We start from the raw sequence: 121,666 nt of genomic DNA, 5'->3' as shown, positions 1-121,666 counted from the left end.
GCGTTCTACCATACCATTCGCTTGGGGGTGGTACGCTGTGGTTCGGTCCTTCTGGATTCCGAATTCTCGGCACAGTGCCTGGAACAGCTCGGCCTCGAACTCGCTACCCTGGTCGGTGAGGACTCGTTCTGGGATCCCGTGCTTAAGTACGCAATGTTCCACGAATGCCCGGGCCACCACCAAGGCCGTTTTATCAGGGATGGCCACTGCTACGGGGTAGCGGGTGAAATACTCTACTGCGACTAGGATATACCGGTTGCCTCGATGGGATCGCGGGAATGGCCCCTGTAGATCGATCCCGACCAGCTGATTCGTGCGGCTGACGCGGAACGGCCTTAGGGGTACCTGGTATCGTGCCGGTTTCGGCCCGCACTGCTGACAGGCGCGGCAGCCCTGTACCCAGGCCGCCACGTCTTGTGCCAATTTGGGCCAGAGATACTGGCGACGCAGGGTCTCTCGCGTGCGTCGTTCCCCATTGTGGCCCCCGAGTGGGTGGTCATGCACCAGCCGTAGCAGCTGGGGTCGCACCTGGGCAGGAACACAGATGCACCCCGGCTGGCCGGCCTCGGTTAACTCCCGTACCACTCCGTTCTGCACACACAACCGGGCATACAAACCGCTCCAGGGTCCTGGTAGGGCGCTCTTTTCCTCCCGCAGTGCCGCCTCCACTGCCGCCAGATCCGGATCTCGCTGCTGGGTCTGTCTCAGCTGCTCGTCGTTTAGGCCCGGGAAGGCGCAGCCGACGTCCTCCTGGATCCGTCCGATCGGGTCCCGAGCCGCGGGTCCCGCGCTTGCCGGGCGGTCGACGGGATCCTCGGTGCCACCTGTGAGGGTCTCTGTGGCGCACACTGCACTCTCTCTCGCTGGGGGGGGGTCAGTGGCCGCGGCCTCTCGGGGGTCCGTTGCCTGCCGGCAGCGTCCCCCCGTGAAACACGGGCAGGCCTCCTCCGCCCTTGTCTCGGCGTACCCCGTGGGTCGCCTCGACAAGGCGTCCGCGTTTGCATGCGTCCGGCCAGCCCGATACTCGATTTACAGGTTGTACTCCTGCAACTGCGCCAACCACCGGGCCATCTGCCCCCGCGGCTCCTTGAATGTAAGAAAGAACTGCAGAGCATAATGGTCAGTGCGTACGCGACATCTCCTGCCGTACAAATACGGCCGGAACTGTTTGCATGCGAAAATCACGGCGTACAACTCTTGGCGGGTCACGCAATAGTTCAGCTCGGCCCCACTCAAGGTACGGCTGGCGTACGCGATGACTCGTTCCGTCCCATCCTGTACCTGTGACAACACCGCGCCCAGCCCGCTGCTGCAGGCGTCGGTGTCCAAAATAAAATCGGTGGTAAAATCGGGGAAAGCGAGGGTGGGGGCGTGGGTGAGGTGATCTTTGAGAGTGGTGAAGGCCGTCTGGCAGGCCCCCGTCCACTGATAGGGGTGCTTAGGGGAGGTGAGTTGGGTGAGAGGGCGTGCAATCTCGCTGAATCCCTTTACAAATCGACGATAATAGGTGGCGAGCCCCAAAAATTATCTGATCTCCGTCAGATTCCTTGGCCGTGGCCACTCCACTACGGCGCGTACCTTCTCCGGATCGGTGCGCACGCCTGCCTCGCTGACGCGATGCCCGAGGTACCCCACCTCGCGTTGTGCGATGTAACACTTACGTGGCTTGAGCTTGAGATGAGCCGCTCGCAGTCGCTGGAACACCTCTCGAAGCCTGGACCAGTGCTCAGACAAAGATCTACTGAACACGATCACGTCATCCAAGTAAATCAGGCACTGTTCCCATTGCAAACCCCGCATCACCAACTCCATCAGCCGCTGGAACGTCGCGGGCGCGTTGGTGAGTCCGAACGGGAGTACTCGAAACTCGAATAGTCCCATCGGGGTGGTGAATGCGGTTTTCGGCCGATCCTCCTCCGCCTTCTCCACCTGCCAGTACCCGGACGCGAGATCGAGGGTGGAAAAATATTGCGCTCCGGCGAGGCTGTCAAAAGTGTCGTCGATGCGGGGTATGGGGAAGGTGTCGCCGAGCGTGACTGCGTTCAGTTTACGGTAATCAACGCAGAATCGGGTTGACCCATCCTTTTTCGTTACTAGTACCACCGGGGCTGACCAGGGGCTCACCGAGGGCTGAATTATTTTATCGCGAAGCATGTCCCCAACCGCCTCTTTGATCTGTGTGCGTTCGGGTGCGCCCACTCGGTACGCAGGGAGTTTGATGGGTCGGGCTGCACCGGTGTCAATTTGGTGCTTAACAAGATCGGTCCGACCCACGTCCGAGTCGTGTTCGCTGAACACGTCGGCATACTCCCGCAGTAACTCGCGCAGCCGATCGGCCTCTCCCTTAGGTAAATCCGCCCATGGTACATGTAACGCGTCGAGCAGGGGGACGACCTTGGCTCGGGGAGTCGGGCCGACTCGCCAGGCCAGGTCCTGGTCACCCTCAGCACGACCGGGGTCCTCAGCCCAGAGTGCGAACACCGAGTCGTTAGAGTGGCGTGCGTGCAGGGGGTGTACGGTGGCTATCGGGGTGCGCCGTCGCAGTATCGCTGGGGTATTGTGGGGGTTAAACATCCGCATAAACAATCGGTCCCCATCTGCGTTTACCAACGTGGCGGATCCCACGACCCCATACCGTTTTGCCAATTCCGGGTGAGGAGTTAGCATTACCTCCCCTGATGGTTGGAGCGCGGGGTCAGTGGGGGATGTTGCCACCGGCACCAGCATCTCGGTGAGCGGCCCGATGGTGACTGCCATCGCCAGGATAGCGGCCACAGGTGCGAAGCGGGGGCGCATTGGTTCTCGTCCCAGGAATGGAATCCGCTCGCCGCTGCTCTCCATAGTGGCGCATCGCTGGCGGGGTTGCACGTTGAGTCCCAGCTTTCTAAGAGGTCGGTACCTGCAATACACTCGTGACACAACGCACTCGACACGTAGAACTCCTGGGTGCACACCTGGCTGCCTATGCGGACCTCTAGGGTGGCTCTCCCCAGCAGCCCCATTCCGGCTCCGTTCGCCGTGTGCAGCGCGCGGTCCGGTGCCTGCAGGTGACGCACGTCGACCCCGATCGTGCTGCAGTGCGCTGCGCTCACGAGCGAGGCCACCGCCCCCGTATCCAGCAGGATTCGGGTACGCATTCCGTTTACCTCCCCTTCCACCAGCGACGTGGCCCCCGTGATTCCCGCCACCAGCTCCCGCAGCCAGTCGCCAGGAGTCGCCACGTTCCTTGGTGTCGTGGCTGGAATCTGTGTGGCGATTGCTCGCTCGCCATTATCATTACAGCTGGTTTGGATCGGGTCTACGTCGATTTCATCCCCCGGTGGTCCCCTCTCTAGGGGGGCCTTAGTGTTTGACCTATGCATCTGCCTCGCACGGGCGAGCTGAGGGCAGCCCCTCCTGAGATGCCCTCGACGGTCGCACACATAACACGTCCGGGGAGGGGTGGCGGCTCTGTAGTGGGCCCCCTGCCCGCTCCCTCTCCCTGTACGCAGTTGTTCTAACTCGGACTCTAATTGGGATACCTTCCCGGCTAGCCCCCCTACTGTGGAGTGTAGTTCACCCATCTCAGACTGGATGGTCTTCACATTTTTATTCGCTTCCTCGCGTACTTGGGTTACCTTACCGTCCATTTGGTCTACCCGGCCAGCAATATCTCCCATGCCGGTCTGTAACCCGGCTACCCAACCCGGGGTCGTCTCGCGGGGTCTCTGGGCCTCTCTCACCCGTCTCCCTATGGGGCTGGCGGGCTCCTCCTCATCCTCCTCCTCGTCAGGGATCGCCACGGTGCCCTCCTGTCCCGACCCTCGGAGCTGCGCGCGTTCGCTGGCGAGCTCCTCACACTCCATTGCTTGCTCGACTAGGGTATCGAAAGGGAGGCCTGCGCTACCCCTTTTGGGCTGCCACCACGCGGTGCGAGCTAGGTACCTGAGTAGCTTGTCTGCCGCTAGCGCGTCAATGACCTCCTTCGCGAACTCTGGGCGGGCGATCCGGGTTAGTGATCGCACGTCCTCGGCGTAGTCTCGGAAGTCCTCGCCGGGTTGGCGACGGCGCGCCTCTAAGGCCGTCTTTGCCTGTGCGTGCCGAAACGCCGATCTAATCTACGCATTAGTTCCTCTAGTTGGGTTTGCGCGCTTTCGGGTAGTGCCTCTACAAAGTTGGCTGCTCGCCCCTCCAGGTTCCACGTAAGATGTCGTAACGCCTGCGCGTCCGACCAGCCATTAATCTCTTTAGCCCCTATGATATTGCGGGAAAACGCTTTCCATGTAGGGGTCCCCTGGCCGGTGAACACATGCTTTACCTTTGTGTGGAGTAACGCGCTACCTTCCCGTGAAAATGTGAGGGTTCGTACGACTGGTCCCCGAAATCCCTCCCTGCTACGTGCCTATGGCAGGGGCTCTGCTGTTCGTCGACCCCTCGCTACTCTGCGAGCAGCTGCTGCCGTCGCTGGGCTCATCGCCCGACGGCTCCCCTCCCTTGTCCATCCCTCCGCGAGCTCGTGTGAGAGGCATAGCTCGCCGCACGCTCTCGTTCACCTGTAAACGCTGCGTTGTCTCTCCATGAATCACGCGCTATTAAACGGGGGTCAGGGGTCGGAGGGCGAATGACGCTGCCCTCACACTGCGCGAGTCCATGCGGCGATAGACAGAGCGGGGACCTGCGGACGCACCGACCCCTTCCCCCACACTACGAGCGCACACACCTGCACACACGCGACACCCACTCGTGCGCCGCTCCGCGCAGCGCTCACTCACGTGGCGAACCGCTGTGTACACACGCGCTCCCACACGCGCAGCTCCGCGCAGCGCTCACTCACGTGGCGAACCACTGTGTACACCCGCGCACCCACACGCTCACACTGCTCGACAAGATCACGCGAGACCACGCTTCGCTATTAATGATTTATTATCTGCTACCTGGTAATTAATGTTAAATCAGTGAGTCGACGAGGCTGGCCTATCCCACTAAACCTGTACCTATTCCCTATTTATCGGTTATGACCCTACTTCACCTCCTTACTCACTGTTGGGTGCCTACGGCGGTTTGCTGCTTCCTGTGCTAACAGCGTACCTCGGTGCGTCGCACGGACGTCCGGGTCGCTGGCTGGAGCTGCGTCTGGTCGCCTGGCGCTGAAGAGAGCGATTTCCCCTTTGCGCCCCCTATTTATCCTCCCTACCTCAAAGGGATGCGGCTCTGAACAATGGGCTCGCGCCCCTCTGGCACGCGCACGGCGGTTCCGGGCGCTGTTGATATGCTAATCAGTGTGCGGCGTAAATCCTAATTAATCCCTTACCCTCCCTAACAATGGGGCCTGCGCGCTCAAGCGTAATTATCCCAACCCTCCATGACTATGCGCAAGAGCCCCTGCGGTCCCGCTATTCATGCTGTCCCGTCCCTCCCCTGCTTGCCCCGTCGACCCGTGGGGGTGTGTGTGGGGGGAAATGCGCCTCAACCGCGGTGGCCGAATGCCCCACGCCGCAACCATACCATCTTAAGGTCGGTCGCAGCGCCGCGGCGCAACGTAGCACGGGGGAGGTCATCCAATTCCCTGATCGCCGGAAACCGTGAGAGTTATTCCCGATAAGGGTTTCTCGGATAAAAACCGGCCGATCAGGTGATCTCCCCTTCCAGCTCTATGGGTGGGGGAAAATGCGTGCGAGTGTGTTCATGTGAGGTGAGGTGAGGGGGACGCGGGGTTGGCTCCGTTGCTTGGTGGTGGCGAGGTCGGGGATTTGGGCGTCTGCCGAATGGCTTCGTGGCGGCGGCATCACATACTCTTGGAGGCAACACATTTATTTAACACCAACACACGGGGTAACTGCCCCTTAACAGAATAGCAACCTATGGTGGTGACCACCAGGGTAACTACACTAATTACAACGTAACTAGCTACAACGGACCAGACCACGTGTCGTGCCGACTCAGCTCATCCAGCAGTGGAGGGGCCTGCAGCTGCCGCTGAGCGAGAGAGACAGAGAGCTGTGTGTATGACACGCCCACACTCAAACACCCACAACTCATCGCCCAACAGGGAACCAAGGCATAATCGGTACAAGAAACGCACCACCTCAGCGTCTGCTTAACACAAAGAGTTGAGCAAGGAGACAATCCACCCGCACACACATTACGCACATGTCGGGACTAGTAAGAGTACTCCAAAATTTATCCTTGTGTTTTGAACGGGGCCATCCTGAGGTGGTGCGCGAAATCTTAGCTGATCGTGAAAAGCATTGTTACGCATTGAGTTACGTGGATATGGTCGTTAGAAGTATTTTAGTGATTCTTTTTAATTGCATAACTGTACCAATGAATTCATTGATGAAACTAAACATTTAGAAACATCAATGTTACGATTATACACATTCACAGGGAGACTATTGTGTTGAAATCTTTCTTTGATCATAGAATCTTGCCCGCGAATTTATTAAAGCCTTAGCCAATTGATAAGCATTCGCTAGACAAGCAGGCACACTGCCACACACCATTTTTCCAAGACATTTAGTTAATTGTATAATCTTACCAATGAATTCATTGAGGTATACTTTTGCTTTCGGCACATGTTTCTTTATTACTGTTCGTATAAATATTCTTCTTGGTTCTTTCGGTAAAGTCACGAAGAAGGAAAATAATAAAATAAAAAACAATAAAATAATTCTCACGTTTCGGCCACAACGCAAGCAGCCGTCTTCAGGTGGAGAACAGGTCTGTCGAGAAGGTAGAGTCTGAATGGCACGCCCAAGGCTTGGAGCGACTATTTATGCTGGGATGGAGGGGCGAAGAGCATCTTGACAAAAGAATTTGCATATCAAGAGGAATTTAGCATATTTATGGGAAATGCAAATATGCGATTAGTACTACTTGTGAAATGCGTAGGAGGTTTGGCGAGGGGTTTAAGGTCATTATGCCCATGCGTTATGCAGGATTAGCAGTATCAAAGGGAGGGAGTAAGGTTAGAATTAATAAAGGAAAGGAATGTTAATAATATGGCGCCGCAGCAACTAATATGCTTATAGACTATACATTGTAATATTACACTATGTATTATTCTACCCAACCAACTGTATACCACACTGCTATATATTCACTATAAAATTACGATACTATATATTTTCTTATACATTGTATTAAACACACTTTAATACTATTTATTATTATACAATATGCTTTACACTATACCATTGACCGTCGCATGAAAGGTACTAAGAGGAAGCAACGAAATATGTCAAGAAGGATCCTGTTGAGGAGCCTTTCAAGACCATCACCTGACCCTACATTGCTGGGGTCACAAAAAAGATCTCCGAAATTCTGATAAAACACAAGATCCAGGTCCGATTCAACACAGTACATCAAATCCGTGATCTGGTCCCGTCTGTAAAAGATGTGGTTCCAGACATACAGTACCCTGGCGTCTACAAACTAAGTTTCCTCTGTGGTAGCAGTTACATTGGAGAAACCAAACGACATGTCTCGGACCGCATCCGTGAACATAAAGCAGACTTGAAACACGGTAGGACAAACACCTCAGCCGTGGCAGATCACTGTTACAATTTAGTGGGCTCACATGATATTGACTTCTCCAAGACAGAGGTTCTCTGCAAGCCATCTGGCTACCATGAGAGATTCGTTCATGAGGCGATCCACATATACAAACACAGAGACAATTTCAACCGAGAAGATGGATTCTGGCTTAGCAATCATTGGAAGGACGTAATAAACCATTTCGGATCTCAACTGATTGTGTTCACGTTTACGGTGACTTTCAGACCGCGTTCCACTCACTGGCATTGTATTCTTTGCAGGGAATGGATTCTTTGCTCCACTGCAAGTTTCCTAACACTACTCTCCCATTGACATATTTCGTTGCTTCCTCTTAGTATCTTTCACACGACGGTCAATGGTACAGTGTATAATAACAAATAGTATAAAATTTATATGCTTAATACAATGTACAAAGTAATATATAGTATCGTAATTGTATAGTGAATATACAGCAGTGTGATATACATTAGGGTGGGTAGAATAATACATAGTATAATATTACAATGTATAAGGTTTAGGGTGGTTTATAGCAATACAGTCTATAATTTAATGGTGGGTTTGTCTATGGCAGTATATAGTACGGTGTAGACTCGTGTGATGTTAGAGAATAAAGTTTAGATGGAAGCATATTATATTTTTTTACGACGTAGAATTGTAATGTATTACTTACTGTTAGTAACTCAGCTTATTGTAGAGTATATTTAGTATACTGATGATACTATGTAGTTTTTGCTTTAGTTGTTTACGTGGTGGTTTTAGTTACTGCAGCTACATACTATTAACACTCCTTCCCTTTATTAATGCTACCCCTATCCCCTCCCTTTGATGCTGCTAATCTTGCATAATGCACGGGCATAAGTAGTACTAATCACATACCTGCATTTCCCATATCCCCTCCCTTTGATGCTGCTAATCCTGTGTAATGCACGGGCATAAGTAGTAGTAATCACATACCTGCATTTCCCATATCCCTGTTGTATGTGTTGGGTTATGAAATTTTGATAAAAATAATAAAAATTAATAATTTTCCGAAAAATGCGCAAATCGCATTAATTATGATAGTGGGTGTATTAACATGCATAAATTATGATAATGCGTGTAATTATATGCATAAATTATGATAATCACGGAGATAATCGTAGTAATTTATGCGGAGGCTTGCGATTATGTTAATGTGTGCAGTTATGATAATTTGCTTAGTTTCGTTTATCCAGGGTTATATCAATCAGGATAACACGATTATCATCGATTAAACATTTGCTGATTATCTTAGTGTGTTTATTATTTTTAGGTCTCCAGGTTCAGATCTCATCACAGGATACAGCTATCAAGAATAAGACAGTTTTGCATGGACTTGGAAAGAAGCACTCGAACAGTTGGTGTTAAGCAATTTTAATTCTAAACAAGCACATGACACTCTAGTATGCGAAAGCGAGTATACGTCAATAAATTCCTGGGCAATCTTATGCAATTAACGAAATTGAATGACTAAAAATACTTCTTCATTGGCGAAATTATGCAGTTAACGAAAATGAATGACTAAAACATTTCTTATTCATGTAACTCGACGGCAGCAACTGCTTTGCACGATCAGTTGATATTGAACGCACCACCTCGAAATGGCAACCCTTTTTGAAACGCAAAGACAGTTTTTCTTTTAAAGTCTTATTCGTGTGCGTGCTGTGTGTGCGTTGTCCCCTTGTAATATTAATTAATTCTTAGAGTCGGGAGTTGTGTCGTTAGCTTGTGTGGTGTGGGAGGATACGAACAGCGGCCAGAAGTTTTCTCTGGGTTGGGCGTGGCCGCCGCTCTGCTCCTGCTGCTCCCTCGCTCGGCGTGTCGCTCGGCTTTTGCTCTCTCTCTCTCTCTCCACTGCTCGATGACGAGTTGGCACGATGCTGTCCTTGAAGATGCTCCGTCGCTCGTGTCGCTCGGTGTCGCTCGGTGTCGCTCGGTGGCGCACGGTGGCGCCCGGTGGCGCACGGTGGCGCACGGTGGCGCACGGTGGCGCAAGGTGGCGCACGGTGGCGCACGGTGGCGCACGGTGGCGCAAGGTGGCGCACGGTGGCGCAAGGTGGCGCACGGTGACGCAAGGTGGCGCACGGTGGCGCACGGTGGCGCACGGTGGCGCACGGTGGCGCACGGTGGCGCACGGTGGCGCACGGTGGCGCAAGGTGGCGCACGGTGGCGCACGGTGGCGCACGGTGGCGCAAGGTGGCGCACGGTGGCGCAAGGTGGCGCACGGTGGCGCACGGTGGCGCACGCTTGGCGATCTCCACCTTTCCTGCGGGTTGTTCGCTGGTCGTCACTCTGACGAGTAGCGATGCTTCGTTCGTGGCAGGGTGGACGTTGGCGTCTTTGTTGGCTTCACTCGCAGCTCTGCGACTCAGGGTAGCGATTCTTCTCAGGTGGTGCAGACCTCGGCTTGTAGCGGCCAGCTTCCTCTGCAAACCTCGTCATTCTGGATGACGAAAAGCTTCTTCGTTGGCGGCGACGAGAAGAGATGGAGCCGAAGCCCTGGAGATCTGTGGTGGGGGCCAGAGCCCCTGACGATCTGTGGTGGGGGCCAGAGCCCCTGACGATCTGAGTTGAATGGATTTTTCCCCGGCTTATATTCTGAAAATCCACTCAATCTTCCCGAGTTGTTTGAAGGCCGTCATATATCTTTCTGTGGATTGAACACATCTGCGTTCGTGTGTTTCGTGTGTCGTGTGCGTGTTTATTAGTAAAGACCTAGCTGTGTAACCATTCTGGGAGGAGGGGTGGGGAATGTTATTTTGCTTGCGTGTGCAAATCTTGCTGTTTGTGCTCAAAACGTGATCATCCTCCTCTCTCTTTTGCGAGAGAAAAACAAACTAAAACAGAGCGAGAATAAGCAGACATCACCGCGTCCCCTCCTCGCGACCTTCCTAACCCTCCAAGTATTCATGGGCCATCTGTTTGTGCTGCGGGGAGACAAAGACGGCCGTGCTTAACTCAAACACGCGAGCATCCACTCCTCTCTCCGCGTCTCTTGCGAGAGAAAACAACCAATGTCAGCACAAACCCCCCCCCCTTTGTGACCTTTTTGCTCCCTCCTTGCTTGTCAGACCCCGCTGGAAGACAAAGGTGGCTGAGGAGATGTTTGCAATACATTTATGTGGTCCTGTGTGTTACATTTATTCTTGAATTATTTTTTATGAGTTCCTTCGGTCTTAGTATCGTGGTTATCATTCGTCTATGTTTAATGAATATTCGTAATGCTCCTCGTCACATTATTATTTTGGGGCTTCGCCCAGTTTAGTTCTCCAGAGATTGGTGTTTTATTCTGAGTAAATTTTTTTATGTCCTGAGGTTAAGTGCACATGCACTTAAGCTTTCTGGAATTCGTACTCTTTAGTTTTTCGGAAGGTCGTGTAGATAGGAAACATATACTTCTAAATAATATGTATGCGGTGAATATAAGGGAATTACTAATAATAAAATTATTGTTTGTTGGTTAATTATCTATGTTAAGTTTCTACTTTTCGGTAAGGAAAACGTTAAGAAAACGCGAAGTTTCAACCATTATTTACTCTGCACCTTATCTGTACATCTCCAGATGTCTTGGGAGGTTTAGTCCATACATCTTTTTGTCCATCTGGATGTCTATGACCTCTTCGTGACCAAATTCCTATCATTTCAACCGCCCTCCATGTCTCATGGACTCCCGGTGTGCCCGTGAGGAGAAGTGAGCCGTCCTCATAATAAAAAAAAAGATATATATAGATATAATAAAAACAAAATTTTTTTTTCTTAATTATTCTTAATATTAATAACGGAAAACAGGGCATAGATACAACAATCCGCCCTTTTAAAAATTATCAGTGGTTGATTCGGCCACTGGTGAATTTTTAAACAAAGTAAATGCCCTGTTTTTTTTTTGTTATGAATCCATCAGCCGCCCTCACTCTCGGCGGTTATTCTTACAACGCGCGCGTACGTATTACAATCTTAACCTGGTTACATATGAAATAAGCAAAGAAAATAAACAACACGTTAAACATCGATATTGCGTTACATCGGTTCTCGTCCATCATAACTACGGCGAATATTCATTATTGTTTTTGTTAAATCCTGGGAAACGCTCGGCAGCGGTTTCGGACGCACTTCTCACGACGCGCGTGTACGTATTACAATCTTAACCTGGTTACATCTGAAATAAGCAAAGAAAATAAACAACACGTTAAACCTTGATATTGCGTTACATCGGTTCTCATACATCATAACTCCGACGAATATTCATTTTTGTTTTTGCTTAACATGGTTACATTTGAATTAAGCAAAGAAAATAACAACACGTCAGACATCGATATTGCGTTACATCGGTTCTCATACATCATAACTCTGACGAATATTCATGTTTGTTTTTGTTAAATCCTGGGAAACGCTAGGTAGCGGTTTCGAACGCATTTATGCGTTACCTTCCTCATGTTGCCTGGTTTACCACTTATCACTTTGATAATTCGATCACGGTTTTCGGGTTCGTTTTTGTAGTTTCCTCTCTCACTCTCTCGCGTCGTGGGAGTGTGTGGTGAAAAATTGTGCTGCACATAACCAGAATTCGCGCACACGACCCACTTTGACACTTGGTTCGAGGCATTCGCTCTCTCTGCGATTACATGCACATTTGCCGAGTCAGTGTGTCGATTTAATTCTGTCCCTCGTAATGTTGCCCTCTTTGTTTTTACGAGTGTGTTGGATTTCAACACCATTCCCGATACGTCATGGACATTCGTCTCCATTTTAGCACTCCGATCCACGTAATTTTTGGTTTCCCTTGGATATTTTCTATTCAAAGGCTCATGCCTGCGCTCCTCAGGGCGTGTCCCTGCTGTCTGTTTTTGTACTGTCCGATCACGCTTCAATGCAACCCTGTCCTTGTATTCGATCCGCGCGTCATTTACGGAAGCATTGTCCACGTTTTTGCCCGCCCTGTCACTTGCAGCCTGCCTGTATTTCCCATTGAGCTCCGGGTTTAACACCTCGGCGGGTGGGGCGCGTGTTGGCCGCTCGCTCGCGCTCACTGTGGGTTGTTTATCATGTATTTGGACCGCATTCTGTGTTATTCCTCTATTCCCTCCTGGTATAGCCGGTGGAGGAATTGGTCGGAATTGGATCGATTGTGTTTGACCTCCCATCCTGCGATTCTCCTGAATGTTCGCATCCATACCTCCGCGGTCTGTGTAACACCTTCCCGCTAGGTGGTTATCTTGCCATCTCTGTGCGTAATTTGAACCTTGCGTGTGTCGTGGGTTGATGGGGTGTTGATATGGTTCTGCTCTGAACCTCTCCCTCCTACGATTCTCGTACACCCTTGGCCCAGTGTTTTTCCCATTTGGGTGCCAAAATTTTCCTGGATTGTTACTTCGCCATCCCTGTGGGTAATCTTGACCTTGCGCATGTCGGGGCATGGGGTATTGATATGATTCTGCCCTTGGCCTCCACATTCTGTGATTCTCCTGAATGTTCGGCTTTGTGCCGCTCTCATTCTCGTGCCAACCTCTCTCTGGTTTATTTTGCCATGTGTGCGTGCGTTTTTGCTCCGTCCTGCATTGTGGGACTGCTCGGTGATTTTTATTCCTCTCTGAGAGGCTGGGTTCTTTATCCCTCTCCCTGTGTTCTGGATCCGAATTATGATTCTTAGCTCTGTATAACCATGCCATGTACGCCTTGCTCTCTATGCGGCGTAAGGATGCGGTTTCTGGATTCAAAACCATTCTCACCCTTTCTGTAATCTCTGGGCTCAAGGATTCAAAAAACATAATTTTGAACATTTTATCTCCTTCGTGGTATTGATTCACATCGCCTGCGTAATACGCTCTTTTAAATTGTACGAGGTAGTCACGTGGATCTTGGTCCATGCCCTGGGTCATCGATTTTACAGCATAAAACCCTTCAGTGAGTGTCGAATATTCTCCAAACTTCCGAATCACTGTCAGGCTCAGTTGTTTAAAATCATTCCTAACCTTGTGTGGTAGTGACTTTACCCATGGGATAGAATCTTTATGTAAGCTTCGTTTCAACAAACTCGCTTTTTCATCCCGTCTCATCAGCCCTCTAATCATTGCCTCCTCTTCCACTGTCGCGATATGTGTATGTATATCCATGGACTTATTGTGGGGGTCAAAATCGGGAATTCTGACTAGAGCCTTGTCCATCAACTTAAGGGTTTTACTGGTGAATAGGTATTCCGAAAGTTGATTGCCGACAGCGTCATCATCAAACAAGTTATCATCAGGCAATCTGTCACTTTGGTCTGTGCTGTGTCGCTTGTGTTTAAGTGACGTGCATTTTCTGTGTGCGCGCCCAGTGCTGTGTCGCTCGTGTTGCCATTTCCCTTCAGTTTTAGCCTCTGCCCTTAGTGTACCATGTCCTGGCGATTTTACTTTAACTTTTGTGCGATCAATCCCTGGACTCTGTCCACGTACCCAAGAGAGTGATTTAATGTTACTTCCATATTTATTCTGTGGATCAACGTCTGTGAGTTTCGCTGGTGTCGCGAGCCCAGATTTCTCCTCCCTTACGATGGTGTGAGGACATTTTTCCTCGTTTATTAGAGACGATTTCTCTCCTGTTTCCTTTCCGAATTTTTCCTCATTCCACAATCCCTGTCTGTATGCCTGTGTGAGAAGGTATGAGTCCTGTCCTGCCTTCTCTGCAGTTTTTGCATCGTGTTCGCCTTCGTTACATTTTATCCAGTCAATTAGTTTCCCCCGAGGTGTGTTCGTGTTATCGATACAGCTCCCTTCCCATATGTCTCTCTGACTGTACTGCTTTATAACAGATTGGTCGGTACGTTTTAATACGAGCTCGCAGTATCCCGTAACCCATTCAAAAATTATTCTTAATCCTAGCATCTTAGGTATGGCAAGAGTTACTTTGACATTTCCTTTTTAGAGTGCATATAAAACATTTATCTCACAGAGGGTAGTCAGTTTGAATCGAGCTATTCTGTACTTTTCCGATTCAGAGTGCGTACCTCTAACACCATTTATCACAGGATGCAATCGGTTTGATACGGTATTATCTTAATTCCACTGTTTTTTTTTCCAACCTGCTATTCTGGGTTTTAACCTCAGAGGGCGTTTTTTTTGTTTTACGCCCGTTTTCAATCACCCTGAAATGTTCGATCACGATATTCTGTTTAACACGTAGTGACTCATTCCTTCATCCATGCAAAACACTGTCTGTGAGAGATCCCGGACGACGCCACCCCATTATGTTGTATGTGTTGGGTTATGAAATTTTGATAAAAATAATAAAAATTAATAATTTTCCGAAAAATGCGCAAATCGCATTAATTATGATAGTGGGTGTATTAACATGCATAAATTATGATAATGCGTGTAATTATATGCATAAATTATGATAATCACGGAGATAATCGTAGTAATTTATGCGGAGGCTTTCGATTATGTTAATGTGTGCAGTTATGATAATTTGCTTAGTTTCGTTTATCCAGGGTTATATCAATCAGGATAACACGATTATCATCGATTAAACATTTGCTGATTATCTTAGTGTGTTTATTATTTTTAGGTCTCCAGGTTCAGATCTCATCACAGGATACAGCTATCAAGAATAAGACAGTTTTGCATGGACTTGGAAAGAAGCACTCGAACAGTTGGTGTTAAGCAATTTTAATTCTAAACAAGCACATGACACTCTAGTATGCGAAAGCGAGTATACGTCAATAAATTCCTGGGCAATCTTATGCAATTAACGAAATTGAATGACTAAAAATACTTCTTCATTGGCGAAATTATGCAGTTAACGAAAATGAATGACTAAAACATTTCTTATTCATGTAACTCGACGGCAGCAACTGCTTTGCACGATCAGTTGATATTGAACGCACCACCTCGAAATGGCAACCCTTTTTGAAACGCAAAGACACTTTTTCTTTTAAAGTCTTATTCGTGTGCGTGCTGTGTGTGCGTTGTCCCCTTGTAATATTAATTAATTCTTAGAGTCGGGAGTTGTGTCGTTAGCTTGTGTGGTGTGGGAGGATACGAACAGCGGCCAGCTTCCTCTGGGTGGGGCGTGGCCGCATCGAGTCGTGCTGCTCCCTCGCTCGGCGTGTCGCTCGGCTTTTGCTCTCTCTCTCTCTCTCCACTGCTCGATGACGAGTTGGCACGATGCTGTCCTTGAAGATGCTCGGTCGCTCGTGTCGCTCGGTGTCGCTCGGTGTCGCTCGGTGGCGCACGGTGGCGCCCGGTGGCGCACGGTGGCGCACGGTGGCGCACGGTGGCGCAAGGTGGTGCACGGTGGCGCAAGGTGGCGCACGGTGGCGCAAGGTGGCGCACGGTGGCGCACGGTGGCGCAAGGTGGCGCACGGTGGCGCACGGTGGCGCAAGGTGGCGCAAGGTGGCGCACGGTGGCGATCTCCACCTTTCCTGCGGGTTGTTCGCTGGTCGTCACTCTGACGAGTAGCGATGCTTCGTTCGTGGCAGGGTGGACGTTGGCGTCTTTGTTGGCTTCACTCGCAGCTCTGCGACTCAGGGTAGCGATTCTTCTCAGGTGGTGCAGACCTCGGCTTGTAGCGGCCAGCATCCTCTGCAAACCTCGTCATTCTGGATGACGAAAAGCTTCTTCGTTGGCGGCGACGAGAAGAGATGGAGCCGAAGCCCTGGAGATCTGTGGTGGGGGCCAGAGCCCCTGACGATCTCTGGTGGGCCTTAGCCCGGAGACGAGATGGGCTCAGAGCCCTGGCGATCTGAGTTGAATGGATTTTTCCCCGGCTTATATTCTGAAAATCCACTCAATCTTCCCGAGTTGTTTGAAGGCCGTCATATATCTTTCTGTGGGTTGAACACATCTGCGTTCGTGTGTTTCGTGTGTCGTGTGCGTGTTTATTAGTAAAGACCTAGCTGTGTAACCATTCTGGGAGGAGGGGTGGGGAATGTTATTTTGCTTGCGTGTGCAAATCTTGCTGTTTGTGCTCAAAACGTGATCATCCTCCTCTCTCTTTTGCGAGAGAAAAACAAACTAAAACAGAGCGAGAATAAGCAGACATCACCGCGTCCCCTCCTCGCGACCTTCCTAACCCTCCAAGTATTCATGGGCCATCTGTTTGTGCTGCGGGGAGACAAAGACGGCCGTGCTTAACTCAAACACGCGAGCATCCACTCCTCTCTCCGCGTCTCTTGCGAGAGAAAACAACCAATGTCAGCACAAACCCCCCCCCCCCTTTGTGACCTTTTTGCTCCCTCCTTGCTTGTCAGACCCCGCTGGAAGACAAAGGTGGCTGAGGAGATGTTTGCAATACATTTATGTGGTCCTGTGTGTTACATTTATTCTTGAATTATTTTTTATGAGTTCCTTCGGTCTTAGTATCGTGGTTATCATTCGTCTATGTTTAATGAATATTCGTAATGCTCCTCGTCACATTATTATTTTGGGGCTTCGCCCAGTTTAGTTCTCCAGAGATTGGTGTTTTATTCTGAGTAAATTTTTTATGTCCTGAGGTTAAGTGCACATGCACTTAAGCTTTCTGGAATTCGTACTCTTTAGTTTTTCGGAAGGTCGTGTAGATAGGAAACATATACTTCTAAATAATATGTATGCGGTGAATATAAGGGAATTACTAATAATAAAATTATTGTTTGTTGGTTAATTATCTATGTTAAGTTTCTACTTTTCGGTGAGGAAAACGTTAAGAAAACGCGAAGTTTCAACCGTTATTTACTCTGCACCTTATCTGTACATCTCCAGATGTCTTGGGAGGTTTAGTCCATACATCTTTTTGTCCGTCTGGATGTCTATGACCTCTTCGTGACCGAATTCCTATCATTTCAACCGCCCTCCATGTCTCATGGACTCCCGGTGTGCCCGTGAGGAGAAGTGAGCCGTCCTCATTATTAAAAAATATATATATATATAGATATAATAAAAACAAAAAGAAATTTTTTCTTAATTATTCTTAATATTAATAACGGAAAACAGGGCATAGATACAACACCCCTCCCTTTGATGCTGATAATCCTGCATAATGCACGGGCATAAGTAGTACTAATCACATACCTGCATTTCCCATATCCCCTCCCTTTGATGCTGCTAATCCTGCGTAATGCACGGGCATAAGTAGTACTAATCACATACCTGCATTTACCATAAATATTCTAAATTCCTCTTGATATGCAAATTCCTTTGTCAAGGCACTCTTCCCCCTCCAACCCAGCTTAAATATACGCTGCCAAGCCTGGTGGTGTTCATTCAGACGCTGTCTTTCTGACAGACCTGTTCTTCACCTGGGGACGGCTGCTTGCGTTGTGGCCGAAACGTCGTGAGAATAATTTATGATTTTTATTATTTTATTATTTCCATTCTACGTGACTTTACCGAAAGAACCAAGAAGATTTATCCCTGCAGTCACGAAAGCTTTAAATCGAGACCTTGTCCGTGTTGCACCGATGGCGTCGACCGAGACTACTGTCCAACCACGCAATGATTGGGTGAAGGCAGCGACGACAACAGCAACGACGAGACGAGTCCACTCCCAAAACCGGCAGCCCGGAGCTCTCGTTCTCCACTGCTTATATTCCACTCAGTGCGGCTTGGCTCGGTCCTAGCCACGCCTCCCTTCTCGAACCCACCAGAGGGTTCCAGTGGCTTCCCCACGAGGTCTACCATGACCCTTGCCCCAGTTCCTCCGCCCTGCCGGCACACCCGTGTATATGCCCAACAGCGTGTGTGCTAAGTGTCCACCTGCAGTTGCAGCTGCTGTACAACAGTCAGCGCTATGTCACTATACATGCAACACTCAAAACAAAAAGTGGCGGAGACTCGGCTGACACTCATAACTTGCTAAACTTTCAGTGGAAACCCGAACTCTCGCTGTCCCACGAGCTTCTCATTTGCGGCCTGCCTTCTGGCTGAATTCGCTTTTGGCGCTTCCCACGCCTCCATCAATCGCTTAAACGTAACCTGCATGGGTGTGGGCATGCTGGCCTTCCTTTTGCTTGAGGCCATACCCAATTGAGCTTCCACAGGGGGTTCGTTCTCTCTCCCGTACATAAAATAAAATGGGGAGAATCCCGTCGAGGCATGTGGAGCTATCCTGTATGCGACCAGGACTCCAGAGATGCGTAAATCCCAGTCTGACTGCGTGTCGTTGACCACCTGGCACAGCATTGATGTTAGGGTCCTGTGCAGGCGTTCTACCATCCCGTCTTTCTGAGGATGGTAGGGCGATGTCCTAATTTTCTTTGTGCCCCGGGAGTTGTACACCTCCCGTAATAAATTAGATGAAAAATTTCGCCCCTGATCTGTGAGAAGTTGTCCAGGAGCTCCCTTTATCCATCACATAACCATGCAAAAATGCATCTGAAATGGATGCGGCTAACTGGTCCGGTAGAGGCCATGCCATTAGCCACTGGGAAAAATATTCCACTCCGACCAAGATACATTTATTTCCCCTCTGGGTGACCTGAAATGGCCCCAGAATGTCAAGCGCGACTAGCTCGTTAACACGAGACACCGTGATGGATTGTAACGCAGGCTAAGACTTCCTCGACGGTGATTTGCGGTGTGCACAGTCAGTACAACCTTTGACGAGGTGGTACACATCAAAGGTTTGTACACGAAGCCATCCAGATATACAAACACAGACATAACTTCAACCGTGATGATGGGTACAAACTGAGTAATCATTGCAAAGATGTTATTAACCATGTAAACAAGATTTAACTACACATATTTGTACCATCTTATTTGACAGATACTATTCTACTTTACCGAGTGTTGACATCCCCAGCGTTTAACAGTACTGCTTTCTTTTATGCTTGTTATCAGCTAACACCCACCACAACCCTGGGTCGATGTGCACCATTGTTCTCTTTTAGCCCCCCCCCCCACTGTGCCATTCCCTGGCTACCACATTCAGATAAGCCCCCCCCCCCTTCCCCTTAACTTGTATTTAAGAGCTTGTCTCTTGGATTTTTCCTCACTTGATACAGTAAATTTAGCTGTGACGGTCCCACCTGATGACAGAAACTTGTGTTGCCTCCGAAACGTCGTGATTTATTATTTTATTTCTATTATTATTTCAATTTTTATTTATTTAAATGTTTACCTACGTGACTTTACCGAAGAAACCTAAGAGTATGAATCCTTGCAGTCACGAAAGCTTCAAATCTAGAATTAAAGTGGTACACATCATCCGTCATACTTAGCCAATAGAAATCCCGCTTCAATGTTAACAACGTTTTGCGGACTCGGAGGTGCATTCGTTTTTCGTGCACCACCCATATGACTTTTCCCCGTAGGGCAGTGGGCACCACCATACAATAGCGCTGCAGCTCCTCATCCGACCACATTAAAAGTCCTTCATTAAGAACTATAAGGGACACGCCCGCTGGGACAGTTTTGCTGCCTCTAGTCCCAACGCGGTGCCACAAATTTAATCATAAGACGTCCTCTGTCTGCAGCCGTCCCCGCTCAGCATGTGTGAGGCCCAACGTACCGCCCCTATGTGCAGCCACCCTGACTGGTGCTGTGTCGCCTAACCCCGCCACCACCTGTGGTGATCCAGCCACAGATGGCTTACACCTGCCAGCACCCTTTGAACATGCACACAGCTCGCTCGGTGGCAGGCAGGACAGCGCATCTGCGGTGCAGTGCCTCAAACCCTTCCTGTAGGTTACTGTAAAGGAATCCTCCTGCAGTATTTCCAGCCAGTGAGAAAGCTGGCCGGATGGCTGGTAAACATTCAAGGAGTATTGGAGGGCCACGTGGTCTGTGGGGACAACAAAGTCACTCCCATAAAGATATGGCCTATACAGTTGGATAAAATGAACCATGGCCAACAGTTCTCTGCGTGTCACACAGTAGCGCTGTTCCGCGGGGGATAACATGTGGCTACCATTCGCAATAACTCTTTCCACGCCATGCACGACCTGGGACAGCACAGCTCCTATACCCATGTCGCTGGCATCCGTGTCCAGGATGAACTGTAGAGAGAAATCTGGGTATCTGAGAGGAGGTGCATTAGCGAGGACGTCCAGCAATGCGACAAATGCAGCCTCCTCCCCTCACCGGCCTTTAGTGGTCAGCGCATGGAGTGGCTTGGCGATCGTGGCAACCCTCGGGACAAACCGGTAATAGTACGACGCGAACCCGACAAAGCTGCACACCTCACCCACTGACTTTAGGGTTGGCCATTTGCGCACGCACGCCATTTTGTCAAGGTCTGTGGCTATCCCGGATGCACAAACAACATGGCCCAAATACAGCACAAATGTTTGCAAGAGGAGGCACTTTTGCGGTTTGAATTTAAGATTGGCTGCCCGCACTCTGACAAACGCTGACCATAACCGCAGCAAGTGCTCTTTGAAGGTGAGTCTGAACATAATAACATCGTCCAGATAAATGAGTCACGAATCTCATTTCAGACCTGCAAAGACCAATTCCATCACCTGTTGAAACGTGGCTGGAGCTGAATACAGCCCCATAGGAAGACAGTTAAATTGGAAGAAAAAACCATTAGGACGTCCAGAACGCAGTTTTAGGTTTGGATTCCTCGTCCAGGGGCAGCTGCCAGAACCCTGAGAAATCGAGGGTCGAGAAGAACTGGACACCAGACAGTGCATCCAGGGAGTGGATACAGTGAGGGGAAAAAAGTATTTGATCCCCTGCTGATTTTGTAGGTTTACCCACTGACAAAGAAATGATCAGTCTATAATTTTATTGGTAGGTTTATTTGAACAGTGAGAGACAGAATAACAACAACAGAAAACGCATGTTAAAAATGTTAGAAATTGATTTGCATTTTAATGAGGGAAATAAGTATTTGACCCTTCTGCAAAATATGACTTAGTACTTAGTGGCAAACCCTTTTTGGCAATCACAGAGGTCAGACATTTCTTGTAGTTGGCCACCAGGTTTGCACACATCTCAGGAGGGATTTTGTCTCACGTTTGGCAACTCAAACCTTCAGCTCCCTCCACAGATTTTCTATGGGATGAAGGTCTGGATACTGGCTAGGCCACTCCAGGACCTTGATGTGCTTCTTCTTGAGCCACTCCTTTGTTGCCTTGGCCGTGTGTTTTGGGTCATTGTCATGCTAGAATACCCATCTACGACCCATTTTCAATGCCCTGGCTGAGGGAAGGAGGTTCTCACCCAAGATTTGATGGTACATGGCCCCGTCCATCGTCCATTTGATGCGCTGAAGTTTTCCTGTCCCCTTAGCAGAAAAACACCCTCAAAGCATAATGTTTCCACCTCCATGTTTGACGATGGGGATGGTGTTCTTGGGGTCATAGGCAGCATTCCTCCTCCTCCAAACACGGCGAGTTGAGTTGATGCCAAAGAGCTCCATTTTGGGCTCATCTGACCACAACACTTTCACCCAGTTATCCTCTGAATCATTCAGATGTTCATTGGCAAACTTCAGACGGGCATGTATATGTGCTTTCTTGAGCAGGGGGACCTTGCGGGCGCTGCAGGATTTCAGTCCTTCACGGCGTAGTGTGTTACCAACTGTTTTCTTGGTGACTGGTCCCAGCTGCCTTGAGATCATTGACAAGATCCTCCCGTGTAGTTCTGGGCTGATTCCTCACCGTTCTCATGATCATTGCAACTCCACGAGGTGAGATCTTGCATGGAGCCCCAGGCCGAGGGAGATTGACAGTTTTTTTTTGTGTTTCTTCCATTTGCGAATAATCGCACCAACTGTTGTCACCTTCTCATCAAGCTGCTTGGCGATGGTCTTGTAGCCCATTCCAGCCTTGTGTAGATCTACAATCTTGTCCCTGACATCCTTGGAGAGCTCTTTGGTCTTGGCCATGGTGGAAAGTTTGGAATCTGATTGATCGATTGCTTCTGTGAACAGGTGTCTTTTATACAGGTAACAAGCTGAGATTAGGAGCACTCCCTTTAAGAGTGTGCTCCTAATCTCAGCTCGTTACCTGTATAAAAGACACCTGGGAGCCAGAAATCTTTCTGATTGAGAGGGGGTCAAATACTTATTTCCCTCATTAAAATGCAAATCAATTTATAACATTTTTGACATGCGTTTTTCTGGATTGTGTTTTTGTTATTCTGTCTCACTGTTCAAATAAACCTACCATTAAAATTATAGACTGATAATTTCTTTATCAGTAGGCAAACGTACAAAATCAGCAGGGGATCAAATACTTTTTTCCCTTACTGTATGCGTCTACCATGGAAATGTTATTCAATTTCCGAACATCTATGCAAAAGTGCAGGCTCCCGTCCCGCTTTTTAACCAATATAATGGGAGCCCCCCACGGACTGGTAGAGGGAGAGATAATGTCCACGGCCAACATCTCGTCAATTGCCTGCCGGACTTGTCCTTCTTGGGGCTCATCCTATGCGAATACTGTCTTATCGAGGCTGCGTCCCCTGTGTCAATGCAGTGCTGTAGTAATGAAGTGCAGCCAATGTTAAATTTTTCCTGACTAAAAACATCCGCAAACACCCGCAATAGAGCACACAACTCTTCCCGTTGTTCTTGGGTCAAATTTGAATTTTTGGAGCACAATTTGTGAATTCATGTCTCGTCCGACTCGCATCCCCCTTCCACCGTGCCAATGACCTCCGCTGCAGCTATGTCGGTCTCCTCACAACGTGCAACAGTTGCATGGGCCAAGACTGTGCCGGCTTGGGCCACAGCTGCCCCCAGTCCAACATTTAGCACCTGTAAAAAGGGCCTTTACTCTACTTTGACGATAGTCTGAGGGCCCACCTTCATCAAGCGACAGCCAGATAACGTGGCCAGTCAAAATTAAGTGGCCAAAAAAATGTGGCCAAGAAAAAATGTGACCCATCAAGATTACGTGGCCAGTGAAAACAAAGTAGCCAATTAAGAAATAAGTGGCCACTAAAAAACTGGCCTATTAAAATGTAAAGTGGCCAGTCAAGAAAATCTGATCGGGAAAAAATATATAAAGTGGCCTGTCACGTGGCCTGTTAAAATATGCACGTTCACTGCTGAATATGTTTCTGATGCGCTGATGGTGATAATGGATCCCAACATGGAGGATGGCCGACCTGGACGACAGCATCTACAATTGTCTGTGAGACAAGGTATATTATCGGTCTCACGTGACTTTACCGAAAGAACCAAAGAGTATGGATTCCTGCAGTCCCGAAAACTTCAAATCAAGATTGAACATACATACTCAGGTGAGCATAACATGACCTGCCAATAGTACCCCCAGTGGTAGAAATCCATCACTCCCATGGTTGGGACTGGGACGCTCACTAGCAACGTGAGTGGCTCACTGGAGGAATCCGATGAGCTATAAAGCTCTGTGTCCAGTAAAGTGTGAGGCTGCCAGGTCGGCCAGCTCGACTCAGAAGGTAGCGCCCCCCATCCCCCCCCCCCCGCCCGTGCTTGTGCCACCGCAGCGTCACCTAATCAAGTTTAATCTTGTTGGTGTGATGTTGACGACAACAGTGGTGGTGGTGGTGGTGGTATTGTCGCCAACACATCCACCCCACACACGGATATTCCCTAACCTTGGGCAACATTGTGCAACTGCGGGACTGCGACAGAATGACGAATCATCCAAATATTAGCCAAGCAATAAAATTGTAGGCAGTTTACATGATGATATCACAGGATGTAGGTAGGTTCAGATAAAAACAGATGAGACATTACCGAAAGAACCAAAGAGTATGGATTCCTGCAGTCACGAAAGCTTCAAACCAAGATTAAAAACAGACATTTTAAAATGGAAGTCGGATGGACTTTGAACATAATCAATATAATACAGGTTTCGCAAGACCATACATGGGCAGAGACACCTATTTCCTTCCATATGTGGCTTATCGATGCTTTTGTTGGCTGTCCGATTTTATTGTAATGCATCGCACAGCATTAGAGTGAAGTGCTTCAGTTGGTGGCTACGATAGATGATGCATGTAGTCCAGCACTGTGGAGGCAGCAGCTAGGATTGGTGAACACCAATAGGGAGATATTAACTACCTCACCTGGTATGCAGGAGGTCATGGGTTCGATCCCGACCCCGATGCTTGCTATATATTTGGAGTTTTCATGTCTCTCCCCTTGGTTGCGTGGATTTTTCTCCGGGGTTTCCCTCCACATTTAGAATCAGAGTATTTTGGCTGCAATCAATTTCCACATGATACGCCACTAAGTTGAGCTATCATGTGTGGCCAGGTCGCTTCTTAAAAATATCGATATAGCTCACTTGGGCTAAACTAGTAAAATACGTGTGTAGAGGGTTTTATGGAAGGAAGGAGACAAATCTTCGGAGGCAACACTTTATTCCAATAAACGCTACAGTACAGCCACAGTTTTTCTCAAGGGCAACGACCCTTTATGACTACCGCCTGGGGAGTCACTGCCTCCGGGCTAGTGTCCCCTATCACGGGGCTACAGGCCCTGGGTCCTCCGGCTACGAGTGCCCTCGGGGAGCCTGCACTGACCCAACCCAACCAAGGTACGGGTCCCGACCACTGACCCACTCGGAACCGGCCCTTACAAGGACGTCGGGCCGGGGGTTCCCAGGGTCTCACCACTGGCCCACAGAGTCCCGGCCCTTACAAGGGCAGCGGGGCTAAGGGTCCCAGGTACTAGCTAGCTTCTGTCTTGGACTGGCCCCGGACCCTTCCAGAGGTCCGGCTTTTATACATCGCCCCGGTGTCTCAGCCCCTGGCCCTGCCTACCTTCCAGAAAGTTCAAGGGGGAGGGTTTTGGTGGATCCCAGGACGGACACCCCGCAGCCCCCTCCTGCTTTGGGGCTGGGAATATGGGCGACTGCACCTGCTGGACCGTGTCTGCCCCTGCAGATAAGTGTACACAGCCCATTTACAGCGCTACACGTGTTTAGTTTCGTTTGTTGTCCTTACCCCGCACCTCCAATTAGCACGGTTGGCTATGTACGGTGCGAAAGAAGTTCAACATAAATCGGGTTAGGATGCCTTCTAATCGGGAGAGTAGGTTTCCAAGAAAAACAACACTGGTTGAAGACCAAGTTCAGTAAAGAGCCATGAGGTTCCCCCATTATAATGCAAATTTTAGGATCCAAACTAACCTCCAATCAATGAGGAGGAAAGGTAGGATCCCAGGAGAATCAATTAAATGGGTGGACGAGTTCAGGGAGGGGCAATATGAGAAGCGCTCGTTAACAAACAACTGAAGAAGCTGGCCAATACATCGAGAGAGAAAGAAAGAGGAGAGAGACCACAGGTGGTCTCTGTTGGCGCCCTCTTAGAGCCGGCGACAGTCCGCAGAGAGAGAGAGCACGCAAGCGATAAGCGAGCAAGACTGCTGGAAGTGGCCATCCACAGCTCGCAGATGCCTCGTAGAGTGGTGGTTTGCGATGGGGGGGGCGAAATTGCCAAGGAGCCTTGGGTACAAATGGCGGAGTAGGCGTGAACACAATGGGTTCATAGCAATCGCGAGTTTACCAGATTTAAAAGGCGACACTGATATTGCAGTGTTTAGGTGAATTTAGGATGAGGTCGTGCCGGCCCGACTTGTTCTACAACTGCGTTGTCAATGTGGATAGTTTATAGTGTATTGTTTGCTATTCTTCCTCACGTGGGTTTGGTAAATATGTTTTTAATTCATATAGTGAGAAAAGCCGTATAGAGATTGTGGGCCCTGGATTATAATCACCATGCAGAATGCACGCTTAGTCAGTTAACTACAAAGAACTGATGTGCAGATCCAATCTGAAAAGGAGGATGCAACGCCTACACTAAGCCTGGTGATTACGAGTTAAACGCAAGCCGCGAGTCCAGCTAATGATTAACACTCCGCGATTATAAATTTCCATCGGCAAGGTTGGACCTTGGCCAATGTGGCTTAGGGCCAGATAAATGAATACTGTATACAATTATATATTGCATCGTCAATGCAAATGAATGACGATGACCATCTATGGAATTCTACCTATGACTGGTAGCTAAACACCTCCTTGGCCACCCATAAGCTTAATGGGTTGCCACGGTGGCGTCATGTTAACTACCTTGCCCGGTATAGAGGAGGTTGTGGGTTTGATCCCAACCCTGAGGTCTGCTGTATATTTGGAGTTAGTTTGTCTTTCTCTCCCCGTGGTTGTGTGGATTTTTCCCCGTCCTCCGATTGTTCACTCTATATTTAGAATCAACATCACTCGTTTAGAGTATTTTGGTTGCTTTAAATTTCCACAGGATAAGCCATTTCGTTGAGCTTGTTGCATATATTGTGATAAAAATGAAGTCTATGAAATATGATGCAATACAAAAAATTGGTCTTGTAAAATATGTTAATATATGTGTAGTGGTTTAACACGTGCCAAGGGGGGAAATTGCACACACGTTCGTGTGGGGTACAGTGGGGGTATATCGGGACACGCGGCTGTTACCAGGGGCCAAAGGGTGAGTCGGAGACGGGCCGCTGGGTAATTAGGGATGCGGGGCTGTGATTGGCTGGTTGTTGTTGTGTGTGGAATGGCGCCTCCAAGTCTGGGAAAGGAGACAGGTGGCAGCGGGGGCTGGGGGCGAGGGGCGTCGGGGGGAAGCCAACTAATTAATTGGGAATTAATAAGGGCGGGAATAAATAGAAGGGAGTTTTGGAGTTGTGGGGGCCTTGGAGCGGATGCAGAGGGTCGGAGCTGAAGACAAGGAGTAACAGAAGAAGTTTAGAGTAGCAGTGGAGCAACAAGAAGTCTAGAGTAGCAGTGGAATAACAGAAGAAGTATAGAGTAGCAGTGGAGTAACAGAAGAAGTATAGAGTAGTAGTGGAGTAACAGAAGAAGTATAGAGTAGCAGTGGAGTGAAGGAAGAAGTATTATGTAGCGGCTAGAGTGAGGCGGAGAAGCCGCGAGAGAGAGCAGCTGGAGTGAGACGGAGAAGCCAAGAGAGCGGCTGGAGTGAGGCAGAGAGACCGCGAGAGAGCGGCGAGAGTGAGGCAGAGAGACCGCGAGAGAGCGGCGAGAGTGAGGCGGTGAGACCGCGAGAGAGCGGCGAGAGTGAGATGGTGAGACTGCGAGAGAGCGGCGAGAGTGAGGCAGAGAGACCGCGAGAAAGCGGCGAGAGTGAGACGGTGAGACCACGAAAGAGCGGCGAGAGTAAGACGGTGAGACCGCGAGAGAGCGGCTGGAGTGAGGCAAAGAGACCGTGAGAGAGCGGCGAGAGTGAGGCAGAGAGACCACGAGAGAGCGGCGAGAGTGAGATGGAGAGACCGAAAGAGAGCGGCGAGAGTGAGACGGTGAGACTGCGAGAGAGCGGCGAGAGTGAGGCGGTGAGACCGCGAGAGAGCGGCGAGAGTGAGACGGTGAGACCGCGAGAGAGCGGCGAGAGTGAGGCAGAGAGACCGAAAGAGAGCAGCGAGAGTGAGACGGTGAGACTGCGAGAGAGCGGCGAGAGTGAGGCGGTGAGACCGCGAGAGAGTGGCGAGGATGAGACGGTGAGACCGCGATAGAGCGGCGAGAGTGAGGGTGTGGGGGGGGCCAGAATGTTCTAAGGCCGACTGGGCGCTTCGACCGGGTAAGTGGCCGGAGTTGGCCCATAAAGTTGTTGCCGCAGCTGCAGGATCCTCTGTCATTATTGGATCCATCGAGGGCGTCGCTTTTTGAATGCTGGCCGACACAGGGGCATCTGCAACCATCATTTCGGAATGGCGTTTTGAGGGAACCACGTCCTGACCGGCCGCCAAAATGGTGGCCACACACACAAAAGGCGTGCGGACACCAGCGGCGGCGTCCTCTCCCTGCAGCTCCGGCACTCTCTCTCTCGACAGCGGCGAAGCAACGGCGTGATGTTCGTCCCGCCACCCCGTCTGCAGCGCCACCTCTCTCCTCCACTGGGACTGCAGTCCCCGGGGCTGTCTGGAGGATGATTTTCCCACCGTCCCCATCATATGAAGGCGTCCAGGTGAGTCATTGTCTTCGTGCGCACATTGTACTATACTAGGATAACACCGAGCAATTAATTTCCGCAACTTCTGACACCAAATGTAGTGGGTTCAATTCAGGCGCACACTGGAACCTTGGGAGGCAACACTATTTATTATTAACACAATGGGTAACTATTAGCATAGGTTGGTGACCACCGACATATCCTCGCTAACACTGATGCTCTGATACGACTAGCGTGGCCAAGCCAGGAGGGCTACTGGTTGGCCACGCTGACTTGAGGCTTGACTCTTCTTCTTCACGAGGCGTCTTCACGAGGCATCTTCATCCCGGACCCGAGCAGCCCCGCACCAGGTGCGGAGCCCGCTCATATCTGCTTCGGCATGCCCGGGCCATGTCCAGGCCACGCCCACCTTCTCGAATCCTCGAGAAGGCTCAGCCCCTGGCCACGTGACCCCCAAGGTCCCCCTGGGGACCCCGGTCCTCCACCTTTATCCGGTCACATGTCCGGCCGGGTTCAGACAGAGTGCCATGGACTAACACAACCCCCGTGGCTCCCCGACCCGGTCCGTGACATCATTCCAATATACCCCACGTAGTGACGTCATGTGTGTACAGGCTCACACAGTAGTGACTGCTACGAGTCACTACATGCAGACTCTGGTATCTGGTGACAGGGATCCCTTCATCCAGATCTTGAATGCCGGGTTGTGAATGACCATCATACCGCAAGGAACCGTGCTGGTTCACGCGACGCCAGCACTTCGGTCACTCAGACCTCGATGAACGATGGTTGAACTCACCTTGCTCGGCAGCTGGCAACCTGTCTGATTCCCAGTGGGCTAAATTGCGTGCGCTATTATAGGAATTTTCTGATGTTTTTAGTAAAACAAAATTTGACATTGGATGTACTCAATTGCTGAACCATCATATCGACACGGGTGATGCCACTCCCATCCAGCAGAACCTATTCCGCTTGAGCCCAGCTGAAAAAGAGCGTATCAGGTTGGCCATCAATGACATGTTAGTTATGGACATCATTTCCCCATCCACCAGCCCTTGGGGGGTTCCAATTGTTCTCGTTAAAAAGCATGATGGCAGCTTAAGGTTTTGTGTCGACTTCCATAAGCTCAATCAAATTTTGGTGGCCGACGTGTATGCACTTCCTCGTATGGACAAGTCTCTGGATGCTTTAGCAGGGACACGTTACTTTTCGACACTGGACCTTTTGTCCGGCTTTTGACAGTTGCCCCTCGACGAGGCATCAATACCAAAGACTGCTTTCCGTACACCGCAGGGCCTTTTTAATTTAACCGGCTGCCCATGGGTCTCCACTTGGCCCCATCGACATTCCAGCGGTTGATGAAACTGGTTCTTGCTGGGCTCCAGTGGGACTCATGCCTGATATATTTAGATGACGTTATTTTCTTCGAGGAACACTTGAAACGCTTGAGGGCCGTTTTTGTTAAAATGCAAGCAGCAAACCTTAAATTCAAACCACGAAAATGCCACCTCCTACGGGAATCGGTGCGTTACCTTAGGCACATTGTCAGCCAGTCGGGTATTGCCACTGACCTGGAGAAGACAAATTGTGTTACCACGTGGCCAACCCCCACATCAGTGGGGGAAGTGCGGCGTTTTATCGGATTCGCGTCTTACTATCGACGCTTTGTGGAGGGTTTTGCATCCATTGCCAAGCCCTTTCATGCACTGACGGCCAAAGGGATGAAGTTCCATTGGGGAAAAGAGGAGGCCGCATTTAACTCGCTGCTGCGACCCCTTGATGAATGCCCCTCCACTATGTTACCCCAACTTTTCCGTGCCATTCATTCTCGACATGGATGCCAGCAACACCGGCATTATCGGGGTGTTATCACAGGTCATCAACGGGGTCGAATGCGTGATTGCATATGGCAGCAGGGTGTTGTCTCCGGCGGAGCAACGCTACTTCGTTACTCGCCGTGAGCTGTTGTCCATCGTCTTCTTTAACCAACAGTACCGGCCTTATCTGTATGGCAGGCATTTCCCCATGCGCTCGAACCACACGGCACTGCAATAGGTGTTACGAGTTGACCAGCCATCCGGTGATCTCTTGGAGGTCCTCCAGGACTATGCATTTACTGGTTACTTACCATAAGGGCACTGAACACTCTAATGCCGATGCCTTGTCGCCTCTGCCAACAGGCGGAAAATCTGCATGTTTGCTTGGCTTGGGGCACTGCAGGCAGCCGGTTGATAGCTTGCCCCCGCCCCTTGCTGCAGCAGCCGAGGTGGTTCCCTCAGGGGTGAGTCCCTCAGGGGAACCTGACGAGACGGTCGCATGGGATGTGGTGCTCGGTGCTTGGCCTGAACCTCGATGATTGGGGATGCCTCCAAATGGAGGATGTTTCCTTTCTTAAGTTACGCCGTCGCACCGGACAGTTCGAGGGGGTTAAGAGTCGCGAAGGCTTCACGTCTTTCATTCTGCACGACGGCCTCTTAATGATGTGGGACAGCAGCTTGCGCCGATACAAAATTGTTGTGCCCACTGCCCTGCGGGACAAGGCTGTTTGGACTGCCCACAAGTGCCTCTTACACTTAGGGGTGCATAAAACCCTTGCTATGCTCCAGCTAGACTTCTTCTGGCCGGGCATGGTGAGGGATGTGGCTGACTTGCTGCAGGGCTGCACCCAATGCACACGGCGAAAGCCGCCAGCTAGGCCGTCTTGCCCACTCTTGCAGCCCATTCAAGTGTCCCGCATGAATGAGCTTGTAACGCTGGACATCCTAGGGCCCTTTTCTGTCACTCCCCAGGGTAACATGTACCTGCTGGTTGGGGTGCAGTATTTTACACGCTGGCCAATGGCCTGGCCGCTCCTCAACCAATCAGCGGCAACCATCGCTGAGGCCTTTCTCAAGGGCTATGTCCTGGACAAGGGTGCTCCCGAATGGCTGCTGACCGACCAGGAAAAAAATGTTTCATCCACCTTGCAGCGGGACGTGTACAATATGCTGGGCATGCAGAAAATTAATACCTCACCATATCACCTGAAGACGGACGGTATGGTTGAGCGCCTGCATATAATGCTCACGTCCATGCTTTGCCATCAGGTGAGCGAATCGCAGCTTGATCCCCAGGGTCCTGGCCGCATACAGGATGGCACCTCATGCAGCAACCGGCTATTCGCCGTTTTACTTGATGTATGGCAGCGACGTTAACCCCCCCGTGGAGGTGCAGCTGTGCATCAAACCAGCCGCTTCGAAGTCTAAATAACAGACCACATGCGATTTAATATTCAGATGTTGACTGAAGCGCGGGAAGCCGCGAGGGAAAACTCTGGGTCACGGCAACTGGCCAACGAGCGGTTGCGGGGCCTTCGTGCGTCCGGACATGCATGGGTCAAAGGGGACAGGGCCTGGCTCCATTGTCCCCAGGTACCTTTGGCGACGTTGCCAAAGCTGCTCAGGCCCTGGAGGGGCCCTGTCGAGGTCGTCCAGTATACGGTGCGAAACGCATGCGATCTTTCCCAATGATGTCGGGAACAAAACGAAAGTTCCGTCAAACTTATCCCCAAACGGCGCTGCAGGGAATTTTTCACACAATGAGGTGCGATTTTGCTACAAAAAGCTAACAACTTATTTATTCACCATGACAGCTTTTGCCTTTAGTCCTATTTTTACCCCAAGGTCATCACTTGTTTACTCAGGAAAGTCTCGCTGAGTCTGAAGACTGTTGTTTAGGAGAGGGTGTTTTGTTGCTACTGCTGTGTAATCCCAGTTCACTAATTTGCCAGGTAAGCTTCCAGAACTGGGATGTTTAGCCAATAGCAGGAATATTGTATGTGGTTGGATGTTTTAGTCATGGGAGGAAACTGAAGAACTCGGAGGAAACCCGCGCAGAACACGGGGAGAGGGAACATACAAACTCCACGCAGACATGCTGAGTTCAGTTCATTTATTAGGTGTTGCACTGTGAGCCATGCGGCTCTTGACTCGGGTGCAACCGCAACAAACAAAAACATGAACAAGAAACATCTCAAAGTGACGACACGCAACAAAAAAATCCAGGAAAAAACAGCAAAGTCTTCCAGAAAAAGCACCGTATATCAATGCTGTGTGCAAAAATCCCAGTGGGATGCAAGTCAAACAATAACAACCATAAGACAATTTATGATTAAAGTTATCAGTCTAACTCTGTACTACAACAAACAAATTTGGATAAACCAAAACGTTTTCGAAATCACCAAAATAAAGCTATAAAAACAATGTAACAGTGATCATAGGAACTGTGATTAAAATTTTACAATAAACGATATACATAACACGAACGACCAAACTTGCAGTCATAGCTGGCAGCATGACACTCCCAGTGTACGATGTGTGAGTGAGTCAGTAGTAATGTGAGTGAGTGTATGATGTGTGAGTGAGTCAGTGGTAGTGTAAGTGTATGATGTGTAAGTCAGTCAGTGTATGATTTGAGTGTATGATGAGTGAATTTGTTATGATGAGTGAATGGGTCAGTGGTTGTGTGAATGAGTGTATGATGTGTGAGTGAGTAAGCGTATGATGAGTGTCAGTGTATGATGTGTGAGTGAGTCAGTGTATGATGTGTAAGTCATAGGACTCGAGGACCTTGGCTGGGTCAGGTCCCCCTAGCCGGAGGACCCTTAGTGGACAGCTCTCCCAGTGTGTAGGGCACGCTAGTGTGGAGGACATACCTCCCTAGGATATCGGGTGGAAGGGGCCGTAACCCCTTTGTGTTAAGCTGTAACTTTATTAAACGTCTTGCCTCCAGAGAAGTCTCCCTCCGTTTATACCCACTACAATTGTTAAATACAATCGTAATATCTTTTATTTAAAAAAAAATTGTAGCCACTATCAGTCAGCAAAAAAGCAGAATAAATGTCAATGCTAATTCAATGGTGAGATTGGGAGGCAATTTCCCCTACACCCCCGGAACCTTGCATCTGCAACAACCCTTGATCCTGTTTGTGGAGTGTGTTTGCTTTGTAGGCAAGTGCATAAACTGACGTTATTGGTCATGGACACGTATTTACTATTGACTCACCGTATTTTTTGTGGCCAGGGGTCTTTAAAACTTGCCCGTCAAGTTTCGACGCGTTACTCAATACGTGTGTGCGCTCGCTATAATTCAGCTCCTCTAGCCAACGGTCACTCGCTAAACGAAGTGCGCGCGTGCATGTTCAATCCGCGTGCCTTCTGGACACCAAACTCGCAAGGTACGGTAGAAACTCATAGACCTCGTATCTAATCAGTACTTTGCTTTGTAAACCTGTAACAACCTCGCCTCGGTTATAAGAGAGAGAGAATAGGTTCTGCTGCTACCTAAAACAAATCCCATGTGGCCCTGGGTTTGGCCCATGGTGGGGCCGCTGAGCAGGAATCACGTTTGGGAGCCTCCTTTTCATGTCGTACATTCCCAAGTGAGATTGCAGAAGATACGTTTAACACGTAGGCTTTTGCGACCAATATTATCCATAATAGAGGTTTTTTGGGGTTCGATTGGTGTGCTGAACTAGTAACGAATTGACAAACCTTCCTTACTGTCGGGTGGTGGCAGGTTTAGCGACACATTTATGTTTACGTGATCTGACCCAAAAAAACCTCTATTATGGACAGAAGATAAGTAGACGAGAGCTATAGATCTAGTGAGATGCATTCTAATTGTGAAATAGTTCACAGCGAGTGTTATACATTGCAGCATCTAAATCGTGAAATCGGAATTTTTAAAAAAATTTGATGCTTTCTTTGAATGATGAAAATGCTTTATACTTTCTGGCGGATATACAGGTGTTGAGATATTCAAGCATCGAATAGACACCACTATTTGTTTGCACAACTCAACAAATAGGCTTTGATAATACAGCAGACTCTCAATTATCTAAGCAAATGACAGGGAGGACGGTAATGGATAATTAAAAATTGAGAATGATCCAAAAATATACATTTCCGGCAGATTTCTATGCCAAAAACAATCATATAGGTATAACTTATTTTTAAGTTTCTCTGCCGTTGCACAGTTTCGCCAATTAAAACTCACAAAATAAATTATTGGATAAATGACTCAAAGCGAAGCACAACTGATGATTCTGATTGCAATTCTTTCGATTTTGAACGAATACTAACGATCGATCGATGATGCGTGTGCTCAGTGATAACACTTTCCTGCTCCCGCACGAAATATTCGGCCCACGAAGTGGATGATAGCAGAGCCATACCAATTAACATCAAACTCCACTCTCTGTTGTAAAGATATGTAACTACTGTACTTGGATTCGAATTAACCAGATCTCGGCTTAACCGAAGCACATATTTGTTTAATTCTCGCACGTAATTTGTAATACCTCTTCCAAGAATAATAATGTTTTACTGTTTCGAGATTACTAAATTGGATTTCAGGGAAAATCCACGAGTTATTAATTTACATCAAAATCTCAGGTGTGCAGTTAATCTGCAAATCGGATAAACCGCACGGATATAATCGAGAGTCTTCTGTATATGCACTGTCATCCTTGAAAGAATTGGCCTGCACGAGAGACAGCCTCCTTTATGTTATTGTCTCCACCAGTGGTAAATCAAAGGCCGCCCAAAAGGCGCGCAGTACAAGGAAAATTGAAACGCCCAAGCACGTTTGATCCTTTCTGGCATACGTAGAAGGCTGTCTATGGTGCAAGCCAATCAGCTTCAAAGATGATAGTAGCATTTATTACCAAAGCATATTTTAGTGGTGTTTTTTTACACATGTACGGTTCTGTAGACATGATGCCTTGCAATTGGTGTTTATTTGGTGTTTGAACATCTAAACAACTGTATTTACTGGCAAAAAGGGTCCCATAGACATAACTGCTTAACCTGAGCAATGTTTTGCTTCGATGTTTGCATTGTCCTCGTTACTGTTCGTCTTACAGTAAGACGCAAGAGAGCCTACCTCTGGTGCAGGCTAATCAATCAGTTCAAGGCTGTGCATACATTATAAATAGTATTGATAATATAAGCGCACAACTTTATCTATCTGTGATGAACTCTGCACTTTCCGTCGTTTACATGCAGGGGGTGCTGCAAACCTACGCGCCCCCTGCATGAACGACGGAGGCTTAGCGACAGACGTTCGAGTACGTTTGAATTGATCTGCAGACGGCGGTCTTCTCACACGGCCAGCAGCTCTATGTCGCCTTATCTCGATCCCGCAATCCCAAACAGATGAAAGTCCGCATCGAACCGAACCCCCAGCAAGGCCATCTACTTAATGACGAGAGAAATTTCACACGAAATGTCGTTTTCAATTAAGTCTTCTAGATGTAAAATGATATACGCTATTAATGAAGAAATACAATTATCTAATTCAAAACATAATACAATCCAAAGATGTTTCATTTTTTAATACTTAAAAGTGGAGCATCGGGTGCTTGCGTGAATGCGTCGTTCGTGTGCAATTTTTTTTCGTGACTTTCCTGGCCGAAGGCCATAAATGGTTGTGAGGGGCGCCACAGGCACCCCCGAACAACCCCTAGTTATTGATAATTATCAAAGCGCATTTGCCTTTTTTTACCACAAAGTGTGTGGTTGCGCGCAGACGCCCTGCAATTGATTTCTAACAACCTGTAGTTACGCTCTAAAGGGTTAAAAGCCTTTTAGTTGTTGTTATCATTCACCAATAGTGATACTGGCAAAATGGTCCCACAGTTACGTTCTCTCATTTTTGAAACCGAATTCGTTGCACAACGGCATTATTAAAAATGACATCATGCACGAGAATATGAATAAAACGTTTGCTCACCATTTCCCTGTCACACTCGCTTGGCCTCACAGCTGTCACGCAGAGCCGTGGATGATTTATTATCCGGTAGGAGTGCAGCACTGCAGTGCGGATTGCGATCGTGCAACACAAACTGAGGATACGGTGAACATGTAAATTGTGTCCATGTCATTAAATCGCCGCAGCATCGCAGTGATAGAGCGTGAGATCTCTCCTGTAGCAGCATATATATTAGAATTATAATCGTTATTTAGCTTGGAGGAAATCCGATGACCTCTGAATCTCTTTTTCACAGATATCCAGTATGCAATATCATATTGGTCATATTGGTATAAATTCAATTTCCACGTGCTCAGGATTGTTTTTATATACCGTGTGTTTGGTGTGCTAGGTTAGTAAATGCCTGAACTGCAAGTAGGATTCGAATATGCAGTATCTCAATATATTTCCATTGCTGAGATCACACAGTGCCCTCCATAATAAAGGTTTTTTTGGGATAGATCGCGTAAATATTAATGTAACGTTAAACCCGCTACCACCCGACACAGCCAATGAGTAAGGTTTGTCACGGAAATAAAACATGGCAACTTCTTGGTTCTTTTGGTAAAGTCACGTAGAAGGGAAGTAATAAAATAATAAAAATAAAACATAATAAAATAATTCTCACGACGTTTCGGCCACAACGCAAGCAGCTGTCCTCAGGTGGAGAACAGGTCCGTCAAGTAGACAGAGTCTGAATGGCACGCCCCAGGCTTGGAGCGACTATTTATGCTGGGATGGAGGGGCGAAGAGTGTCTTGACAAAATAATTTCCATATCAAGAGGAATTTAGCATATTTATGGAAAATGCAGATATGCGATTAGCACTACTTGTGAAATGCGTAGGAGGTTTGGCGAGGGGTTTAAAGTCATTATGCCCATGCATTATGCAGGATTAGCAGCATCAAAGGGAGGGAGTAAGGTCAGAATTAATAAAGGGAAGGAATGTTAATAATATGGCGTCGCAGCAACTAATATGCTTATTGACTATACCTTGTCATATTACACTATGTTTTATTCTACCCACTCAACTGTATAGCACACTGCTATATATTCACTATAAAATTACGATACTATATATTACCTTATACATTGTATTAAACATTACACTTTAATACTATTCATTATTATATAATATGTTATACACTATACCATAAACCGTCGCGTGAAAGGTACTAAGAGGAAGCAACGAAATATGTCAATGGGAGAATGGTGGTAGGAAGCTTGCAACGGAGCAAAGAATCCATTCCCTGCGGAGTGCATATCAAGAGGAATTTAGCATATTTAAAAAATAAAACATGGCAATTTGTTGTGTGTTGGAGAATATATTTACAATATCTAACCCAAAAATACCTCTATGATGGATAATATTGGTTCGCGAAAGCCTAACGTGTTAAACTGAGTGTCCTCCTGAGTTTCGTTTCTGATCTTTAGAGATACACCCAGGAGATGCATCAAGATGCGTCCCGATCCGAGATGCGTCATCGCTTTAGGATGTTTCCTGCTAAGAAACTAGCTCCTGGAGAAAAACCATAATGTTGGGGAAGTGTACTTGGGAGTAAGTTTTTGTTGGAACCTTTCAGGGATAATGTCGCCGCGAGATATATACGTCATTCCGCACTTATGCTGCTGACTTTTATTTGAGGAACCCGACGCAAAATGTCACCAGGACGTACGTCGTTACGACGCCATTTTCGACTCAATTCAGAAAAAGTGTAGAAAACGCACTGCAACTCGTGGTAAACGGCCCCCAGCATCCTGACTGCTGCTGTTGCTGCTTCTGAAGTTTATTATTGTACGTGGTTTTGTCCATAATGACTGTGGCATTGCGCTTATCGGCTGAGAGAATGACGATGTCATCTCTCTTTTTTAATTGGGAAAGCTCAAAGTGCTTCTCCTTAGGGCCAAGTCTTCAATGATGGCAATGGTGTCCGGAAAGTTACCATTCTTGGATGTTTTAATCGAAAAGAGACCACATGGCTCAATGAAAGCCACCCATACGGATGCATATCTAAAACCTGACTCCCACCACCATCCATCCCAGAAGAATTCCCTCATCAAACTCTACACCATAGAGCTCGATGTATTTCCGACCATAATCACCTAGTCAGTGAACTGGAACATGTACACCAAGCTCTCAAGATGAATGGAAATTCAGACTACACAATCCGTAAAGCTATCACCCCAACCGTTAAGAAAGAAACATCTGAGGACCCAATCAAAACCATCACCTTGCCATACATAGCAGGGGTCACCAAAAAGATCTTCACAATCATGAGCAATCACAAGATCCAGGTTCGATTTAACACAGTACAAAAAAATTCGATTCCATCTGTGAAGGATGTGATCCCTGACATGCAGTACCCCGGCATCTACAAACTAAGCGGTGTCTGCAGCAGTAGTTACATTGGGGAAACTAAGCGACATGTCTCGGACCGTGTTCTTGAACATAAGGCAGATCTGAAACACGATAGGACCAATACCTCAGCCGTGGCTGATTAAGTTTTAATGCGGTGGGCTCACACAAAATTAATTTTCTAAGACGAAGGTACTTTGCAAACCCACTGGCGATCAACAAAGATTCCTTCATGAAGCCATCCACATATACAGACACAGACACAATCATTGGAAGGACGTTATCAACCAGTTTAAGTAATAACTGGCTGTGCTGTTCCCATCATACCACCTTCCAATGTTAATTGTTATTTTCGGCTGTCTGATTTTACATGAACAGGTTAACATTTGAAGTACTGCAAATGTAGTTTACTCAGTAAATATAAACATATATCTGAAAGTGACCTTAGCAAAAAAACTAATACAAAATCAGTAAGGTAGTAACAATACACCACACTTTCATAAACATAAACTTCAGTGCAAGCTACACGCGAAGTCAGGATACCGCCGTATGTGTGAATTGAATGTATGTTGAACTTCTATCGCACCGTAGGTAGCCAACCGTGCTAATAGGTGCGGAAGGACAATACACTAAACACAGAAAGCAGTTCTAAAAAATATTAGAAATTATTTTCGTAGCACACACACATACGTGTGTAATCACGCACACACACGTGTATAGTCACGTGCACACACGTGTGTATGGAGGGGGGCATGAAAGCGGGGAGGGGGGTCTTTATAGTGACTACGTGGGTCACAGAGCGCTCAGGGTACAAAGGTCGGGGCTGCTTTACTGACCACCCCACCGCTGTCCCCCCCCCCCCCCCCCCCGTGTTGCAGGTCGCGTCCGTCGTCGCGACGTGTGCACAAGGCATCTCTCGCGAGCAACCTCGTCCCGCAAGCGTGCGCGTCCCTCCCCAGCCAGGGTGGCTTCAAGATGTCCGGCAGAAGCCGCAGATCCATGCACCTGCGCCAAGTCGAAATCCCGCGCGCAGAGATCGAGATCGATATCGATGGGGCAGCAATTGGCCAGGGAGGGTTCGGCATAGTGTTGCTCGGGCAGTACAAGGGCGCCAAGGTGGCCGTCAAGCAAGTGTCAGCGGGCTCCATGGACCTCTCTATGTGAGTGCTTCCCTAGAACGAGGTCGTTGATTTATGGAACATGGCTAACGTCCGAAACGTCATCGCACTGTTGTATACAGATAGTCCCCAAGTTATGATGGTCCGACTTACGATATTTTGATCTTACGATGGCAATAGCGATACTATAAAATTGTAAAATATTTAAAATTTCGCGTGGCAGGCAAACGCAGCAGCGTACTAGGTACGAATCTTGGTTAGTACAGTACAATATGATACGTTACGATACGTTCAATGCATGTATGATACGTAGCTTTAGCGATTTCATATTAGGGTTACCACGATACGATACGTTATAGCAGATAGGATTGTTTCCTGAAAAAACTTTCTATTAAATTGCAGTTCATATAGGTAGGCTAAGAATTTACCTTTTTTTATTTTACATTTTTCTGTACAGTATTGTAATTAATACATACATACAGTATATAGTTTATACAGTACGGTACTGTAAATTGCTCTGTTTTGCTAAATTATCACCATTCTTTAAGACTTCTGGGTAGGCTAGGCCATCTTCGACTTACGATATTTTTGACTTACGATGGGGTCGTCGTAACGCATCTCCATCGTAAGTAGAGGACTACCTGTATATTGTGATAAAAATATATGTTTAATGAAATATTAAAAAAATAATGTAAAAATAATGAAATTAATTGATTGCAAACAAATGTTAACATCGAATTAAGTATAATTAACCAAAGTGTGTGTTTAGTGTAATTAAGGGTGTGTGTGTTAAAAATGTTAATTAATGTGACAGACACATATATTCACAAATTTCCCTTTAATATATATAGATGTCAGTTCTCGGGATTCAGGTCTCACCGCAGGATACAGTTCTCGTAATTAATACAATGATGCACGAGTTTTGGAAAGCAATCGGAAACCTGTTTTTAATCTAAGCAACTTTAATATCGACCTACTCTAATATCCAGAACTCTCATCAGCAGAAAATAATAGCAACGACAGTACCCATGCAAATATACGTACTCATCGATCTATATTGAATGATAACAACACAAAAGTATTGGCTCATATTCACGATAATGTGATGGAAAAAAACCAATCGGCAAAACCTAAAAATATCAATATTCGTACGGAATGCGTGCCCATAAAATGCGTATCAAATGGTAGCATCAACGATCGGAACTCACGATCACGTGATCAAAGAATACTCACAAGAATACTCACAAGCTAACCCTTAACAGTATCAATGTCAGCATACGTGTTCAAAAATAAAATGTTTAGCTAGCATCAGTGATCAGATTTGCCACAGTATGTGATTAAAATAAAACATACAGCTAATATCAAAAGTTATAGTGTTCATGCAGGCATATGTGTTCATAAAATAAATGCTTATCAAATGGTTAGAAGAACATCAACGATCGAATTAGCAAGATCATGCGATTTAAAGAAAAACAGCTCATATCTCAATGAAAGTATTGATCTCGATACCGATATAGATGCCGTGGATTTGTTTATCAGGGTGGCAATCATGATACATGGTCCATCAGTTATGATGTATAGTGCGATGTGAGTTCGTTCACGTGCGATCCTTGTGTAGGGGTGTCAGGGGAAGGATTCCCACCAATAGGAGGGTTAGTGGGAGGGGTAATCGAGGAGATATAAGGGGAGAACGAGCGGGAAGAAGGGATCTTTGGCGGGAACAAGATTGGGACGGCTGGGGACAGGTGTGGATGGGAGAAAAGGATTAAAAGACGAACCCCCTGCAATCTTGTGTCAGCTCTCCTTTACATCTGGTGGCAGCGGTGGGATCTACAATGGCTACGAAGAAGAATCCCCGCGGAAAAGAGCCAAGGGAAGAGGAAGCAGGGGCCGGGGATCCTTCCCATCCCAGGCAACAAGGGGGCCTGCTACCAGAAGCAGCAGCAGGGGGCCCGGATCGCCTGGAGGACCCCATGGAGGACCGCATGGCCCGCGTGGAGAAGGCACTCCAGGAGCTAATGCAGAGGCTCCCTATGGGGGGCCCGCCAGCACTGGGACCCCCACCCCCATGCGTATCACGGGAGGAGAGGCCACGGGACCCGGAGGCCGACCAGCCTGCTGGGCAGGAGCCGCAACCAACCTCGTCACACCAGCCGCCGCCACTCCCGCTAAAACCCCCAGGGCTAAACACCCAACACGGAGAGCAGGAGGCAGGATGGGCGCGTCGGCTAGGGCCCGTCGACAAGTTCGTGGCCGAGGGAGGAGATTGGGAGGCGTTTGTCCACCGATTCGAGGCTGCCTTCCACGCTCTCGAGTGGTCAGATGAAGAGGCACTACGAGCTTTGCCATCTGTTCTGGACGACGATGCGCTCTCCTCTTACACCTCCCTTCCCTCGCACAGCAAGACCACGCTATAGGCGGCCTACGAAGCTTTGGGGGGGATCTACTGCCCAGCTGAAGGAGCCTTTAAACGGTTCCAGGACCGCCAGCGAGGGGCTAGAGAATCCCCTTTAGCCTACAGGGGTGCACTGCTCATGTTGGCGAGGAGGGCTTTCCCTCGCCTGGCTGAAAAAGCGCTCGAGGACCTCGTGGTCGAGCACCTCATCGCCTACGCTTGCCGCGCTGGCGTTGTAATTTCCGTGGTAACGCCGGGGGAACGCACCTCGCTGTGGGCTGCCCGGACCATCCAAGCCCATGAACAGGTCATGGGCCGGGCACCACCCGTGGGCCAGGTGGCTGGCACGGCGGGGGGGAACAGCCGAGCCATTGCCGCGGCGCTACTGGGTCCAGCGACACCAACCGCCGAACCTGCACCATCGCCGCAGGCTGCCTGTGGGGCAGCTGGGAACGGACCCCCGACGTCTGAGCCGGAGCCATCGCTGCAGGAAGTGTACGCGGCGATCCGGGGGCTGGCGGAGCAGAGGGACCAGGGGTGCGACCAGCCGCCGCGTCGCTGGCAGCCGCCTCTACAACACCGCGCCGAGCCACCCCGACAGAACGCCCCGTGGGTCTGCCACCGTTGTGGTCGAGAGTGGCATGTGGCGAGGGGGTGCCGCACGGAGCCGGAGGCCGCCAACGCCACCTGAAACCCGCCGACAGGATCCAGGCGAGTGACGCCATCCCGCCCGGCCTTTCGGTCGGGCCGAAAAATTACACACCCGACGCCGCGACCTCACCAGGAGCCTCCTCGGGGTGGGCGCCGTCGGTGTCGGGCCCAGGTCCCCACTGTCCTGGTCGGGGAAGGGGATCGCGCCGGGGCCGGGGATCGCGTCGGGGGTCGCGCCGGGCCCGGGGATCGCGCCGGGGACCGTGCCGGGGACCGCGCCGGGGGTCGCCACTTCCGGTCGCGACGCAATCGCAGTCCGGAAGTGACGTCGCGGCCGGAAGTGGTGTCGCGGACCACACCGGGAATCGCGCTGGAGCCGGGAACCACACCAAGAATCGCGCCGAGGATCGCGCCAAGGTCGGGGACTGCGCCGGGGCCGGAAGTGACGTCGCGGCCGGACGTCCCGTTGTGGCCGGAAGTGACGTCAAGGACGGAAGTGGCATCGCGGACGGGTGTGATTTCGCGGGCGGACGTGACGTCGCGACCGGAAGTGACGTCACTAGTTATCTGCGACGCCGGCGAGTTGTCAGCGGCAATACCCCCTGGGTTGAGATAGCATACACAATTGCCGTTCTGCCCTGGAGCAGTTCCATGCCCCACCTCACCATTGCTTTGCGGCGGAGCGAGACAGGACCAGGGGGACCACACCATGAAAGGGGCCCACGCCCCCGTGACAAAGGAAGGGGAGGGGAGAAGTGATAGGCTCGCGGGAAGGCCCACCCCCCCAATCCCCACCGGAACGAAATTGAGACGGCTGGGGACAGGTGTGGATGGGAGAAAAGGATTAAAAGACGAACCCCTGCAATCTTGTGTCGGCTCTCCTTTACACTTGCATGAGGTGGTCACGTGATGGGTGCGTGTAGGAGCCGGTCTTCTCTGTATCCGAAATTACCTGAAGTCCCACCAGGGAGTGTTGATTAGTAGGCTCAATCCGCTGCTGGAATGTGCTGTCCACTCAGAGCTGTCCACCCTTCAGGCTTGGTGCACAGCTGCAGTGCGCTCGCGACTGTCGAGCAGCACGCTCTAGTGCCGACGTGTGCAGCCGGATTCACTGAGTAACTGGAACGTGCTGACAGTCGCCTCTCGCGTCGAGATCCACAGAAAATTCAACAACAACCGCCATTTGCCACTAAGTGGCGGTGACGTCACCATGACGCTTGTGCCAGGTTATGTGCACCTTGAGGCCACGTGAAGTGTCGAACGCCCGCTGGCAGGAGGTCACGGGGCAGACCCAGGTGCCACGGGTCGACTGACTGAGATGACTGGCTGATGCACCACCTGTGCCCCCTACTGTGCCAACTTGCTGTGCTTTAGCCACCCGGCGCTCCGCTCGTTGTGAGCATCGCTCCTCCGCCCTTCGTTGTTGTTGGAGGGCGACTGCCTCCAACTGCCCAGCAGCGTCTTTCACGAGCCTCCTCTACAGAGGCCGATCTTGACACTGCTGGTACCTGTCATCGGCAAGTCCACTCAGCTCCACATCCTCTTGTACTACATCACTCCATCTCTTATCTAGCCCGTGCCGTGCCCATTTAGCCCCCTCTATCTGGTCGAACAAAAGCTGTTTAGGCATGCGGTGACTGGGCAGCCTTGCCTGCCGGAGGAGCTCACTGATTGGACTTTGCCCAGATCTTTAAAGGATTTGTGAGCTCACACAATCCAGCCTGGTTAAACCCAGGATGGATCGTAGTCCGGCCAGCCTTAATGTTTCAACCGGCGAAGATGCTCCAATAGGGCGGTCCACGTTTCGCAAGCATAGAGAAGGGAGGGAATGACTGTGGCCGAGAAGACCTGAAGCTTCGTGCGGAGCGACAGACCAGGTAGCTTCCAAACAGCGTTACGCAACCGATGAAAAGATAATTCCGATCGACTGATTCTGAGTGACACCTCTGCTATCAAACCAGAGCCGGTCATGAGCACACTGCCCAGGTATCGAAACTCTCCACTCTCTCCACAACTGCCCAATCACCGATTGGGAGTTGTGGGGGTGGAGTGCCCGATGGTACATAATACCCAGACAGGTGCTTAGTTTTGGTGGGGCTGATGGTAAGGCCCCGCCTCTTAGTGGCATGCTCCAGGTTCAGCAGCAGCGCCTCCAACTCCTCCTCAGCATACATAACGTGGTTGACCAATAGGGAGCCATCCCTTGACCGCATCCGGGCATTGATCAGCCTCCCATTGCATCTGTACCCGATGAAAATTCCTCTGGTACAGCCATCAAAGGCTTCACGAATCGAAGAAGATGTTAAATAATGTGGGAGCCAGAGGACATCCCTGCCGCACCCCAAGGTGAACAGGGAATGGCTTCGACTCCCGGCCACGTAGCTTTACCCGGGCCCGCTCACCATCATGAAGGTCCTTAATGATCGTGAGCAGAGGGTCAGGGACTCGGAAAGCACGAAGAACAACTCAGAGCCCAGGCCTACGAATGGCATCATAGGCCTTCACCAGGTCAATAAAGCAGAGATGTAGGTCTTGTTGGAATTCCCTAAACCACTGCTGTAGCAAACAAACAAATAAGTATAACCCGTAAAAACAAAGTTTTTCACTATAAATCCTTTATATGCGTGGCAGCGAACTTAATATAAAGGATTTAAAAATATATTCGCCTGTGGAGGACGCGGGGATCGATCCCGCGACCTTTGGCATGGGAAGCGAGGGCGCTACCAACTGCGCTACTCCGCCACGGCCTGTGGAGGGGTTGCGCTCTGGGCTCTTATACTGTGACGTTCAGCCAAAGCGATGAATGAGTTCTATTTGAATATATGTTAAATACATTTTTTTTGCCTAAAAAGTGTAAAATTTTGGGAATTTTTTTTTTCACGAACATTAATTGTCTGGCACAACGAGTCTGTGTGGAAAATGTCAGCTCGATTGGATCACGGGAAGTGGGTTAAAAAACGACCGAAAGATTTGCACGGTCGTAAGCAAGCAAGCAAGCACGCAAGCACGCAAGCAAGCAAGCACGCAAGCAAGCAAGCAAGCATGCAAACTCAATATAAAGGATTTAAAAACATGGCTTCTGTGCAGGAAAGCCCTTTCCTGAAACCGCATTGGGGCTCCGCAAGCCACTCCTCAGCATGCCTGGCAAGGCGATGTTGAATAATCCTTGCCAGGACCTTTCCCGGCACACTGAGGAGTGAGATGCCCCTGTACTTGTTACAGTCTGTGCGGTCCCCCTCTTTAAGAAGGGCATCCTTCCAATCCTGCGGAACCTGTCCAGTGATCCAGACTGTTTTTATGATGTCATGTACGGCAGTCTGTGCACAAACACCACCCTCCCTCAGCATTTCCCTTGGGAGATCATCTCTGCCCTTTCTTGGTCTCAGACTCTGGATCGCCTTTAGTACTTCCTCAACAGATGGCGCCTGAGCCAGCCACTCACAGGGGGTGACTTCTTCCAATATGAGGCACCGCAGCCTCAGCAGGGTCATCCCCACTTTGTCCCACGATGTTGTCCATATCGAGGGATTTACCCTCCCCCAGAACTTCACAGAAATGCTCAGCAAATCTGCAAACCTGTTCCTGGGGGTCGGAGATTGGATCACCGTTTTTTCCCCTAATGATGGTAATAGGTATGGCGCTGCAGGTTACTTTTTTGATGGAGTTAAATAGTGATATGTGATCGGGCCATTGAGGCAGACTCCATTCTCCGCAGCAACCCGCGACCACCACCCATCCTTGCAGCGCCTCATGGCTCTCCGAACCTCCAAGCAAAGGCCTGTCGCTTTTTCTCAGCCATCCTGAACACCTCCTCTGTCAGCCAGCGTCTCTGGGGAGGTCTGGACCATGTACCCAAAGCAGCCATTGCAGCTGCGTGAGTCACAGTCCTAAACCTCGCCCATTTACTCTCGACATCTGGAGGAGTGGGGGACGATGCCAACCCCAGCCACAAGCGATGATGAAATTCTCGCTTGTAACTTCATCAGCTAGCTGAGACCAGGCCACCTTAGGTTTGAATGGGGTCCTGGGTGTACACCCACCACCGGAGTGGAAAAGTGGCAGGCACATCTTACAGATGACAAGTCGATGGTCAGAGGGCAGATTAGCTTCACGGTAGGTCCTGGTGTCAAAGACATGGGCCCACATCCACTGTTCCATCACTACGTAGTTCAGCAAATGTTCCCTGCTTGGACCCAAGCCCATGGTCTGCACAAAAATCTAGCAGCCTCCTACCGTTATTATTGAGCTGATCTGGCCCATACCTTCCAATCACTCCACACCAGGTGCCAGCATCATGACCAACTCGGGCATTGAAATCACCCAACAAGATGACTCTATCCCGAGGGGCCACTTTAGCCAGCACCTGTGACAGGAGGTCATAGAAAGCATCTGACTCATCGGCCTTGCCTGCATCCCTCCACGGATGTTCGTCTTCGGTGGGGGCATAAGTAACCACGACCATCACTCCTCGCCTCCGGTTGATGGGAAGTCGAGCCCAAAGTAGCCTGGGGCTTACAGCTTCCCACACCTCACCGCCACGCTCCCACACCCCCTTCATTCTTTTGTTCAGAAGAAGAACCACACCCTGTTGTTTGGCAGTCTCCTGCCCCGAGTAGAGGACTGTCCACCCCTCTTGGTGGCAGGAGCCAGAGCCAGTCCACCGGACCTCCTGAATGCCACAGAGATCTAGGCGGTACCGGTCCAGCTCCCGACAGAGGAGTGGCAGCCTCTCCTCCGCAGTGAGCGTTTGAACATTCCACGTGGCCATCCGAAGTGGCTTTTCGTTGTTTCTGGAGGAGCCCCGAGGGTAAAGATCCAATCTCCTGGCTCCGCCAAATGGAGTTTGGCCAGGAGACATCATAGACGCTTGTTCCCCTGGGGCCTCCGGCACATGCGTGTGAATCCACAGGGATTAATGCCCACAGACTCGCACAGAGTCCCACGAGGTCACACATTAGACTTAGAGACTCAATTCTAGACCCACTGGGAAACTGTGGCTTCTCACATAGTGACCCATGAAGACCCAACACCAATACCCACCATTCACCGCTAAGTGATGGTGATGTCACCACGTCGCCTGTCCCACGTGAAGGGTTGAAGGCTCTCTGACAGGTCTCAGGAAAGACCCAGGTGCCATGGGTTGGCTGAATGAGATGACTGGTAAATGTGTAGTGAGTCCAACTGAGTCGCAGATGTTTTCTTGGGAGCAACACTTTATTATACAACAGCACGCAACATAACAAGACCTACACTCTGGTCTCGAATGCCCATCTAACCACGCTACGGCAGAACTAGACACGGTTTGCTATCCTGGTCCGGACCACAAGCTGGGTCCCGGACCACGTGGCTAGAGGCTTCTTCTCCCCGGCGTGGATCTTCGTAACACCAGCACACTAAGAACCTTGAGCTCCTCACGGGGCCCTTGTTATATGCCCCCAGGCTGGGGCTGGCACCGCCCTTCACCCCGTTCACCTTCCAGGTCTCTCGAGCTCTTTCTTGAAGGTTCCCAAGAGCTCTTTTGGACCACGTGACCGCCCCGCGGCAACCGTTCACCGGTGCCCCCCCTCCAATATCATCCAGTCACGTGTCAGCAGGTCAACCAACGTATCATGCCCCAATGTAACCCTGGCTGGCTGACGTTCCCTCTCGCTCCCTCACCGGGAGCCTGCACCGAACACTGCTCGCAGTCCCTCCGCGCTAACCAGCGCTCACCCAAGCCCCGCTAGGGGCTGGTACTACACCCCATAACCAGGGCTTTCCCATAATGACAACACATTTTCCGCCGTTGCTTTCGTAAGCCCTGGCACCATACAATGACAACCACAGTCACTGCATCACACCTCCCCCCCTCCGTAGCTTCCGGCCACCCTGGCTGCCAACTCCCCCCCAAGTAAGCAACCGACGTATAGTCAAACAGAACATAACAACAAGCGTACTCAAACAACATACCAAAGCAATACATTACCAAACCCAACTCTACAATCTAGACACGGGAAAAAAAAATGAACGGCTGAACCAATTATCGCACCGCCCGAGATCCCCACAATCAACATCTCTCACCCACAACCTGTAACAATGCCCGTGAGCTCGATGGTGAGCAGGATCAGCCAAATACTCGCCATGACTCACGCGAGCGCGACAGCCCATGACGGTGTGGGAGTGTGCGCGGGGATCACGCAATTCGAGTCTTTGTACGAAACCGTGATGCCGGTCCTCCAGATGGGTTGGGCTCGACTGCCTTGGGAGGGCTGGGGGGGGCAAGAAATCGACCCGATGAAGCCGGCTCCTCACTAAGAGCAGTAGGCCGGGTTGTCGGGTCCTTAGCATCCCGAGCACGCGAGGCCGACACGAGCGGCCGCGTGCGAGGCATAAATCGCGCGGCACCTGGGGGCGGAACAGAAACACTCTCCTGAGGACCCGCATCGGCAGACGCACGTCCCAGCTTGTCGGGCACACCCGTTGGCCAGCCGACTGGCCCGAGAGTTAACACTGGCGGCTTCCCGCGCCTCGGAAAGTTTCCCCATCGTGAACCGAATTGAGTCAGAAATTATGGACACCTTCGAGATGGGCGCGGCCTGCAATTGGACATCGATGGGAAGATCATACTCTCTCTCATACATCAAAAAGAAGGGAGAGTAACCGATGGACGTTTGAGGGGTCATCCTATAAGCGGCAAGAACTGCAGGGATATGCAAATCCCAATCGACCTGTGACTCGCTGACCAAGTGACTCAACATGGAGGTCAGAGTCCGGTGTAGGCATTCGATCATGCCATCCGTTTGCGGGTGGTACGGCGACATGCGTACCTTTTTCGTTCACAGCAGATCGCAAACTTCACGCAGCAGCTTAGAGGATTTTTTTTCCCTGATCTGTTAAGAGGCGCTCAAGGGCACCCTTATACAGAACATAGCTATTAAGGAATGCCTCGGTAATAGCCACAGCCAATTAATTTGGGAGCAGCCAAGCCATAGGCTAGCGTGAGAAATACTAAACGCCCACGAGTAAGTATTTGTTGCCATGCGCAGACGCGGGAAACGGCCCGAGAATATTGAGGGCAACAATTTAATTTACCCGTGACACCTGGATGGATTGCAGCGGAGGAAAACACCATACAGTGACAACCACAGTCACTACAAATGCACCAGCTGTACCCCCAACTGTGCCAACTTGTTGTATTTTATCCGCCCGGTGCTCCTCTTGTTATTGTGAGTGTCGCTTCGATGCCCTCCATTGTTGCTGAAGGCCAACTGCCTCCAATTGTCTAGTAGTGTCCTTCACGAAAATCCTCCATAGAGGCCAATCTTGACACCACTTGTACCAGTCTACTTAGTTCCACGTCATCCCATACTGCATCAGTCCATCCCTTTTCCAGCCCATGTCGTGCCAATTTAGCCCCCTCTATGCAGCCAAACAGAAGCTGCTTAAGCATGCAGTCGCTGGGCATGCGGGCTACATGATCCAGCCAACGCAGCCTTGCCTGTCGGAGGAGGTCCTCACACAATCCAGCTTGGTTAAACCCAGGATGGATCGTAGGCAGGCCAGCCTGAGTGTTTCTAACTGGCACAGATGTTCCATTAGAGGAGCGACAGACCAGGTAGCTTCCACACAGCATCACACATCCAGTGAAAATTAATGGTACCCGACTGATTAGAAGTGAGACCTCTATTATTAAAACGGAGCTGGTCATAAGCACGCTGCCCAGGTATGGGAAACTCTCCACTCTCAACCACTCGTCCATCACCAATTGGGAGCTGAGGGGGTGTAGAATTTTGGTTGCACAAAATACCCAGACAGATGCTTAGTTTTGGCGGGGCTGATGTTTTGTGATTCTTTGGTAGCCCATAATTTAACTCGCAAAACACATCTATATTGCTCACCATGGAAGTGGAAGTTGACAGAACTCTCTCATTTGGATATTCTGCTCAGCCGCGGCCGAAATGGTAAAATAACACAAAGTCACACCATCACCCCGCACATAAATCGTCTCTCATCAAGACGCTCATACATTTGGCTAAGAAAGTGTCAGATAGTGATAGTCTGAGAAGTGAAATTAAACATGTTAAATCAGTGCTGCAATTGAATGGTTACATTGATGCACAAATCAACAGGGCATTGAATGTCAAAACCAAATCAAATAACACGAGAGTTGAAACTGACCAAGTAATTAATACTATTAAAATATTGTACATTGCGGGAGTAACTGATAAACTGGTCAGATTTTTGGGAACACAATACATTCGAGTCAGATTTGGCACGGTACAAAAAATACAGAAACTAATATCTGGAACTAAAGATGTATTACCAAAGCTATCTACAGAAGGTGTGTACCGGATTAATTGCACGTGTTGGGCAAACAGGACGGAATGATCAGTACAAGACTAAAAGAACACCAAAGGAAAATGAAATATTCCCAAATACAACTGTCGGCAGTGGCAAACAAGGACACTCAAATCATTTTGATAATGTTGAAGTTTTGTGCAAAACTAGTTACTACTGGCCAAGACTAATTAGAGAATCTATCGAAATTGACAAAAATAGAAACAAGTTTAACCGTTCGGATAGCTACAGGCTTAGTGTTGCTTGGAAGCGAATAATCAAATAATACATTGTTTAAATGCATGCCTATACAGGTCACCATACATCAATGGGGATTACCTGTACGCAGACATTAACAGTACACACAAATGACAGTAGGTACAAGAACAATGTGCATGCATAATGTGCATGCATAATGTTCGTTGATTACCATATAAATACATTAATCCTCCCCCCTTCGTATGTGAAAGGGCTCACAAGTGACGTCATCACATCTATCCCTCTTTAAGGAACGAAACAGGAGGATTTCTCCACAAATCTGGCTGTCCGCGTGATGATGCTCGTTGTAATTACTGACGATACGTCGTACTCACATTTTAAATGTTGTGGATTTGCTCTTCAACACATCGGTGTGCTGTACTAGTAACGAATTGGCACGTTCTGTTTACGTGACAAACCTTACTAATTGGCTGTGTCGGGTGGTTACGGGTTTAACGACATTTGTATTTACACGATCTAACCCAAAAAAACCTATATTATGGACACATCCATAGATTCACACAAAGACCCCATGGGCTTACACAGATACCCATAGATTCACAAAGAGACTCATAGACTCACAAAAAGACCCATAGACTCACAAAGAGACCCATAGACTGAAATAGGGACCCACTAATAAACTGGAATGTGCTGACAGTGGCTGCATCATCAGCGCTTTCTGCAGCAGTCGAGCGCTAGCAGCTTCCCAGAGGAACCGGTGCAGCCCAGCACTGGTTCAGCATCACCACCACCATCATCATCACCATATTCACCACGACCATCATCACCATCACCACCATCATCATCACCACCATCACCATCATCACCATTATCAACATCACCACCATCAACATCACCACCATCACCATAATCATCATCACCATAATAACTATCATCACCATTACCATCATCATCACCATCATCATCACCGCTGCTTTAGAAAGACAGAGAACCCCCGTGTAGCCATAACAGACTGTTGGGGCAAGTGCTGCAAGTGAGCATCTATGACACTGACACACACGCGTGCACACGCGCGCGCATCCACGGTCCCCGTGTCCACAGGAGCTGCTTGCGAGACGAGGCGAAGATCCTGGTGAAGCTGCGGAGCAAGTTCATCGTCTCCCTCCTCGGGGTGGTGCTGGAGGGCGGCTGCTCGCTCGTGCTCGAATACATGGCCCAGGGGAACTTGCTGAAATTCCTTCAGAAGGTGCGAGGGCACATTCGCCATGGCAGTTTCCGCCAGTCCACATGCTACGATTTTAGAAACCGATTTTTGTTTTCACAATGGGAGCGGGGGGGTTAGGTGACGGGGTAACGATCGGGGCAAAATTTGTTTCGTGAAAAATCCTCCACCACCCAACAAGAGCCAAACAAACTTTTAGTTAATGTAGTAAATGGATTCTTAAAATGTATGTTTTCAAATCTAATTACTTTATGCTGAGTGTCTGCTGTATCCTGTACAGCACTTTTAGATCCTTGATGAAAAGCAATATATAGATGGAATTATTATTATTAGCGATTGTCGTTGTTTTGGCTCAACTCACCAGTGAGTCAGAGAATGATTTTCACTACCAGATCTAGCAATCTCAACTCACCAGCGAGTCAAAGAATGATTCTCACCACCAGATCAAGCAATCTCAACTCAACAGTGAGTCAGAGAATGACTCTGACCATCAGATCTAGCAATATCAACTCACCGATGAGTCGGATTGATTCTCACCACCAGATCTAGCAATCTGAACTACCCGGTGAATGAAGTTCACGATCGCCGACTTCTTGAGAAAGGACGTGGCTCAACGAGAGAGAGACAGCGAGAGAGAACAGGAGCTCTCGAGATTATTGCATTGTGAGACCCTGAGAGATGGAGACAGATTTTGGAAGTCCTTAATCCAGCAGTTGATAGACCATGACTGATGATGATGATTACGACCATAATTATGATAGTGCCTGCGACTTTGAAACTGCCTACGTAAAGTGTGGACTTCACAAACATAAAAAAAATATTCGGCGGGAATATTTACTGTTGTCCACCGAAACTGCCCGGAGGGGCACCTATTGGAGCGTCAGCGCAGGTATGACACCGTGTCGACAGACATGCGGCAGCGCCTCCTGACGTGCGGCGCCACCTCCTGACGTGCGGCGCCTTCACTCAAGGCAAAACATTGGTGACGTGATATAATGGTTTAGATGGCCAGGGGGCGTGCTATTGGGCATTGAGGGATGAGTGACTGCAGCGATAGAGGGGGTACTTAGGGATCATGAAAGGGCTATAGGGGAGGGACGAGAAGGATTGGAGGGGCAAGGGGAGGGAAGGGAATGGGCAATGGAGAAGAGGTGGTGAGGCTTTAAGGGAGGAACAGAAGGATGGAGGTTACGGAGCGGGACTGTTTGATGTTCCGCGCTGGCCAGGTGTCGAGGAAGAGGCGGCCATTTTACCCACACTTCATCCCTATAACACGTAGGCTTTCGCGACCAATATTATTCATAAAATAGGTTTTTGGATTAGATCGCGTTATTTATAAATGTGTCGTAACCCTCCACCACCCGAAACGGCCAAACAGTTAATTGTTCAAACAATTAAAATACCATATTTCTCAGGAGTAACTGACAAATTAGCCCGTGTTTGCAAAAGCAAAACATTAAAGTATGATTTGGTACAATACACAAAATTCAAAAACTGGTATCTAGCACTAAAGATGAATTGCCTAAATTATCAACAGAAGGTGTATATCGGATTAATTGTTTATGTGGCAGATGCTATATTGGACAGACGGGACGTAACATCAGCGTAAGACTAAAAGAACACCAAAGAAATATTAAATTATCTCAAACACAACTGTCAGCAGTGGCAGAGCATGTTTGTCACAAAGGACACTCAATTGATTTTGATAACGTTGAAGCGTTGTGTAAAACGGATTATTATTGGGCAAGACTAATTAGAGAAATACAAATAACTTTAATCGCTCTGACAGCTACAGGCTTAGTGCGGCCTGGAAGCGTATTATTAAATAAATACCATTACAATTCCTTATAAGGAAAACAAATACCAATGAATAACAATTGAATGATTACCAATCTATATAATTACAATACCCTCCCACTCTCCCCCTCGAATCACTGCACCAGAATGAATTAAATAATGACGTCACCCTGCTGCTGCTCTATTTAAGAACGAGACCAAGAAGAGAGCCGCACCGTTCTTGCCCGATGAAGCTGGATGTAATTACCAGCGAAACGTCGTACTACTCAAATTTTAAATGATGTTGATTCTCTCTTCAACACACCGGTGGGCTAAAGCAGTGAATTATTTTGTCCTTTGTAAACGTGACACATTTTTTACTGTTTGGCCGTTTCGGGTGGTGGAGGGTTACAACACATTTATAAATAACGCGATCTAACCCAAAAACCTATATTATGAACTTCATCCCTATCAATGGGGAAGTTGATTCGCTCTGTGTTAGCCATCAAACAAAGACGGGTCACCACGGGCTCACCGCTTTCTGTGTCTCTCAGTGGCAGACCGCCATCGGCTGGTCCCTCAGGGGAAGGCTCGTCCTGCAGGTGCTCAAAGGCATGAGCTACCTCCACGCCCACAACATCGTTCACCAAGACCTTAAGCCCGAGAACGTCCTCCTGGACAATGGACTCAACGCCAAGGTAAGCTCGTAGCGAGGGGGAGGAGCGGGATGGAGGATTGCGGAAAGTGTGGGAAAAGGGGGTGTGGGGGGCCGCGCGTCGTGACGCAAGGCTGTAAAGGGGGCACAGTCGCATGGAGGCCCGCGGTTGAGTTTCGAGATATTTGATGAAGAGTGACAATCGATCAGCCTCGCTGCCGCTGGGCTCTCCGAGCCTCTCTGGCTTTCCTCTGCTGGGCGCAGCACGTGAGAGTTCGAGGTTTGTGTGTTCGCCCTTCAGCCGTCGCCGGAAACTGCCAAAAATCGCCTCGATAGCTAGGCAGTGGTGGTGGCTATATTACTGCCTGTAAGCGAGTGCTGTGTAGAGGCAGTGGCGAGGGATTGGTGGATCGCCGCATATATGGACATTGCGAAACTCCCCTTTTCGTGGCGCATTGAGGAGATGCCATCACCCTGGCTCGCCACGGGAAGGCAGTACATCTTTGTGGGGATAGAGTGTTGCACCCTCGCGCAAGGCATTGGTTTTCTCTGGGTGCTCTGGTTTCCTCTCACTTGGTATAATGTATGTACTGTATATTGAACTTCTTTCGCTCCGGACATAGCCAACCGTCCTAATCAGAGGTGCGGGGAAAAATACATATAGCTCTCTATTATTTGGCTTATGAAAGCCCAACGCATCAGGACACTTTCTGAAAATGAGTCCTACCACTCGCCGTGGCTCTCCTGTGGACCAGCAGGTAAATTATCATCATCACAATCGATGGCATAACTTTGCCGCTGGAGGAAGCCCACACCGATCATTGTCGAGTGTTTGGCTGCTGTACATTTCAGACGATGATGAAGAAATTCGCTGGGCCAGACAGTGTACACGGCTCAGCGGGCCCCTTACCTGGTAACGGTAAAAAAACACTTTTTTATATATATAATAACTACAAAAAATTCAAACAGTAAAAATGTATCACGTTACCCATGTCGAAACTGCGAGCAGCTATCGGACTTCGGCACGTCGGTGTGCAAGACGTGGACGCAGCTCACTCGTATGGAGACCCAGCAGAGGGAGACGGCGAAGCGCAAGCTGGGCATGGGTACCCTCGCCTACATGGCGCCCGAGCGGCTGGGCAGCCTGAATCGCAAGGTCGACGAGAAGATGGACGTCTACAGCTTTGCAATCCTGACGTGGGTCATTTTGACCAACAAGGAGCCATACGAAAGTAAATGCCCATGCCGCAACTTACGGTGGGGACCGGGTGCACGTGTGTATGTATGTTGAACTTCTTTCACACCATACGTTACCAACCTTGCTAATAGAAGGTGCGGTGTGTGTCTCTTGAACGTCTTTCACACCGGATGTAGCCAACCGTGCTAATCGGAGGTGCAGTTCTAAAGAAATTAGTTTTTTCAATCCAGATTTAAAAGTGTATAGCTCCAGTGGCTTCATAATATCAGAAGATAAAGCGTTCGAGGCGGCTGCAGAAGCGCATGTGACTGTCTTTGTTCAATGGCATGCACAGAGCGAATCAACTTCTCTTTTGGTGGCGGTGAAATGTCGTTAAAATGGCCGCCTCTTCCTTGACACCTAGCCAGCATGGAACATCAAACAGTCACGCTCCATAACCTCCGTCCTTCCATTCCTCCCTCAAAGCCTCACGTCTTCTCCATTGTCCTTCCCTCCCCTCGCCCCTCCACTTCTTCCCGTCCCTCCTCTACAGCACTCTTTACCCCGAGTTACCCCTCTATCACTGCTGTCATTCATTCCTCAATCCTCGCAGCACGCCCCTGTGTGAAAGCACTAATCTCATCAAGAAGTAATAAACCATCAACACGCAAACTCGGGTTATCCTCGCAGAAGCAGCATCGACATTTATCTGGCCATCGAACAAAGACGAGTTACCGCATCATGCACTTTCAGATGTGCTTCTGCGACCGTCTGGAATGCTCTTCCTTCCGATATTAGGATCTACGCGACCATGGTGAGAGAGAGACATCCTGCATACCAGGCGAGGTCATTAACATCTCATAGCCACGTGCCTAATGAGGGGGCAACAATCGCCATCTCCTGGCCGCACCTCGCAGCACCCCCACGCCTGCAACACCTAGCAAGCCCTGGCAGTCATCCCCTTGTGAGCGCCCCGTCCAGGATAGTCCCCCCACCTACCCCCTGAGACCCGACACGAGGTGGTGGGTGGTGGGGGGGGGGTGGGGGGGTGACCTCCCGCCGAGCCTCTGACACTCGTGCCCCGTCGCTTTTGCAGACGTCATCGGATTGATCGCGTACCCGGAGCTCATTGCGATGCTTGTCACGGAGAACCAGAGGCCAGACCTCAAAGAGATCTCCAAGGACTGTCCCTGGGTATTCACCTGGCTGATGACAAAATGCTGGAGCCCACAATCCCTGTGAGCGGCCGAGTTTCAAAGGTAAGGCTAAAGGGTCACGACGCCCTTGCTTGTGAAAGCCCGGAGCGACTCCCTCCCCTCCCTTCCCCCCTTTCCCTCCACTTTCCCCAAACAGTCTGTGGAAGGCTATACGGGGGATATTTTTCTTTGTTATGCGACAAAATAGCGCTCCGTGTAGTGGCTATGGTATACACCATCCACTACCTTGTAACTGGAAAGGAACCACAAATCGGCACCACTAAGAGACTGGTCTGAATGTATGTATGTGTATGTTGAACTTCTTTAGCACAGTACGTAGCTAAACCGTGCTAATCGGAGGTTCGATATACGTATATTATCTTAAAGGAATGTATTAAGTACCTTACCCAAGGAGCTTTACACATAAATAACAGTAGTACATATCGGTGTAATGGTGGATTAAATAGATGAGAAGAAACGATGGACAAATCCGTGATACGTAAATTCGGTGAAAGTGAAATTTATGACAATAAATGATTAATAAATTGAATGAATGGGGTGAATGAGTGAAAGCCATGTATTGAGAATATGAACAGGGAACAGTAACGGTGGTAGTGGTTATGAGGGGAGATTGAGGGGTTCGTGGGGTGAGCGAGGGAAGAATAAGCGAGTTTTGAGTGTGGAGCGGAAACTAGTGAGCGAAGATGACTGCTTAATGTGGAGGGAAAAAATCTTCGTACGTTGAACTTATTTCACACCGTATGTAACCATCTGCTAATTGGAGGTGTGGTGTATGCATATTTAACTTCTTTCCCAGCATACATAGCCAACCATGCTAATCGGACATGCGGTGTACGTATTCTAAACTTCCTTCGCACCGTACGTCGGCAACCGTGCTAATCGGAGGTGCGAATGCACACACTTCTCCCATCAGTGTTGAGCCTTTGCGGTTGTCTTACATTACATTTCATAGCAACCTTATTTGTCTTTCGTAACAGATTGCGAAATCAACTATGAGCCCACATACGAGGATCAGTTCAAAAACGGCGTTGCCCAGGAGGTCAGACGAATTCAGCGAGAGTTGGTAAGTTGAGCTATTATTACTTTTCCCATCCTCATCACTGCCCTCATCAATAAGCCGTGATTTTGTGTTTCACTTGGCCCAGGAAGCGCGTCCGCCAGTTGACAATGAAAGTGGCAAGTAAACTAAACTATCTTTGTTCACGAAACTATTGTTGGAAGGTCAACACACTGAGCTATACAGCTATTTCTCAGAGGTGACCTGGCTATCACTCATGATAGCTCAACGAAGTGGCTTATGTGGACATCTATTGGACATCAGTAAAAAAAGAGCTTCATAGCTCATCGGATTTTTCCAGGATAAATCAAGACTCTGATTCTGATGTGGAAATTTATAGCAGAAGCCAAATGACTATACACGCATGACATTGATTCTAAATTTGGATGGAAAACCCGGAGTACCCAAAGAAAAATCCACGCAACTACAGGGAGACAGAGATACACAAAGTCCACATATACAGCAGGCAGTGTCAGGGTCGGGATCGAATCCATGACCTCCTGCATACCAGGTGAGGGAGTTAACATCTCGCCACCACTTGTCGTGTTCATCCCTTGAGGGCCTCCACGTGGAGCCGGAGGCAGCCGCCGATGAAGGGGCAGTCACGAAGAGCGGAACGGAGAGTGGCACGGAGAGCAGTGACGATGGTGGTGGCGATGGTGGCGATGGTGGTGACGATGGCGATCCACCCGGCGACGCTTCCTCGCCAGATCATTCCCGTGGGTTGCGTCCGCGCGGTTTATTTACATCGTAGTGCCAGGGTCACCCAAATCTCTGTCGTGGTGAATGTTCCTGTGCGTATGTATGTTGAACTTCTTTCACACCGTACATAGCCAACCATGCTAATCGGAGGTGCAGGGGGGAAGCACAACAAACTAAAATCGAAAGCAGTTTTAACAAAATGAGTTTGTCAATCTATATGATTTACTATTGGGTGCAGGCAGGGTGGTGCCAGCGGCAACGTTTGTAACCTCGGAGCAAGATGGGCCTGGGTTGGAAGTTCAACACACACACGTACTTATGGAAACTGAAAACACATCGGAGTGCTGGACAGCGGGCAGCAGCAGCACCACAACCCGCGAGGAAAAAAAACCCTACGCGACTGCCTCATAAGACCAATTGTGGACACGATATTTTCCCTCGGCAGTAAAACTACGAGCTTGTTGCCCTTAATTTATCTGGTGAAATATCCCGGTGAGTCTCAAGACTCTCCTTGGGAGGGTCCCCACCCACTGTTGGAACGTTTGTCTGAATCCACGAACGAGCGGTTTTATTTAACTGTTGGGCTCAAGTGTAAAATGAGGGGATCGTCGCACCTCACTGGGTGAAGAACGCGCCCATGCTGGTGGAGTTTTGAGGACCGTGGCACGATATTGTCACGTGCCTTGTTTGCTGCCTTTTTTGTTTGAAATGCAGAGGAGAAACCGATGGAACCATCGGTGCCGGTGAACGCTGCGGCCATGGCTCCAGAGGGAACATCGCACGCACCGTCTGTGCCTTCCTTATTGTTAACGAACCCAGGTACTAGAGTACTGACAAACAAAAACCCCACATCATCCACACGCCACCCATAAGGGACCATCCACAGCGCTTGTGCCAGGCTATGTGCACGTTGAGGCCCAGTGAAGTGTCGAACGTCCGCTGGCAGGAGGTCACGGAACAGGTGCCATGGGTCGGCTGACTCAGATGACTGGTCCGATGCACCACCTGTTCCCCCTACTGTGCCAACTTGCTGTGTTTTAGCTGCCTGGCGCTTCACTCGTTGTGAGCATCGCTCCTCTGCCCTCCATTGTTGTTAGAGGGCGACTGCCTCCAACTGCCCAGTAGCGTCCTTCACGAGCCGCCTCCGCAGAGGCCGATCTTGACACCGCTGATACCAGTCATTGGCAAGTCCACTCGGCTCTACATTCTCTTGTACCACATCACTGCATCTCTTCTCTAGTCCGTGCTACGCCTGTCTAGCCACCTCTATCCGGCTGACCAAAAGCTGTTTAGGCATGTGGTAACTGGGCATGCGGGCTACATGACCCAGCCAACGCACCCTTGCCTGCCGGACGAACTCACCGATGAGACTTTGTCCAGATCTTTCGAGGATTTGTGAGCTCCTCACACAATCCAGCCTGGTAAAACCCAGGATAGATCGTAGGCAGGCCAGCTTAAATGTTTCGAACCAGCGAAGATGTTCCATTTGGGGGGTCCACATTTCGCAAGCGTCGAGAAGGGAGGGAATGACTGTGGCCGAGAAGACCTGAAGCTTCGTATGGAGTGACAGACCAGGTAGCTTGCACACAGCGTTTTGCTTCACCACCCATAAGAGACCATTCACACACCACCCATAAGGAACATGCACACATCACCTATTAGGGATTATCCACACACCACCCAGAAGGGATCATCCACATACCACCCATAAGGAAAAATTCACACACCACCCGCCTCTTAAGACCAATCGCGGACACGATATTTTCCCTCGGCAGTAAAATTCCGAGCTTGTTGCCTTTAATTTGTGCGGTGAAATATCCAGGCGATTCTCAAGACTCTCCTTGGGGAGGGATCCCCACCCACTCTTGGCACGTTTGTCTGAATCCACGAACGAACGGTTTTATTTAACTTTTGGGCTCAAGTCTGAAATGAGGGGATCGTCGCACCTCACTGGGTGAACAACGAGCCCATGCTGGTGGAGTTTTGAGGACCGTGGCACAATATTTTCACGTGCCTTGTTTGCTGCCTTTTTTTTGTTTGAGCCGCAGAGGAGAAACCGATGGAACCATCAGTGCCGGTGAACGCTGCGGCCATGGCTCCAGAGGGAACATCACACGCACCGTCTGTGCCTTCCTTATTGTTAACGAACCCAGGTACTAGAGTACTGACAAACAAAAACCCCACATCATCCACACGCCACCCATAAGGGACCATCCACAGCGCTTGTGCCAGGCTATGTGAACGTTGAGGCCCAGTGAAGTGTCGAACGTCCGCTGCCAGGAGGTCACGGAGCAGGTGCCAATGGTCGGCTGACTCAGATGACTGGTCGATGCACCACCTGTTCCCCCGACTGTGCCAACTTGCTGTGTTTTAGCTGCCCGGCGCTTCACTCGTTGTTGTGAGCATCGCTCCTCTGCCCTCCGTTGTTGTTAGAAGGTGACTGCCTCCAACTGCCCAGTAGCGTCCTTCACGAGCCGCCTCCGCAGAGGCCGATCTTGATACTGCTGATACCAGTCATCGGCAAGTCCACTCGGCTCTACATTATTTTGTACAACATCACTGCATCTCTTCTCTAGTCCGTGCTACGCCCGTCTAGCCACCTCTATCCGGCTGACCAAAAGCTGTTTAGGCATGTGGTAACTGGGCATGCGGGCTACATGACCCAGCCAACGCACCCTTGCCTGCCGGACGAACTCACCGATGAGACTTTGTCCAGATCTTTCGAGGATTTGTGAGCTCCTCACACAATCCAGCCTGGTAAAACCCAGGATAGATCGTAGGCAGGCCAGCTTAAATGTTTCGAACCAGCGAAGATGTTCCATTTGGGGGGTCCACATTTCGCAAGCGTCGAGAAGGGAGGGAATGACTGTGGCCGAGAAGACCTGAAGCTTCGTATGGAGTGACAGACCAGGTAGCTTCCACACAGCGTTTTGCTTCACCACCCATAAGAGACCATTCACACACCACTCATAAGGAACATGCACACATCACCTATTAGGGATTATCCACACACCACCCAGAAGGGATCATCCACATACCACCCATAAGGAAAAATTCACACACCACCCGCCTCTTAAGACCAATCGCGGACACGATATTTTCCCTCGGCAGTAAAATTCCGAGCTTGTTGCCTTTAATTTGTGCGGTGAAATATCCAGGCGATTCTCAAGACTCTCCTTGGGGAGGGGTCCCCACCCACTCTTGGGACGTTTGTCTGAATCCACGAACGAACGGTTTTATTTAACTTTTGGGCTCAAGTCTGAAATGAGGGGATCGTCGCACCTCACTGGTTGAACAACGAGCCCATGCTGGTGGAGTTTTGAGGACCGTGGCACAATATTTTCACGTGCCTTGTTTGCTGCCTTTTTTTTGTTTGAGCCGCAGAGGAGAAACTGATGATACCATCGGTGCCGGTGAACGCTGCGGCCATGGCTCCAGAGGGAACATCGCACGCACCGACTGTGCCTTCCTTATTGTTAACGAACCCAGGTACTAGAGTACTGACAAACACCCCACATCATCCATACGCCACCCATAAGGGACCATCCACATGCCACGCATTAACAACCGCCATTCGTCGATAAGTGGCGGTGACGTCACCACAGCGCTTGTGCCAGGCTATGTACACGTTGAGGACAAGTGAAGTGTCGAGTGTCTGCTGGAAGGAGGTCACGGGGCAGGTGCCATAGGTCGGCTGACTCAGATGACTGGTCGATGCACCAACTGTTCCCCCTACTGTGCCAACTTGCTGTGTTTTTGCCGCCCGGCGCTCCACTCGTTGTTGTGAGCATCGCTCCTCCGCCTTCCGTTGTTGTTGGTGGGCGACTGCCTCCAACTGCCCAGTAGCGTCCTTCACGAGCCGCCTCCGCAGAGGCCGATCTTGACACTGCTGATACCAGTCATCGGCAAGTCCACTCAGCTCTACATCCTCCTGTACCACATCACTGCATCTCTTCTCTAGCCCGTGCTGCGCCCGTCTATCCCTCTCTATCCGGCTGAAAAAAAGCTGTTTAGGCAAGCTGGTAACTGGGCAATGCGGGCTATATGACTAGCCAACGCAGCCTTGCCTGCCGGAAGAACTCACCGATGAGACTTTGTCCAGATCTTTTCAAGGAATTTGTGAGCTCCTCACACAATCCAGCCTGGTCTAACCCAGGATAGATCGTAGGCAGGCCAGCTGAAATGTTTCGAACCAGCGAAGATGTTCCATTAGGGGGAGTCCACATTTAGCAAGCGTAGAGAAGGGAGGGAATTACTGTGGCCGAGAAGACCTGAAGCTTGGTGTGGAGTGACAGACCAGGTAGCTTCCACACAGCGTTATGCTTCACCACCCATAAGAGACCATTCACCCACCACTCATAAGGGAGTATCCACCCACCACCCATAAGGGACCATCCAAACACCATCTATAAGCTGAAAATCCACACACCATCCACACACCACCCATAAGGGATCATCCACACACCGCTCTTACCTCTCTCTCCCCTCTCTCTTCTCCCCGCGCTGTTGAATCCCCTTGTCCCCTTTTTACATCCAACATCACAGCCTTAAACTCCTCTTCCCATAACGGAGACTGTTGACTCTTCACTCTGAAATTATAGTGCGTATGGACGCACAAAAACACTGAGACAAAGATCCCCCCGTATAGCCATAACAGACTGTTGGGACATGTACCATTAGTGAGTAGCACCTATTAAGGCCAGCACGGGACGCAAGGGGGCGGGTTGCCAACACCACGCCCGACCGCCTTTGTCTCCCCAGTGACGATGTTTACACACCACACTAGATACTCATTTGAGGCTCAGTCGACCTAGGGGAGGACCAGTTCAGATAATCGTCACTGGTGTTGGCCATGAGCGGGAATCGAACTCGTGTCATCAGGTTCGTAGCGCAGTACGCTAACCACTACACCACCGCTCCCCAGTCGCACACACACGCACGCACGTCTCTATATGCCCGCTATGTTACTCTGTTGATCTCTCTGTAACTCTGTGGAGCTCTGTGTAATGATATAGATCTATATGTAACTTTATAGATCTATGTACTGTTGCTCTGTGGATCTCTATGCATCTCTTTATAACTGTATATATCTCTATTGATCTCTATGTAAAGCTATGGCTCTCTGTAACTCTGAATCTCTATATAACTCTATTGATCTGTGTAACTCTATGGGTCTCTGTGTAACTCTATGGGTCTCTGTGTAACTCTATGGATCTCTATGTATCTCTGTTTCTCTGTGTAACTCTATGGATCTCTTGTAGAACAGCTGCCTCACCCAATGGGGCCTTGCCAACAGAAATAATATCCGAGTCTAAAATGTCAACACGTAGGACTTTGTAGAAAATTGTTTACAGCTTTAAAAACGTTATCTAACCTATTAATATCATACTGGTAGAAACCTCCTGGTTACACCAGCCCACAGGGGATTATTGTTATCGTCCGTCCGTCGTGTATCCAAAAATGGGAGGGGTGGGGCTGGGTGGAGAGGGGAGAGTGGGGAGGGGCTGGGTAAGGAGGGTGGGGAGGGGCTGGGTGGGGAGGAGAGGGTGGGGATGGGCTGGGTGGGGAGGAGAGGGTGGGGAGGGGCTTGGGTGGGGAGGGTGGGAGGGGTGGGGCTGGGTGGGGAGGGGCTGGTCACCCCGTGGTGCCCTTATAAAACTCAACGTTTAACCTACTCACGCCGGCTTGTGCCCGCCCTCACAGTCGGCCATATTTGTGGAATACACCACGCCGCCGTTGACCCTGGCCATTGACCGAGCAACCCAACGTTCCTACTAGCTCCCTCCGCAGGAAGTTGTTTGTCTGTCTGTGTGTACTGCCCGAAACTTGCGAATGATTTGGCTCGTGAACCGTGGGGTATACGATAAAATAAGTAGCCAGGTGCCACGCCACAAGCCCTGTGCTGAGCCAGCGCTAAACCGATTTCGCGTCCATCACATTTAAAGTAGTTTCATAAGCGATTTAGTGTTGTTTTTGTTTATTTATTACAAAGCGCGTGTTCGACCATACCAACTGACACGCGTTCGGTGGGGGTGAGGGGGAAATGTTCTTTCGCGCAAAAAATACACAAAACACTGAGGTAAATTCTTCACAGTGTGATGTCCTCTTCCCCCCCCCCCACTCCAATGCGTGCAGTTACTACTATAGAGTCAGTAGATGCTACTACTATAGGCCGTAGATATTACTGCAGAGCGGGCGGGGGGGGGGATCGTGGGAACAGATACAGTGAGGGAAAAAAGTATTTGATCCCCTGCTGATTTTGTACTTTTGCCCACTGACAAAGAAATGATCAGTCTATAATTTTAATAGTAGGTTTATTTGAACAGTGAGAGACAGAATAACAACAAACAAATCCAGAAAAACGCATGTCAAAAATGGTGTAAATTGATTAGCATTTTAATGAGGGAAATAAGTATTTGACCCCCTCTCAATCAGAAAGATTTCTGGCTCCCAGGTGTCTTTTATGCAGGTAACAAGCTGAGATTAGGAGGACTCCCTTTAGAGTGTGCTCCTAATCTCAGCTCGTTACCTGTATAAAAGACACCTGTTCACAGAAGCAATCAATCAATCAGATTCCAAACTTTCCACCATGGCCAAGACCAAAGAGCTCTCCAAGGATGTCAGGGACAAGATTGTAGACCTCCACAAGGCTGGAATGGGCTACAAGACCATCGCCAAGCAGCTTGGTGAGAAGGTGACAACAGTTGGTGCGATTATTCGCAAATGGAAGAAACACAAAAATAACTGTCAATCTCCCTCGGCCTGGGGCTCCATGCAAGATCTCACCTCGTGGAGTTGCAATGATCATGAGAACTGTGAGGAATCAGCCCAGAACTACACGGGAGGATATTGTCAATGATCTCAAGGCAGCTGGGACCATAGTCACCAAGAAAACAGTTGGTAACACACTACGCCGTGAAGGACTGAAATCCTGCAGCGCTCAAGAAGAAGCACATTAAGGTCCTGGAGTGGCCTAGCCAGTCTCCAGACCTTAATCTCATAGAAAATATGTGGGGGGAACTGAAGGTTCGAGTTGCCAAACGTCAGCCTCGAAACCTTAATGACTTGGAGAAGATCTGCAAAGAGGAGTGGGACAAAATCCCTCCTGAGATGTGTGCAAACCTGGTGGCCAACTACAAGAAACATCTGACCTCTGTGATTGCCAACAAGGGTTTTGCCACCAAGTACGAAGTCATGTTTTGCAGAGGGGTCAAATACTTATTTCCCTCATTGATAATGCAAATCAATTTATAACATTTTGACATGCGTTTTTCTGGATTTTGTTGTTTTACTGTCTCTCACTGTTCAAATAAACCTACCATTAAAATTATAGACTGATCATTTCTTTGTCAGTAGGCAAACGTACAAATTCAGCAGGGGATCAAATACTTTTTTCCCTCACTGTTTATACTATGTAACACGCTTTCTTCCCCTGCATACTAACTGCTCTTTCATTTCGCTAGGACAACAAAGTACAGCCATTGTGTCTTTTGCCTCAGACTTTCCTCTTGCAAGCAGGACTTTATTCACTAACTATTATCAGTTTGTTTACATTTTTCACTTTTGCTCGCCGCTACATTTTTACACAACATGTTTTATTACAGCAGATATACAATACTTAACACGCTTTCCCCCCCTGCATACTAACTGCTCTATTTCATTTACTTAAGACAACAAAGTACAGCCATTGTGCATTTTGCCTCACAAACTTTCCTCTTGTGAGCAGAACTTTAAGGCACGAACCATTATGAGTTTGTTCTTATGGTGGGTGAGGAACATGGTAAGAGAGACAGTGTGCTTCGATACCAAGACAACACCAAACAAATTCCTGAGACAAACAGAGCATATGATGCCCTACAATACCCCATTATTCTGTGGCAAGGCCAAGATGGGTACCACGTCCAGATGTCTAAAATTATCAAAGCTACAGGACAAAGACATCCTCACAAAACTGTCTCTTCTAAAGACTTATATTCCTTCATGACCATGGACAGCGAAGGAGGAAACCACATTACGGTGCACCAACCTCTTTCACCAGTATGTTGTCAATGAGTTTGCCAAAATTGAGAGTGAGCGCCTTCTTTACATTCAACTGAATCAAAAACGCTTGCGTGTAGAACAGTATGCTCATCTCAGGGATGCTATCAATGCTGACGGAGATGCAAGTGCTCAGAATGTGGAGAGATTAGTTATTTTGTCTTCATCCTTCACAGGTGGGCCAAGATACATGTGTAGTGAGTCCAACTGAGTCGCAGACATTGTCTTGGGAGGAACACTTTTATTTACCTATTAACACAACATACTCTAGGGTGGTGACCACCCAACTAACCACGCTAAGGCGGAACTCGACACGGTTCCACGATCCCGGTCTGGATCAAGAGCTGGGTCCTGGACCGCATGGCTGGAGGCTTCTTCAGCTTGACGTGGATCTTCTGCCTCTCCAACAGTAAGAACCCGGAGCCCTTCTCAGGGACCCCCTTATATCGGGCCGGGCTGGGGCTGGCTCCACCTCTTGCCCTGCCCACCTTCTCGATGTCTCTCGCCCTTACCCGAAGGCTCTCGAGAGCGCTTTCCAGCCCACGTGACCACCCATCGGCCCCCTCCACCAGTGGCCCGCCTCCAGTATCATCCGGTTACGTGTCCCCAGGTCAGCCAGAGTATCATGACCGAACGTAATCCTGGCTGGTTGACACTCTCTCGCTCCCTGAATGGGAGCCCGCACTGCACGCTGTGCGTGGTGTCCCCGCACTAACCAGCACTCACCCAATGCCCCCACTAGGGCTGGTACTGCACCCCGTATCCGGGGTGTACACAGCAACAATGCCACATCCGCTGTGGCCTCGCAGGCCCGGCACCACACAGTGACATTCCCAGTCACTACATCACGACTAAGGAAGACGGCGTTTTTGTAAAGACAAGATGTAACTTGCACACCATTGAGTGGCAAAAACGTGGTCTTCCTCATGCTCACATTTTGCTATGGATGAGGGAAAAAATTAATGCAAGTGACATTGACACATTTATCAGTGCTGAGCTACCTGACCCCCATCAAGACCCTGTCCTATTTGATGTGGTCTGAAAGCAAATGGTCCATGGCCCATGTGGGAAGTTCAATCCAAATTCGCCATGTATGCAAGACCACAAGTGTACTAATAGGTATCGAAAAAACTTATTGAAAGACAGTCAGGGCATGATGCCTATCCTCTATATCATCGCAAAAATACTGAGGATGGATGATTTGCAACAACGCTCAGACCTGGCACTAACTGAAATGAAGGTTGATGACCAGTGGATCGTTCCCTACTGCCCTCTTCTCTGCAATATTTTCGAGGCCCACATTCATGTAGAATTCTGCAATTCTGTGAAAGCCATCAAATATGTTTGCAAATGCATCAACAAATGCTCTGACATGGCTGTCTTTGCCTTACAAATATAGGGGCAAAGTGTGGATGAGGTTAAACTTTTTCTAAGGAAGATACAGCAGCAACAATGAGGCCATTTGGATAATTATAGGCTTCTCCATCCATGAGCATCCCCCCACAGTCGTCCATTTGGCAGTTCACCTCGAAAATGGTCAACGCATCTACTTCACCCAAGGAAATGCCCAACAACAAGCCCTTTGCTCGACAAGATACGACCCTGATGGCGTTCTTTGGTTTGTGCCAAAGTGACCCTTTTGCTGCCAACCTGCTCTACCATTATGTTTCCTCCTACTATACATAGACTGCAAAAAAAATATGGAAGCGACGTGCTGGCGACGGTGAAACTGATGCCTTACAAAGAGTCTACACAGTTCATCCCAACAATCAGGAGTGCTACTTCCTGCGAATGCTTCTCCATGTTGTCAAAGGGCCCAAATCTTTCGAACACCTCAAAACAGTGGAAGGAGTTGTCTGTCAAACATACAGGGAAGCTTGCAATCGTCGTGGAATTCTTGATGATCAGCATCTTGATAAAGCTATGACAGAAGCTTCTGTTAGGCAGTCCCCTTCTCAACTGAGATTGCTCTTCTGCATAAGTCTTGAAGTTTGCAGCCCATCTATCCCCATGAATGGGACTCTGGCAAAAATACAAAGAAGGCATGATTGAGGACATCCTCCACAGAGCTCAAAGAGAAAATCCAAACTCGACTGTCACCTTTTCTGGTGTCATCTTTAACCAGGCCCTCATCCTCCTTAAGGACAAACTTCACTCCATTGGTGGAAAAGACATCACGTCTATTGGACTACCAACACCCTACATGGACAACCTGCATGCCCTTGCTCAAGAGATCCTAAGTGAAATATCCTATGATGGTTTAGAGCTTCACTTTTTTGAGGAAAATTAACCAAAGCTGATGGATGCACAAAGAATCTTAGAAGACCTTGAGACTAAAAATAGAGGCATATTTTTCCTTGATGCACCTGCTGGTACTGGAAATACCTTTGTTCTCAACCTGCTCCTCGCTAAGGTTCGCCAGAGGGATAAAATTGCTCTAACTGAAGGTTCACCGCACGAATTTTGAGAAAAACAGCATGCAGACAGAGCAAATGGTTGTCAAAAGTGCGGCTGAAGACAAATACGTCATCGAGATATATCAAGCACAAGTCCCATTGGAGACCCGCCAGGACCAGTTCCATCAAATGTTGGAACGTAGCCGGCGTGAAATGGAGTCCTATAGGAAGCTGGTTAAATTCGACCAATCCCTGGGGCATACGAAAGGCCGTCTTAGGTCTCGAGAAATCGTCAAGCGGCAACTGCCGGAACCCAGATAAAAGATCCAGGGTAGGAGAAGAAACTTGCTCCCGCTAACCCATCCAGCGAATCATCCATGTGTAGCAAGGGATATGCATCCGCAACAGAGACCTTATTAAGCTTTCTAAAATTGATGCAAAATCGTAAGCTACCATCGTGCTTCTTCACAAACACAATCGGAGCTCCCCAGGGATGAGTGGATGGTGAGATGATGTCTGCGGCCAACATTCTATCAACCGCCAGCCGAACATGGTCCTTCTCCACTGGGCTCAGCCTGGAGGGATTCTGCCGGATAGGGGCCGCGTCACCTGTATCAATATCGTGACTCAGGAGCGACGTACGTCCAATATCAAATTTACTATTACTAAAAATATCCGACAATTCACGCAAGAGCATCCTGCAGCTTCCCTATCTGGTCCGCGGACAAGGTATCACTTTCAGGGCACAGTTTATCAATCCAACTTTCATCCACATCACGGGATTTTCACGTGTAAGGCTCAGCACCCACATTCCCGACGACGCTCCCTTCTGGGCGTGCCTGCATCGCATGAGCCAACACCGTATCCTCCTGGATGACCGTGGTGTCCAACCCAGCTAAGAACTTGAATAAAAGGCTCCTGGTCGTTGGACACTATCGTTTGGGCCGCCAACAAAGTCAGTCACTTCATCATCAGCGATGTACACCTTGGCCGTTATCCGACCGATAATACCCAATGAGCCACAGTTAGCGGCGAAACACGGTGCATCAACAGGGTGTAGAATCTAACAATTGGGCAAAATATTGTAATCTTCTTGGTTCTTTCGGTAAAGTCACGTAGAATGGAAATAATACAATAATAAAAGTTATACATTTATTATATTATATTACTTTATTATGTTTTATTTTTTATTTTATTATTTCCATTCTACGTGACTTTACCGAGAGAACCAAGAAGATGAATCCCTGCAGTCACGAAAGCTTTAAATCGAAAAATATTCTAAATCAACTCCGAGATGATAGTTGATGACGCACCTGTGTCGACAAGCATCCTAATTTCCACACCCTCAATAAACCCAAGCACAACAGATGAACCCACGGCCGCTGCTATCACTCAATGGGCCAGCTCCGACCACTGATCCGGTCAGAGCTGACAAACTCAAACTTCACGATTTCTCATAGGACTCCCCTGTACCGAAGCGTGACCGGGTGAGATGAGGCCAGGGGTCGAGTGTGGAGTGTGTCGTGACTCGCCTTAGGGTGTAGGGAAGCGTAGGATGGCGGTGATGCTGGGGGATGCCGTTGTGGTACGTGGCAGCCAGATGACACGTGCCCCGGCAGGCCGCAATTATAGCAGGTGACATGGCCGCCTCTGGAACGAGACGATCTTGGCCACTGCTGCTCGTCCGTCCATCGCGTGCCAACGTCACCCTGGTCACCACCACCCCGAGTCGACGTGCATGCCGACAGGGGCTCCCCTCCATCCGGCGGCCCTGGCTCCGTGCGGGACACGGCACATGTCACCAGCGCCCTGTCCCGTTGTAGAAGTTGCTGGGCTTGGGTGCAGTTAGCGACTTTAAGAGACGAGACGTCATCATCTTAAGCTGGAAGGATGGTGTGAAGGATTTTCGCGAAGGCCAGCAGTCTCTCGAGGACCAATGCGTCGATTCCATCGTAGTCCATTTTAGGAAAAACGACTTGCACTAAAAGCGCGCTACGAAAAGCGAGGGCCGACTCGTTCTCCCCCTTCCGTCGCGTGGAGAATTTGTGGCACGTATTCGCCGGAGGCTCGTAAATAGACGCCATCTGGTCGAATGCCTGTGTGAGGATGGACCTTTCTGGTGGTGGGATGGCAATAAATGCTGCAAGGGCATCATCGTCAAGGGCGGCAGGCAATGCCCACAGCGCCTTCGCCTCCATCCATCCCGCCAAGTTGGCATTCGTGAGGAATCGCTGCTTGAAAGCGTACCCAGTCACCACTGGTAGCCACGAACTCCTTAATGAAGCGAAGCCAACGACAAAATGTCAGCTGACAGTGCTGGCTGCGCCACCGAGCTTCCCACCTGCTGTGAAATGGCGACGGAGTCGCCGTCAACAAGCGGCATCGCCGCTCCCTCCATCACCAGCGAGACCGCTGGGCTTATCTCCGCGAGGAGCGAAGCCGCAGCAAAGAGGAGCTCTGCGAGGCGACCGTGCGCCTCCCGGAGGGACGCTTCTGCCGACGACGAAGCATCGAGTGGCCGGCTGGTGCCCTGCTCCGCCGGCAGCGTCTCCACCGCATCCTCCTTATATCCTCCCCGGGTCGGGGACACTCCGCCCTTGGCCCCACCCGCCTGCAATCGCCTTCTAGCTCCCTCTCAATCCCTCTCGAGAGCTCTCACTGGACACGTGATCACCCCCTTATCCCCCCACCTGGGGCCCTCTCTGTGGACACTCCAGATCACATGTCTATGGGATCAACCAGAGTGCCATGGCTCGGGGCAACGCTGCCCCTGGGCTGACACTCTCCCACTCCCCCTTGTGGGAGCCCCCACTGCATGCTATGCGTGGTGCCTAGACCTCGGCAAGGTAAGGTAATTTACCCTTTTTACCGGGTAAAAGGGTAAAGGGTAAAGGTGTCGACATGCCAAGGGGTAAGGTAAAGGGTAGGGTAAAGGTAGCTCGGAAGAATTACCCGGTAGGGTAAAGGTAGCGTGAAGTATTACCCGGTAAATACGGTGCCTTGTTTACCGCTAAAAGCTCAGTGGCACAGTCCGTGGCCTCCATATAACAAGTAATATTTAAAATAAACTTTTTTAAAAACATGCTTTTATTAGATGTACTCGTAATGGCAGAACTCCACGACTCCAGGAAGTGGCCCCGAAGCTTGTCATGACGTAAGGAGCCGTGGTGATTTACAGCCAACGTCAGTTTGAGCGTGGACAATTTATACCCAAGCCGAAACATAACATTTAACAAAAATTGTTTAAAAACATTTTTTTATGATATAATATAGTGCTGTCATCAGTATGACATAAGAATACCAATTTTGCAGTCGATAACACATTGGGAAGTGGGTTACAATTGAGTTACAAGATTTGAAGATACAACAACAACAGCGACAACAACAAGCGTGTAGAATAATCGAGAGTATTATATATGAATAAAGCGCTCTACCTAGCATTTACCGTTATAAACCTTTTTCATGTGTAGTACCCCAGTAATTACCCTGTAATCGGGTAATTTATATGGGGTAAGGGTAAAACATAGGGTAAAGGTAAGCTCGTTGCTTTTGACCTGTTACCTTTTACCTTACCTTGCTAAAGGGTAAAAGGTAAGGGTAGAGTGATTGTATTGTGGTAAGGTAAAAGGTAGGATGAAGGCAGGCTCGTTGTTTTTACCTTTTACCCTAACCTTGCCGAGGCCTAGGGTGTTCGCGATGACGATGCATCGCATGCCGTGCTATGGTAAGCCGGCATCATACAGTGACATCCCCGATGTCGCTATGGATCTATCCCGACAAGAAAACCCTGTTTGCAATATTTCAAAGAGGACTGCCCTTGAACAAGTCCTGCTTAATTGTGAATCAATAGTGAGGGATGAATTCACCATGTCCCACAAGGGAGCATTTGAGGCTGTCAACACAACTTTGCAGAACCTCTGACAATTCCAGCATTATGGGTGGTGTAACTTTTCTCATGGCTGGTGACTTCCGACAAACCTTACCTGTTGTACTTCGAGGAACCAAAGCTAATGAGTTAAATGCCTGCATCAAGTCATCATTCCTCTGGAGGCACGTGATGAAACTGAGACTAAATACAAACATGAGTGTATATCTCCATGGAGACCAAGAGGCAGGCCACTTTGCTGAAGCTCTTTTTAACATTGGAAATGGCAGTATTCTTGCTGACGGCACAGATGGACTTATCACCATGTCTAAAGGAATCCTTTCCACTTCGGAACAGGAACTGGAGGAAAAAGTGTACCCAAACATACAACAACACTTTCAAGTGGTTATCTGGCTACAGGAGGGCCGTTTTTGCTCCAGGAAATTATGCTCTTCACATAATCAATTCCATGTTGTTGCACAAATTACCTGGAGAGTCCAAGTGTATTGACTCAGTGTTGGACCATGATCAAATTGTTCACTATCCAGTTGAATTATCTGCAGCTCCCGGGTGTTCCACCACACTACTACTAAAAATTCGGGCACCTTGTCTTGGTATTGAGAAACTTGGACCCACCGAGACTATGCAATGGCACAAGGTTAATTGTCAAAGAATTACATTCAAAAGGCTTTCGAAGCTACAACCATTACAGGCAGTTCTAAAGGTGAAGACGAATTTCTCCCTCGAATAACTATAATCCCAAATTACATAGTCTTTGAATTTAGGAGGCTTGAATTCCCCATCCAGCTCAGCTTTGCGATGTCCATTAACAAGGCGCAAGAACAATCTTGAAAAGTGGTGGGACTGAATTTGTCAACGCCGTGCTTTTTTCATGGCCAACTTATGTTGGATGCTCTCGTGTAGGCAATGACAAACATTTAAATTAGCAGCAGGCAAGACCAGAAACATTGTTTACAAAGAGGCTCTTTGATAGCGGGGTGCGTCTCCGCAATAAGTGGCAGTTTCAATATTTTGGAGAGGCCCTATTTGGTGTATCATTACTTAGGAGAGGCTCTTGCTTTGGTTGGGGGTGCGACTCCTTCCCAAGTGTGCTACTTTACCCCATGCCTGCTGGGGGGCAGTTTGGCTGTCGGCGGGTGCTCGCTGAGCCGCGCCCACACCTCGCTGCCCTGTGCGGGCCTTCACATCGCTTCCTTCCCGGGTCTCCTGCCTGCACCCGTGCCTGCCGGCCACCATTAAAGCAGCCTAGCTGCCAGCGATTCTTGGTGATGGCGCTCATGCAGCGCGGTTTCCTCGCTGTCCCACATCTTATCGCTCCATCCCAAAGTCTCCTGCCTGCCTCCCTCCATGCCTGTCAAGTGTCCTGTCGGCGGTCTGGCTGCCAGCGGTTGTTTGCGGCACCGCCCACGTGCTGTTCTTATTTCGCCACGGCCATTACCTGCCCTACCTCCATTTTCCCCATTTACCCCATTTATCTATTACAAATTATAGACCGTCTGTGCTTCCTCAAACGCCTTACTACAGTAATATTATAAACAACAGTAATAAAGACTACAGTACAAATACTTACGTTTTTTTATACCATAAACCATTTACTTATGACTCATAGCATTCTATACAAGACAAAGGCATATCATACAACTTCTTGGTTCTTTCGGTAAAGTCACGTAGAAGGGAAGTAATAAAATAATAAAAATAAAACACAATAAAATAATTCTCACGACGTCTCGGCCACAACGCAAGCAGCCGTCCTCAGGTGAAAACCAGGTCCGTCGAGGCGACAGAGTCTGAATGAAACAGCACACGAGCTTGGAGGATATATATATAAGCTGGGCGCCTTGACAAAGGAATTTGCATATCAAGAGGAATTTAGCATATTTATGGGAAATGCAGGAATGTGATTAGTACTACATATGCATGTGCATTATGCAGGATTAACAGCATCAAAGGGAGATGCAGTTGCTGCTGCTGCTGCAACTGCAGCAGCAGCAACTGCAGCAGCAGCAACTGCAGCTCCCTTTGATGTTGTTAATCCTGCATAATGCACATGCATATGTAGTACTAATCAAATTCCTGCATTTCCCATAAATATGCTAAATTCCTCTTGATATGCAAATTCCTTTGTCAAGGCGCCCAGCTTATATATATGCTCCAAGCTCGTGTGCTGTTTCATTCAGACTCTGTCGCCTCGACGGACCTGGTTTTCACCTGAGGACAGCTGCTTGCGTTGTGGCCGAAACGTCGTGAGAATTATTTTATTGTGTTTTATTTTTATTATTTTATTACTTCCCTTCTACGTGACTTTACCGAAAGAACCAAGAAGATGAATCCCTGCAGTCACGAAAGCTTTAAATCGAAGCATATCATACAAGTTAAGTATGACCTTCACCTTTAAATATGTAGTGGATTAACGCGCGAAAAGGGGGGAAATTGTAAACACGCGTGGGTTATGGACAGTGGGGTCGTATCAGGACAAGCAGGTGTAGCTGGGGGACAATGGCCGGAGAGAGACGGCTCGTTAGGTAATTATGGGATGCAGGGCAGTGATTGGCCGGTTGTTGTCAGGGACAAGGTGGGGCCAGTAAGTCTGGGGATGGGAGCAGGTGGCGGCGGGGGCCGCGGGCGCGGGGCATGGGGGGGGGGGACGCTGGTTAATTAATTGGAAATTAATGAGGACGGGGATAAATATGGGAGCATGAGAGACAGAGAGTTGTGCTGGGAGCTGGACGGAGACGGTCGGAGCAGAAGAAGAAGAATAGGTTAGCAGTAGAGACGGAGAAGACGAAGATATGAGAGATATAATAGGGTAGCAGTGGAGCAGGAGAAGAATAGATGAGACGAAGGATAGGCTAGCAGTGGAACGGAAACAGAGAGAGAGAGACAGTCGGAGTGAGATGGAGAAGCCGAGAGAGAGCTACAGTTGGAATGAGACGGAGACGAGAGGGAGAGACAGTCGGAGTGAGACAGAGAAGCCGAGGGAGAGCGAGACGGTCGAAGCCGAGACGGGCGAAGCAGAGAGGAGAGTCGGGGGAGAAAGAGACGGAGAGAGAGGGAGGGAATGGAGCGAGCGAGGCCAGCGAAGCGCGGCGAGCGAGCAGAGAGCACGCTGAGGCCGTGGTTGTGGACTGTGCTGAGTTTGATGAAAATAAAGTGATGACGGAAAAAGAAGTTGTCCGCGTAAAGTTTAACACTACAAATACAGCGTGCTGATCCTCAAAGGTGCATTAACAATTGTTTGCATTTTCACTCTTCATTGGATCTTTACCTAACATTACATACGTAGAAAACTAATCTTAACAAACCGAGTTAGTAAATTGAAAAGTTCAAATGTGTGTGTGTAAGTGGATGGGTGTGTGTAATCTGCCACCTAAGCCGTGGCAGATCACTGTTTTAATTCAGTGGGCTCACATGACATTGATTTCTCCAAGACAGAGGTTCTTTGCAAGCCATCTGGCTACCATGAGAGGTTCGTTCATGAGGCTATTCACATATACAAACACAGAGACAATTTCAACCGAGAAGATGGATTCTGGCTTAGCAATCATTGGAAGGATTTGATAAACCATTTCGGGTCTTAATTGATTGTGTTCACGCTTACGGTGACTTTCAGACCGCATTCCATTTCCTGCTCCCCCCTCCTCTTTTCCGAACATAGATGGACTCGTCCATCTGGCCAACTGCCAAATCGTTGTCCGTGGTGCTGACGTCAGGAAAACCGCCACTTTTTAAAAATGTTCTTGCTGTGGATTTCGCACCTGATGATGATTGCTTGCTTTTTTAACATGTAGGCTTTCGCGACCAATATTATTCATGCTTGTGTTGCAGTCGAAACGTCGAGAGAATTTTTATTGTTTTATATTCATACTAGCATAAGTACCCGGCGTTGCCCGGGTGAAAAATATATTTCTTAATAACCTTACATATATACACAGATGGGCCGCTACCCCTGCCCCCCCCCCAGCCACGATCTTCTCGGCCGCTGTGCAGTAATATGTACGGCCTATAGTGTGGTGGGGTGTCGAGGCCTAGTACCGTGCCTCCTGCCTCGCCTAAATTGCCCACCCGGCTGAGGCTGGGTACGGGTGCCATTCCCCCCCCCCCCCCGCGCTACAATAATACTGTCTAATCGCTATAATTTTATTATCTACCGACCCTATAATAGTAATTGCACACATTGGGGTGGGGGGGGAGTGAAGAGGACGTGAAACTTTGATGAATTTACCTCAGAGTCGCGTGGTGGGTGTCGAGGCCTAGTACCGTGCAGAACCTCAATACAACAGGAGGTGTTAAGATGTTCAAACACTAAATAGAAACCTTTTGCAAGAAATCAAGTCCGTATTAACTGCACACAGTATTTGTGGTGAACATGCAAACAAACATGCTCTGATAATAGTGTTACTTTGGCCTACACCAAAGACAGCCTTCTTTATGGCCTCGTCTCACCAGTGTCAGACCAGAGAATGCCAAAAGTGAACAGTACAAAGACAATGGACGTAGCAGAGTATTTACAGCTTGGGGTGAACAGCTATTTCATGAGATACCTTTTTTGCCAGTATAACATTATGAATAGTAAGAATAGGTTTTACCCTTTCGGGCAATAAAACATTAGTTGTGTTAAGATTTACCATTGCCTGAACGGGTAAAGCCTATTCGTAATTTTCATACAAGTACAAATATCCCATCGAGTATCATGGGTAAGGGCATTCTCACAGCACGTGGGTCGTGTGGGTTATTCCTTACAATACTTCACCGCCCTGGTCACTGTGGGGTTGGTGAAGGCGGGAAGCGTAATAGAAGTACAATACAGCAATGAATTTTGATAGTGCCCTCTGCTGCCTGCAACATCGCCCCACAGCCACAACCGGATTAAGGTTTTTTAAGGCCTTAGGCACTTCTGTATTTTAGGCCTTCAGTGATAACTTTCTACAGTTGGTTCTGCTGCTGTCCATGTTACTGCTACCGCCACTGTCATTCTGCTTTTTTCACGCAGTACTTTGTCCAGCCACTGGACAGACGTCTTTACCGCTGATACGTTGATTATTTAGTCTGTGCTCTCATTCGATGGACACGCGCTTTGTGCTGCAGATAAGCAGATTTAATTTGAAATTATTGAAGAAAATAAATGCCAAAAAATATAAGCAAAAAATAATTCAACTATGATTATCATATCGGATGACGCAGCTTTAAACGGATGCCGTTTATTTTCATCAATTACATATTCAATATTCTGACAGCATCAGCTTATTGTGGAGATGGAAAAACGGCGAAAAGCACGTGCCAGATTGAATGATCGATTCAGTTTCCTTCTAGATCACTGTCCACAGAATAAATTGTTGTGTGGGCCACTGCATTATTTGCTGCATATCCAGCAGATCTTGAAAAATAATGCGCTGGTCCATTCCTGTTGTTCCTGCATTTGTATGCAGAGAAAAACAGTGGCATATATGCTCAAAGCCCAAATATCTGGCAAACTGATCAGCAACTGTCCGAATGTTTACATTGCTCTTAGGATTGTATCTTGTCATCTTGAAAGAACAAATTGTGAAGGGTAGCGTTATTTTTCGAAGCTAAAGCTGATTTAAAAAAACTGTCCCCGATAAGAAAACAACGCTTGTCTTCCCTCGCACTACTCTCTATTGAGAATGAGATTATGCGAAAAAAAAATTTGAATATGTTATTGCTAATTCTGCAATGAAATAATCTCAAAGTTCATCTCCGGTGTTAATTCCTCTCACCTTATGAAAACAACGATTGACATTGACATGACTCTGCCTCTTTGTATATACACTGTGAGTTATCCTTGCTATATGCATATATTTTTTCAAGAAGATACATACATATGTAGTGCGCAAATTAGACGCAGACTTGTACGTGGAGGCAACACTTTTATTTTACACAGCGGGTAACTCTTAGCATGATAATAACATAGGGTGGTGACCACCACGGTTAACGACACTAATACTCGTGGGCTATTCTATAACCGGACCCAGACAGCCAATGAGCTGCCTGGTCCACACGTGGAGAACGAGGACCGAGGATCGAGGACAGCGACTTCATTCCCAGGGCTCAACCCCGGTCCCTCCAGCGACCCCGCGTATATCTCCCCTGGCCTGGCTGGCTCCGCCCCTGGACACGCTTCTTTTCCAGAACCCTCGTGGAACCACGTGATCCTCTTTACCCCCGACTAGGGCCCCCATGCCGCCTCTTGTTCGGTCACGTGTCCCCCCGGGTTCACCTCCCGGTCACGTCCTGGTGCGACCCCTTTTACAGCGACACCCATGCTCCGCCCCTACAGTACCACTTCACATGCAGCACTGCCTCTGCACTGTGGTGGCCCCCTTGAGGCCACCAAACATACATACACACAAAAAACATGGTCACACTCTTTTTTCATAGGCACTAGGCACAGTGCCTATTGTGGCCTATTGATAATATGGCCCTGGTGGGTGGGTGAGTGGGTGAGTAGGCCCTAGGCACAGTTGTCTACGTTGCCTATTGGAAAATACGGTCCTGCACGCAGCAGCATAAACCATCACGCGAACTCATCCTCGCAGCAGCGGAAGCTTTTGGCTGGCTATTGAACAAAGAAAGCCACCGCATCAACCGGTGCTTTCAGACGTGTTTCTGCGGCCGTCTGGACCACTCTTCCTTCCGGTATTAGGAAGCAACTGGGAGCTATGTACTTTTAAATCCTCTATATTGAAAAATAATTTCTTTTGAACTGCTTTTGTGTTTAGTTTGTCCTATTAATACTTTGGTATTTGCATTGCCTTTAAACTGTTCGCCTCATGGCATTCTATGGTCCAACACTGGTGAGACAGGGTCATAAAGAAAGCTGTATCTGGTGTCGGTCAATCAGTATTTAAAAAATACAATGCATATATATCATCATAGCGTATTCTTATTTTTCTATTTTGATACTGGCAAAAAAAGATCCCTTCGAATCAACATACGGTATGTACGTACGTACTGCCTACAGCACCGGGTTGCGCATGATGGTTGCCCATCCAAACGACTCGCCGGGCTCACCGCTGCTTAGTTTCCGAGACGATATCGGGTCAAATGGCGGCCGATTGGTGCTCGAGAGCATCGCGTTACTGCTGACACGAGAGCCAAGTCGCCGTGGCGGCGGCGCCAGCAGTGGTGGTGGTGATGGTGTGGTGTGTAACGGCACGACCAAGGTGGCGCCACGGTGTCGAGATGTTAATTACTTCGCCTGGTATTTAGGATGTTGTGGGTTCGAACCCGACCCTGCTGTATATTTGGAGTTTGCGTGCCTTTCTCTCTCCATGATCGCGTGGCTTATTCTCTGGTTTTCCCTCCACATTTAAAGTATTTGGCTGCTACAAATTTCCACGTGATAATCCACTTCATTGAGCTATCACTTGTGGGCAGGTCGCTTCTGAAAAATAGCACATAGCTCAGTGGTCGTTTTTAGTTTAGACCTGGAGTTCAGAAAGATCCGGGTGAGACCCCCCATCCCCGGCCACTCTGTGTGGTGGAATATACCCGCGCTAGCGCCTGTGCAGTGGAACGAACCCGCACTAATGCCTGTTGATTCCAGCTACTTTGTCCTGAAGTTGACACCCAGTGAGTGCTGCTGTCCTATCTGCTGCGAGTACGAATTACTTGAGTTACTTGATCGCACTGACGGAACATTTCCTTCGCCTTTTTGCAGACAATCACAAGCTTGGAAGTATATTACACACTTCGTCTGTGCCTGAAATAGCTTTGCACACCAACAACATGATCAAGCATGGCAAAGGTAAGCCGACAGATTGCGTGTAGGCCACCTCGTGCCGTTGAAAGTTCTCCGTATGACGCGCGTTTGCTGAGTAGCAGTCTGTAAAACTATCAAGGCCGTAGCCATGGAGTCAACATTGGGGGGGACCAAATCTTCCAGAGGGTCTGGGGGTCCCCCCCCCAGAAAAAAATGTAAATTAAAAAACGATTGTCCTGCCTAAAATATTTTTAAAAATCACTAACACATCGGATGGATTTTTTTTTTACAATAATGTCTAATAGTGTATTTTATTACATTGCTCTGTTTTTTTACCTTTTCTTGTTTCATTGTATGTAATGGCAGAGATTAGGGATTAATAAAGCACAACCATAACCACAATCATATAAACATAAATATTTTAATAGCAATATATTGGGGGGGGGGGACATTTTGAGCATATTTGAATATTGGGGGGGGGGGGGGTGTGTCCCCCCCAATATATTATAATTATGGCCTTGAAAACTATAAACTTTGTTTTACCAGGTAAGGCCCACTGAGCTATATAGCATATTTTTCAGAAGCAACCTGGCTATCACAAATGATGAGTGCTCAACTAAGTGGTCTTATTATGTGGAGAACATGCAAACTCCAAATATAAAGATGTCAGTGTCGGGATTGAACCCACAACCTCCGTTATACATGGTGAGGTAGTTAACATCTCGCCACCATGGCGCCCCTCCCCGAAGGCAGTCCCAAGATCAAGGTGATGAAACGGAGGAGAGGCCGAAACAGGAGTGGTTTGGGCAGCGAGTTTTGAAAAAAAAACTTAACTCGATAACGAAATGCAACGTACTGCTGTGGTGGTGCTGAGCAGCAATAGCGGTTGTGGCTGCGCTGCTGCACGTGGCTGCCTAAAGCCCAGCAGCAGCAGCAGCAGCGAGGTGTTGGCGGATCCCCAAAATGTTACAAGAACTCCCTTCACCATGGGGCCCCTTCACCATGGGGCGTCCAAGAAAAGCCATACACCTATCTGGCCAGGTGTATGGTGGTACACTGTAAAAAATGTGACACATTGTTACTTAAAAAAATTATGGCAACAAAGTGACACGTAATATAATTGTGTAGATTTTAAGCACTACAACTTTGAATAAAAAGTGTTGAATACATTAACTAAAAAATAATAATAAAAAATAAGTACATGGTAATAAAAGCAACAGTTAAAATGTGTTGGATTTAGTAATATGATTCCAAATGATGAGTTATATAGCCTAAAAAAAATTGTGTAAATCCAAATAGGTTTTACAAGGAAAAGTGATTTATATTTACTTAATATCTGAGCAATGGTAATTTAGATTTACTAAATATCTGGTGAAATTGGATTAATATTTATTAATGATCTGGGTGAAATTGATTTACATTTACTAATTGTCTGGGTGAAATTGATATAAGCTTACTAAATATCTGGATCAAAATGATTTGGATTTACTAAATAAAATACTTATATTGAATGTCTGTTGCCATAACTTTTCTATTTCTAATCCACCCAATATCATGCCTTCGTGGTGCCACAATTCACTTACGTTAAGTCAACCGATCACCATGAAAAAGATAAGAACCATGAAAAGGAACAGCAGGTTAACATTTATTCGTGCAATTTTGTCTCAACATGTTTATCCAACATATTACAAGTACAAAACAAAGACAGAAATCATGTATGTGTACAATAGGGATACAATACTGGAGGTATTTATAATTTGTGGGCATTACAGGCACAGATTACTTTTTTGGATGTGATTCAAGGTTGTCGTGATTTTTTGTTTTATTTTATTTTCATTAATTTTGATGTTTTTACCTACGTGACTTTACCGAAAAAAAACCTAAGAATATGAATATCAAGGTTTAGTCTTTTTAGCACATTTAAATTACGACAATATTTAAAAAAAATCTGTAAAAAAACTTTCATATTATTTCTTTTTTATATGCGCAAATTGAAATCCTAAGGGCCAATATGTTTTTCAAACAGCTAAAAGAGATTAAAACATCACGTGAATTGACTTGCATTCCCTGTACTTATACTAGTAGCCATAATCCACAATCCGGGTGGACCTATCTTTTTTAACATGCATAATTACAGTACAAGCACGGCTTTCTAACAAGTAAACTAGCACAGCCTACAGATGTTCTATGCATCTTACATCTATTCCTTTAGAACAAACACTTGCAATGGCCTAGGTCAGCGTCACATCAGAAGAAAGCACAATGTTAGAACACCCAAGAAACATTAAACAAAAATAAAGATAGCTTTCAATAACAAATCAGTGCATTCTCTGATAGCCTATCAGATGTATAGGCCTATAACGCAGAACTTTGACAGTCAGACTCAGTTATTAACTCGTTAAGCTCAGTCAAACTGAAGTACTTCTTCTTGGTGAAAATCTGAAAACACAATGCTAGTTCCCTTGGGACTATGCCTTCCAAAAGGTCATGTAGTACATCTGGTGGGTACCCAGACTCAAAATGAAAGTGATTTAATTTATCAGTCAATGGACACGACCGCTTTACGCCAAAGCAATGAGTAACATTTGGATTTTCTCTCAGTTTGCACATGCAAACTATGTTCCTTCTTTGTCCGAGGTGGAAACACTCCGGTCCGCACTTCGTGTGTTTGGTACTCTGAAGAATGTCCAAGACAACATCTACAGATGTACGGCCCTGTGAAACATTCAACTAGTCCACTGATAGAATGTGCATCGAGATTGTCAGCTACAACACAATGTACTGTCCCTTTAATGTTTTTTCCAACACTGGACATAAAAATCCCTTCCTGTTCTAGAATGACAAGATCCTTCAAGAGTGGTTCCAAAACTGCTCTGTATTCAAACTGATTGACATCAACATCTTTGCAAAGTAAAGCTAGGTGTATTGACGTTAATGCAGATTGCAACTTTGTTGGAACATTTGCCAAAACCCAATAAACAGCTGTTATTTTGTGTTTTTTTTCTCGAAGTTCCTGGTGGGTTACACACTTCAAAGTCGTCAACGTAAAGGATTATAGACAGTCTTGTTTCTTCCCCAGCATAAAATACATTTTGCTTGAAGGATTTTCCATCAAAAATTGACTTAATATATCCAGTACTATTTGATTTTCTGGATAAAATTATTTCTGCAATGTCTTCATTCTTCAAGACTTCCTGCAAAGTCTGGAGAATAGGCACATATTGAAAGGTCTTGTTCTTTTCAGTATCAACAATATATTCAATGCTATCAACACACTGGAAATGCACCTTAAAATACTTTCTTCTCTTAAAAGCCGAACCAAGTGGACCACCTGCTCCAAGTGCTGTACTAATGGGATGGAAGTTGCACAACTGCTGACAATTCAGTTACGATGGCCTGGTCAACAATGCATTTATTCACCTTCAATGTTGAATCTAGTATGTTCCTAACAACTGCAACTGATACTGAAGATGAAATGAACTGAAGGTCTTCAACCAAGGCATCAATGCACTTCACTGATGCATTATAGATGGTTTCTAGCTTCAGCAGAAGTAAGCCAATTCTTTGAAGAACTAAGTATGATGCACTTTCCTGATCACAATCTAAACTAGTGCCCTCACCATCATTGGCCTCTGGTAAATCAGAATGGTCAACAGTCTGATTATGGCGACTCTCATACACATCTTTCTTAAAATCACTCAAAGAATAGGATTTGTGTCTTTTGCTTTTGTGTTTTAGAAATGTATTGTATATATTTGTCTGAAAGCTGCATCCTGCAAATACACAAAAGACAGTTTCGTGGCTCTTCAGATGATTTCCAATATGCTGAAAGTAGTCCTTCTCTATAGAACAACAAGCATTGCAAACTAAACACTTAAAAGCAGAGATGTTTCCTGACCGTAGACTTTCTTCATCTCAATGGTATCTGGACAAATGTGTGCGAAGGGCACTCTGCATTTTAAATGTGCAAGGGCAACTGTCATATAGGCATGGCTGGGATTGGCCACGACCAAATAGTGCGTGTTGTCTGTAATGCTTTAGTAGATTTCCTTTTGTGGCAGACAAAGACTTGCAGATCTTACACTTCCATTCCATAAGCAAAAACCTGAGGCAGAAAAAGGTCCATGTATCAGATGCAAGGCCACCAGGTCTCTAATCACATGAGGACAATAGAATCGCATTTACAAGATAATTCTTTATTATTTTTAATATTTAAATTTTCATGCTCAAATTTAGCACATCAACTTCTTGTCACTCACATCATCTAGCTAGCTAGCAACTACACAACAAGCTAGCCACAACGTAAGGGTGACGCTAACTGACTGGTGGCAAGCTAGCTAACGTTAGCATACTGTACGTACATCAACACCAAGATATAATATACTGGAGGTGTAACGGCAGGTACAGGACTTTTGGTTCGGTACACGCTGTGATCCGAATGAATATAGTCTAGTTTTAATCACGCACGTTACTTTTTCGTGTGCGGAACAAAAATTATAGTCTCGTGCTTTTAGTCGAATCAGACTGACTTCCAAAGACCTAACGTTGTGCTAGTTAATTCTGATATACGTTACAGCCAGTTAAATTGGCATGCTGGTAACATGCAGTAACATAAAACAATGTTCAACTGCTACCACACCTTTGTTAAAAAATTGTTCGCTAAAATAATAAAACATGTCTTACCTTTGGGAGAACGGCGGTCCCTGAAACGTGTCTGTTGAAGAAGATGGTTGACATGCACGTGGCGCGAAAAATGCCTCGAGTTTGGGCGGGAGTGTAACGTTATTAAATTCAAAAACCTCCCGGTTAGTAAAATTAATCAATTTTTGGCATTTTTGACTTTCCTGATAAAATACAATTAAATTTTACTCAGTTATTGATGGCTGATTTTATTTGAACAAAACTGAGTAAAATACAATTAATAACTAATAGAAAGGTGTTGAATTCAGCTCAATGTGATTCTAAACTACACATAGTCATTATTTTTATGTATAGGCTACTCCTATATATTTACTAAACATTAATTAACCCCAGTCTCGGTTTTTACAGTGTACAGCAGCAAGGTAGATTCCACCGCCATCGCACGCACGGGTTGTCTCCGGGTACTTCCGTTCTTTTCCCACATATAAACGCTCATTATCCACGATAAAGGTATTGTTGGGTTAGATCGCGTAATTATAAATGTGTCGTTAAAACCGCCAGTACCTGACACACCCATTTGGTAAGGTTTGTCACGTTAACAAAACGTGCCAATTCGTTACTAGTTCAGCGGTTGTGTGTTGCAGAGTAAATCCGCTACAACATTTACAATTCGAGTACCGTGACGTTTCGCCGGTAATTACAGCCAGCATCATCAGGTGACAGCCAGAGTTGTGGAGAAATCCTCCTCCTGTTTCGGTCTTAAATTGAGGAGGGGTAAGTGTGATGTCGTCACTTGTGAGCCAATCAGGTGCAAAGACCAGAGGGAGGGAGGGGTTAATGCATTCATATAAATTACAATGGATATCTATTATTGGTTGGGTTATTCACAGGAAATAAAAATAGATAATGTACATGCATAATGTGCATCCCCAATACACATACACTATGCATGCACACCATGCATGCACATCCTGCGATTTTTGGGTGAAAAAATAGCAATTCCTGTTATTGGTATCGCTCGTTAATTAGCCGATAACACCCTTAATATATATGGACGTAAAGAATATATTAACTCCACCTGTTCTGTCCGTATGGGATCGAGCGTTGGCCCCCCTGCACTCGTGGGTTTATTCCACATGCTCTGGTTTTCTCCCCCATGTAAAACTACTAATTCATTGGCTGACAACACCTTAACATCTCGCTACGGTTGCTAAGATATGTTAACTACCCACGCCCGGTAAACAGGAGGTCGTGGGTTCGATCCCGATACCTGACAACTGTTGTAAAGATGGAGTTTGCGTGTCTCTCCCTATGGTCGCGTGAATTTTCCTCCGGGTCCTCCAGTTTTTCCCTCCACATTTAGAAACAACGTGTGTCTAGAGTATGTGGCTGTTATACATTCCCACGTGATGATGATAAGTCACACCATTGAGCTATAATTTGTGATGGCCAGGTAGCTTTTGAAAAATAACTATACAGCTCAGTGGGCCTTACCTGGTAAAATTAAAACAAATAAATAAAGCACTCATCATGTTTGTCTGTCGCTCAATATCTACCCATTGCTAACTGTTCATATGCCAATTTAAAAAAAGTTCATCTGGAAATAGTTTTTTTGTTTTCCCCTCGCCCCATGGTGTACAGTGCAGCCTACAACTATTATCCACGAAACGTCACCTATGATTTTATCTTAAGGCCACAGAGTGTTTTATATATATATACAAAACCAATTGTTTAGTTTAAAATAGTTTAGACTTTAGAAAAGCGAGTGGGCTCCCGGGCAAGATGCGTCCTTGCTGGGAGGGACGACAGCCATTGGTCGAGATGAATGACGGGGAGGGGCACCCCAACAGAGGCATCGCGAGAGCGCCGCTACCTTGGAGACGGAGCGTGATAAAGCGAGTGCACGTGCGAGCGAATGCGAGTGAGTGCTTGCGTGCGGGCGTGAGTGGGGAGTGGTGGCACGGTGGACTAGCGCGCCGCGCTACTGACTCAGCGAGCCGAGTTTGATTCCTGATCACAACCAATTACCTTAACCGTTCCTGGGTCTCCCCTAGGACGACTCGGCCTCAAGTAAGCATCTGGTGCGGTTTGCAAACATCGTCACTCGGGAGACAAAGGCGGCTTGCCTGGTACTGGCCACCGACCCACCTCGTGTGCTAACCTTCATAGATGCTGCTCATGAACAGCACTCGCCTCGACAGTCTGTGAAGGCTATCCGGGGGGGGGATCTTTGTGTGTTTTGTAACCGTGCTCTCTGGTGTCTGTTTCTCGTTGAGCAGCGACGAATCACCCCGAAAAATGTTACAAAGTGATCCATAACTTCAGCTCCACCTCCAGCTCCAATCAGCTCAGCCCCTCCAAGTCAGCTAATGATATTGGTGAGTGTTTTGGTTGATCATTGTATGTGTAGTGCTCAACTTTACGCAGACATTTTCTTCTTTTTGCGTCGTCACTTTTTATTACAAAACTCTTCACATTCCACAACTGAGACTTCAGCACATTCTCCGCTCGCTCGCCGCGCTCCGCTGGCCTCACTCGCTCCGTTTCCTCCCTCTCTCTCTCTGTCTCTCTCTCCCCGACACTCTTCTTTGCTTCGCCTGTCTTCGCTTTGACTGTCTCACTCTCTCTCGGCTTCTCCGTCTCACTCCGACTGTCTCTCTCCCTCTCGTCTCCGTCTCACTCCAACTGTCGCTCTCTCTCGGCTTCTCCGTCTCACCCCAACTGTCTCTCTCCCTCTCGTCTCCATCTCACTCTAACTGTCACTCTCTCTCGGCTTCTCCGTCTCACTCAGACTGTCTCTCGCTCTCGTCTCCGTCTCACTCCAACTCTCGCTCTTTCTCGACTTCTCCGTCTCACTCAGACTATCTCTCTCCCTCTCTCGTATCTTCTCTGTTCCTGTTCCACTGCTAGCTTATCCTATCTCTCATATCTTCTTCTTCTCCGACTCCACTGCTAACCTATTTTTCTTCTTCTTCTCCCCCACTGTCTCCGTCCAGCTCCCAGCAACAACTCCTCGTCTATCTCTTGCACTCCCGTATTTATCCCCGTTCTCATTAATTACCCATTATTTAACCGGCGTTCCCACCGAGGTCCCGCGCCCACGGCGCCCGTCGCCACCTGCTCCCATCTCCAGACTTGCTGGCGCCACCTTGTCCCTGACAACAACAACCGGCCAATCACTGCCCTGCATCCCATAACCACCTAACGAGCCGTCTCTCTCCGGCCATTATCCTTCAGCAACACCTGCTTGCCCTGATGCGACCCCACTGTTCATCAACCCATACGTGTTTCCAATTTCCCCTCTTGGCGCGTGTTAATCCACTACATCACCCCCCCCCCCCCCCCCCCCCCCGTGATAAAGAATTAGCCATCCCGGCTACGCACAAGCAACCGAACGCGCGACCAGTAGACGGGTGAATCTTCAATGGAAAGTCCTTCCTCGAGAGCAGGTTTCAGCAGCTGGTCCATCACCCCTGAATGGGTAGACAGGGGGCAAGTGTGGGGAACGTTCCCTCGTCGACACGGGGCTGCGTTCCGCCCTTGATGCGTGCCCACTCTCGTGACAGCGATCAGCAGCTGGCGTGATCGCATTCCGCTCCCATGTGCCCCGGGGCGGCTCCCGAGGTTGCGGCTGGCCAACCGGCACATTGCCAGAGAGCCTGCCAGAAAGCCTCTCCTGAGTCAATAGCGGCGATCTTGCAGGCACACCGGGGGCAGACTGCTGAGGTGCGTTCACATGCAGCCGTACCACAGGTTCGTTGGACACATCCAATACAGGCCGTTCCGGGATGGGAGATGACGCATCATATGGAGGCACAAATTTCTTAAGATGCGATGGGTGAACATGCCATAGGCGCCGGCTGCAGCAAATTCATACACTCTGGTCCCGACGAATTTCCACAATCTCAACGGGACCCTGACAGGGTCGATGGAACTTTGGAGATGTGCCCACTGGCACCATAGGGCAGTGCAGCCGAGCCCTGTCCCCCACACGCCAGGGCTCTTGCGGAGACTGTGTGCGTGCAGGCGTTCATTGGCAGCCTTTTGTCTCGCAGTGTTACCCAACGAGACCTCTCTAGCCTCCTTCAGACGGTCTAATGCCACCTGCATGGGGGCAGGTACCACCGACGACTTCCCCCGCACTCACACGCCCAACCTGACCAGGGCTGGGGCCTCTGGTTTCTAACCGTACATTAAATAGAATGGTGACTACCCCGTTGAGGTGTGCGGGGCCAACCTGTAAGCGGCTAGGGCCGCCGGAACGTATAGGTCCCAATCATTCTGCGCTGAATTAACCTGTTGGCACAACATAGACGTTAGCATCCTATATAGGCGCTCGACCATCCTATCGGTTTGCTGGTGGTGCGGGGACGTCCCAATCTCTTTTGTTCCCAGTGAGTCACACACTTCCTTAAGTAGACGGGAGGAAAAATGTTTGCCCTGATTGGTGAGCAGGTGCTCTGGGGCGCCTTTATCAAGGACGTATCCCTGCAGGAAAGCCTCGGCGATCGACCCCGCAGATTGGTCCACCAGTGGCCATGCCATAGGCCACTGAGTGAGGTACTCGACTCCTACTAGTAAATATTTGTGACCCCGCGGGGTGACGGGGAATGGGCCCAAAATATCCAGGGCAACAATTTCGTTAACATGGGAGACTTGTATCGATTGTAACGGTACCCGATATGGTTGCGCAGGTGCCCTCCGCCGCGTGCACTCGTGGTAGGACTTAATGAATACCTGAACGTCGTTTTGCATGCCCAGCCAATAAAAATATTTGCACAAGGTCAGCGCGGTTTTCTTCTCCCCCAAATGCATCAGCTTCTCGTGCGTGTCACGAATGAGCTTGCCCCTCAAACACAATGGAATAACGATACAGAATTTTTGCAGTACGACATCCCACCGCACGAGGAGATCGTCGACAAGTCGAAGGAAGGGGCGATCCTCCGACCCTCTAGAGCGGGAGGCCCGAAGCCTCATTCTGGACAAGGAGGAATCGTCCACCTGTAGGCGCGTCCAACGAGCCAGTGACAACCCCAGTAAGCCGGACCCCTCGGCAGGAACCGCATCAGCTCGGACTGAATCGGCTGCGGCGGCCATAGCTGGAACGCCCTGCAGTGGTGGACCACAATGCAACGAACCCTCAGTAAAACTGCATGAGCCTGACAGCTGAGGCAATCGCGATAAAGCATCCGCGTTGACATGACGCGTCCCCTTCTTGTGCTGGACCGTAAAGGAGTATCCCTGCAGGATTTCGAGCCAACGGGCCATCTGGCCCGAGAGCTGGTCAACCCGCAAGGAGTATAGCAGCACCGCATAGTCAGTGCGGACCAAGAAATCCCTGCCTTACAAGTACGGTCGGTACAGCTGAACGAAGTGTACAATGGCCAACAGCTCCCTGCATGTCACACAATATTTCTGCTCTGCCGGGGACAACATGCGGCTGCCGTACGCCACAACCCTTTCAACCCCGTCGATATTTTGCGACAAGACAGCGCCTATGCCAGTGTCACTGGCGTCTGTGTCGAGAATAAACATCTTGGTGAAATCCGGATATCCGAGCGGCGGCGCATCTGATAAAGCGTCCCAAAGCGTCTCAAATGAATGCTGTTGCTTGTCACCCTAGAGGAACTTCTTACCATTGGCGGTCAATGTATGCAGTGACCTCGCAATTGTGGCAAAATCTTTGACAAATCGGTGGTACTACGACGCAAAACCCACGAAGCTACGCACCTCCGACACCATTTTCGGCACTGGCCACGTACGTACACTGCTCGTTTTGTCCAGATCAGTGGCAACTCCTGATCCGCTAATAACGTGGCCCAAATATTTAACAGACGTCCTTAGCAAATGGCACTTTTGGGGCTTAAATTTCAAATTGGCGTCCTGCACCCGGCCAAACACAGCACGCAATCGCTGCAAATGCCCGTCAAAATATTTACTGAAAACAATGACGTCGTCAAGATATATCAAACACGACTCCCACTGCAATCCAGACAATACGAGTTCCATTAGCCGCTGGAAGGTGGCCGGCGTGGAGTGTAGCCCCATCGGGAGCACATTAAAATGGAACAATTCCTATGGTGGTCGGAAAGCAGTTTTCAGCTTAGATTCTTCGTCCAGGGGCAATTGCCAAAAGCCCAACAAGAGGTCGAGGGTCGAGAAATATTTCCCGCCGGACAGGGCGTCCAATGAGTTATCAATGCGCGTAAGCGGGCACGCATCTGCAACCGAAATTTTATTGAGTTTGCAATACCATCATTGGAACCTCATGTGCCAGTAGAAAATATGATAATTGGTGTTTTACCCTTTTATCTAGCAACAAAACTGACACCTTTTTTACAAGGAGTCATGTTTGCATAGACCACAATACCTGCTGTCGTAATGCAAACAAAAAACATAACTCTGATAATGTATGCACTGTCCTTGAAGTTGATTGCTCCACACCCGAGACAGCTTTCCTTAGAGCCTAGTCTCACATGGTGTTGGACCAAATGACGCCAAAAGGCACACAACTCAAAGACAATGCACCATCAGAGTGTAATATCGTTCACGACTCTTGACACCGGAGTTGGAGGCACACGGGTTTATTTGACACAGCACGTTCGTGGCATACAGCACTGGAGGGGGTATCGGCCCCCTCACCTGACTAGCTAAGGATACACGTCCTAGCTACTCCTAGCCTGCCTCTTAGTCCTCCACTAATGGGCTAGGGGAGGCTATCTGGCCCAACACTGGTAAGTCGGGCCCGGTACCCGGAGTCCCAGACCAGCTCTTACAAGAGCACCGGCTCTGGCTTTCGGGACCACGCCGCTGGCTCAGTCCTGTTCGGCCCTGATAAGGACATCGAACTAGGGGAGTCCAGGGCTCTATCTAAGACGTCTTCAGTCTTCTCTGGTTAGCTTTTAACATAACTCCCGAGCCCTTTGATACATCCCCTTTTATACCCAACCCCTCCCTGAGGGGTGGGGCCCCGGGGTTCATAACGTTCGAACCAGCCCCCCCCAGGGTGCCTGGCTCGGACGTCGTAGAGGGCACCTCCCCGTGCACTTACGTAGCCCCGCCCACTGTGTTTGTTTGCCATAGGCTGCCATGCATAACGGGCTCTCTCTCTAACACCCCTCCATCACCCCCCCCCCGCATAGCTTGCAGCCGTCCCGGCTGCCAACATACAAAAAAAAATGACAATAAAAATGCATTTACCCCCTGACCGCGCGTGTGCCTCACTATTTTTCAACAATAAAAACAGCAACAAGAACACAACAAAATGCAACAGCAAGAAGAGAAAACAACCCGACGCACCCCCCCTGAATAAATACGAATTCCGTAAAAAAAAAACAGCCTATATACAATTTGCAGGGAACCCACCACACACACAACACCAGGTGAACCCAACGTATGTACATTCAATGGGCAGGGAACACACCACCCACACAACACCTGGTGAACCCAACGTATGTACATTCAATGGGCAGGGAACACACCATCCACACAACACACAATGAACACAACCTGTTGATTCCAGCTACTTTGTCCTGAAGTTGACACCCAGTGAGTGCTGCTGTCCTATCTGCTGCGAGTACGAATTACTTGAGTTACTTGATCGCACTGACGGAACATTTCCTTCGCCTTTTTGCAGACAATCACAAGCTTGGAAGTATATTACACACTTCGTCTGTGCCTGAAATAGCTTTGCACACCAACAACATGATCAAGCATGGCAAAGGTAAGCCGACAGATTGCGTGTAGGCCTCCTCGTGCCGTTGAAAGTTCTCCGTATGACGCGCGTTTGCTGAGTAGCAGTCTGTAAAACTATCAAGGCCGTAGCCATGGAGTCAACATTGGGGGGGACCAAATCTTCCAGAGGGTCTGGGGGTCCCCCCCCCCCAGAAAAAAATGTAAATTAAAAAACGATTGTCCTGCCTAAAATATTTTAAAAAATCACTAACACATCGGATGGATTTTTTTTTTACAATAATGTCTAATAGTGTATTTTATTACATTGCTCTGTTTTTTTACCTTTTCTTGTTTCATTGTATGTAATGGCAGAGATTAGGGATTAATAAAGCACAACCATAACCACAATCATATAAACATAAATATTTTAATAGCAATATATTGGGGGGAGGGGACATTTTGAGCATATTTGAATATTGGGGGGGGGGGGGGTGTGCCCCCCCCCCCCCCCAATATATTATAATTATGGCCTTGAAAACTATAAACTTTGTTTTACCAGGTAAGGCCCACTGAGCTATATAGCATATTTTTCAGAAGCAACCTGGCTATCACAAATGATGAGTGCTCAACTAAGTGATCTTATTATGTGGAGAACATGCAAACTCCAAATATAAAGATGTCAGTGTCGGGATTGAACCCACAACCTCCGTTATACATGGTGAGGTAGTTAACATCTCGCCACCATGGCGCCCCTCCCCGAAGGCAGTCCCAAGATCAAGGTGATGAAACGGAGGAGAGGCCGAAACAGGAGTGGTTTGGGCAGCGAGTTTTGAAAAAAAAACTTAACTCGATAACGAAATGCAACGTACTGCTGTGGTGGTGCTGAGCAGCAATAGCGGTTGTGGCTGCGCTGCTGCACGTGGCTGCCTAAAGCCCAGCAGCAGCAGCAGCAGCGAGGTGTTGGCGGATCCCCAAAATGTTACAAGAACTCCCTTCACCATGGGGCCCCTTCACCATGGGGCGTCCAAGAAAAGCCATACACCTATCTGGCCAGGTGTATGGTGGTACAGCAGCAAGGTAGATTCCACCGCCATCGCACGCACGGGTTGTCTCCGGGTACTTCCGTTCTTTTCCCACATATAAACGCTCATTATCCACGATAAAGGTATTGTTGGGTTAGATCGCGTAATTATAAATGTGTCGTTAAAACCGCCAGTACCTGACACACCCATTTGGTAAGGTTTGTCACGTTAACAAAACGTGCCAATTCGTTACTAGTTCAGCGGTTGTGTGTTGCAGAGTAAATCCGCTACAACATTTACAATTCGAGTACCGTGACGTTTCGTCGGTAATTACAGCCAGCATCATCAGGTGACAGCCAGAGTTGTGGAGAAATCCTCCTCCTGTTTCGGTCTTAAATTGAGGAGGGGTAAGTGTGATGTCGTCACTTGTGAGCCAATCAGGTGCAAAGACCAGAGGGAGGGAGGGGTTAATGCATTCATATAAATTACAATGGATATCTATTATTGGTTGGGTTATTCACAGGAAATAAAAATAGATAATGTACATGCATAATGTGCATCCCCAATACACATACACTATGCATGCACACCATGCATGCACATCCTGCGATTTTTGGGTGAAAAAATAGCAATTCCTGTTATTGGTATCGCTCGTTAATTAGCCGATAACACCCTTAATATATATGGACGTAAAGAATATATTAACTCCACCGGTTCTGTCCGTATGGGATCGAGCGTTGGCCCCCCTGCACTCGTGGGTTTATTCCACATGCTCTGGTTTTCTCCCCCATGTAAAACTACTAATTCATTGGCTGACAACACCTTAACATCTCACTACGGTTGCTAAGATATGTTAACTACCCACGCCCGGTAAACAGGAGGTCGTGGGTTCGATCCCGATACCTGACAACTGTTGTAAAGATGGAGTTTGCGTGTCTCTCCCTATGGTCGCGTGAATTTTCCTCCGGGTCCTCCAGTTTTTCCCTCCACATTTAGAAACAACGTGTGTCTAGAGTATGTGGCTGTTATACATTCCCACGTGATGATGATAAGTCACACCATTGAGCTATAATTTGTGATGGCCAGGTAGCTTTTGAAAAATAACTATACAGCTCAGTGGGCCTTACCTGGTAAAATTAAAATAAATAAATAAAGCACTCATCATGTTTGTCTGTCGCTCAATATCTACCCATTGCTAACTGTTCATATGCCAATTTAAAAAAAGTTCATCTGGAAATAGTTTTTTTGTTTTCCCCTCGCCCCATGGTGTACAGTGCAGCCTACAACTATTATCCACGAAACGTCACCTATGATTTTATCTTAAGGCCACAGAGTGTTTTATATATATATACAAAACCAATTGTTTAGTTTAAAATAGTTTAGACTTTAGAAAAGTGAGTGGGCTCCCGGGCAAGATGCGTCCTTGCTGGGAGGGACGACAGCCATTGGTCGAGATGAATGACGGGGAGGGGCACCCCAACAGAGGCATCGCGAGAGCGCAGCTACCTTGGAGACGGAGCGTGATAAAGCGAGTGCACGTGCGAGCGAATGCGAGTGAGTGCTTGCGTGCGGGCGTGAGTGGGGAGTGGTGGCACGGTGGACTAGCGCGCCGCGCTACTGACTCAGCGAGCCGAGTTTGATTCCTGATCACAACCAATTACCTTAACCGTTCCTGGGTCTCCCCTAGGACGACTCGGCCTCAAGTAAGCATCTGGTGCGGTTTGCAAACATCGTCACTCGGGAGACAAAGGCGGCTTGCCTGGTACTGGCCACCGACCCACCTCGTGTGCTAACCTTCATAGATGCTGCTCATGAACAGCACTCGCCTCGACAGTCTGTGAAGGCTATCCGGGGGGGGGGATCTTTGTGTGTTTTGTAACCGTGCTCTCTGGTGTCTGTTTCTCGTTGAGCAGCGACGAATCACCCCGAAAAATGTTACAAAGTGATCCATAACTTCAGCTCCACCTCCAGCTCCAATCAGCTCAGCCCCTCCAAGTCAGGTAATGATATTGGTGAGTGTTTTGGTTGATCATTGTATGTGTAGTGCTCAACTTTACGCAGACATTTTCTTCTTTTTGCGTCGTCACTTTTTATTACAAAACTCTTCACATTCCACAACTGAGACTTCAGCACATTCTCCGCTCGCTCGCCGTGCTCCGCTGGCCTCACTCGCTCCGTTCCCTCCCTCTCTCTCTCTGTCTCTCTCTCCCCGACTCTCTTCTTTGCTTCGCCTGTCTTCGCTTCGACTGTCTCGCTCTCTCTCGGCTTCTCCGTCTCACTCCGACTGTCTCTCTCCCTCTCGTCTCCGTCTCACTCCAACTGTCGCTCTCTCTCGGCTTCTCCATCTCACCCCAACTGTCTCTCTCCCTCTCGTCTCCATCTCACTCTAACTGTCACTCTCTCTCGGCTTCTCCGTCTCACTCAGACTGTCTCTCGCTCTCGTCTCCGTCTCACTCCAACTCTCGCTCTTTCTCGACTTCTCCGTCTCACTCAGACTATCTCTCTCCCTCTCTCGTATCTTCTCTGTTCCTGTTCCACTGCTAGCTTATCCTATCTCTCATATCTTCTTCTTCTCCGACTCCACTGCTAACCTATTTTTCTTCTTCTTCTCCCCCACTGTCTCCGTCCAGCTCCCAGCAACAACTCCTCGTCTATCTCTTGCACTCCCGTATTTATCCCCGTTCTCATTAATTACCCATTAATTAACCGGCGTTCCCACCGACGTCCCGCGCCCACGGCGCCCGTCGCCACCTGCTTCCATCTCCAGACTTGCTGGCGCCACCTTGTCCCTGACAACAACAACCGGCCAATCACTGCCCTGCATCCCATAACCACCTAACGAGCCGTCTCTCTCCGGCCATTATCCTTCAGCAACACCTGCTTGCCCTGATGCGACCCCACTGTTCATCAACCCATACGTGTTTCCAATTTCCCCTCTTGGCGCGTGTTAATCCACTACATCACCCCCCCCCCCCCCCCCCCCCCTGTGATAAAGAATTAGCCATCCCGGCTACGCACAAGCAACCGAACGCGCGACCAGTGGACGGGTGAATCTTCAATGGAAAGTCCTTCCTCGAGAGCAGGTTTCAGCAGCTGGTCCATCACCCCTGAATGGGTAGACAGGGGGCAAGTGTGGGGAACGTTCCCTCGTCGACACGGGGCTGCGTTCCGCCCTCGATGCGTGCCCACTCTCGTGACAGCGATCAGCAGCTTGCGTGATCGCATTCCGCTCCCATGTGCCCCGGGGCGGCTCCCGAGGTTGCGGCTGGCCAACCGGCACATTGCCAGAGAGCCTGCCAGAAAGCCTCTCCTGAGTCAATAGCGGCGATCTTGCAGGCACACCGGGGGCAGACTGCTGAGGTGCGTTCACATGCAGCCGTACCACAGGTTCGTTGGACACATCCAATACAGGCCGTTCCGGGATGGGAGATGACGCATCATATGGAGGCACAAATTTCTTAAGATGCGATGGGTGAACATGCCATAGGCGCCGGCTGCAGCAAATTCATACACTCTGGTCCCGACGAATTTCCACAATCTCAACGGGACCCTGCCAGGGTCGATGGAACTTTGGAGATGTGCCCACTGGCACCATAGGGCAGTGCAGCCGAGCCCTGTCCCCCACACGCCAGGGCTCTTGCGGAGACTGTGTGCGTGCAGGCGTTCATTGGCAGCCTGTTGTCTCGCAGTGTTACCCAACGAGACCTCTCTAGCCTCCTTCAGACGGTCTAATGCCACCTGCATGGGGGCAGGTACCACCGTCGACTTCCCCCGCACTCACACGCCCAACCTGACCAGGGCTGGGGCCTCTGGTTTCCAACCGTACATTAAATAGAATGGCGACTACCCCGTTGAGGTGTGCGGGGCCAACCTGTAAGCGGCTAGGGCCGCCGGAACGTATAGGTCCCAATCATTCTGCGCTGAATTAACCTGTTGGCACAACATAGACGTTAGCATCCTATGTAGGCGCTCGACCATCCTGTCGGTTTGCTGGTGGTGCGGGGACGTCCCAATCTCTTTTGTTCCCAGTGAGTCACACACTTCCTTAAGTAGACGGGAGGAAAAATGTTTGCCCTGATTGGTGAGCAGGTGCTCTGGGGCGCCTTTATCAAGGACGTATCCCTGCAGGAAAGCCTCGGCGATCGACCCCGCAGATTGGTCCACCAGTGGCCATGCCATAGGCCACTGAGTGAGGTACTCGACTCCTACTAGTAAATATTTGTGACCCCGCGGGGTGACGGGGAATGGGCCCAAAATATTCAGGGCAACAATTTCGTTAACATGGGAGACTTGTATCGATTGTAACGGTACCCGATATGGTTGCGCAGGTGCCTTCCACCGCGTGCACTCGTGGTAGGACTTAATGAATACCTGAACGTCGTTTTGCATGCCCAGCCAATAAAAATATTTGCACAAGGTCAGCGCGGTTTTCTTCTCCCCCAAATGCATCAGCTTCTCGTGCGTGTCACGAATGAGCTTGCCCCTCAAACACAATGGAATAACGATACAGAATTTTTGCAGTACGACATCCCACCGCACGAGGAGATCGTCGACAAGTCGAAGGAAGGGGCGATCCTCCGACCCTCTAGAGCGGGAGGCCCGAAGCCTCATTCTGGACAAGGAGGAATCGTCCACCTGTAGGCGCGTCCAACGAGCCAGTGACAACCCCAGTAAGCCGGACCCCTCGGCAGGTACCGCATCAGCTCGGACTGAATCGGCTGCGGCGGCCATAGCTGGAACGCCCTGCAGTGGTGGACCGCAATGCAACGAACCCTCAGTAAAACTGCATGAGCCTGACAGCTGAGGCAATCACGATAAAGCATCCGCGTTGACATGACGCGTCCCCTTCTTGTGCTGGACCGTAAAGGAGTATCCCTGCAGGATTTCGAGCCAACGGGCCATCTGGCCCGAGAGCTGGTCAACCCGCAAGGAGTATAGCAGCACCGCATAGTCAGTGCGGACCAAGAAATCCCTGCCTTACAAGTACGGTCGGTACAGCTGAACGAAGTGTACAATGGCCAACAGCTCCCTGCATGTCACACAATATTTCTGCTCTGCCGGGGACAACATGCGGCTGCCGTACGCCACAACCCTTTCAACCCCGTCGATATTTTGCGACAAGACAGCGCCTATGCCAGTGTCACTGGCGTCTGTGTCGAGAATAAACATCTTGGTGAAATCCGGATATCCGAGCGGCGGCGCATCTGATAAAGCGTCCCAAAGCGTCTCAAATGAATGCTGTTGCTTGTCACCCTAGAGGAACTTCTTACCATTGGCGGTCAATGTATGCAGTGACCTCGCAATTGTGGCAAAATCTTTGACAAATCGGTGGTACTACGATGCAAAACCCACGAAGCTACGCACCTCCGACACCATTTTCGGCACTGGCCACGTACGTACACTGCTCGTTTTGTCCAGATCAGTGGCGACTCCTGATGCGCTAATAACGTGGCCCAAATATTTAACAGACGTCCTTAGCAAATGGCACTTTTGGGGCTTAAATTTCAAATTGGCGTCCTGCACCCGTCAAACACAGCACGCAATCGCTGCAAATGCCCGTCAAAATCTTTACTGAAAACAATGACGTCGTCAAGATATATCAAACACGACTCCCACTGCAATCCAGACAATACGAGTTCCATTAGCCGCTGGAAGGTGGCCGGCATGGAGTGTAGCCCAATCGGGAGCACATTAAAATGGAACAATCCCTATGGTGGACGGAAAGCAGTTTTCAGCTTAGATTCTTCGTCCAGGGGCAATTGCCAAAAGCCCATCAAGAGGTCGAGGGTCGAGAAATATTTCCCGCCGGACAGGGCGTCCAATGAGTTATCAATGCGCGTAAGCGGGCACGCATCTGCAACCGAAATTTTATTGAGTTTGCAATACCATCATTGGAACCTCATGTGCCAGTAGAAAATATGATAATTGGTGTTTTACCCTTTTATCTAGCAACAAAACTGACATCTTTTTTACAAGGAGTCATGTTTGCATAGACCACAATACCTGCAGTCGTAATGCAAACAAAAAACATAACTCTGATAATGTATGCACTGTCCTTGAAGTTGATTGCTCCACACCCGAGACAGCTTTCCTTAGAGCCTAGTCTCACATGGTGTTGGACCAAATGACGCCAAAAGGCACACAACTCAAAGACAATGCACCATCAGAGTGTAATATCGTTCACGACTCTTGACACCGGAGTTGGAGGCACACGGGTTTATTTGACACAGCACGTTCGTGGCATACAGCACTGGAGGGGGTATCGGCCCCCTCACCTGACTAGCTAAGGATACACGTCCTAGCTACTCCTAGCCTGCCTCTTAGTCCTCCACTAATGGGCTAGGGGAGGCTATCTGGCCCGACACTGGTAAGTCGGGCCCGGTATCCGGAGTCCCAGACCAGCTCTTACAAGAGCACCGGCTCTGGCTTTCGGGACCACGCCGCTGGCTCAGTCCTGTTCGGCCCTGATAAGGACATCGAACTAGGGGAGTCCAGGGCTCTATCTAAGACGTCTTCAGTCTTCTCTGGTTAGCTTTTAACATAACTCCCGAGCCCTTTGATACATCCCCTTTTATACCCAACCCCTCCCTGAGGGGTGGGGCCCCGGGGGATCATAACGTTCGAACCAGCCCCCCCCAGGGTGCCTGGCTCGGACGTCGTAGAGGGCACCTCCCCGTGCACTTACGTAGCCCCGCCCACTGTGTTTGTTTGCCATAGGCTGCCATGCATAACGGGCTCTCTCTCTAACACCCCTACATCACCCCCCCCCCCGCATAGCTTGCAGCCATCCCGGCTGCCAACATACAAAAAAAAATGACAATAAAAGTGCATTTACCCCCTGACCGCGCGTGTGCCTCACTATTTTTCAACAATAACAAAAACAGCAACAAGAACACAACAAAATGCAACAGCAAGAAGAGAAAACAACCCGACGCACCCCCCCTGAATAAATACGAATTCCGTAAAAAAAAAACAGCCTATATACAATTTGCAGGGAACCCACCACACACACAACACCAGGTGAACCCAACGTATGTACATTCAATGGGCAGGGAAGACACCACCCACACAACACCTGGTGAACCCAACGTATGTACATTCAATGGGCAGGGAACACACCACCCACACAACACACAATGAACACAACCTATGTACACATCTTCCGGCCTCACAACAGTCTGCGCATTTTTGCGCGCGTCCTTGCAGCGGGCCCATCACACGGGGTAACCCCGGGTGGCGGACCGTCAGGTGGCAATTGTCCGTCCCGGAGTGAGTCCTCATCCGACGCCGCGCGACCTTTGGTATCCCCAGGAGGGGTGGTCGGGCGTGAGCCCGTCAGTCCTGATGCACCTGGAGGTGGCACGGCCGGCAAGGCATTAGGTGAGGGCTACGGAGACGGACCCAGTGAGTCGGTCGACCCCCCACATGTTTGGCCACGCATATGTGAAGTGGGTTTGTGTACCGCAACGAAGGGTTTTAATCTAGAGGGGTGCACGAACCACCGCCGCTTCCCCCATTTGATGCGCACGCACTGTGGTCGCAAAACCTCGACCACCTCCACAGGGCCCCGCCACGGCCGCACCAGCTTAGAGGAGGTTGCCAGTGGCACCTGGGGACAGTGCAGCCATGCCTTGTCCCCCGGCTTCCACTGTATCATGTGCGCCCGACCCAGTCTGAGGCGCTCATTCGCCTTTTGACGGAGGTCCGAGTTTAGCATTGCAGCATCCCGCGCCTCTGTTAATTTGGCCAGATTAAATTTTACATGGTCAGCCAATTTAGTTTTTCCTTGCGGCTCGGGGATCTGCAGCTGGGCGCGAACAGGCGGGTCGGGTTCGCGACCGTACATGAGGTAAAAGGGGGAAAATCCCGTAGCTGCATGGGGTGCCATCCGGTATGCCGCCAAGACCCCTTGAATTTGCAGGTCCCAATCGGTCTCGGGTGTGGAGTCCGAGACCTGCTGTGACAACATTGACGTGATGGTGCGATGCAGGCGCTCGACCATCCCGTCAGTTTGCGGGTGATACGGGGAGGTACGAATTTTCTTCGTGCCCAGGAGCTCACAGACTTGTTTGAGTAGTTTACCGGAAAAATTTCTGCCCTGGTCGGTTAGCAGCCGCTCCGGAGCACCTTTGTCCAGGACGTATCCCTGAACAAAGGCCTCCACGATGGCTGCTGCCGACTGGTTGGCAAGGGGCCAGGCCATAGGCCAGCGTGTAAAATACTCCACACCATTATTATATTATTTTATTTTATTATGTTTTATTTTTATTATTTTATTACTTCCCTTCTACGTGACTTTACCGAAAGAACCAAGAAGATACTCCACACCAGTCAACAAATATCTATTGCCCCTGGGGGTGGCGGGGAATGGGCCCAAAATATCCAGCGCGACAAGCTCGTTTATTCTGGACACTTTGATCGATTGCAAGGGTGGGTTAGACTCCCGTGCCGGCGGTTTTCGTTGCGCACACCGAGGGCATGATCCCAATAAATCTCCAACATCCATCGTCGTCGCCAGCGCTCCCGCGCTGTTACAACTGCGGCATCCGGGGCCATGTCGCCTCGGGGTGCCACTCTCCTCGACAGCGCGGGACGACACCTCAACGGGACGACGGCCCTCGTCACAAGCTCCACCATCATAACCCGGCAAGTCGCGGCACCCCTCATGTTTGGCCCACGCACACGCCCGTCACGCACTCAAACACCGCAACGAATGGGGGGCCGATATCGCGCACCATCGCACCATCACGCACCACTCTGGGTACTCATATCGAACCCGGCCAGTGGTCCGTGTTGGCCGATCGTGTGGTAGCCGCATCGTCGGGGTCGTCTGCCGTTGTGGGGCACATCGACGGGGTTGAGGTGCGCATCCTGGTCGATACGGGAGCATCGGCGACCATTATTTCGGAGTTAATTTACAATATTCTCCCTGTCCAGAGCCGTCCTTTGACGCCTGTTAACGTGCCATTCTATGCTGCTAACGGGCTCTCTCTCTAACACCCCTACAAGAGTATGAGAGCTCGGGGTAAGCATTTACACCATTGGAACCTCATTTGCCAATAGAAAAACACCATGTGAGACTAGGCTCGTGCCCCATATTGACAATCTGTATGAACGGGTCGCAATTTGCCGGCACCATTGTAGCCCCGACTAAGGAGGGTGTCCATGACACAGCGTTCGAAGGTGTTAGCAATATTCCCTCCAGCAGGTTTTCCAAAGGCAGGCCCTTTCTCAAGCGCAACGGCACGAGCATCTGCGTTGCAGGCGGAACGCACACCGTGCGACTAACCACAGCCTGCACCACGGCGTTTGCTGCTGTGAATTTAGACGGAGTTCTCAAAAATTTAAGACATTTCTCAGACGGCAATTCCAAACATATCTTCTCTATGGAGATTTTGAGCGGTATTCTCTACAAAAAATCTGTGCCTAACAAACACGGTACAGCCAGGGCAGTGGAAACCAAAATGTATCCTGTCACGCACACCTCTCCGATCTGAATTGTTGCGAGCATGCGGCCCAAAATTCCCAGGCTACCCCCATTTGCCGCTATACATGGCCCATCAACTGGTTCCAAGGCCTGGGGCGAGGTTGGCAATGAGTCGCCGAAGCCCCTGTATCGACAATGACCCTGACCTCCACCCCTTGAACAAGCGCCATCACATCTGACGAACCCGGCGCGGCACCCAAAACACGATGTACTAACACGCCCAATACAACATTGCTGCGCAATCCACACAAATGAGTGGTTACAAGGTGAGGCGGCACGGATGGGTGATGTGGAGGAAATGGCCGTGAATTGAATGTATCGCGACTTGCCTGTGGACCTCGGAACGAGGGAAATCCGCGGTTGTAGTCGCCCGGCGCCCTTGAAAAAGCGCCCTTGCATCACCAGCAGTCACGGGCGAAATGTCCTCGCCGCCCGCACTCGTAGCACGCCCGCGGCGCGCCACCTCCGTACATCTCGGAGCGATGGGACAAGCTCGCGAGCGGCAATCTGGCTGCTGCTGCAAGTGACCCCTGCTCCTCTAGCTCCGCCGGGCACCCAGCCGCACCGGCGCACACCACCAGAGGCTGCGCCACCGCCACCATCGGTTCATCGCGGAGATCCAGGTTGGTTTGGATGTTCCTGGCTATCTGCAAAGACGACATGTCGTCGTCGCTGTTGCTGGGAAGCGAAAGGACGACCCGCAGCTCCTTCGCCATCAGCAGCAGCTTCTCTTGGGTCAAGAGCAGCTTGGTCCATTGCCGAGTAAGCCGTCTGGCTGAGGGCCAACAGTGCGCTGTGGTAAGGGTGGGGAGACTCCGTGTCTACCCACTTCCTTAACTAAAATTTTCGCTTGGCAACTGACCGTGGCTCGTATATGTCCTGCATTGTCGCGAATACCTTCGCCAGCGATGAGCGGTCATTACTAGGGATGCCATAGAATGCCGCTAGCGCGTCTTCGTCCAGGGCCATTGGCAGGGTCTGTAGTGTGTCGCTCTTCGCCCAGTCGAGCGATTGATACGCTGCTCGGAAGTGCCGTGTGAATGCCGTCTAGTCGCCAACTTTTGCCTCGAAGCACTCCACATGTAGCCGGCGCAGTGAACCCGGGGGTGGCGACCCCGGCGCCTCAGCGGCGTCCGGCTACGTTCGAGGCGTGGTGCGAGTGGTGGCCGCGTCATCGGCCACCACCGGTGGCGCAGGAGCGGGTGGGGACTGGCCCGACACCGTCGGCGACGCTCGTTTTGTCACTGTGAAGCGGTCGAATGCCGCCGCAAGCGTCGCCAGCTTGGCCTCTCACTGGGCCATGACGGCCCTCCATTCTTGAGCCGGGCTCGGGGTCTCGGCATCGCCTGGTTCGCCCTCCTGCCCCAGAGGCACCCGATCGTCCAGGTCCGCCGGGGGAGCAGCAACCTCTTGCCCCGACAGGGGCACCACGTCCGCATCGCTGCTGTTGTCCGAGTCTTCCGGCACGTTTCTTCGTTTATCCGATTTCTTCGACACAAAAGGTAGTCCTCAGCTTTACGCAGACAACTTCTTTTTCCGTCGTCACTTTTTATTACAAAACTCTTCACATTCCACAACCGAGACATCAGCGCGTTCTCTGCTCGCTCGCCGTGCTCCGCTGGCCTCGCTCGCTCCGTTCCCTCCCTCTCTCTCTCCATCTCTCTCTCCCCGACTCTCGTCTCTGCTTCGCCTGTCTCCGCTTCGACTGTCTTGCTCTCTCTCGGTTTCTCCGTCTCACTCCAACTGTCACTCTCTCTCGGCTTCTCCATCTCACTACGACTGTCTCTCTCCCTCTCTCTGTATCTTCTCTGTTCCTGTTCCGCTGCTAGCCTATCCTATATCTCATATCTTCTTCTCTGTCTGCACTGCTAACCTATTCTTCTTCTTCTCCCCGACTGTCTCCATCCAGCTCCCAGCAACAACTCCTCGGCTCTCTCTCGCACTCCCGTTTTTATCCCTGTCCTCATTAATTACCAATTAATTAACCGGCGTCCCCACCGATGCCCCGCGCCCGCAGACCCCGCAGCTACCTGCTCCCATCCCCACCTTGTCCCTGACAACAACAACCAGCCAATCACTGCCCTGCATCCCATTACCACCTAACGAGCTGTCTCTCTCCAGCCGTTGTGCCCCAGCAACTCCTGCTTGCCCTGATGCGACCCCAGTGTCCATAACCGACACGCCTTTCCAATTTACAGTCTTGGCGAGCGTTAATCCACTACATATGTGTAACGGGTTCCGGAGACACTTGTAGATGTAACTTCTTTATTACAATACAACACCCCAACAGTACTCCAACTCTCCAACAGTCCTGATACTCTGTTACAGCCTAGATACACAGCCTAGCTACACAGCCTAGATACACTACTCTGGCTACGCTCCGGAACTCGCCCTCACAAGGTCGTAGAGTCGGGAGTTCCAGAGTCCCAGCGCTGGCTCTCACAGCATCCCAGGGTCTTCAGATGGCTGGTCGTGGGTCTTGGGTCTTGAGTTACAACTGGGCCCTGATCGTCCAGGGAGCTCTCCTTTTATGCCTGGTCCAACGAGAGGTGGGGCCGTGTGCGCCACCAGACATCCCACAGAGCACACACAGCCTCCTCCCCCCCCGTTGGCGGCGCCCAGAGGCTTAAGCGTCTGGACCCCCTGGGAACCCAACGCCTGGCGCCCAGAGGCTTAAGCATCTGGACCCCCAGGGAACCCAGCGCCTGGTGCCCAGAGGCTTAAGCGTCTGGACCCGCCCGGGAACCCAGAGCCCCCAGCAGCCCCTCCCTTCTTATGTCACTACATATGCAATACAAATGTCTCTTTATTTATACTAGTCGTACCATTGGTATTATGCTTATTTGTCCAGGAAAGCCTGATTCTTTTTCAGGAGGATCCTGCCATGTGTTTTTTCTTGCAGTAGGAGGCAATGTTTATGCAGTGTCTGGTCAGAGTGAAGTGTCATTCGAGCACCACAAGTAGCACAAGCTTAAGCGATGCTCACACAACGAGTGGCATTGGTGGCCAGGAGATGTTACCTACCTCGCCTGGTAAACAGGAGATTGCGGGTTCGATTGCGGGTTCGATTGCGACCCTGACGTCTGCTGTGTATTTGGAGTTTGCATGTTTTCTTTCTCTCCCTGTAGTCGCGTGCATTTTTTCCGTGAGTCCTCCGGTTTTTCCCTCTACACGTAGAATCAACGTCACGCGTTTAGAGTATTTGGCTGCTATTCATTTTCCACGATACACCATTTCGTTGAGCTATCATTTGTGACCAGGTCGCTTCTGAGAAAGAACTATATAGCTCAATGGGCCTTACCTCATAAGATAAAAAATAGTTTGTAGATTTTTTTGTGAATGCTCACTGGAGTTACCTATTGGCTGATTGGCCAATTAGAATATTTGTTTGATTAAATAATCATGCTACTCTTGATGTATGAAAGATTTGTTCTTAATTAGAATCATTATCATTCTACCATTGATTTATTGAAATGTGTTTGTCATCATCATCATCATCGGTGTCACCATCGCTATTGATGCCCCGTGCCGCCCCCCCCCCCCCCGGGCCCCCGTGGTGGTGGTAAAGCACTGCACCCTCCAACAAGGCTCGCAGTCAAACGGGTGCACTGGGCACTAGAAAACCGAGCAAAATGTTTAGGAACCCAAATCGGCTCGAGCATAAATTCAGATCCTAATGAACATAATAAGCCTGGCTTGGTTGGGAAATTCGGACTGTGGTCTCCGATGTGTAAGTAGGCCGAATGGACTCATTTTGTCGTGCCATTTCGTACTTTTGTTTACTCTTTTATGATTTTGCTTGGTAGTAGTAGGATTTTTATTTACTTTGTACCCGTGTGTGTGTGTGCGTTGGGCTTCTTTCGCATCGTACTTAGCCAACCACGTTCATGGGATTTGGTCCTCGTATATAATGAATGTGCAGCATTGTGGGATGCTGTTGGGATGAATGACGCCATATACATTGAAAGTATTATTTTGAATGAATCTCTCCAAGCTCTCTCTTGTATGCAGCTGCCACCTGTAGTCTCGCCACGTCTATACATCTCTTGCATGTATCTCGCTCTCGTTTCACTCCAACCTCCATCTTGTTTGTATCTCCCTTCTCTCGTCTCACTGCACCATCTCCATTGCCAACGGCTCTCTCATTCCACCATGAATCCCTCCTTGTCTGGAACTCTCTGACTCATGGTATCACCACATATCTCATCTCACTGCGTCTCCATCTCGTCGACATCTTTTACGTCATCTCACCAGGAGTCTATCTTCACATATCGAACACTTTCATCGCCAATACGGAGAGGCGGGTAAGTGTTCCAGCCATATTATTCTACCTCATTATTCTTCACTAATTTTCAGAGGAAGAGGGACACTTTGCCAATTAGACATCATCAGTGCTACAGATTTGAAACCATTGGGGGTTTGGGAGCAGCACAATGATGATGGCAGGTGTTTTCACTCTGTGTATTGTCGAGGGTCTTACGTCAGGGGCCGCACTAAAAGCCACCAGGAGCCGCCAGTGGCCCTCAGGCCTTGCTAAGATGAACACTGGTCTACCTTCTCCACCACGCACAGCTCCCTTCATCCACAGCTCTCTCTCTCTCTCCATATCACTGCTCTTAACCCCACATTCCCCTCTCCCATTCCCTCCTCCTCCCCTCATCCCTGTCTCCTCATCTCCAGCTACAAATTCCTCTTCTTCACACCTCAGACCGTGTCTCCTCTACTCCAGCTACAAATTCCCATTCTTCACACCTCAGACCGTGTCTCATCTCCAGCCACCAATCCAATTGCGTCACACCACACGGTTACTCCCGGTCGAGTAGGTGCAGGGATTGACATCAGCATGTAGGGGGTGGTTAATGCCGATGTTATGGGGACTGTTTTGGAAGACCGTTACAAAGGGTGCCACGGTGGTGAGATGTTAAATACCTCGCCTGGTATACAGGAGGTCGTTGTGTTGATCCCGACCCTGATGCCTTCTGTATATTTGGAGGTTTGCGTGTCTCTTTCTCCCCGTGGTCGCATGGATTTTTCTCTGAGTTCTCCGGTTTTTCCCTCCACATTTAGAAACAACGTATGTCTAGAGTATGTGGCTGCTATATATCCCCACGTGATGATGATGATAAGTCACTCCATTGAGCTATAATTTGTGGTGGCCAGGTAGCTTCTGAAAAAGAAACAATACAGCTCAGTGAGCCTTACCTGGTAAAATTAAACAAATACATAAAGCACTCTTCGTTGTTTTGTCTGTCGCTCAACATCTACCCATTGCTAACTGTTCATATGGCAATTTAAGAAAGTTCATGTGAAAATAGTGTTTTGTTTTTCCCTCGCCCCATGGTGTACAGTGCAGTCTACAACTAGTATCCACTCAATATCTCTCTGGCATCTCTATAAGCTATGAACGGCCATTGCCCGAAACGTCGCCTATTATTTTATCTTAAGGCCACAGAGTGTTTTATATATCTACAAAAACAATTGTTTAGTTTAAAAGAGTTTAGATTTTAGAAAAGCGAGTGGGCCCCCGGGCAAGATGCGTCCTTGCTGGGAGGGACAACAGCCATTGGCCGAGATGAATGACGGGAGGGGCACCCCAACGGAGGCATCGCGAGAGCGCCGCTACCTTGGAGACGGAGCGCGAGTAAGCGAGTACACGTGCGAGGGCATGCGAGTGAGTGATTGCGTGCGGGCGTGAGTGGGGAGTGGTGCCACGGTGGACTAGCGCGCCGCGCGACGAACTCAGCGAGCCGAGTTTGATTCCTGATCACAGCCAATTATCTGAACCGTTCCTGGGTCTCCCCTAGGACGACTCGGCCTCAAGTGAGCATCTGGTGCGGTGTGCAAACATCGTCACTCGGGAGACAAAGGCGGCTGGGCGTGGTACTGGCCAACGACCCACCTTCGTGTGCTAACCTTCATAGATGCTGCTCATGAACAGCACTTGCCCCGACAGTCTGTGAAGGCTATCCGGGGGGGGGGGTCTTTGTGTGGTTTATAACCGTGCTCTCTGGTGTCTGTTTCTCGTTGAGCAGCGACGAATCACCCCGAAAGAAATTACCAAGTGGTCCATAAATACACCTCCAGCTCCAATAAGCTCAGCCCCTCCAAGTCAGCTAATGATATTGGTGAGTGTTTTGGTTGATCATTGTATGCAATGCAAATGTCTCTTAATTTTTATTAGTCGTACCATTGGTATTGTGCTTATTTGTCCAGGAAAGCCTGATTCTTTTTCAGGAGGATCCTGCCATGTGTTTGTTCTTGCAGTAGGAGGCAATGTTGATGTAGTGTCTGGTCAGAGTGAAGTGTAACTCGAGCACCACAAGTAGCACAAGCTTAAGAGATGCTCACACAACGAGTGGCATTGGTGGCTAAGAGATGTTAACTACCTCGCCTTGTAAACAGGAGATTGCGGGTTCGATTGCGGGTTCGATTGCGACCCTGACGTCTGCTGTGTATTTGGAGTTTGCATGTTTTCTCTCTCTCTCTCCGTAGTCGCGTGTATCTTTTTCCGTGAGTCCTCCGGTTTTTCCCTCCACACTTAGAATCAACGTCACGCGTTTAGAGTATTTGTCTGCTATTCATTTGGTGTAGTTCCACGATACACCATGTCGTTGAGCCATCATTTGTGACCCGATCGCTTCTGAGAAAGAGCTATATAGCTCAATGGGCCTTACCTCATAAAATAAAATAAATAGTTTGTAGTTTCTTTGTGAATGCTCGCTGGAGATTCCTATTGGCTGATTGGCCAATTAGAATATCTTTTTTTATTTAAATAATGCTACTCTTGATGTATGAAAGATTTGTTCTTAATTAGAATCATTATCATTCTACCATTGATTTATTGAAATGTGTTTGTCATCATCATCATCGGTGTCGCCATCGCTATTGATGCCCCCCTTGGGAGATGTTGATCAGCTATTCCGGAGCCTCGGGCGTATTCTTGTGATCCCCCTGCCCCTCCCCCCGGCCGCCCCCCCCCCCCGTGCCCCCCCCGGGCCTCCCGTGGTGGTGGTAAGACAACACTGCACCCTCCACCGATGCTCGCAGTCATACGGGTGCATTGGCACTAGAAAACCGAGCAAAATGTTTAGAAACCCCAATTGGTTCGAGCATAAATTCAGATCCTAATGAACATAACAGGCCAAGTTGGGAACATGGGACTGTGGTCTCCGATGTGTAAGGAGGCCGAATGGACTAATTTCTTTGTCGCGCTAACTTTTTAAGTTGTTCTGTGCTAACTTTTGTTCTGGTGCCATTCCGTAGATTTGTTTACTCATTTATGATTTTGCTTGGTAGTAGCAGGATTGTTATTTACTTTGTACCCGTGTGTTGGGCTTCTTTCGCATCGTACTTAGCCAACCACGTTCATGGGATTTGGTCCTCGTAAATAATGAATGTGCAACATTGTGGGATACTGTCGGCATGAATGACGCCATATACATTGAAAGTATTATTTTGAATGAATCTCTCCAAGCTCTCTCTTGTATGCAGCAGCCACCTGTAGTCTCGCCACGTCTATACATCTCTTGCATGTATCTCGCTCTCGTTTCATTCCAACCTCCATCTTGTTTGTATCTCCCTTCTCTCGTCTCGCTGCACCATCTCGATTGCCAACCGCTCTCTCATTTCACCATGAATCCCTCCTTGTCTGGAACTCTCTGATCATGGTATCACCACATATCTCATCTCACTGCGTCTCCATCTCGTCGACATCTTTTACGTCATCTCACCAGGAGTTTATCTTCACACTAGCATAAGTACCCGGCGTTGCCCGGGTGAAAAATATATTTCTTAATAACCTTACATATATACACAGATGGGCTGCTACCCCTGCCCCCCCCCCCCCCCAGCCACGATCTCCTCGGCCGCTGTGCAGTAATATGTACGGCCTATAGTGTGGTGGGGTGTCGAGGCCTAGTACCGTGCAGAGCCTCCGGCCTCGCCTAAATTGCCCACCCGGCTGAGGCTGGGTACGGGTGCCATTCCCCCCCCCCCCCCCCCCGCGCTACAATAATACTGTCTAATCGCTATAATTTCATTATCTACCGACCCTATAATAGTAATTGCACACATTGGGGTGGGGGGAAGTGAAGAGGACGTGAAACTTTGATGAATTTACCTCAGAGTCGCGTGGTGGGTGTCGAGGCCTAGTACCGTGCAGAGCCTCCGGCCTCGCCTAGATTGCCCACCCGGCTGAGGCTGGGTACTGGGTCCGGTACCCCCCCCCCCCCCCGCGCTACAATAATACTGTCTAATCGCTATAATTTTATTATCTACCGACCCTATAATAGTAATTGCACACATTGTGGTGGGGGGGGGGGGAATGAAGAGGACGGGAAACTTTGATGAATTTACCTCAGAGTCGCGTGTTAATGCGTGTGCATATTTTTAACGGGAATTAAAAATGGCGTCCACCCCGCAGCGAATGCGTCGCTACCCGTAGCCAGGGGCAACCGCCGTCCAATGAAACTGCGTATGGTCCGGCCACACAGACACACACACAGACAGACCGACAGACAGACAGACAGATTTGCGATTTTATATATATAGATATCGAACACTCTCATCGCCAATACGGAGAGGCGGGTAAGGGTTTCAGCCATATTATTTTACCTCATTGTTCTTCACTAATTTTCAGAGAAAGAGGGACACTTTGCCAATTAGACATCATCAGTGCTACAGATTTGAAACCATTGGGGGTTCGAGAGCAGCACGATGATGATGGGAGGTGTTTTCACTCTGTGTATTGTCGAGGGTCTTACGTCAGGGGCCGCACTAAAAGCCACCAGGAGCCGCCAGTGGCCCTCAGGCCTTGCTAAGATGAACACTGGTCTACCTTCACCACGCACAGCTCCCTTCATCCACAGCTCTCTCTCTCTCTCCATATCACTGCTCTTAACCCCACATTCCCCTCTCCCATTCTCTCCTCCTCCCCTCATCCCTGTCTCCTCATCTCCAGCTACACATTCCTCTTCTTCACGCCTCAGACCGTGTCTCCACATCTCCAGCTACAAATTCCCATTCTTCACACCTCAGACCGTGTCTCATCTCCAGCCACCAATCCAATTGCGTCACACCACATGGTTACTCCCGGTCGAGTAGGTGCAGGGATTGACATCAGCATGTAGGGGGTGGTTAATGCTGATGTTATGGGGACTGTTATGGAAGACCGTTACAAAGGGTACCACGGTGATGAGATGTTAAAAACCTCGCCTGTTATACAAGAGGTCGTTGTTTTGATCCCGACCCTGATGCCTTCTGTATATTTGGAGTTTGCGTGTCTCTTTCTCCCCGTGGTCGCATGGATTTTTCTCTGAGTTCTCCGGTTTTTCCCTCCACATTTAGAAACAACGTATGTCTAGAGTATGTGGCTGCTATACATTCCCACGTGATGATGATGATAAGTCACTCCATTGAGCTATAATTTGTGATGGCCAGGTAGCTTCTGAAAAAGAAACAATACAGCTCAGTGGGCCTTACCTGGTAAAATTAAACAAATACATAAAGCACTCTTCGTTGTTTTGTCTGTCGCTCAATATCTACCCATTGCTAACTGTTCATATGGCAATTTAAGAAAGTTCATCTGGAAATAGTGTTTTGTTTTCCCCTCGCCCCATGGTGTACAGTGCAGTCTACAACTAGTATCCACTCAATATCTCTCTGGCATCTCTATAAGCTATGAACGGCCATTGCCCGAAACGTCACCTATTATTTTATCTTAAGGCCACAGAGTGGTTTATATATATACATCTACAAAAACAATTGTTTAGTTTAAAAGAGTTTAGACTTTAGAAAAGCGAGTGGGCCCTCGGGCAGGATGCGTCCTTGATGGGAGGGACGACAGCCATTGGCCGAGATGAATGACGGGGAAGGGCACCTCAACGGAGGCATCGCGAGAGCGCCGCTACCTTGGATACGGAGCGCGAGTAAGCGAGTACACGTGCGAGGGAATGCAAGTGAGTGATTGCGTGCGGGCGTGAGTGGGAAGTGGTGGCACGGCGGACTAGCGCGCCGCGCTACGAACTCAGCGAGCCAAGTTTGATTCCTGATCACAACCAATTATCTGAACCGTTCCTGGGTCTCCCCGAGGACGACTCGGTCTCAAGTGAGCATCTGGTGCGGTGTGCAACATCATCACTTGGGAGACAAAGGCGGTTGGGCGTGGTACTAGCCACCGACCCACCTTCATAGATGCTGCTCATGAACAGCACTTGCCCCGAGAGTCTGTGAAGGCTATCCGGGGGGGGGGATTTTTGTGTGGTTTGTGATCGTGCTCTCTGGTGTCTGTTTCTCGTTGAGCAGCGACGAATCACCCCGAAAGAAATTACCAAGTGGTCCATAAATACACCTCCAGCTCCAATCAGCACAGCCCCTCCATGTCAGCTATTGAGTTTGGTGAGTGTTTTGGTTGATCATTGTATGCAATGCCAATGTCTCTTTACTTTTTATTAGTCGTACCATTGGTATTATGCTTATTTGTCCAGGAAAGCCTGATTCTTTTTCAGGAGGATTCTGGCATTGTGTTTTTTTCTTGCAGTAGAAGGTAATGCTAATGTTGTGTCTGGTCAGAGTGAAGTGTAACTCGAGCACCACAAGTAGCACAATGTTAAGCGATGCTCACACGAGTGGCATTGGTGGCTAGGAGATGTTACCTCCCTTGCCTGGTAAACAGGAGATTGCGGGTTTGATTGCGACCCTTACGTCTGCTGTCTATTTGGAGTTTGCATGTTTTCTCTCTCTCTCTCCCTGTAGTCGCGTGTACTTTTTCCCGTGAGTCCTCCGGTTTTTCCCTCCACGCTTAGAATCAACGTCATGCGTTTAGAGTATTTGGCTGCTATTCATTTCCCATGATACACCATTTCGTTAAGCTATCATTTGTGACCAGGTCGCTTCTGAGAAAGAGCAATATAGCTCAATGGGCCTCATCTCATAAAATAAAATAAATAGTTTCAAGTTTATACATCATTAGACAACCTTTGCCAGTACCAAAATATAATAATAGGGTTTTTCCCCTTTTTTTCTGTCAACAAAACTGAAACCTTGTTTTACAAGGAATCATGTGTGCATTAACCACAATACTTGTGGTCAAAATGCAAACAAAAAACACACTCTGATAATATATGCATTGTCCTTGAAACTGATTGGTCCACACCAGATACGGCTTTCTTTTGAGCCTTGTCTCAATTGGTGCTAGACCAGAGGACACCAAAAGGCGCCTATAGGGGGTGGTTAATGCCGGTGTTATGGACACTGTTATGGAAGACCGTTACAAAGGGTGGCGAGATGTTAAATACCTCGCCTGGTATACAGGAGATCGTTGGTTTGATCCTGACCCTGATGCCTTCTATATATTTGTAGTTTGCGTGTCTCTTTCTCCCCGTGGTCGCATGGATTTTTCTCTGAGTCATCCGGTTGTTCCCTCCACATTTAGAATCAACGTGCGTTCAGCGTTTCTGGCTGGTATCAATTTCGACTTCGTTGGGCTATCATTCGTGATCGCCAGGTCACTTCTGAAAAAGAGCTATATAGTAGCCTTACCCTAGTAAAATAAAAAATAGTTTAGTTTTATAGTTTTAATCAGTTCTGTTCAGGGACTCCAATGGGCCAGGATCAATAACCTCCATCTCCCCTGCTGGTGAGTACTCGTCCCCCTGTGTGAATGCAGAGCGCTTGAGACCAACGGCGGTGCCCTACCCGTTTTTTTGTCGCTCACAGACAAAATCACGTCCAACTTGACAAGCCTGGTCCCCCGCGGCGTGCCCTCCCAAGCAGGGCGTGTGTCTCCCGTGCCCTCTCGACTCGGTCCCTTTTGGGGACCCTAAAGGGATCTGAGGAAAGACGAAGACCACGCCGGAGACAGCTTACACCACAAGTCTTCGACCGGCGTGGGGCAACAACACCCACGCCTCATGCCACACCAACCCGCATTTTGTTTTTGGATGTTTAGACCACGTGGTGGTATTTTTATGCCAAAGTTATTGTCATTAACCCCTCCATCACCCGACTGGGGCACCGCGGTGGCGAGATGTTAATTACCTTGCCTGGTATACAGGAAGTTGTAGGTTTGATCCTGACCTGAATACCTGTCTTTTTAGAGTTTGTGTCTCTCTCCCAGTCGTCGTGTGGATTTTTCTCTGGGTCTTCTGGTTTTTGCCCCCTCCACATTTAGAATCAACATGCATTTTGATTATTTGGCTGCTGTAAATTTCCACGTTATAAGCCACTTCATTAAGCTATAAATTGTGGTCAGGTCCTTTCTTAAAGAGAGCTATGTAACTCAGTGGACTTTACCTGGTAAAATAAAACATAGTTTGGAAGTTTTTTTAATGGTTTAGATTACACGTGGCCCATGCATCTGTAATGACAGGGTGACATCTGTTGACCAGGAGGGGTAATCACGAGTATGGGTGCGTTATATAATAACCAACTAGAAGGGGGGCGTGTCTGGGTTAAAGGTAAAATGCGGGGTCAGTCGGGAAGCTCCGGGAACCTGCTCGAAGGTTCTAGAAGGGGGCATGGCCGGAGGCGGGGCCTGGTCACGCCAGGAAGTATATGAACCTTATGGCAGGACCTCGGGGTCCCATAAGCCCCCGGCTATCGCGTAAATATATTATTACGTAAACAAAAATGTTGCTCTTTTTCACCAATGGGTTTGAAGGATGGTGGCAAGTGTTGTCTTGTTAATCTATGCCTATAAAATTGAAAACTGCTTACCTGCAGTACCTTTATTTAATATAAATGCTAATAGAATACGACGTTGCGATTGCAACACAAGCAACACAAGCAACCGTCATCAGGTACGAATGAATGAGAAAACAGACATAGCAAACTTAGAAATATAATGCAATACAACTCAGAGAGTCAGCTAACACAACAGTCAACATCCTACCTGGTTGATTAACGTTCTTCCAAAGAATGCTAAATTTGAGAGAAAGACAAAACACAGACACGGAGACACAGACAGACACACAAGTAGAGAGAACACACAGACACAGAGAGGGACACACACAGGAAGACAACACCTCTGTGTCGTGGCCTTAAATAGAGAGAGGGGGTGGGGCAGAAGGGGGGGGGGTAGAAAACAATGAGAGAGTTGTGTGGAATTCCTGCCTATAACGGGCGGAGGAGTCACAATAGACTTACAAACAAGTACGGAGAAAGCAAGTTTAGTAAAATTAGGAAGTGTAATGCAATGCAACCCAGAGAGTCGGTTAACACACAGTTAACGCATAGCCTGGTTGATTACGTTATTTCAAAGATTGCTAAATTAGAAGTTAAGTGTCAAACAAACACGGCAAATCCTCCCCGTAGAGGTGGTTCAAACTAATAGGATTGTCATCGATTGATCCTGGCTGCAGACATTGGTAGGTCACAAACAATAATGAAGATAAGAGCAGTTTCACTGTATTATGCATACCGCTATGACAAATAAAGGACTTAAGTCGTGTAGGCAGTTTAAGCAGCTTTGGATAAGACATATGATCCTGCCTATACCCAAGCATGAAGTGCACTCGCTTGTTCAGCTCTTCTGCGTATTCGTCCTCACTACTGTGCTTGGACGACATGACAACAGAACGATTCGTGGCAGGTGGGTCGCGGTGTTTATGTGCGCGGTGGGACAGAGTCGCCAAAAATACATAAATTAATTACGATTTTGACTTCCGTTTATTCGGGACCCCGGGGTCCCGCCATAAGGTTCATATAAGAGGTACGTGACCGAAGGTTCGGGGCTGTCGTGGGGTCCGGGACCTGGCTGCCGTCGCTGTCTTCGCCATCATCTCTCTTCATCGTCCGGCCGCATGGCCGATCCTCTGCACAGCTCCCATCCTCTGCACGGCTCCTATCGTCGTCGTCGCTATATTAGTCAGCCAGCTATATAGTTAGATGCCGACGATGGGGCTGTGTAGATGGGTCAGCTATGCGTAGCCGCGTATATATGTCGCCCAGTGTTTGAGCCTAAAGTGTGAGAAATAAGAAGCCCTCTCTACACGTTGTGTCTCGGAAGTCGCTCACTACACAGACATCATATTCTAACTGATAGGGCTCGTCCTTCTGCACCGGTGCCTCGAGGATTATCGCTACTGAATTCAGCATCAATGTAGGACGGTGGCGGCGTATCATCACTCAAACCACTTCATGCTTCATCCGGGTAGAGCAGGGGTGTCCAAACTTTTTGCAAAGATTTGATAAAGTGAAGATGCCCGGGGGCCAATAGTTCCTTCTGACATTTTTTTAACCACAAAAGTTACGTGAAAATACACACTGTTATTTAAAAAAATTCATTGTCACAATTACCTTTATTTTTCAAATGACAATGTAACCAAATATAAGCCACTCAGGCAGACGTGAACAACTCTAAAAACGCAATTCTGCCTTTCATTCAGTCAGATAACATTGAACAAACTGTATAGAATACCTTAAATTTCCATGAGTTAAATATCTTTGCCTCATGAACATTTTAAACAGGAGTTTTAAGTAATGCAAAGTGGTCTGTTACCATTAAACTTTAAAACAAGTGAATTTTGCCCTTGTCTTTACAAGATCTTTCAGAAAGCAATAGTTTGTGTCACATCTACAGGTACATAACATCAACAGTTATGACCAAATCTTATTCAAGAGTTTAATAAAACAAGTGCCATAAGTCCAAGTGCATTAGTGTGCTTTAGGCTTTTCAATGTTAATTGTGACACTCAATTTCAGATTGATCAAGGAACAGTCACCTCACATCGTTGTGATATATTACGTCACCGTAGAAATGATTCGAGAAGGGTTCGCGGCACGGATGCAGAGCCAGATAGCATTAGAATGATGCTGCCACCGTGTGGTGAAAGGAGGAATTACATCTTTAAAGTTTTATGATGTATTTATTCTGACAGGGCTAGCGAGCCATAAATAACACATTATAAGACCGAAGCTGCGGGCAGTAAGAAATCTGACCGCGGGCCGTGATTGGCCCGTGGGCGGGACTTTGGACATGCCTGGGGTAGAGCGTGCTCGGGAATCGAGTCGGGCCCATTCGGCCAACTGCGAATTTAACCCTCCCGTTATGAGACGTCTATAAGTTGCAGGGTAGGTGTCACATTCACCGCTGAATCTCGGGACGGGCAAGGGGTTGGCGTTAATTTTATTTAGACCTGTAGCGCCATTTTAAAAGACGTATTCACCGTAAAGAACCGTAACAACACTACCACACTCTATAGTAGCGGACTGCCAAACTGCCACATGCCCCTCCCGCATGGCCTTGTGGGAGCCTCGGTACCGATAGTTATTTTATTTTAGTTTTACTTTCGGTTTCCTTTTGATGTACATACTTACATGCACGTCATTGGAACAAGAAAGGGTTCAAGTACGCGCCGTGACATCACCAACTGTTCCAAAGAGTGGCCGCCGGGTTTATATGTGAGTCACTTCCACTTATTTGCAATTGGCGCCTTGGCACGTTCAAACCGTTGGTTATTTCAAACAAACTATAAAACTTTTTTTATTTTATTGTAACAGGTAAGGCCCACTTAGCTATGCAGCTCTTTTTCAAAAGCGACCTGGCTATCAAATTGTAGCTCAACAAAGTGGCTTATCGTGTGGATATTTGTAGCAGCCAAATGCTTTAAACACATGTTTCTAGATGTGGAGGCAAAAAGCAGAGGACCCGGAGAAAAATCAACATCTCGCCAAAAGTGGCGTCCAAATACTTCCAACGCGACGGCCTTCATTTGGAACGGATCCGCGCGGTCTGAGTGGACAGTTTGCAATGGCTGTCGGAGGTGAATGCTGGGATTTGGGTGAAGGCTGTACTTTTAACATCACCAGCTTCTAGCATCACCAGAATTACATTAGCCTGCAAGGATGCCCGGAGTTTGCGTGATGATGGTTTATGTTCCTTGACGAGATTAGCGATGTATTGTGGTTCATATGTGGCAAGCACTTTGTGTGTAATGAGTGCGACCATATAACAACTTATTCCTTCGGTAACTGGAAGCTAATGCAGTTTGGCGAGCATTGTACGGACACGGTCAGATCTTGCAGTACCCGTCACGACACGTGCCAGAGAGTTTTGTACATGCTGTACCTTGGTAAATATTAATTTAAATTGCAGGTCAACCAACCAAATGAGCCAGCCAGATTTAGGAACAGTTCCCCTACCATCCACAACACTTATTATTATCAATCAGACTCTGGGAAGTGTTGTATGTGTTGGAATTATGAAATTTGATAAAAAATAAAAAAATTAATAATTTTCCGAAAAATGCGCAAATCGCATTAATTATGATAGTGTGTATTAATACGCATAAATTATGATAATGCATGTAATTATATGCATAAATTATGATAATCACGGAGATAATCGTAGTAATTTATGCGGAGGCTTGCGATTATGTTAATGTGTGCAGTTATGATAATTTGCTTAGTTTCGTTTATCCAGAGTTATCAATCAGGATAACACGATTATCATAGATTCATTTACCGATTATCCTAGTGTGTGTTATAATATTTTAGGTCTCCATTTTCATATCTCATCACAGGATACAGTTGTCAAGAATAAGACAGTTTTGCATGGACTTGGAAGGAACACTCGATATGCTTCTGGATTACAATTTTATTCTAACAAGCACGTGACATTCTATCATGCAGGTCAAACATGCGTCAATAATTCATGGGCAAGATTATGCAATTAACTAATATGAACGACAAAAACTTATGCAGTTGTGACATTATGCAATTATGCAATATGAATAACGAAAACTCTTATGCATTTGACTAAAATGAATGAATAAACACTTATGCATTTAGCTAAATTGAATAACTAAAAATTCTTATGCATTTGCGATATTATGCATTAACTAATATGAATAACCAAAACTCTTATGCAATTACGAGATTATGCATTCGACTAAAATGAATGAATAAACACTTATGCATTTAACGAACTGAATGACTAAAAACACTTCTATCAATTGTAACCTCTACTTTTCCTACCAGGCATCATTAGTTCGCCCATGTATTGATCACAATCGGCGACTGGTCGAGTTTGAAAACAAGCATGACACACTTCATATGGCGGTAATAAAAAGCACTTATTGTATCCCAGAGGCGAAAGTATATGTCAATAGATTCATCGGCAAGTCTAAAATCCTTTTTAACGGAATGTTTGATACAATGGTGGGTGAGGGCGTGTGGGCGCGAGAGCGAATCTGGCTCTGTTTTAATTAACTCTTCGGCGAGATTCTGGGACAAAGGAAACTGGTTTGACAAGATTTCTCTGTGTTTTCTTGAGTCTGTATGTGGGGAGCGATACGACCTCTGTTGTTTGTGCGAGCGGCAGCTGAGACTTTCTCCGCTGTGAGGTGAGCGGCGGCGCTCGTTCAGAAGACTTTGACTCTTTTTCTCCACGGCGGGATGACGAGTCGGTTTGGGTTGATGCTGGTCGATCTGGGTGTCGCTCGTTGTCGCTCGGTGTCGCACGGTGGCGCACGGTGGCGCACGTTCAGCGCAAAGTGGTGCACGGTGGCGCACGGTGGCGCACGGTGGCGCAAGGTGGCGCAAGTTGGCGCTCGTTCAGCGATCTCCGCCTTTCCTGCGGGTTGTTCGCTGGTCGTCACTCTGACGAGGAGCGATGCTTCGTTCGTGGCAGGGTGGACGTTGGCGTCTTTGTTGGCTTCACTCGCAGCTCTGCGACTCAGGGTAGCGATTCTTCTCAGGTGGTGCAGACCTCGGCTTGTAGCTACGCGTCGCTACTCCGCGACCCTCGTCATTCTCAAT

General features: G+C 48.7%; 1 protein-coding gene across 8 annotated transcripts; it reads left to right on the top strand.

Moving 5' to 3' along the window:
• The first annotated feature begins 33,509 nt into the window (after positions 1-33,509).
• On the top strand, positions 33,510-116,955 carry LOC133358295 (receptor-interacting serine/threonine-protein kinase 1-like). Of its 8 annotated transcripts, none has more exons than XM_061576532.1 (11): positions 33,510-33,610; positions 39,420-39,701; positions 52,342-52,486; positions 54,793-54,936; positions 55,903-56,150; positions 57,167-57,329; positions 58,265-58,350; positions 58,904-59,063; positions 59,761-59,865; positions 61,095-61,199; positions 62,431-62,534. In XM_061576532.1, exons 2-9 carry the CDS (start codon positions 39,517-39,519, stop codon positions 59,791-59,793), a joined length of 1,164 nt encoding a protein of 387 aa, XP_061432516.1. In that variant the 5' UTR covers positions 33,510-33,610; positions 39,420-39,516; the 3' UTR covers positions 59,794-59,865; positions 61,095-61,199; positions 62,431-62,534. The 8 variants fall into 8 exon arrangements, with proteins under 8 accessions (XP_061432516.1, XP_061432517.1, XP_061432521.1 ...); XM_061576533.1 differs by having other exon boundaries at positions 61,089-61,199; XM_061576540.1 differs by lacking the exons at positions 33,510-33,610; positions 39,420-39,701; positions 52,342-52,486; ... (3 more) ...; positions 58,265-58,350; positions 58,904-59,063 and adding exons at positions 81,044-81,130; positions 88,006-88,104; positions 93,363-93,449; ... (2 more) ...; positions 114,212-114,304; positions 115,625-116,955 and having other exon boundaries at positions 59,784-59,865; positions 61,089-61,199; positions 62,425-62,535.
• The last annotated feature ends 4,711 nt before the right edge of the window (positions 116,956-121,666 follow it).

The sequence above is a fragment of the Lethenteron reissneri genome, chromosome 61, assembly GCF_015708825.2.
Source record: "Lethenteron reissneri isolate LAM-NWPU_2019-01 chromosome 61, ASM1570882v1, whole genome shotgun sequence".
Classification (NCBI taxonomy): Eukaryota; Metazoa; Chordata; class Hyperoartia; order Petromyzontiformes; family Petromyzontidae; genus Lethenteron; species Lethenteron reissneri.
The sequence above is the reverse complement of the archived record's forward strand: the minus strand, read 5'-3'. Positions and strand labels throughout refer to the sequence as shown.

What these genes read in the sequence shown, in the direction of transcription:
- LOC133358295 (XM_061576532.1), top strand. Translation starts at nt 39,517, where the DNA reads ATGTCCGGCAGAAGCCGCAGATCCATGCACCTGCGCCAAGTCGAAATC. An exon ending in ACAATGGACTCAACGCCAAG is followed by an intron (nt 54,937 to 55,902) that starts GTAAGCTCGTAG and finishes AACTGCGAGCAG; the next exon opens with CTATCGGACTTCGGCACGTC. An exon ending in TGCCCATGCCGCAACTTACG is followed by an intron (nt 56,151 to 57,166) that starts GTGGGGACCGGG and finishes TCGCTTTTGCAG; the next exon opens with ACGTCATCGGATTGATCGCG.